The 144179-nt window shown below is 39.4% G+C and overlaps 1 protein-coding gene across 1 annotated transcript; it reads right to left on the bottom strand.

Annotated features, from left to right (window-relative positions):
* Nucleotides 1–51696: 51696 nt before the first annotated feature.
* LOC149153492 (polyubiquitin-like) lies at nt 51697–138017 on the bottom strand. The gene is made up of 2 exons (XM_089445871.1): nt 137988–138017; nt 51697–53379 (listed from the first exon to the last, which is right to left on the bottom strand). Exons 1-2 carry the CDS (start codon nt 138000–138002, stop codon nt 52081–52083), a joined length of 1314 nt encoding a protein of 437 aa, XP_089301997.1. The 5' UTR covers nt 138003–138017; the 3' UTR covers nt 51697–52080.
* Between the last annotated feature and the right edge of the window lie 6162 nt (nt 138018–144179).

The raw sequence follows: 144179 nt of genomic DNA, 5'->3' as shown, positions 1-144179 counted from the left end.
TCACTTTTAATAAATGTTTTTGATTGTGGAATATGAATTGATCATTGTTTGTAGGAATTTATAAGGAGGTTTATGAGCAAGTTAGTATAGGAATTTGATTTGCAGGTCACCAAGGGTTCTTTCTGGCATTTACAATGTTGTGTCTTGAAGTCCACAGACCCTAGATTGAAAATTAAATGTTGTTCCATTATTCTACCATGTATTGTACCCAACAAAAGCCAATATTATATAAAATGGCAACATGTTTCAAACCACAAAATTGAAGCGTGATTTTCATGGCTTAAATTTTTTACTAAACTAATGAAATTTCAGTCAAACCTAAAATTTAATTGACTATTTTGGTGGTTTAAAAAAAATTATTCTCTTGTGAGATGGAGGGTTAAAAGCTTAAGGAATGGGAAATTTTTTAGAATCAAATAATCCCCACGAAAATGTGAAACAAGGGATTCATAAACTTGAAAAATGAGTAATTTTTACAATGAAATATTGTCCACGAAAAATTCCATTAAAAAATTGGAGACTGGGGATTCAAAAAATATGAGGAGAAACTAATTTAGTGTAGGAGATTCAGAAACGTGAAAAAAAAATTACAGTAAAATTTTGTCCAAGAAAATTGCCCACAAAAAAAATTAGAGAATGAGGGTTCAAAAAACATTAGCAAACATTTTTTTACAATAAAATATTGTCCATTCAATCTTTTGGAAAAATGTGTTTGACAGTGTTAATTTTTGTACATAGCCATTTTCATATTAAAAGAAGAAATGTTGCTAAAACAAATGTTATTAATTTTATTAATTTTAATCATTTTTTATTCATGACTAATTTCGTTCCTCACATTTAGGAATTTTTACGATAGATTTGTCCCTCATATGTAGGAATTTATATAATAAATTTGAAATGGTATATTAAATTTTGGATTAACAAATTTGATTAAATATTGTGTTAATAAATTAATTTAAATACAAAACATATATAAGGTTATTTTAATAAAAATGACATTTATTTGGGTAATTTTGGTAAAAGTAAAATAGTAAAAATAATATATTAAAAAATTGTCTACATGACATTATTTTATCAATTTCTTATTTTTTTTCTTAGGTGGATATTTTTTACTTGAAATTTCCTCAAAGTAGTCACCATTGTATGCTCAAGTCAGTTATCCTCCCCCTAGTCTCAACATCAAATGGTTCACTTATCCATCTGGCGAGCCAATCTCCCTGGTTGTGGTGTCAAAATCTACAGTTGTAGTATCAGTACTTGCTCAAAGAAGAATGATACAATGATGTTTCCATACCTGAATATACCTATTTACCTATTTTCACTTTTTCAGTTGTTCCTTTATATTCATCAGTAGACCTCACACTAGTTGAAGATTGTTGAGGCCATGCACCTCACTACGATGTCCACCTCTTGGAAGGAAAATATGGATTGGATGTACCTGCCACTCGGGTCAACATAAACAAGATAGTATGAAGCAGGATGTCCATCACGTCTCTAATAGGGATCTTCCCACTTTCCTTTTGTGCAATAGGAGTGCAGTATTCTACCATGCACTCCTCTATGGATCTATCCCCTATAAGTCTGCCTCTAGACACCCTTACCAAGGCCCCTAGACTTGACAGTCCCATGAGAAAGTAGATATCCTCCACATTTATTTGTATCACATATCCCTATATTTCAAATTGTTGCTTAGTAGGATCCCACCGCTACCCAATCCTCTCTAAGAGTCCAGGCTACCCTCTCAATGCTAGGTTTTGAAGAACTTCAAAAGACCATAGTTGTGAAAGGCTGTTATAGTCCCTGAGTCTGCTAGTGCAATCTCATCATCAGTGTTATGTTCTTGATCCATCCATTCTAGCATTTTGAAATCCCTGTAAACCCATTATCGAAGACATCAAAATCAATCCATACACAAAAAGAAACTAAGGCCAAAAAAATCCTCCCTTGCCCTGGATCTAAAAAATACTTGCTTCAACAATTTGCCTTAGTAAAAAGGGAAAATTGTTGGGCTAAACAATACCCTATCTAAGGCTCAATGGAGCATTGTTAGCCTAGCAGTTCTCCATTTGTTCATAACTAGAGTGTTGGAGCACACTTGATTTGAGTATGGGGTCCCAACCACATAAAATTCAGGGGAAAACTACTTAAAATTTACATCAAAAGAAAGAGGATGTTACAAGCACTGACCTGGTGGTGAAGAAATCAAATTTTGAGGCTCGATCCTCCCTAGATCTAAAAAACAAGTTCTTGATGCAAGAGGGTTTTCTCTAAAGTTTGTCTTTGTATGGGTTACAAATGAAAAATATGGTGAGAATTTTCCCTTTTACTATTAAGGAAGCGGGTCCAAAATGTTTTCGTTTACCTTAAGCATTCCTCTTTATGTCACACATTTATTTCTTGGGAGTATTTTTCATATGTTTTTATCATTATATCATGCTACTAATTATTTTGTGAGGAAATTTGAAGTATATTTTGACCAGGAATACAGAGTTATCATAACATTTACTACCACCTTGAGGTACAATATTGAAACTGGCATATAGGGTTAGAATTCATTAATCTTGTCATTGCACTATTGACCTTTCCCGCGCCATTTTTTTATGCCTTAGGGCCCATCCCCATCATGTTGTGGCATTAACGATGTCTTTTTGCACGTTGTAAATTGTGTAATAGATCTTACCTTTCATGGGCACCCTAGAATAACACTTTATTTCTATTTTGGTTCCCATTATGTGTTCATTTGTATGTTCAAGTATCATCTTTAGTACCCATTGTGACATCGTACTTGAGCCTCATGCCTCTCTTTGTCTATTATTTTTGTACATTATTACCTTTTTGAGGGTCCCCACTCTTTACCATTTCTTTTTGGCCGCCCATCCTCATGGTCCTCAATTTCTTGCTAGATGTTGTCATAATGATGCTTGCCTTCATTCTACTTGCCAACCTTGCAGCCATGCTTGACCTCTTGCCTCTACATTAGCCTTGTCTCCATATTGCAACCAATCTCACCCTTTCAAAGAGACTACTTTGATGAGTGGATTCCCATTTCCAGACACTTTTCCACTGCCTCTTTATTTTCTTATGTTGGTTCTGTTAGTCTTGGAACAAGATGCATACCATTTGGATAGGTATGTTGTGCTTTCCTTCAGAAGGCCCTGGTCCTTTCCTTCCCCGGCTTGGTTGTGCTTTCCTTACCCTGATTGGCTCCTATCAATTAGATATGAATCCTAATGGATTGAGGGAAATAAATACAAAGCTAAGGTAAATACAATTCTATCAATTCATTTTCTGCATACTTCTTACACATTATTTTGTCACATCTGTGGCAAATGATGTTTTACCTCTCTATGGAAGATAAGAATTTTATGAAAATACCTTTAAAAACCTTATTTTTTAATATAGATGTAGATGTCACCATTTAGACCTGCAACATCACATCTTGAATAGTTAATAGTTTGCGTCGACAATTCATTTTCTGCATTACAAAGTGTGTTGCAATTTTAACATGGGTAAATATTAAAAAGGATTGCAAATCTTTCATTCTAGAAACTTGTGGACGTATATTTTATGTACAGTGTAGATGTGAGCTTGCATCCCTACCATAGTGGATCTCATCCCTACCATAGTGGATCTCACCCCTACCTAAGTGGATTTGTAACCTCCATCTCTTATCTCGTCTTACCCTTCTCTAGTCTATAAATTCAAGTGACTCTCATAAAGAAAGGGTTGTCTTTTAGACCCTTGAAGTATACTTTCACTCTACTAAAGTATTCAGCTTTTGAATGCAAGGTTGGAATTGAGGACTATTGGGAGGAAGCTATCAACATCAAGGCATTGGTTGTAACTCTCTCCTTTTAATTATTCATAAAAAGTATATTTCTTTCCCATGTGTTGTCTTATTGGGAAAATATTGTAATGGAAATCCTTGATCATATATTTAGAATCTGTTGACTATTTTATATATCAAATTCTTTGATTAGTTGTTTGTTGGTGATATTGCAGGTTCTAGCTTTGAAAATCAAAGATAGATCAGGAGCTACAACAAACCCATAACAAGCGAGGAAAAACTTTAGATTTCTAGGGATGTCCATATTCACATTTTAAACAATATTCTACATAAATCTTGTATATTTTTGTGTGTGTTTAGTTCTAGTGTTTGGTTTTCGAACATAGGGAGATCGCTTTTGTCCGCAAGAGCAATTAGTCCATTAAAAAATGGCGACTCCACTGGAATACGAGTTTTTCTTTAATGGTATTCCTTTTTTTATTAATTTTAAACTTTTCTCGAGTCTTTGGAAAACCCTATTTGATTCTAAAACCCCATATCTTTAAGATATTAAAAAAAAAAAAAAAAAACTTGATTTGTATTCATGTTACGCTATGTTGTGGGAGACAGTATGTAAACATCGCATTGTGTTGTTTTATAAGTTGTGAATATCCTTGTTCATCACACTATTATGAATTGAATACCTAGGTCAATCCTGGAAAATTGAAATTTTCGTAGGGTTTTTCCTTTTTTGATCTAAGATCTGTCTTTTCCTGAGGTTTTGAGTCCGTTAATCTATTATAGGTCGAAGACTTCAATTTTGTTTTGTTTGGATGTCTTCTTGTGGAAAATATTTTTTTTGGTGAAAACATTCCATTTTTATTCCTTTGACGTAATTAGTTCTTATTTGTTGATAGAAGTATTTATAGTCTTTTTTTGCACTGGAATTACTTTGTCAAAGATTTGTTTGTTGGGGTGTTTTATAAAAAGAGTTTTTATTCCTTTCCATGGAATATTTGTTTTTCAAATAGAAAAATCTTGTATTGTAGTACATGGGTGAAATATTTTTTAGCTTTCATTTTTAAGCAAAGTTTCATGGGTGTATCCAATAGTTTCTTTTATTTGCATTTAAAGAGTAGTCCATGTTTCTTGCTTAAAATGTTACACTTGTTTCTTTGTTTGAAGCCTCTCACTCATTACTATAGTTAGTATTCATATAACTAAAAAATATTACATTTTCATATTCACTGCATTAGATTTGGAGTCGAGTCATAATATCATTGGTTTCATTTCCATTCACATATTGAGTAAACAACAACTTAAGAATCAACACTTAATAAAATTAATTAGGCATTTTATATTTCTATGGTAGTTACACCTACATTAGATTAGTTGTAGGGATTTGGAATAGGTGTTGAAAGTAAACACTCGAAAGAAAGAAATAAACATAGAATATTTTGATAGTGAGTGAAATACATTTGTCTCATCTTGTCTTTAGTAAGCTCCTCTTGAACAGGATTCAAGCACGAGGTCACAATGGACCCAACAAAGTAATCTATCTTTCTTCGTTGGTTATGGTAGCATTGATCTGCACGGATTACAAATGGTGTCGAAAGGAATTTGGGGGTCACTTAAGAGGACTACCTCGTTTTGAGAAATCTCTCAAGGGGGTTTCAAGCTTTGTTTCCATGCCCTTCCTTGTATATATGACTATCAACTATCCCCCCAAGCCAGGTTGTTGTAGGTGGTGACCTTAGTGACCATAATCCTAGGGCTATTACCTAAGGTGATAGTGAGGGGAAATTCCTTGCTATACTTGGGACAGACGTTGTCTGTACTCACTCGAGCCTTCTTAGAGGTTACTTCACTATATGTGAGGATACTTGCACCAGGTTTGGACCGTTAAGAAAATTGTCAATGTAACTAGTTCCACCCACTCTATCTCTAGCCACTTTTCATATTGATCTCTGCAATTGCTGATTTCATCACCAACTAGTGTGGTCACTATGAAAAGGTTTTTTGTGTGCTTTTATTCCTTAGATTCACTAGCGTGTCTTTGTTTTTTCCATTTAGTATACCTTAGGTTGAGTTTCATTGTAACAATTCTATAGTTTTCCAATCAACGAACCCCTATTAATGGGGATCCTAGTCCTTTTCCTTTGGAAATTTTGGTCCTCCTTATATGGCTACATTTTCCCTTCTTGGATTCACGATAGGTTTATCGGTATAGTTGTTTTCAACTTCGTTGGTTCCAAACACCCAAATTGTTCCACCTCAACCGTGTTCTCCACCTCAACAAAACCAACCTCATGTTGACCCTTTACCATCTTCGCCCATCATATCTTATTCCCTTTCTTCTTCTTCACATGGTGAAAGACTTAATACTAGTAACTAGGAGGCTAAAAAGAAGAAGAAAAGGAAAAATAAGAAGAAAAATAAGCAAGGGGAAAACCAACCAATCATCGTTGTGAGTGTTGATAATGTTGAGGAACCATCCAACATACATCATAAGCTTAAATTCCCTTGAAATATTTTTAAGGATGACCACCTTCTTATCAATTGTCTTGGTATTCCTATGTCTTAGAAGTGTGGTCTAAGGATTCTTCTCATCTTGTGTTTGGTACATCAACTAATGATTATAAGGTTCCAAGTAAAAAGGGTAAAGTTATATTTCCTTGTAGGTTATGTGAAGGGAGTCATCAAACTCACATTTTCCCTCATATGGATGAAGCCTCGAAATTATTGGAAAACCTTACTATTTCTCAACAGCAACTTCCAATCGGTTACCGTAAGCTTTCTCCGAACCCACCATCAATTGATGAAATGATCAATCTGAGTCCATCATCAGTCTATCCTACTTTTCCTTTAAAGAGTGAAGATCAAGTGATTAATCTGAGTTCACCATTAGTCAATCCCACCCTTCCCTTAGAGAGTGAAGTTACTAGCACTCAGGTTCTTCTTGTCAATTTAGATCTTTCCCAACAAGGGGGAAATTCTCCCATTCCCATTGAACCCCCTCCAAATACTAAGGTTATTTCATTTGATTGAAATAGACTGATAGAGCCTCGTCTCCCTTCTTGCATGCCTCTCCAAATCATTATGTTGGCTTGTGATAATAACATATATATCGCACTATCATAGACGAAGGTGATTTTATTATCATTTTATCCTCAACCACTTGGAAATATTTGGGTTCCCCTCAGCTTGTGTCTATTACTCATAATCTATTGGATTTTAATAAAAGAGCCAATGAACCTTTAGGGATCCTTCCTCAGTTATCCATTACCTTGGAAGGAAAAACTATTTGTATTGATGTTATAGTAATCCAAAGCCCCTTGGATTTCAATTTGATCCTTAGGAGAGATTATGTCTATGCCATGAAAGTTGTCGTGTCCACACTCTTTCACGTGATTTTTTTCCCTCATAATGGAAACATTGTGACTATTGACCAGCTTTCATTTGTTGTTCTTGATCTGACTTCTAACCATCCAACCTCCTTGAATTTTCCCTATACACAAGTGGTATCCCTTCCACCATAGATTAATTATGTTGCAACTTATCCCATTACTTCACTTATCGATGAAAAAGTGCCTCCCACTGTATGCTAAACTTATTTTGATTTAGATCGAGTAGTTGACCTGATGAACCCTTCAATGGGGACATTGGAGCATGATCTTCCTACCCTTATTAAGTCCCTTGACATGTATTCCTTCTAGAGAATTGTTCTTCCATCTGATGAAGACCTCTTGGGATCCATGATCGAGGTGTGCCCCTCGGCATGTGTTCCTTCCATAGATTTTTCCTCTTGGAAGCCATGATCAAGATCAATATGAGATTAGTTCTTTTTTTGTGTCAATCCCTTTAAAAACTGAAAAGGTCACATAAGCATAGTTCCTTTTTTGTGTCAAGCTAGTTAAAAAATGAAACAGATCTCCCTCCATAAAATTTGGGGGGCATATACCTCTAGTCATCATGCAGGAATTAAGCCAATAGCCTCTGCAAGTCATTATGGGGGCATGGAAACCTATTTCAAGCATAGTTTTTCTTTGTTTCAATCTTGTGTAAAAATGAAACTTATCTCAAGCATAGTTTTTTCCTGTTTCAAGCTTGTGTAAAAACGAAACCTATATCAAGCATGGTTTTCTCTCTAATTCAAGCTTGCACAAAAAAATAAACCTATCTCGAGCTTACTCTTTTTTCCTTCTCATGCTCGTAAATACATGAGAATAAGTTACCGAGTATACTTTTATTACTCTTTTAGGCTCGTAAAAACTATACAAAAAAAAAAAGGAACTTTGTGGAGTTTCTTTTAAGCTCTTTTTAGACTCCCTAAACATGAAAAGTTTGTCAAGTGGACTTTTTTCCTTTAACACTCATCAAAAGGATTAGAAAGTAAATATATTCGGTGTAAGTTTACCCCTTTTTTGGACTGGATAGACTAATTACAAAAATGGTATACTCTAGTCAACCATGATTGGAAGAGTTCTCCTCTGTAATTTTTTATCCCTTTTCAGCCCTAGGAGACTAAATTTATGAAGAATAACACCCTTGGAGTATTCTTTATGTTCTTTTCAAACTCCCTAAATATGAAAATTCACCAAGCTTTACTTTCTTCGGACTCGTTAAAATTTTACGTTGAAAGAATTGAACGAGTTATCTTTTATCATTTTTCTGGACTCATTAAAATTAAAGGAAAAAGGCCATTTTGGAGTTTCCTTTTTATTTCTTTTTATTTCTTTTTATAATCTTTAAACATGAAAAGAAATCGAGTTGTGCCTTAATTGGACTTGTTAAAATTTAAAACAGTGAAGGACTCATCCATCATGGTGAGACTGAACCACTCTTTCCTAGGGTTCATTAAAAATACTACAAAGGACTCATCTGAAAGGTGAGATTATACTTCAAACATATGTTATCCTCCTCAATCTTGTGTAAAAATAAAGAGGTACTTACCAGAAATGGTGGGGTAAATTGGGAAAGAGGTATATAAATTATGTATTTGAAAATCCTGCAGCAAGTCACTCTTTAATATGAACCTCCATCACTATTTGTCTCTCTATTAATCATGCCCTATTGAAAATATCAATCTTGGTCTCTAGTCCTATTTTGATTCAAGTGTTGTCAAGGCATTTTCTTGTTGTCAATATGTTCAGATAATTTCAACCTAAGTTAAACAATTTTGCAGTCCTAAAATCCTTTTATCGCTTCGATCATCCCTGAGTCAGTCTTGAATCACTTTTTTTTTTCTACTTCAAATATTGATACCCATTTCATGTCATTGATGGGGGATACATCGAGGCCCTCCTACAACGGATCACTTCCTATAGACTTCAACACATTATCTAGGAAGTTGATTTAGAAATATTTCAATACCTTGGAACTTGCATGCCTTAGTGGCAAGTTTTCTCACTTTCAACGATAGGCTTATAACATTGACTTTGATCGAATGATTCTATGGGTGTTCGACTTCATATCATTTATTCACACTCCATGGAATGTACTAGATTACTTTGAGGGCCATTTTCATTATTGGTGGTTCCTCTCACATTTGTTAACGATTCTCATTATTGACCGATAATCATATGGTTTCTTCCATGTTCAACCTCGGGACATTTATTCACATATTTAAATTCGTACTATGGATAGATAGAGATGAAGACCCTGAATATTGTCTAATATATCTAGGTTGTGTGGAGTTTTGAGTATTCATGACTATAACATAGATCCATGATGTATGTTTGGTGGCTATGTTCATACTGAGTCTTCCAAGCATGGATCCATGATGTATGTTTGGTCACCATGACCTTGTTTTATTGACATGGACCTTTGTACATTTCCATACTTATGCTTAGAGTTACTTGCATTCTGAGTATGGGAATGCCTACCCTAGAGATGATCTTATGATGTTGTTATACTATAATCTTTTGATTATTGACTTACATGTTTCCAACCAATTGTTCCTTGATTTGAACTTTTGCATGATAAAGCATTCCAAAAAATCTTTTTTCTGACTTCATTTTCAGGGGAAATCTGTTACACATTATTTTGTCGCATATATAGCAAACGATGATGTATATATATCCTCCGCTATCTGAAGTACCTTTTCCACCACTCCCTGAAGAAGATGGAAGAAATACCTCTCTATGGAATATAATAATTTTATGAAAATACCTTAAAAATACTTATTTTTTAAGATTGACACAGATGTCACCATTTAAACATGTGACATTGCACCTTGAATAACTAATAGCTTGCGTCAACAATGCAGTTTTTTTCATTACAAAGTGCTTCGGTCATTTAACATGGGTACAAATTAAAAAGGATCACAAATCTTCCATTCTAGAAGCCTCGTGGAGGTATCTTTTCCATATGGTGTGGATATGATCTCGCATCCCTACCATAGTGGATCTCATCCCTAACATAGTGTATCTCACCCCTACCTAAGTGGATCTGCAACCTCCATCTCTTATCTCCTCCTACCCTTCTCTAGTCTATAAATTCAAGGGACTCTCATAGGTAAAGGATTAGCTTTTAAACTCTTGAAGTATGCTTTCACTATGATAAAATATCTATGAAGGCTTTTGAATGCAAGGTTGGAATTGAGCATTATTGGGAGGAAGCTATCAAAATCAAGGCATTATTTGAAACTCTCTCCTTTTCATTCTTAATACAAAGAATATTTATTTCCCACATATGTTGTCTCATTGTGAAAATATTGCAATGGAACTCCTTCATCATCTATTTAGAATATGTTGAGTATTTTATATATCAAATGCTTTGATTAGTTGTTTGTTGGTGATATTGTAGGTTTTCGCTTTGAGAATCAAAGGCAGAATGAGAGAAATGAAAAAGAAAGTACAAGTGAAGACAACCTTTAGATTACCCAATATGTCCATATTCACATTTTCAATAGTATTCTAGGGAAAGCTTGTATATTTTCATGTTTTTTTTGTTCTATTGTTTGGTTTTTGAACCTAGGGAGATTGGGCTTGTTTGCAAGAGTGATTAATTTGTCAACAACGGGGCCCTGACACCATTATTTTATGTCAAGGTTGTGGGTAAACCCATGGAACATCGTGTCAAGTAAGTAAGCTATGGGGTGGTATCCTCACAGAACATTGTAGGCATGGTTAGAAAGGTAACCAAGCCTCCCGCTACGTATTTCCAGTCCTTCCTACTTGAGCGCTATTACAATACCCAATGATTGGGCCTTCAACTAATTATTTTTAACACTCATCTCTCTAGAATGAGCTTCCTTTTGGTCTTCTTTTCATGCTCGTTAAGCAATAAAAATCATGAGCTTCTTTTACCATTTTTTCACACCCATGAAACTATCTAAAAATGTTGAGTTGTTTTCATTCTTTCTTACTCGTTAGTCAAGATGAAAGATGAAAAGTAATCTCTTTTCTATTCTCATGCTCGTTAAACCATAAGAAGGACATGAGTGTACTTTTATTTTTCAACCTTGCTATAACACTCATGTAAAATACACCATTCTAGGTATTCTTCTAACTCTTTTTTAGGCTTGTTAAAACTGAATGAAAAATACACCTATCGAGCTCACTTGTCTTCTCTTTCGTGCTCATAGCAGTTGTGTGTCACACTTGAACATGGCACTTGCTTGAGTCATTCTCTTACATTTGGTCTTTGTCGAGCTATAGATCCACACCATCAGCTTGAGTCAAGTCACTTTGTTATTGAGTCAATCTCACTGAATTCATTACCCTTCTAGTCTATGGGCTATGGTGATGTCTCTTGTGTCGCCATTATTTTTGTTTGGTATTCTTTAGTCTATATTTCCAAGTTAATATTTGTGTCATTTCACCATATGTTCAAGGGAACTACTAGCTATAGCTGGCCATCTACAAGTATCGGGCCATCCTTGTATCAGTTGTGCATTAGTTCTTTAGCTTCTATAATCAAAGACCTCATCTTGGTGTCAGTTTCATGTTGAATGATGGGAGATACATCAAGGCCCTCCTTCAAAAGATATCTTCCCATTGAGGGCAACACCTGATCTGAGATGTAGAATATAGAGACAGTCTAGTACCTTGGAGCTTGCATTCCTCAATGGCAGGTTTCCTTGTGGTTGATAGTGTGATTTCCTCATTGGCCCATGTTAACTAATTCTATGACTTCTCAAGCTCGGCTTATTAATTCACACTCTATAAATTGTCATAGGTGCCTTGGGAAACATTTGCATCATCGGTGGTCTCCCTCTTGTCTATTAACATAATCCCTTAATTCTTAATAATCAGACAATCTCCCTACATGCTCAACATCAACTGATCCGAATTGGATCCTAAAACACTCTCTAAGTTTTCATAACTCTGAGAAATTCATGCCAAAGTTTCAAAGACTTACAAAGGTCAAGCTTATCAGAAATATCCTTGGAACAGTTGTAATTTGTGAGCAGCGAGGAGCAACGAGGACCCTCGGTCAAGCACGCAGACCATTGGCCCATGGTAATGCGTGCTGTCACGAATTGGAAAAATAGGAGGTCTTTTTTAGTAACGGGGGAGGTTTCTAATACGTGATTAGCGACAAGTCGCTAATCAAATATCGATGGGCAAACCCCTCAGAGAAGGAAAATCCCCGAGCGACCTAGACCTGAAAAGTCATAAAATCGTACGGATATCGCACCGATTCTGTTAGAGGTGGGTCCCACAAAAATCGGCGGAATATCGGAAGGGCTTCGAGTGGTAAGCGGTTTCAGCCGAGTCCTGCCCGATGCCACACAGCGAGTGACATGCGTCTGGTGGAAGAGAGAGAAAACCGCGCACATCAGACGAGTAACCATCGAGCTACTTAACCGCTCGATATGCACGATGACCATAGGATCTGGAGACCCAGATCGACGGCGGAAATGCGATCTGATGGATGGCCGGATTCAACGGGGTAAATAGGCCGAGTTGTATAAAGTTTGAAGTCTGGCATGGACAATGAGTTGGCAAAGATTCGTGTTTCGCGGGCAAATCTTGGAGCAAACGGAAATAACGACCGTTCAAACATTACCAAGAGAACTGAGACTCAGTTCGTTACAAAATAGGTGGCCACCTCCCTGTGAAGCGTTACACAGTGATGATGACGTAGAACAGAGGAATTCAAATCAACAGAGGCAGGGAAACCAGAAAGTCAGGAAGCATAAACGAATAGTCAGGAAACAAACTGGCTTTAAAGCCAAGAACTGACAAAGAGAGATGTAAGCAAGTTAGAAGAGTTAGTTAGACATAGAAAGCTAAGAGCAGAAAGAAGGAGCCAAGCTGACCTGCAAAAGCAAAAGGCAGCATCGAGCCAGACTGATCCAGAGAGAGTCAGAGAGAGTCTGTGTACTCCAGAGAAGGCTTGAGAGGTTCAAGCGAACTCCTCTGTATATGCATGTCATGTATGAGTCTCATATTGGGCTCATACTACTGTGACCAATAGAGGTCGAGTTTCAGTAAGGAGAGTCTGTGTACTCTAGAGACTTGGGGGATCCAAGTACAGTCCTACTGATTTATATCTGTTGTGTGAGACTCAGATTGAGCTCATTGTTGTAAAAACTCTGCTTTGAAAACATAATAGAGAGGCCACCACTGAAGGTTGGACCAGGAGACGTAGCCCAAGAGTGTTGGGTGAACTCCTTATTAAACTTGTTGTGTTTATGTTTGCCTGTTATGTTTTCTCTAACTACTTCAGTGTCTGTGTATTTTGCAATCTTATCGATCCATTGCATAAAGTAACATAGGCACATCCATGCACATGAGTTTGTAATACCTTAATTAATTGTCTTGGATCAATTTCAGATCAAGTGGTATCAGAGCTCTAGGTTACTAAGGTTAGACAAGCTTGTGCTGGATTTTTTTGTTGAATGCTAACTAGATCAAAGCTTAAATTAGGAGAAGGAGAGTTGGTTGAAGCTAACCCTAAAATTGGAAGAGTCTATCCTAAGAGGAAAATGTCAGAAGAAAGTCCCTTGGAATCAGACTCCTAGTTCATGGACAGTTTTATGACCATGAGAGCCATGGTGGAGGAAATGTATAAAGAATTTAAGAAAGGTAGAGAAGAAGATTCAACAAACTCCAAACAAGATAAAGGAGTAGAAGAATCTCTCCTCCATGACCATTCTAAAGGAAAAGGGAAAGAAGAAAAGTTGCCCACACCTCCTAGTAGCCCTGAAAATAAAAAGAAAACATCTTTGATTAAATTAGATGTTAAGTTTGATCTGTCGATATATGATGGAGATTTGAATGCAGAGAATCTGGATAATTGGATTAGACATATTGATGTGTATTGCAGTGTACAGAGCATTGATTTAGACAAAAGTAAGATTCAGTTGGCTAGCCTACGCCTTGGAGGCAATGCCTTGGTATGGTGGGAAGGCAATACATAAGCTGACATGAAGAAGCATGGTAAAATTCTTTCTGTCTGGAGTGAATTTGTTTCTGCAATTAAAAAGCAATTCTATCCACTAGCTTATATGCATCAAGCCATGATGAGCTGGCAAACTCTGCACCAATCGAAAGGGCAAAGTGTACAAGGCTACACCTACGAATTTAGGAAAAGATCTTTGATTCTAGACATTTCTTTGGACTCACCTGAAACTTTGCTGAAGTATATAGGTGGTCTACATAGTTATTTAAGACATACCATTCTCATGTTTAATCCCACTAGCATAGATGAGGTATATGTTCTGGCTACACATCTAGAGGCTAGAGGCAAGAATGTGAACCTAGAAGTTGGGGGATCATCAAAACCCACTGCAAGCAAGAATAAGGAGAAGAGAAAACAGAAATGGAAAGAGAGGAAGACAAATTTTGTACAAAAGACCAAGCCTTCATGCACTCACTGCAAGAAGGATGGGCGTGATGATGAACACTACTAGATTCTGCATCCAGAGCTGAGACCCAAGAAGTTTGAGGACAAAAAGAAGAAGACTGTTGCAGCTATTCAAAAGGATTTGGGGTCAAACTCAGGAGATGAAACAACGATCGCAGCCACAGGTATTAAAGGTAAAAATTCTGAAGCATCTACTAGTAATTTTGCACAATCTATTGATAATGAAGAGAATGAGAGGAAAAGACATGAGATTTTTCATATTCAAGTTATTTCCAAGCATCAAAAGATTGATACTTTGTTTGATAGTGGCTCACAAGTAAATCTAATTTCTGAAGCAATTGTAAAGAAGCTGGGATTACTAACCACACCTCACAAGAAGCCATATCCATTAGGTTGGTTATGTGATAAAACAAAGCTACAAGTGACTAGACAATGTAAACTTAAGTTATCTTTTGGGTCAGCATTTGTAGATGAGGTTGAGTTAGATATAGTTCATTTGGATATATGTGGAATTGTTTTAAGAAGTCCTTACTTGTATGATAGGAAAGTTATTTTCTATAGAGCTAAAAACAAGTATCAACTCGTTAAAGATGGAATCGAATATATTGTAAGAGCTCATAAACTCAAGAATAATTATACTCTCATAAACTCAGGGTAGATGAAAAGAATTCTAAATTCGTGCAAAAAATTTTACTGATTGTTGTAAAGGAAAAGAAACCTGATAAAACCAATGTATTTGAGGGTTGTAATGCTAAACAACAAGATGATTTACAAAAAGTTGTTTCAGAATATGACATACTATTTCAAGAACCTAAAGGTTTGCCACCCAAAAAGGAAATAGTACATGATATTAATTTGCAGCAAGATGCTCCATTGCCTAACATCGGAATGTACAGGTTGTCCGCTTTAGAGAATGCAGAAATCAAGAAGCAGGTACAGGAGCTGCTCGAGAAAGGGTTCATAAGACCTAGCACATCACCATGTGGGTCTCCTATTGTCTTGGTGAGAAAGAAAGATGGCTCATGGAGAATGTGCATTGATTACCGAGCACTGAATAAGATAACGATCAAAAATTGTTATCCCCTTCCTCGCATAGATGATCTATTAGATCAGTTAAAAGAAGTTGTTTATTTTTCCAAGTTGGACTTGCATAGTGGCTATCATCAGGTCAGAGTTGCAGAGCAAGATGCATGGAAGACTGCTTTCAAAACAAAGCAGGGATTGTATGAGTGGTTGGTTATGCCTTTTGGCTTAACTAATGCTCCTGCTACTTTCATGAGAGTAATGAAAGCTGTACTCAGACCTTTTATTGATGATTTTTTCATTGTATATTTAGATGACATTCTTATATTTAGTAAAACATGGGAAGAACATTTAAAGCATGTCAAGCAGACTCTAGATGTTTTGAAAAGAGAAAATCTCTATGTTAAGCTCTCAAAATGTGAATTTGGCAAAACATCTTTGAATTATTTGGGTCATATTGTAGGGGGTGGTGAATTGAATATAGATCCCTCTAAGGTTGCAGTCATTGTAAACTGGCCTAAACCCAAATCTGCTACAGAAGTTAGAAGCTTCCTAGGAGTAGCACAGTGTTGGAGAAAGTTTATTTGTAACTTTTCCTTGATTGCAGCTCCCTTACATGCTTTAACCGGATTGAAAAAGGTGTTTCAGTGGGGAGGCAAACAGTAGAAATCCTTCGACACCTTAAAAGAAAAGATTAGTACAGCACCAGTACTAGCACTACCCAGTCTTCAAAGACCATTTGAGATTGAAACAAATGCCAGTGACTATGCCATGGGAGCAGTGTTGATGCAACACGGTAAACCCATATGTTATCATTCTGAGACATTTAATTCTGCAGTAGTTAATTATCCCACATATGATAAGGAATTGTATGCATTAGTACAGAGTGTGAAAAAGTGGAAACATTATTTAATGGGCAAAGAGACAGTTATACATATTGATCATCAACCACTTCAATATTTACACTCCCAAACTAAGTTGCAGCAATCAAGACACTATAGGTGGATGGGTTTTCTACCACTGTTTCATATTGTCATCGGATATAAAAAGGGCATACACAATAAACTTGCAGATATGTTGTCCAGACCAATCATAAATGCATCTACTATACTTAAGCATAATTTAGTATTGCATGAAAGCTACATTGAACAATATGCTCAAGATATAGATTTTAAAGATGTATATGCAACTTTAAGTCATGGCAAACAAGTAGAAGAATTGGATTATCACATTAAGGACCAACTCTTGTATCATTTTGGAAAGTTATGCATTCCACAAACAGAAAGAGTAAAGATAATTCGAGAAGCACACACTTCTCTAATATCAGGTCACTTTGGTGTAAGTAAAGCAGTTGCATAGCTGCAAAAATTTTGTAATTGGCCAAAAATGAATGAGACAGTTTCTAGATATGTAAGAGGGTTTACCATGTGTGCTAAAAGCAAGCCCAGCAATAGAAAACTAGGCTTGTACACTCCACTACCAGTTCGTTCTCATCCTTGGGAAAGTGTTTCCATGGACTTTGTTGGGGGGCTGCCTAAATCTAGAAAAGGTCATGACTAGTTATATGTTATTGTGGATAGGTTCAGCAAAATGTGTATTTTAATACCTTGCAACAAACAGATTACAGCTGAACAAACTGCAAAGTTGTTCTTTCAGCATGTATGGGTTTATTTTGGATTACCCACTTCCATTGTATCTGATCGAGATACCCGATTTGTTGGGAAATTTTGGTCAATTTTGTGGGAATTGATGGACACCAGACTGAAGAAGAGCACAACTTTTCATCCGCAAACAGATGGCCAAACAGAAGTGGTCAACAGGACAGTGATCCAGTTGCTCAGAGGCTATTGCAACAAGCATCCCAAGCTTTGGGATGAACATTTATGTTATGTGCAGCATGCTTACAACCGAGCTAAACATTCTTCTACACAGAGATCTCCTTTTGAGACCTGTTTTGGTTTCACACCAAGGTCTCCCTTGGATTTTGTCTTTGGTAAAGACATAGCAGTTGATGGACACAGTGATGTGGACAAGGCAACCAAGTTCATTGAACAAATCCAAGAGATTCACCAGGCAGTACAGGAACAGCTGGAAAAGAGCCAAGCCAAGTACAAGGCAAGGCATGATAAGCATCGGATGGAGCATAGTTTCCAAGTTGGTGATCAAGTCTGGTTGTATATCAGCAAAGACCGAATGCAAGGTGAAGGTAAGAAGTTGAAGCCAATAAGGTATGGACCTTTCAAGATACTTGAGAAAATTGGTGAGAATGCTTTTCGCCTTGATTTACCAGCTTACATGCACATCTACTCAGTTATTAATGCAGACAGCTTGAGATTATTTGAACCTTCATTAATTGAAGATCCCGAAGAGCATAGTCAATTACCTTCTGTTAATGATCTGTTGTCTGAATATCTTAATGAATTGCAGGAAGATACAGTTCTGGAAAACAAGGCAAGAACCACGTGCAGAGGGGATGTTGAGTACCTCAGGATTGGACTTAAAGGTTCAAAACCAAGCAGTGTGAAATGGATAGAAATTGGGCAAGCGAGGAATCTATACCCTCACTTGATGGATGCTTAAAAACCAACTTTTAGTGGTCCAAAAGCTTTTTCAGTGGGAAGGCCATGATCCGAATTGGATCCTAAAACACTCTCTAAGTTTTCATAACTCTGAAAAATTCATGCCAAAGTTTCAAAGACTTACAAAGGTCGAGCTTATCAGAAATATCCTCGGAACAGTTGTAATTTGTGAGCAGCGCAGAGCAACGAGGACCCTCGGTCAAGCGCGCAGACCGTTGGCCCATGGTAATGCGCGTTGTCACGAATTGGCAAAATGGGAGGTCTTTTTGAGAAACAGGGAGGTTTCTGATATCGCCAGGAAAACCCCTCAGAGAAGGAAAAGCCCCAAGCGACCCAGACCCGAAAAGTCATAAAAATGTACGGATATCGCGCCGATTCCGTTAGAGGCAGGTCCCACAAAAACCGGCGGAATATTGGAAGGGCATCGAGTGGTAAGCGATTTCAACCGAGTCTGGCCCGGTGCCACACAACAAGTGACACTCATCTGGCGGAAGAGAGAGAAAAATGTGCACATCGGATGGGTAACCATCAAGCTACTTAACCGCCCGATATGCACGATGACTGTAGGATCTGGAGGCCCCAGATCGACGGCGGAAATGCGATCTGATGGATGGCCAGATTCAACAGGGTAAACAAGCCGAGTTGTATAAAGTTTGAAGTCCAGCATGGACGATGAGTTGGAAAAGATTCGTGTTTCGCGGGAAAATCTTGGAGCAAACGGAAATAATGACCATTCAAACATTCCCAAGAGAACTGACACTCAGTTCGTTACGAAATAGGTGGCCACCTCCTTGCGAATCGTTACACATTGATGATGACACAGAACAGAGGAATTCAAACGAACAGAGGCAGGGAAACCAGAAAGCCGGGAAGCAGAAACGAACAGTCAGGAAGCAGACTGAATTTAAAGCCACGAACTGACATAGAGAGAAGAAAGCAAGTTAGAAGAGTTAGTTAGACACAGAAATCTAAGAGCAAAAAGAAGGAGCCGAGCTGACCTGCAAAAGCAAAAGGCAGCATCGAGCCAGACAGAGCCAGAGAGAGTCAGAGAGAGTCTGTGTACTCCAGAGAAGGCTTGAGAGGTTCAAGCGAACTCCTCTGTATATGCCTGTCATGTATGAGTCTCAGATTGGGCTCATACTACTGTGACCAATAGAGGTCGAGTTTCAGTAAGGAGAGTCTATGTACTCCAGAGACTTGGGGGATCCAAGTACAGTCCTACTGATTTATATCTGCTATGTGAGACTCAAATTGAGCTCACTATTGTAAAAACTCTGCTTTGAAAACATAATAGAGAGGCCACCACTGAAGGCTGGACCAGGAGACGTAGCCCAGGAGTGTTGGGTGAACTCCTTATTAAACTTTTTGTGTTTATGTGTTTGCCTATTATGTTTTCTCTAACTACTTCAGTGTCTGTGTATTTCGCAATCTTATCGATCCGTTGCATAAAGTAACATAGGCACATCCATGCACATGAGTCTGTAATACCTTAATTAATTATCTTGGATCAATTTCAAATCATCAACTCATTCATTCACATGTAGTAGAGTATTAGAATCGGGATGAGTCAAAGACTTTGGGGCATGGGGCTACATCACTCATGCACAATTCCTCCCCCAAGCTGCATTGGAGAATGTCTTTTGTACTTTGAGGGCCATCATATGGGCACTCTTCTTGGTGTCTACAGCCCTATTAATAGCTATTATGCTAGAGATCCACATTGTATCATGACTAGTCCTTGATGACATGAGTCTGCAATATGTTTTGTGGGTGGCCACGCTCCATTCTCATACTACCAAGTATGGGTATGCCTACCTTGGAGATGTACTTTATAAGTATCAACCTATGTTTTGCATAGCCTTTACAGGTCCTACATCTGTGGTTCCCTCCCTATACCTAACTCATTAGTCTTATTGTAATGTATTTCAGCCATCAACTTCTCTTCTAACCTCATACATTAGGGGGCATTTGTGATAACTCAAAAATTCACCCCCTTGGGTTCACTAGAGAAGGACATCATATTGCAAAACATGATGCACAAATTGATCCGTGGAAGCTCGAAAAAACCCATCATTGGTGTCTTCAAATCTCCCCTACCACTAGCAAACATAACTGCTAGGATCAGCAATGCTCCTAATGGTATTGCAAAGACAACTAGAAGGCTAACAACACACCAGTTGCACTGCAAATGAGAGCTAGAGTGATAGTGTGAATGCATAAGCTAAAATAGGGTCATAGTTGATCATTCTTAGTGGATAAGGATGAAAGGACCAGACATGGTAAAGAAAGTGTCTATATTGAATGCCATCACTCCCTAAATATTCTGTGAAAGCATTTTCATCCATAGATAAAAAAGAGAGGAAAGTATTACATGTCGAAGTGATGCTAGAATTTAGATTGAAGGGCTTCCTTGCGATAAGCCACTAACATTGTTCATCTCAATAGTGGGTTGTGGTGACAGGGAGAGAAGAGATATGGGCTATGGAGGAGTGATTATGTACATCTTCATTATGGTATAATATAACCAGTTAATGCTTTTCCCCATTATATCATTATCCCTTGTTATTTTATACTATTGCATTTGATTTTGATTATGCACTAACGTGAAATGGTATTACAAATTATTGGATTTGGTAAATCTGTTGTTTGTGTGCATATCTATAATGCGAGAAAGGGAGGAGAAAATAAATCTGGTGTTATTTCAAGCCAGATACAACAAATAAGGACTTCTCTCGATAGAAGGTATGCATCATTCATTCCCTTTGTCATTTCCCTATATGCATGCATGCGTGTAGGATTTGCTTGACTAAAACCCTAATTGTAATCTTTATCATTTGAACAAGTATTGAGTGGACTTGTTAAAATAAAGTAATATAACATTGTAGTTGAAAAAATTCTACAAGGAGATCATGTGGCTCGCAAACCAAAACCAATGTATATGGATTTTACAAGGACACATGCATAGAGTACCCCATTCTTTCACACATTACAAAGTGATGACATTCATGTGTTTAAATCAAGAGTTTGTTTACCTCACACATGTGAGATAACCATGGGAGTGCCAAATCTAACAATCCAAGTTCAATTAGAAGAGGATTTGACAATGGCCAATTCTCGGTATTCCAAATGCCATAATTTGGGTCACAAGTGGCTAAGTAAAGCATATTAGGGCTCATTGGAAATCCATCGTCGTGAACTATTCGATGATATGGATTAACCAATAAATATCACATATATGGGGACCTCACCATCATTTTAAAAGCACAAGTTCCCACTTGATTTGAAATAGGATAGAGTGTGCCATCATGGACAAGTCTCCCATTGCATTTGTTCTAAACATATGTAAAGGTAAGTGTTAGTGCTCATTCACTAATAGATGTAGAATCTTCATTGGGAGGCCATAATGTGAATTATTTGTGTAAAGGATGGCCATATTGATGACCCAACTTAGATTGGTCATCATGGAGGATGATTATATCATTTGCAAAGAAATTTAGGGTTCTCGATGAGTTGCATGAGCAATGCGAAAAGAGCAATTGAAAGGAAGTAGTGGAAATTATTTATTATTCCATCTGTTGAGGTAAATTCAAGACCTTGAATGCATAACTATACATTGATTTATCACTATTTCCATGCCTTAAAAGAGAGAAATTAATTTTACCCATTTTCTCTCCATAAATGAGAAATAGATAGGTGGTCAGAAATCATTTTTATCCATTTTTTTAAGAGCTTTTGTACACAAGGTTGGTCCACTACATGGGAAATGTGAATTTTCATATTGATGTAAGCTATGAGAAGAAAAAATTCAACATGGGAAGACTTTCATAGGGCATGGCTGTATAGAAATGGTGGTTGACTTGTCATTAATTCAGGGGACAGTATTCATTAACCAATGAAAATAAGTAGGTATTTTCATTTGAATCATCCAAGAATTGTTTATTTATGTGATGTAAAATGAGGTTTCCCCCTTGAAGAAGCTTATTTTCAAGTTTTTGATCTATATTTTTATTTTGTTTTTGTGATCTGGTTACATAAAATTTGGTATCGGAGCTCTGGATTCTAGGGTTTCACTCCTTCAAATAGGTCTTCTTGGAATTTTCGCTATAATTTTTTTTATGAGCCTTTAGAACCTGAAATTTCGACGATGTGGAACTGAAATATTGGTGAACATCGTGTAAAAATTTCAAATGTTAGTTTGCTATATTCTCATAGATAGTTCATGAAAGTTAGGGGTTTTGTGTGTTCCAGAATTCAGTCTCAATTAGGCAACTCGGGGAAAATCATCATAACTTTTGTTTTGGGCATCCAAATTTAATTTTGTAAAAATTGGTTGAAATCATGCAGATTGTAGTTTCTTGGGTACCATTTTTAGGGCTAAAGTTTGAAACAATGACACACAACATTCCATATAAGTTCGCTCTACTGAACTAGTCCATAAGCATATCATCTTGGGAGATTTGGTCTAACTTTATATTGAAGAATACAATCATAGTCTAACTAGTGGGGTTTGAAAGAGGACATAAATGGATATTACAAGATGAAATTCCATATCTTAGGAAGCCGAAATCGCAGCTATAAAACAGTTTCAATATCAGCCTATCAACAAGCTCAAAATCAAGCTCTAAAAGGTGTGTATTTTTAAACTTGCATAAATTTTGTTTCAAAAAACAATTTGAAGTTATTCAAAGGGCATAATGAAGCATATATATCATTACTTTGTTTTAAAAGGGCTCCCAAACAAAAGAATTATACACCCATTAATCCCTCATAAATCTATATTATGATGCATGAGCAGGAAGAATTGCAACATGATATATCAAAATTGTGGGACCAAGTGCAACAAATTTTGCTCTCACAAAGAGCAACCGAAGATGAACTAAAAGGGGACATGGATAGTTTAGAAGGATGGACCATGGCATATGTGTCTAAATGATACGGAGCTCAATAAACTCACTATTAAAGATAAATTTCATATTCTTGTCATTAATGAATTGTTGGATGAATTGCATGGAGCAATTTACTTCACCAAGTTGGATCTTATTTCGGGATATCATCAAATTAGAATGAAGACTGAAGACATCCTAAAAGTAGAATTCATAACTCATGAAGGTCATTATGAATTTTTGGTCATGCCTTTTGGCCTGACTAATGCATCTTCCACATTTCAAAGTTTGATTAATTCCATTTTCAAACCCTTATAAAATTTGTGTTAGTATTCTTTGATGACATACAAATCTACAACAAATCTTGGAAGGATCATGTTCAACATGTTGACAGGGTGCTTAAAATATTGGAGAAGAAACAAGTATGTGAAAACCTCCAAATGTTTTTTTGGGGTTGAGGAGGTGGGATATTTGAGTCATATTGTATTTCATGAGGGCGTTAAGGTAGACCCTAACAAAATTAAAGCCATCAAAGAATGGAAAATCCCCACAACATTAAGGCATCTTCGAGGATTTCTTGGGTTGACAAGGTATTATCGCAATTTCATAAAGAATTAGGGGAAAATAGAAGCACCTCTAATAAAATTACTGAAGAAAGATGCATTTTCTTGGACTCAAGAAGCAATGAAGGCCTTTGAACATCTTAAAGAGGAAATGTGTCGAGATCCAGCCTTAGCTACACCAAACTTCACAAAAACATTTATTGTGGAACGTGATGCCTCAGGAAATGGAATTGGTGTTGTTTTAATGCAAGAAGGTAGACCCAATTCATTTTAAAGTAGTTCCATCAAGGGAAATAATTTACACAAACCCATTTATGAGAAGGAAATTTTGGCAATTCTACATGCCCTAAAGCAATGGCACCCTTACCTAATTGGAAGAAACTTCAAGGTGGAGACAAATCATGATAGTCTCAAATACTTCTTGGAATAAATATTATCTTCAGAAGAGCAACAAAATTGGGTCACAAAGATGTTGGGTTATGACTTTGAAATCATCTACAAGAAAAGGAAGCAAAATGTTGTTGCAATTGCACTCTCAAGAAAGGATGAGGATGTGGAGGCATTGCTTTGTGACATTTTTGTTATCCAACCTGATTGGATAATCAAGGGATAAATGGAAGAATGATGAAGAGATGTGAACACTCATTCAAAAGTTGCAACCAAAATCCCAATGCATCTGATACTTTTATCTGGAAAAATGATTCAATATGGTACAAAGATCGCTTATATCTATGTACGAACTCCAAACTCAAACAAAAAGTTCTTTCGGAACTACAGACCTCTGCTATAGGAGGTCAGTCAAGATCTGCTATAGGAGGTTAGTCAAGATCTTTAAAAACTTACCAAAAGGTCAAGAAGAAATTTTTTGGGGATGGCCTTAAATTTAATATTCAGACGTTTGTGGCAGAATATTTGGTTTTCCAACAAAATAAAGTTGAGAAAATTGAAACCCCTGGTCTTTTACAACCATTAGCCATTCCAAGTCAGCATTGGGAGTAGGTCCCAATGGATTTTATCACAGGTCTACCCAAGAACGAACAAAAGAGTGTCATCATGTTGGTAGTTGATAGACTTACCAAGTATGCACACTTATGTGCACTATATCATCCATTCAAAGCCAGTACAATTGCTACTGCATTTGTGGAAACAGTTCAAAAGTTATATGGAAACTCAAAGATTATTGTAAGTGACAGAGATCCCATTTTCACTGGAATTTTGGATGGAATCATTTTCTTATCTTGGTACTCAATTGGCTCATAGCTCATCTTATCATCCTCAATTTGATTGGAAAACTAAGATAGTGAACAAATTTTTGGAAGGATATTTTTTATGCTTTGTATCTGATAAACGAACACAATGGATAAAGTCGTTACCTCTGGCAGAATGGTGGTATAACAGTTCCTACCATAGCAAAAATGACCCCATTTATGGCACTTTCAAATATCATCCATCACATCATATCTAAGGCACAGTTCTAAGGTTCAAGCAAGGGAAGATCACATTGAGCATCAACAACAAGGTCTCCAACTTTTAAAGGATAATATGACTATAATGCAAAATCGAATGAAACAACAACTAGATCAATATCGCAACGAAAGAAGTTTTGACGTGAGTGATTGTGTATTTTTAGGGCTATAACCATACAAACAAATGTCTCTCAAACAAGCTAAGAAGGATAATAAATTATCACCCAAGTATTATGGCCCTTATAAGATATTGCAAAATATTGGTACTATGGAAGACAAATTGGAGCTACCAGCATCTTCATGAATACACCCAATTTTCCATGTTTCATTTTTTAAGAAGGTTATAGGTGACAAGCTTCCAGTTCAAACTATATTCCCAATACTTGATGAGGGCGTAAAAATCATATTAGAGCCTGAAGCAATCAAGGAGACAAGAATCTGACAACTACATAATCGATCAATTTTAGAGTATCTCATTAAGTGGAAGAACTTACCCACTGAAGATTCCACATGGGAGGATGAGTATTTTATAAAGAAGCATCCAAAACTACTCAAGTGTTGAGGACAACACTTTTTTGAAGGACAAGGGCATGTTAGGTCCCTATAATACTAGTGTAGCCCCCATATTGTTATTGTTGTGCCCCATAGAAGCCCATTATTGTTATTGTGTACCCTTACATTATTATTTTTATGTAGGCCCTAATTATATTTTCACCCTTTAGACTCCTATGTATACCAAGTAGGTCTTGTCATTTGAATTACCCAGGGATTGTTCATTTATGTGATGTAAAAGGAGGTTTCCCCCTTGAAGAGGCTTATTTTCAAGTTGTTGATCTAACTTTCCTTCTTTTTTCGTGATCTAGTTACATAACAATCTCTCCATCAATCCCAAAAGTCTACAATCAAAAAAGGGATTTAGGAAAGTGATTCTTATGTCAAGTGTTAGATCTCTCTTTAATGTGGGTTTAACAATGAATAGAAGTACTACTAAGAAGAAGATGGAACTAAGACATTTTATGTGATGAATCTCTTAGTTTTTTTCTTTAGTTGATTTTCTTTGTTATTTTTGAGTAATAATGATTGTGGTTTAATATTTCATTCGCATATGTTAATTGTTGACTTCATTACCAAGATAAGAAATTGATCTATAGGGTATGTTGATTTTCTAGTGTTGTGTTTGGAATTTTTCCATGTCATGTTTTCAACAACAAAGACATAATACATTGTCTCTATAGTCCAATAGTTACAACCACAAGCATAGTGAATATATCCCTCTAAAGGCCTACCTTTGGTGTCCATAATTTCTAATCCCTACAACATTAATCTTTATATTTCAATGTTAAATCTAGGTTTGAGTGCTTTAGAGACAAATCCAAAATATTTAAGGGATTCATTTTTTGGATTTAAATCTGTAGCACTAAAGGAATAGAGATGAATACATAGATGACAATGAGTATTGACTCTACATTTCCTTTGGAGAAATCTCCTTCAGACGTGGTTCTTCATTATATATGTATTTTAAGGGGCTTATTTAAGAGATAAGTTATTTATAAGTAATTATTACTCATTTAGGTTTCAAGCTATAAGGAAAAAATTTATAAGCATGTATATCAAGAATTTCATATGAAAAATTCATAAGAGAACTCAATAACATTGATTCAGTCAAATCCATGTACACAAAGGTTGCATGAATCATCTCTAATCAATTTGTAGGGATGGATTAGATAGAGGGATAAGAGATAGGTTGGATCCATCATGAAAGGAACTATTGGAGAATGAATCAAACTCAATCCTCCCTAATGCATAAAAGAGAAACATTGTGTCAAAGGAAGCGGTAAAAAACAAGGATCACACAGCATGGAAGATGATTGGTTTGAAGGTAAGTCCAACCACCATTCATCCTTCAAATCCACTCCATTCATAGTTAGACAAAAATGTTTGTTCAATGACTTTCTAGACATGGGTACTCCATCTAAATATAACAAAATAGGATAATTTAGGAGTAATAATGGATCAAAGGTTTCTCATGAAGTAGATAGTTTCCCTAGGTAAACAAAAGAGAAAATGCAAGCATACAAGAGAATGAAAAGTGTTTTTTGTGTGACATCAAAACAAAAGAGAATGAAGCTAGTCATAAACATTGAAGTCTTAAGTGAAAATCCATGAAGTATTATAAGGTATCTCTGATTAGGAAATTTTATGGAACAACCATAGCAAAGAAGAACCTAAAACAATGGATCAAAAAGGTATGGACGAGGATGCTAGGAAATACTCCCACCTTTTATCTATTCATTGGGAGTTTCATCACTTTCTTGTTCAATGTGATAGAGATGTGATCAAGGTAAGTATTTAGAGTGACGTACATACACCCTCTCCATGGACATGATGCTTGGACCCCTTGAGGGAAAATGTGAATAAGATTCCCATATGGCTTAAACTTCCCTATATTCCCTTAAAATTCTTATAAGAGGGTGTTTTCAAATCTATAGGGAACAAGATATGCAAGTAAATGGTAGTGGATGAGAAAAACAACATAATCCAAAGTAAAACTGTTAATTTTCCATTGCTCTATGTTATATCAATTACTTTAGCCAATTCAATTTAGCAATATTTTCAATAACAATTAATTCTTCCAATAATCAACAATAATTGAAGATAGAATAGTAAATGCAATGACAATAAGAGACAATCAAGAGCATCAACAGGAGACACCATATTGGTCAAAGATAGAGGAAAAACCCCATAAGGGGGAAAACCCTTTAAAAAAATTATTTTATTAGATTTTCTTCAAATGTTCAGCAGGGAGTACAATGAGCCAAATTCAATAATAAAAGTCAAAGTCAAATCCTTGACGTGTCCAACAAATCAACCAACCAATATGCCAAAGATGAAATAGTCAAATCTGGTCAACTATCATAAATCTGCAATTTTGTCCAAGTCAACAACAGTCAAACTGTGCCCTAACCAATCCATAAAGTCAACGATTAACCCTTCCAATCAGCGCGGTCAAATCAGCAATAAATGTGGCCTCAAGTGTTGGTCAAATTCAGCCCAAAACCATCTTGAATACTCAATCAAAAGAGAGAAATTTTGCAATCAATCCCTACGGTCAACCCTAAAGTCAATGCCAGTTGCCATATCACCTCAATTTTTGTGCCAGACAAATCGGCCCCAGGAAATCAGAATTTTCCCAATCAAAGCATGTCAAATGATGAAGTCAAACTCGATCAAATGAGAGAGAAACTTTAGCTGTCAAAATCTGTAATTTTTCTCGCAGTCAACCCAAGTCAAACATATCCAAACTCCTCAGTTGTCGTGCCAAAAGATGCGGCCTAGTGAGACAGAGATACACTAGAAAAATCGAACCAAAATCATGCCAAATAACTCTTGGTTGACACTAGTCAAAGTGCAGATTAGCTGAGATTTTCAGCCACCTAAAATTCATCCTCCTTGCCCACACGTGTGAAAAAGCGTTGCCTCGGACTTGTATGAACCAATTGGATTGAGAGAGAGAAGATGAGATGATGTGATATGATGTCCAAATGAGCTTGAGGTCACTTGTATTTATATGTGTTGGAGGAGGGGCAATTTGTCCTTAGGCTAACCTTGACAATTTGTGTACTTGTGGGCTTGACTTCAAAAATACATTTTTCCTTATCCAAATTCAGTGCTTCAAAGGTCAATTTTGGTCCTCTCAGAAAGAGGAATCTAGTCCAATGATTGGAATTTTTCACTGAGCTACCAAATTAACACTCCCTCTCAGCTAGGGAGAAATTCCAACTGCATCATGTGATCATTGCAAGTGTCTTGTCATGTCTCATCTCTGCTCAACTCTATCTGTTGAATCATTCTCGAATCTAAAGAAGAAGAATCATAGGGGAGATTCAGCTACCACCCTCTATCCATTGGTGAGCCACTACTACAACCCAGAATAACTTCCAGCAGGGAGTCAATGTTACTACCCAGGAATCATCTGCCAACAAGGAGCCCAATGCTACTACCTGGGAATCTCTGCTAGCAGGGATCCAATGCTACAACCTGGGAAACCTATAGAAAATAGGAGGGATTTCACTTACCTTATGAGGTAAGGATTGTGCCTATCCCACTGCCTGGCGATAATAGGAGGGATACCACTTACCATAAATGGTAAGGATCATGCTTATCCTATTATCTATTGATCTTCCTAACTTGACCCTCAAGAGTCAGTGGTAGAACACCTGCATCTCTAGCTTGAGCGGGATGTCATTTACCATAAGTGGTAAGGATCGCGCCTAAATCAAGCACTCAACACCCATTGGCCAGATGGGTGGGAAAGACAGATGCCAACTAGGGTATACTCTGTCAAATCCAGAGCTCCCTCAACCCCAGGAGCTCTAAGGCTCAATTCGTCACCTTGGGAGCTCAGACAAGGGGGAAGAGCATATCTCAATGTCCTCGATCAGTGAGGACCCTTATCCAAGAGGGTCACATCCATCAGACCAAGTTGTTCCATGTCTGCAATCTACTCATCAGTTGAAGTATGATGCAGTCTCACATTTCCTCTTTGTACCATATCACGTATGTAATGATATTTTATCTCAATGTGCTCGGATTTGTCATAAAACATGGGATTCTCTTCCAATCGGATTCCACTCTTGTTGTCACAATATATCATTGTCGTATCTAGGACCTGCTCAAACATCTCTTCCAAGCTAACAATGTATCTTGCCTTGGTCATGTTTAAAGCAACATACTTTTGTTTCCTTCTTATCCATGAGATCCTCATAGATACCAAACAACACCCAAATGTGCTCTTCATATCACTAACGTTTCTATCCCAATCATCATTGGTGTATCCATGCAGTCTCATATCTCTGGAAGTGTATCTCAAACCAAGATCTTTCATCTTGAACTCAAAATCCAACTCCTTCTTACGCTCAATCATCATAGGCTCACTACCTATCAAGAATAAACTATCAATGTATAAAACCAAAATCAAAGTCATACCTTGGACCAGTTTGAAGTGGAGGTTCAGATCGACACTGCTTTTTTGAATTCAAGCTTCATCATCTAACTATCAATTTGGGCATACCAGGCTCGGAGAGCTTGATTCAAACCACATAATGCTTTCTTCAATATGAAAATGTGAGTCTTCATGTCATGTACTTCAAACCCTTGAGGCTACTCAACACATACTTCTTCCTTGTACTTTTCAGCACTTCCATCTACTTGATGCTTTATCTTATATAGTCATTTTGAAGTTGAATTAGACTTCCCTTGAGGTCTTGGAACAACAACCCATACATCATTCTTCATAATCGATTCTTTGGCCATAGCATCCTTCCAAACCTATTCTTTCACAAGTACTTCATTATGTTAGGGATTATCATCGGTGTTGATCCTGCAAGTGGGGAATTGTCCCCTTGGCTTGTTTTTACTTTGGTGTCATAGCTCACTTTGATAATTAGTGTCACGGACTCTAGATCCCAATGTAAAATCATCTCTCATTCGGGATTTCTTCAGCCAAGAGAGGACCTTTCCATTGATGAAGGCTACTCTCATTCCTTTGTCTTTCAAGGCAAAATTAAATATCATGTTCTTCTTTAGTTCCGGAATATACATCACTTCATGAAGAATAACAAATTCTCCATAGTCCAAATCAAATTTGACAGTACCAAAGCCCTTCACTAGATATGTAGTGTTGTCCTCAAGAATAATCTTCAAACTCGTCTCCCTTTCAACTAGATTTGAGAGGACTTCCTTGTACCCAGAGAGGTGTCTAGAAGCCCCACTATCTACCATCCAACTATTATACAAACCCGGAGGAGAAGAACCGGAAAGGGATGAAATAAGAATGTATTCATATTGACTAGTAGCTACGTTACTTTCATACTTGGAGTTTCTTGACTTCTTTTGAGGACAAGGACTTTCTTCACGATCATTATGAACATCTATTCTCCTTCTATTATCCTTTCTTCTTTTATCATCTCCTCTTCTTCTATCATCTATTCTTTTGTTATCATCATTACTTCTCCTATCATTGAACCTGTTGTAATTGTAGCTTCAGTCAAATCTTGGAGCATCTCTATTTCTCGAACAGTTCCGGACATAGTGACCATGCTTGTGACAATTGTTGCATTCAATATCCCTTAATCTTCTATTATATTCCTTTGACTCAGGAGAAGGCCTATTTGAACCAAATGGTCTTCCTTTTCCCTTTTTCTTCTTGTCTTGGGTTACAAATGCAGCAAGATATCCTTCTTCATGCTTTTGAATTCTCCCTCTTGAAATCATCTTGGATTCTTCTTGAGTTCATTTTCCATCTACTTCAGCAAATGACGGGAAAATGTTGTTATTTCTTATGGTGGTAATGAAATTTTCCCACATAAGAGGGAGACCTCTAAGGGTTACCAACACCAACTCCTTGTAAGGTATAATTTCTCCAACTCTCTGCAATTGATCTCTAAGATGAGATATCCTCATGATATAGGATTGCACAGATTCTCCTTTAGTCATTTTCATATCTTTGAGTTGATCTTTCAAGGAGATGATTTCACTCAAATTGTTGACCTCATACATGTCGGTTATCTTATCATACATATCCTTAGACTTCTTCAAATTTACAACGCAAACAAGTAAATGATCTTGCAAACCATCAACAATAATTTTCTTTGCTTTTATCTCACCTTTCTTGTACTTGTTCTTGACAGTAGCGGTAGCATTTTCCGGGGGCTCAAGAACTTTTCCTTGTATATACTCCAAGACATCATTGTCATCCAATATGATTTCCAACCTTATCTTTCAAGCAGCAAAATTTGATGAGTCTCTCAGCTTCTCAGCTTCCTTGAAGTATGAGGTAGTCATCTTGACCTGTTCAGATAAATTCCTTTAACTTTTCCAAAAATAATTTCTCTAGATCTTGTCTCTTTTGGGCATGTCCTTCACCTTAGCTTTGATACCATGTTAATTTTACAATGCTCTATGCTATATTAATTACATTATCTTAATTCAATTTACCAATTTTTTTAATAACAATTAATTCTTCCAATAATCAAAAGTAATTGAAGATAGAACAGTATATGCAATGATAATGAGACAATCAAGAGCATCAACAGGGTATACCAAATTGGTCAAAGACCAGGGAAAAACCCCACAAGGGGGAAAAACCTTTGCAATTCTTCTTTTATTAGATTGTGTTCAAATTTTCAATAGAGTACAATGAGCCAAATTCAATAATAAAAGTCAAAGCCAAAGCCTTGACTTGTCCAACAAATCAACCAACCAATATGCTAATGATGAAATACTCAAATATGTAATATGCCAATATGCTATCTCAATGGGGATGACGGCTGGAAGATTAGTAGTTGTTGGATCCCGACCCTCTCCTCCCGGTCCCGCCCCGCGCCCCCCCCCCCCCCCCCCCCCCCCCCCCCCCTCCCACCCCGCCCCCCTTCTCCCTTCTTCGTTCTGGTTGTTTCCCTTCTTGTTTTATTCCCTCGGCTATTGTATTGTTTGAATTCCCCTTTGTTCCCTTCCCCCTTTGTTTTTAATTTTTGTTCTTTAAAAAAAAATAACTTTTTGATTCAAAATATTTGTATTAAAATTATTTATTTTATTTATAAACATAAAGAGTTATAAATAGGTTATTTATATCATATAATCTTATTAACTGTTTTAACTATTTGTTTGATTCCATTTAATCCATATTTATTGGAGAATAATTTTAGTAGCTCATTCATTTAAAAGAAATCAATTATAATTAGTAAACAAATAATTTTGGTCATTTATTAAACATTTATATATATTTTTCATAATGCATTTCAATTTAAATTAATATACTTGGTAAAAATGAGTTAAACATTAAGTTATACTAACTAATTATTTAATCATTAAACTTTAATGTTACATGAATTTATCCCTTAACAAAAGTTTACACATATGGCAAGGAGGTTCAAAAAAGTTTTGGACGCCTTCCTCCAAGCCTCAGGAGGCAAACTGAATAACAGAAAATGCAAGCTTTACACTTGGAATGTGCCTCATCAGATTCAGCAAAGAATATCCCAAATCCTGGATATCCCTCTTCAAAAAAATTGGAGCTCTTTCCCTTATCTGGGCCTGCCTCTGGCAAAGGAACACATTAAAGCAGAGGTCTGGACAAACCACATTGAAAAAATGAGAGGCCATCTCCAAAACTAGGGCGTCTCTTGGCTTAACCTAGCAGGCAGAACCATTCTTATAAAGGCTGTCCTCTCCGGACTCCCAATTTATCAATATGCAATCATTATGGCTCCTGCTAGTATCCACAAACACATGGAGCTCATAATGAGAAGCTTTCTCTGGCAAGGAGGTAAACAGGACACAAAAAAATTCAGTCTGGTTAGCTGGGACCAAGTAACTCTTCCTTATGAAAAAGGAGGTCTATCCATAAAAATTCCAAGCCTCTCCAACCAGGCGCTGGGGCTCAAACTGATCTGGAGGATTCTCACAGGAGCTGGCTCGTGGTGGGTGGAGACAATCAAAAGAAAATACCTTAGAGGCCTAAACTCCAATATCCTCAACGACCCAATAGCAGACAGGCCTTGCACTCCGATGTGGCGTCTAGTCAAGAAAGTTCTGCCACACTTCAAAGAAAATGTCTCCAAGCTCCCAGGCAACGGACAAAGCATCAACATATGGACTGACAGAATAATGAATTCCAATCCAAGAACCCTTCTTCAAGAGTTCAGACCTTTGCAAGACTGGATGGAGGAAAGGAGAATAATCACCCTGCATGACATATCCTTATGGAATCAAAATAGATGGCAGGCTTGGAAAGACCTGAATCTACCTCCGGATCTAAAAGCTCTGTGGCACAATCTGAAGCTCTCATTATCTGGACTAGCTCCAACAAAAAGGGACGACGAGGACAGATATATCTGGGACACAGGGGGAGGATCCTTCACGGTTAAAGAAGGGTACAAATCTCTCCAAAATTCAACCCCCAAAGCAAACTGGGACCTTTACTCAGCTGCCTGGAAGTCAGAAAGCCTCCCAAAGGTAAAGCACTTCAACTGGACTCTTTTAAAAGGGAAAATCCTTACAGCGGAGAACCTTAGAAAGAAAGGAATACAAGGACCTTCGATCTGCTGCTTCTGTTGGGCAGAGGAGGAGTCAATTCAGCACTCTTTCCTTCTTTGCCCGTTTGCTCAAAGGTGTTGGAAAAGGATAACAAGCCCCTTGGACATCAGAGGATTCCCTGATCAGATGCACAATCTCCAGAAGAACTGGAAAAGAGTTTTTCCACACCCTAAGAAGGGCAAGAATAATATCATCAGAATTTGGAAGTGTATCCCTGCTACTCTATGCTGGAACCTCTGGCTAGCTAGGAACAACTACGTTTTTAAAAACAAAAGGCCTAACATGGACAGTGTAATAGCCAAAGCAAACATCTCGGAAGTGGTCAGTGCAAACTTCATAGCCTTCCCAGACCAGAAGAGTTGGGCCCAAGAGGAAAGGGACTGGTACAGTAACTTCAATGTAAGCCACTCTCAGAATCCTCCTCCACAGAATAAAGCCAACCAGAAGCAGCCCAAATGGAAGCTCAGGGGAACTAAAGAAGAAATAAGACAATGGATCAGCAAACAAGACCGCCCCCTCCTGTTCTTTGACGGCGCATCAAAGAACAACCCAGGAGCAGCGGGAGCAGGAGGCATAATAAAAGACCATGAAGGAAACCACATCTGCAGTTATGAATGGGGACTGGGAAGGACATCGAACAACGCAGCAGAAGCTTACAGTCTCCTCCTTGGCACCACAATTTTATCCAAATTGGGACTAAAGAACCCAATTATAATTGGGGACTCGGCTATCATAATTTCAGCCATGATCAACGATAAAGACTTCAACAAAGAAGGTCTTAATAACATAAGGAAGAGAATCACAGAGAACACAAGAAGTTTGGGGGAAGTCACCTTCAGGCATGTGCTGAGGGAACACAACGCAGAAGCTGACTCCCTTGCCAGCAAGGCGGTGAACCGACAGCAGGGACAGGTTAGTGAAAATGAAAAAATCTATGAAAAAGAGATCCCCTAATCAGTCAAGCCGTCATCTAGCTCATCAGAAAAGCCCCTCTGAACCTTGCCAGATCAGTATTCATCCCATCAGCCTGTCATCGAATGATCATCCCTTACCTTACACTCCTCCGTCTTCCCTCTCTCTTCTTGATCCCAGCCCCTCCCGTGTTATCCCCTCTGGTTTGGTAGGCAAATGTCTCTTCAAGCCTCCCGGACAGTGCACCTCGAATCCGCAGCAAGTTATGCATACAGTGCTCACAGGTTTCAATATCCCGCTCTATCGTCTAGTATGGCTCTCTCCTTCCCTTTATATATCTGCTCCCCTGCGCGATTTCCTCAATCAAGCTTTGCAGCCCCAGTTACAGCAAAAAAGAGTATGGAGCATTGAGGTTAGAATAGTTGTTCAAGGGAGTGATACTGTCCAGAGCGCGCCCAGAACTTTGAGTTCCCCTTTCCTTCTCAGCACAAAGCGTGTTACCAATCAGAGATTCGGTGTTCAAGCCATTCAAGCCGTCCTCAGGTATAAATCAAACTATTTCTCAGATTTTTGTTTGCTAATCCGCTCCTTTCAAGCCATGGCAGAGAACAGGCAGCAGCCAGCAGCACAGGAGGGCGCAGCGCGTCAAGGGAATCCCCTGGACAGGGTGATAGGGAATGATACCTGCACACTTTGTAAAGAGCACGTTTTCATGATTGCTCGTTTTGTTAAACACCACAAAGAGCTGAGGGACGATTTTGAATTAGACAACCGCTCTAAAAGAAAGAAGCTGATAAAACAGAGAAAGGAAATCGAGGGACTTAAGGCACCAAAAGGATGAACAGAGGGATGTTCAGATGGAAGACACAGTAAACCAATTCTGGTGTTAGTCAAATGAACAGCAAAGTAAAGCTAATAGATGGTTTGTTTGTAAGGCAGTATAGTAGGCATCTTTTCCAGCAATTTCTTTTCAACTTAATCTCACAGAAGTCACGGGCTGCGTCCCGATTTTGGACTTCATTTGTGCCCGCTCTTCTTGAATCCTATGTAATAGCTCTGGCTTTCTACAGTTTTTTAATATATGAGTAAACGATCTTGTGAAAAAAAAAAAAAAAAAACAAAAGTTTACACATATCAAATTAAATCAAAATTACTATATCTAAATAAATTTAACTAAGTAAAAGAAATTAAATACCATATATTCATATCCGAAATAGATTGAATACATTTAGTCTCATTTTTTTTTCACAATTGAACCAAAATTATTAGGTCTAAAAATTAACTAATTAAAAAAGAAATTAAATAATATAAATTCATATCCTAAATATATTATAATCATTTAGTCTCAATTAAATTGAAAAGGGAAAAAATATTTTTAATAATTAACTATGGATATATTAAGTTACATATAAAATTGAATCAAATTTATTCTAACTAATTAGTGATAGGAAGATAACACGTTAATTAATTCCATTTCAATAATTCTTAATCCCCTAACAATAGTTTTCACATTTAATTTATTTAGTTTGAAATTGAAATGGATTTTTTAATAATAATTATTAACGGTTATACATATGAAATTTAGTCAAAATAATTAAATATTACAAATTTATTATTTAATTTATTAGTAAACTTCCCCTACCCTTGATCTAGTCAAATTTAGTTGTAATCCGGTCAATTGTAGCCGTTTCCTATGATCCAAATTAGTTGCTTCTTTCTAGTCATTTGAATGAGGAGTCTCTATTTAATATTTTGCCATGATCTAGTTCTTCATCTTGTCTTGACGATGAACCACACTTTTTGGTTCGAAAAGCATCGACAAATGAATTTTGATGTGATTATCTCCAAACTCTGTTCTAATAAACTCAAATCTAGTCAACTTTCATAAATCTGCAATTTTGTCCAAGTTAATAGTAGTCAGTGTGCCCTAACTAGTCCACAAAGTCAACAGTCAACCCTTCCAATCAGCTTGGTCAAATTAGAAATAAATGTGGTCTCAAGTGTTAGTCAAAGTCAATGCAAAACAGTCTTGAATACTCTGTCAAAAGAGAAAAATTTTGCAATCAATCATTACGGTCAAACCTGCGATCAACCCTAAAGTGAACGCCAGTCAAACAGCGTAGATCACCTCAATTTTTGTGCTAATCAATTTAGCCTCAAGAAATCGGAATTTTCCCAGTAAAAGCATGTCAAATGATGAAGTCAAACTTGGTCAAATGAGAGAGAAACTTCTACGGTCAAAGTCTGCAATTTTTCCTGCAGTCAAACCAAGTCAAACAACTCCAAACTCCTCGTTTTTTTGTGCCAAAAGATGCAGCCTAGTGAGACAAAGATACCCCAGAAAAATCGAACCAAAATGATGCCAAATAACCCTTGGTCAACATTGGTCAAAGTGCAAATTAGCTGAGATTTTTGGCCACCTGAAATTCATCCTCCTTGCCCACACGTGTGAAAAAGAGTTGCCTCAGACCTATACGAACCAATTAGATTGAGAGAGAGAAGATGAGATGATGTGATATGATGTCCAAATGAGTTTGAGGTCACTTGTATTTATATGCGTTGGAGGAGGGGCAATTTGTCCTTAGGCCGACCTTGATAATTTGTGTACCTGTGGCCTTAACTTCAAAAATGCATTTTTCCTTATCCAAATTTAGTTCTTCAAAGGTCAATTTTGGTCCTCTTGGAAAGAGGAATCTAGTCCAATGATTGAAATTTGTCACTGAGTTGCCAAATTAACAAAAACCACTATAAAAATAGTAGTGGAATTGGACTTGGGAGAAGGCACCCTAGATGATTTTGAGATTGAGGCGGGTGATCTATCATTTAGAAAAACTTTGGATTACATGCACATCCCCTTCAAAGGTGGGAAGTGGGAAAACTATGCTCACCTGAAAAATAATAGCCCTGATAAGGAGAAGAATGAAAACCTAGAGGATACACAATTAATGCTTAGCCATATTGGATATTATTGGAATTGTTTAAGGTCATTTGAGTGTGATAAACAGAACAAGAACTAGAAGATCGAGGATCAAACTAAGGAAAAAACTATGAAAACAAGAAAAGAGGAGGCATCATCAAAGATATTGAAATGGATTCTTGAGGGTCTAAGATTTTGGCTCAAAAGCATTGAAAGGGAACACATAGAAATTCTTAAAAGTGACCTCAACGAGCTTATATTGGGTTTCGATGAGAACATGGCCCAAGGTCGACGGGGTGGCAAGAAAAAATGGAGGAGAGCTAATTTTCCTCAAGAGATCTTGTGGACACCAAATGTTCCAAAAGGTGAAGAGGTATAAGCAGGACAAAATTAGAAAGTTTCCATTATTATTCCCACTAAGGAAATCCCGAAGAAGATGAATAAAATAGTTATAAGGGTAAGACAATAGGAGATTTCAGAGAGAAAGAGAGAGAGAGAGAGAGAGAGAGAGGGAAGCCTCCTAGAAAATCCATACACATTATCCTAGTGGAAGATTTGGAGGCTAGCCCAAATCCTTGTTAGTGGTACAAAGAAAAGGGGGGTTCCCCCAAGGTCTCCTAGAAAAGCTATCATTGGAGCTCTAGTCTAAAATGTATGAGTTATTTCAGAGGTTGCATTGGGGGAGGTGGTTTGGAAATGGATACACACAAAACCAATGAAAAGAGGTTCGAGTAGGAAATTGGATGCTCGAGTAGCATAGGAGAGAGACCATATAAGATGCATTTGTGTAGATAGAGATCAATACATGAGGCCCTTAGAACAAGATATCCCTCACATAAAAAGGGAAAAATATTGTGCTTATCCATTAATATAAGGGGTTCTTAGGGGTTCACTAAAAATAGATTTCATTTAAGAACTTAACTTGAAAATAGAACCCAAAGGTGTTGATTGTAAAGGAAAATTGATGTAAGGAGATGTTGTTTTAGTTTCTCTTTAAGAGATTTTCCCAAGGAGAGCTTTGTGGCAATTAATACAAAGGGGAGGTCAATAGGTTTAGTTGTAGGGTGGTGTACTACTAGTAATCTTAAGAAGCATTAAACATTGGATTAAACCATTTTGTGCACTTTACAAATTTAGGGCTTGTGTAAGGCTATAAATTTTGTGAATTATTATGGTCACTAAAAAAACAAAAAAAGAGTAATGGATGAAGATATGTGTAGATAACAAAGAGGAGATTTGAACCTAACTTTAAATAAGCGAGATTTGGGGTGAAATGATCCCTTAGCAAGTTTTTATACATCCATGATTGAGGGAACCATGATTGAGGGAAATGGACTAGTGGATGTTAAACTTGCTATGCGAGAGCCCACTTGGAGTAATGGAAGGAGATAAGATGCTATTTTCCAAAAGAGATTAGATAGGTTCTTAGTTTTAGAAAGCATGTTCACATAGTTTGAAAGCTACAGATTTTGGGCAAGTGTAGGCAATGTAACTTCAAAGCATAAAGTCCATTATGCTTTGAATTCAAAATGAGATGGTGAAGCCCCCTTGCCCCTTCAAATTTAATGCACATGGGTTATATGATGAGGGATATACGGAAATTCTCATAAGATAATGGAAGAGCTATGATCCAAATCATAGGAAGATTACCATGAATGAATTGTAATGCCAACCTAATGAACATAAAAAATTTACCAAAGTAGATATGCAAGAAAAGAAGAAAACCATAGATTGGAAATAATTGAAGCCAATGTAATAGTTGTATGATCATTTGGTGAGGGGGAAAGTCATCTAAACTCTAAAAAGGGAGTTAGAAGCTCTAGGAAATGAAAGAGTGAATTCACTAGCTATTATCCTAAAACAAGACCTTTTAAAAGCTTATGGCATAGTAAATTGAACCTACCTAAAATTCACATTGGGTCTAATGTTTTGGGTATACACTTGTCAACCCATGATGTCATGTATTTCTTTGATCAATGGGGTCTCCACACACTTTTATAAATTTTCTAGGTAAGACATCCCTATCCTTGCCTCCTCTTCTTTCTAATGGTCGTCAAGGGACAAGATGATTAAGAGTTCCTAGGAGGAAGGAGATTTGAGAGACGAAAAATGCGAGAGATTCCAATAACACAGACCCTTTACTCAAGGGGTGCTATATACTTTTTTTTCATGCCATGGAGACGCAAAAAAACTTCAACATATCCACTCTAGCATGTTATCACATTAGGGAAAACATGATTCAAATGATACGAGGTTGGCTACCTTATCAACTCAAATAGTTAAATACCCATGTGAAGTATATTCCAATGGAAGGCTAACATCAACTTGGTCAAACATTGGATGTGGTTGCATGAGAAATAGAGAAGAAAAATTATTTCTGGAGTATATTTGTGATCGACAAGAAAGAAGAAGGCTCATGTTCCTTTGGTGAAACCACATAGCATAGTAAAGAGAATTTTATGACATATGGAGTGTGGTAGCTTCAAAGGGGTTATTTGTAGGCATGATGAAGGAAAAATACATTGCACAAGAAAGCATAGATCCCTAGATAAAAACTCCATAAAAGAAATCCATTGAGGGCAATTTTCTAGAGGCGATTGATGGAGGCCTACCCTAATATACAGTAATTTGCTAGAGGCGATTGATGGAGGCCTACCCTAATATACAAGATCACCTTGCCTAGTTGATACACGATGGGAAAAATGTAAGAGTAGGATCAATCATTGGGTTGGTTGCTTAAAACAATTTCTCAAAATCTGCAACATTATCTAAATTCAAGGGATACTTATGACCTTTCATATGTGTTTAAGTTGGCACAAAAACCATTATGGAGAACACATTGGAAGATAACAAAGTAGTGTGATGAATGGAAGGCATATATAGTGCAATTAGTGTAAGATGCAATCATATTATGGGAGCAATGTGACTCCATGATTTGGTATGTAAACAAATTCGGTATAATATATAAGGTTTCTTTGGAAGAAAGAGTGTGTCTAACTAATGGATAAATGGAAATGGAACCTGATATGGACATAGAAAGGCACACAATTTTGCTATGGTGAATTCTACATAGCATAGTTTTGTCATAAGCCAATATACAAAAGAGGACTTCACAAAGTCTCAAGATATGTCATTGCCTACACAAGGCGAATAGACCATCTCCCCTCTCTTCTTCCTTGTCCATTTGCTAGTAGATCTAGGGTGTTCTTGGGAAGATCAGTAGAGGGCAAGATTGAAGGGAAGGACAATAGGGCAATCCATCGAGGATGCATTTCAAAATTGCATGGATAAATAGGAAGTTAGAAAAACTTGTCATTCCTTTCTCATGTTCATATGTTACACTATATGATGGGTAAGGGATCACACTCAAACCCAAGCTAAGGTTTTTTTTCTCCAAATATGTATCTTTGAAATACAAGCACCATACAAACCCTACGATCAAGTGGTGAAACAAAAGAAAACTAGGAATAGTTTAGAATTGGATGTAGATAAGGATGAACCATATGGTTTTTTTATATGGAGCTTCTCAAGCAAATCCTAGAGCTGATGAGGCATGAGGGAGAAGGATCTTACATATCTCAAAGTCCATTTTGATGACCTTAGATTCAAGAGGAGTTACAAACATGCAGAGTTTTGGCAATTCCAAGTTTGTAGTTTATGGCTGTAGGGATTTATCCTAATAGTGAATTTGAACCTATGTCACTATCCAAATAATGCTTAGGCTAAAATATGATTATCTGTATATCATATACATCATGTTCAAAAAGATCCCAATCAAGACACTAACAGATTATTAAAATAAAAATATAACCAAAACAAATGCCATAATAATGTAACAAAAATGTTGAGTCATTAGTAAAGCTGAAAGGAAAGGGGGCAGAGACTACCTTAGTCAGGAAGCGAAGCTCCATATCGTATAGGTATTCCAAGATTTCTTGTTTTTCCGTTTCTAGATATCACAAATACTTTAGTAATAGAATTCTCATACTTTTTTAGTTTCTGTCTTTGACATAACTCTAAACATTATAGAAGTATGAACATGAGTTGGTTATTGAGCTCTTAGCCTCCATATATGATGAGCAATGTCCTCAAAGTTTAAACCAATTTTAAATAAACTCCTCACTCTGATTTTTATAAATGTATATATTTATTTATTTTTAAATCATAAATTCGTAAACACAGATGTTATTTTAATAACTACTCTATGTGATGATTACGCCGTAAGGCGTTCCCTCTGAAACAAACTCCCCTCCCATGCCAGCTGTAACTTTGTCAGCCTTCGATTCCGATGTTAGACGATGGAAAGAGTGACGGCCATTGGATTGGAAAAAACCGGTATGAATCCGTTGAATCGTTGAATCGGTTACAATCCGTTAATTGTCTGTTGTACACACTATTTCTCGCAGGAATATCCCCTTTTCTGCAAACGTTTCTTCCTCAAATACTTGTCGATGCCATGGGCTCTCCATGGAACACTGAAAAACCAGGGATTCAAAGGCCTTCCCCACGCTTTATGATCGACAATCTATTGGATATTGCGAGGGCTCTCCATGGAGCGCTGAAAACCAGGTATTCAAAGGCCCTGCCCCACCCTTTATGATGATCTCACAGGGATTCTTGCGGTTTCATTTGACATATCCCTTATAAGGCGTGAAGATTGTGGCCGATGATACGAACACTGAAATGTGGATCTCACAGGGATTTTTGAGGTGTCATTTGACATATCCCTTATAAGCTGTGAAGATTGTGTTGTGGTTTTATTGATCGAGATTAAATGCTACTTTCTGGTCTTTGTGTAATGTATACGGTTCGGTAATGTAATAGAATGTAGACAGAATCTGGTTCAAAAATTTAATAGGTTACTGTTTTAAATTTTCAAATGCCCACATACCCTGGTTCGTTAATGAGGTTGCCGAGCGTGGAGTCTATCATTTGCTTGCCCCAATAGCCTGGTTCATTCATCTCGGTGGAATGGCTACAGGACAGACATTTCCAACCCACTGACGGTGCAGTTCTGTGTTTCTTTGCCCTTGGTTTTGCACAAAATGGGCGCGGCATTAATGATGAGTGCCAATGGCCCTCGTTGGCATTTTCACAGCTTCTACAACACGCTCCTTGTATCGGCACTTCGCTGTACTCAGTTCAAAATGGATTACGATTTGATTTCTTCGTGTTCTGTTGCTGGCCGTGGCACCAACTCTGGTTTTCGAACAAAACTTCAGCGGAATAAAACAACTGAGAAACAGCACAACCATAGGGTGGTTTGTTGGGATCTAGCTTTGGATTGTGTGCAGTTTCAAAATACAAAGCATAAGTTTCCCTAGACCATGCTGAGAATGCCAATCACATTTTTGGAAATGAATGAGTTGTTAACATCTGTCTTTGTATGGTTGGTTCGTTTCTTTTAAACAATTTCGATTACTATTAGCGAGTGCAGTCGTGTGTACTTCAAATTTGGTAAAGAAAAGTATTAAAATAAAATATGTGTACTTCGAATTTGGTAAAGAAAAGTATTAAAATAAAATATTTTAAAGATTGGTTGTAAAATTTTCAGAAGTTTAGTAAATTAATGAGGTTTTAAAATTTTCGTAGTGGACTCTCGTAAAAGATTGGGCATGATATTATGGTATGCCTGTCACTTAGATTATTCAAATTCTAGTCATATTATCTAAAGCTTCGCGAATAAAGAAAATTTTATGTATTAACTGTGTCATTTAAGGTTATTTTGAATAATAAAAAATTATGTAGGTAAAAAAATGTAATCAAGAGTAAAATTTCTTTTGGAGAAAATATATTATAATTTAGTTATATAAGGTTTTTTAGAAAATATATTATAATTTAGTTATTAACTTTTTTATTTAGAAATTTATTTTGAATAAAGAATATTTATGTACATAGATAAAAGGTAATTAATAGTAAATATTTTTTGGGGGGAAATATATTGTAATTTAGTTGTTAAATTAATAGTGGGATAATCAAGGAAAGCCAAGTCACCTAAAATCACTGGTTAGTGGTTAGTAAGCCCGTGGTTGGTTAGTAAGCCTGTGGTGCCCGCATACTTGTAAAATATATATAAGGCTCTAAACACATCATCTAGGTTCAAATCTCCACAAGTGACATGATGAGTTATAAGACATTGATGTAATAGATTTGTGCTTATTAATATTATTGTATTGACTTCAAACCTTATTAAACTTTTACTAGTATTTTTACACATTATATATATATATATAGATAGATAGATATATATATTTGTGTGAAATTTTTTCCTTTAATTTCATCTTATTTTATCTTATGAATTAGTATATTATTTTTATTATCAATTAATGACCTTTAATTTATAGATAGAAAACAATATTTCTATTAAAAAAATTCATATACAATTTAATATATATATAAGATAGCAAGTCAAACATTTTACTTATGTAAAATAAATTATATCTTTTGATAATCTTTAGTCTACCTGGGAAAGCTAATCTCTAATCTGGGAAAAAGGAAGATTCTAAGTATATAAAATGCTTAATGTTTATACTATAAAAAACAACAAAGATCATCTATTTTTCAACAACTTCAACCTATTGAGCAAAGCTTTGACTTACCTGCCATAGTAGCTTTGACTTACCTAGAAACTGCAACTTTGACTTGCCCAAAAACTTCAATTGCAACTTTACTTCATTGCTTGGGTAGATTCTCCTTCTTAGAAAACACAACTTCCAAAATAACTCTTCTTGGTGACCTAACTTTATTTCTATAACTCGACTTCCCTACAACAATATGTGCCTTCATTCCTTCACACGTGCGGATATAAGTAGCCCAAAATAAACCCAAAACTTTGACCTTTTCTCCTTCCTTAGTCTTCTTCTTCTTTGCATTTTTTCGTCCTTATAATTGAACAATTGAACTTGTGTGAGTGAGAGTGTGTTCTCCAAATGATGTTGAGTTCCCTATATATAGGCTTCCTTGATCCTCCTATTAGGCTGACTTGTTGCTCCATTAGGCTAACTTGATGCTTGCATGTTTGACTTGGTCTTGGAGGATCGTTTGACTCTAATTTGACTCAAATATTTTTTCTTACAATATGTAACATCCCAAATGGGTCTTCAATACATGACAATGGTTCAATTGACTTTATGACTTTAAAAGGACTAAATGGGTGATTGATTTAAAATAAATTTTCCCTTGAGCATAAAACCCATGCCTACAACTAATAAATTTATTTTTCTCTTTTCATTAAATACATAAAATCATCATTATGTATGCCATTATGAAGACCAAACCTAGTTACACATTTCAACACCTGGAACTCCGGAATTTGATAAGAGGGGCTCAGAAAAAGAATCCATGCCACCACTGCTACTCTAGGGAAGAGTTCTTTATCTAGTCGTTCGCTAGTGCCCCAAGTACATCTGACCACTGAACCTCAACTATCCAATTTAGCCTCTAGCTTATCATAATTCCATCTATTATCAACACATAGGGTCTTCACGCTCACTAGATGCTCCTTCATACTTTAAGGAGACAACACTTTGAGACTTCTTCCCGTTGTTGTTCCTCAAATCTATAGTCTACTCCAATGAAGACTAACATAGGGCAGGAGGGTTGCCACCTATCACTCCAATGAAGACTAACATAGGGCAGGAGGGTTGCCACCTATCACCACAGAACGTCGCTTCTCCAACAATGAAAATAGGCTACAAAATATTGCTCCTCGTGCTTGCCAAACCTTCCTAGCAACCCTTTGATTCCATCCTAAGGTCTTCACTTCCACTTGCGGGTAAAGGGTTATTCGTTGTAGTTCATTATTCATAGCTCGAGTCAAAAGAACCTCATCTTAGTTGAGGTCATGAAGCAGTTGGTCCTACTCATGACATCACATTCGTTGTAGTTCATTATTCTGGTCCTACTCATGACATCACATGACATCACAGGGTAAAGGGTTATTCGTTGTAGTTCATTATTCATAGCTCGAGTCAAAAGAACCTCATCCTAGTTGAGGTCATGAAGCAGTTGGTCCTACTCATGACATCACATTTGTTGTAGATTGGGTCCTCTAACCAAATTCTATTAAATTTGAAGGGGTAACCCATTCTGAAGCCCTTCTCTCGCCAGTTGAGGAAAATAGGCCTATGATCAGATGTAAATGCATTTCCTATGGATGAAATGGGCATGCCCATTTTGTCTATGATGCTAGCATGCAGAATGAAACGATCAATCCTCTTGGCAATATATGCTTCTCCCGACTTACTGTTATCCCACGTAGGCATCAATTTTGTAGGGGAAATATCCACAAGATTTTTATTAAGAAGTTCCATCTTAATCCGGTTAGTAGCAAGCGGGTCTTTTTTCTGCATTTGCCCCAACATTCATCAGCGTTTAAAGTTAGATTTAGGTCTCCAGCTATCATCAGAGAATCAAGTTCAAAAATTTCTGAGGCAAACAATTTTTCCCAAAAGGGAAGTCTGTTCTTATAGGGTGCATAGGTGTTCAAAATATTAATATTGAAGCTTTGACCTCTGAGAAAAGCTGAAATAAGAATACCAGCAAAAGACTTGTAGGCCTTGGCCTTGATCCAGACAGGATCCCATAAGACTGCCAACCCCCTGACAGACCTCTTGCCTCAGATGCAACCATAAACCATGTAGGAAACATTTTCCTAAAGTAAGATATGGAGACCTGGCTATTGTGCATGGTTTCTTGGATTAGAATAATTTTTGGACGGGCTGAATGGAAAATGTCCTTTAGCGCCAGATATTTTTGGTTTACGCCTAAACCCCTAATATTCGTGGAGACAATAAAAGTCATTTGGATGGCTCACCAGCCATACTTGCTCTAAGAGGCTGAAGATCAGTCACATCATGAATAGGAACATCAATAAGGGATAAATTCCTTACTCCACACTCAGAAACAATCGTTCTCCCCCTAAAATGCCGACTACCTCCATTGTGTTTTTTCCTGACTGTAATATTCTTTGTGGAATTTGGGCTTATGAATGGAGAAGCAGGGCTATTGGGTTTATGAATGGTCAAAGGTTCCAACTCGAGAGATTTTTTACTGAGCAAGAAGTCAATGTCACTATCAGACCTATTAACCGGGGATGACTCAAGGGAATTGAAAGGAGTGGTTGCTACCCAAGGCTCTTTGCCTTTTGAAGATGGAAGAGGATTTTTATCAGGCGTCGGGGAGGATGATGAGATCGTAATGGGGTGGGAGCCAAAAACAAAATCTTTTAATTGCATGGGCGGAGGAGAGGGGACCGCCTTATCATCTGATGGTTCAGGGATGGGTGCACAAAAATTAGATGAAGACCTGTTAATATCGAGGCAAACAGGATTTGTTGAAGAGGACTGTCTGATATCCGGCCCATATGAAAGGTCCTGGGGAGATGGCCTCTGTGATAGATTGGGACCCGGATTTTTAATAACCTGCTCTTCCATGAGGTCGATCTCTGGTAAACTTATTGAGGATGAAGAAAGTTTCTCTGAAAGAGGAAAGGTAGAATCAACCCGAAGTCGACGATGGACCAGCCTTGGTTTCGGAATAGGATGGCACCTGCAATTTTTAATGAAGTGGCAAGTTTTGTGGCATGAGGAGCACCTAAAAGGAATTCCCCAAAAATCTAGCCTTTGTTTAATTCTGGACCGACCCCATGCAATCTCAATATGATCTGGGTATCCCCCTTTATATACCTTCTTGATGAGAATCCACGCTATCCTCTTATGTTTTTCTCCTCTGCACCATGGATCGACATAAACAAATCTGCCAATGGAGTTTCCTATTTCTGTGAGGGATTCCATGGACCACATTTCCAGTGGCAGATTTGGGAGTTTCACCCAGATCAACTTATTTGTTGGAGTATTTTTTAAAGGATCAAACCTAATATACCATTTGAAGAGGGCTAGAAAGCTCCTACCACATACCCAGTGACTCTTAAAGACAACCTCTAAATCAGAAGCCTTTAGGAAATGGAAACAATACCATTCTTTCATAAGGCAGGAAATGATGGGGGTATAACCAATCAAAGGTTTCCATCGGTCATCAAGCCATTTCCTCATAGCCGCATTGTCCATTTTCGGAAAATGCCATCTGCCCACCAAGGCAAGGTTTTGAAGGCTATCGATTCTTTCCGAGAGATAAGAACTGTACAGAGAGATTGCTTGAGGTGGGGAAGAGGTTTTGACTGGGTTTCTGGTTTATTTGTAATGGTTGGCATGTTCATTCGTTCGCACTTACTTTACAGAGGGCTCCCTTTTGCTAAAAGCATTCTGATATGGACGTCTAGAAGGAGGTCCATCCTTTTCTAGCCACGCAAGTTTAATGATCATATCATCCACTGTGGCTTGCCACCCGACAGACACCTTGGACTCCTCACGTGCCTTTTCAGCCAGGATGGTGGCTTGGACCATTGCCTCCGTGGCAGATGAGTCTGACCCACCTTCCATTGGAACTAGAGAAAATCTCACCTCTGGCAAAAATCCCCACCCTTAATTAATTTTTAGGATAGGATTGTACAAGAAATTACTCCTCCCCTGATCCGAGACTGAACATAACACCTGGATGAAATGAATGCCAGATGGGGGGAATTTAAGGAAGATGGCTCAGAACAGGCATAGGGATCAGCGCAAAGAAAACTCCAGAGGGAATGTTAGGACAAAACAAAGCAGGCACAATGAAAAAGGGCAGCTTTTCGCCAGGGAATGACAATAGCTAACCGTCAATTTGACAAAGAAGGGATGTTCCTAGATTGAAAGTACTCTTAAGTACAATAACACGTCATATGAGGGACAGGGACCATAACTCTGAGGAGTTTGAAAAACATTCTAGGGAATGACTACAGGATTTCCGAGCCCGGAGAAAAAATTACCGATTGCCTCTTCCGGCCATCCCATAGGGAGCTATTGCAGACTTCAGAATGAGGCCACAGAGCATGGGGAATGAAGGCATCTAACTGGAGGTGGTTTCCTTACAATCAATACAGCAACAATACATCTCGAATATACACCACCATTCTCCAATTCTAAAACGAAAGTCTGTGCATGGTTTGTAGATTACTATAGATTTCTTCAGTTTGAGAAGAAAAGCCTTAAGCATTATGACAGTTCAAGACAGGAGAAACTCCCGAAGGGATAAACTAAAAGCTATTCCAAATTAAATACAGATGAACTGAAGCTAATTCCATTTAAAAACAGTTTGCCTTAAGAAACCCAGAAAAAAACCCTCTGTATTTACCAGAACTCCTTAATGCATACCTTAAACGCGTATTCAAAAGCTTGCGCAAACTTCACTAGTGAAAAAACCAGAGATAACTAACCTTATGACCAACGCTTTTACCGCGAGCAAGAGTGCCGAAAACCCCATGCGCGAAGCACCATCCAACCATCAGACAAACACCAGGAGGAACAGAGGATACAGCCTGGAGAAGGATAGTTAGCACGATAGACGGATGAAGAAACTCCCCCACGCTGAGACAGAGGAAGGACAGAAGGCCGAGAGGCCGATAGGCCAAATACCGCGCGCTGCGGAGAACAGTTTTGTTAAATAGAATGAGAGAGACTTCGAGAGTGAGACACGACTCCGGCTAGGTGTCAGCGGAATGGAGGAGCATGCATGCATGAACATCCATGAGCTGACAGAAGATTGAAACGTGGAAATGGAAAGTTCTGCATGCAAGAGCTGGGACGTGGCAGGATCTCAGTGTGCATTAGGGAAGGATTGAGACGTCTTGCAAGGATTGGTTTAGGCTTGGGAGTGGCTGGGACTACTGGCTATCCATGATAGCTGAGTAAACGCTGGTTGGCTCCCTGCGCAGCGTGGCGCTCTCGCTCCAGTTTGCTTCACACTCCAAACTTGATTGAAATCTATGCTGCCCAAAGTAGCTTTTAATCTCTATCAATAAAACTACAACACAATCTCCAGGCCTTATAACGGATATGTCAAGTGACAACACAAGAATCCCTATGAGATCCACATTCCAATGTTCGTATCCTTGGTTTCATACAAGCACAGGAAAAATTCTATAAAACGAAGTTGTCTTTTATGAAAATAAAAATAAAGAAATCAATCATTTGACATAAAGAATCAAAATACAGAATACACAAATGATAAAACCTTACACAACTTCACTCACACAGAGAAGATTGATCTCATGATCACATGAAGGAGGTTTTCTTTCTCCCTGACCCTGAGATTTAAAAAATGCGGGAATAAAATCGACGGCACATACTACTCTCCTGCGAATAATGGAAAACCCATACAGAAAGAGTATCCTTAAAATTAAGCCCCGAGGATGCCATAATCCGCTAGAGAGCCGAAATATCCTTTGATTTTCGTAAAGAATGGAGTCTTTAGAATAACTAGCTAGATCTCTGATTTGGTTTCTAAAAGAGGAAAACGTGGCTTAATTTCAAAATTTCATTATCCCGCCATAACTAACATGATGGATATATGATGTTTAACATGAATGAATATGGTGCACATCACTGACACGGATAGCTAACGGAGGTTGACGCAAACATTGCCGAGATAGGATGGGTCATCAGATGCCGGATGAGTCCGCACGTCAAGGTGGCGATCTCACTCAACCGCTACTTGCCATTCCCCATGCACTGAATCAGAATGTTTTCCGACCAGTTACCATTCCCGGCCAATTCCTCCGCCTGGGTAGACTACTCCAATTTTTAACAGTATTCCTAAAATTTAGGACTAGCTTTTTACATTGAATTTTTAAATTTGTTTGGGTTGATTATTTTTTTTGCTTGTAAGCTTAAATAAAATACGTTTTTAATTTAATGTTAATTATAGGACTAGTTTTTTAAACTGAGTTTTTAAATTTGTTTGGGTTGATTATTTTTGTATATTCATCATAATTTGTTTGGGTTGATTATTTTTATATGTTCATCATAAGCATATAAACTGTGGGAATTTTAGTTGGTAAGTCTAAAGGCATGTATATCAAAAACCTCATCTTCAAGAATAGGTGTATGCTCAATAGAATTTACCCACCCCCACCAATTAAAATATTAATAATAAAGAGAAATCTTATGCTACTAACAATTTGACTTTATCATGGACATGCAATTAGGTTTGATATGGACCACATCTGCCATTTGTATTTAGAGGTATCACATGTGAATTTCCTAGAGGAGACAATATCGGGATAATTGAACGGGGTAGTGGAAAATTCACACTTCCAGTGCTAAACTCTCACGAGATTCCATTCTTCTCTTTTTAAACAAAGCTTCTCCTCTATCATGTGGTCCTCTATCCTACTTTTTCGTACATTCTTGCTTTACGGCGTTCCCATTGCAACATGTGGTGCAATTGCTAGTTATATTCCATTGGAAAATAGTACAATATTACTATCAGTGAAGTTCAATAACAACTATTATCAACTAATATAATAAATTAATTTTACTAAAATGTTATTTATTTATTAAATTTACTGAAATGTTTACTAAATATTTTAAAGGATTAATCCTCATTACATATTCACAGAGGAAAAGACTGCAAAGAAAAATGAAAAAATATCTGTTGTATAAAAGGTAAAACCTCAACTTAGAACAGACCGTCACAAATTTCATGGCTACCTCTTACAAAGGAGCTCAAGTTAGAGATGATTTGGATCATTCCATATTCACAGAGGAAAAAACTGGAAAGAAAAATGAAAAAAAGATCTGTTGTGCAAAAAGGTAAAACCTCAACTTAGAACAGACAGTTACAAATTCCATGGCTACCTCTTACAAAGGAGTTCAAGTTATAGATGATTTACAATATAATGGAAAGTAAATAAGTCTTCATATGAAATATAACAGAAAGTAAACAGTCTTCATATGAATTCTTGCAACAAACACTCGGAAAAGCAGTAGCACGCATGATTCATCTAAAACTATCAATAGCCGGTAGATTCCTAAACAACATAAGCCTACATATTTCCCTTTTGCCCATTCAATTACCAAGTTTTACACGGAAACGACGTCTGTGACTCTGAATGGGATGAATAAGTCTCGGAGTGAGGGTGGATTCCTTCTGAATATTGTAATGGGCGAGGGTTTGCCGACCCTTCAGCTGCCTGCCTGCAAAAGTAAGTCTTTGTTGATCAGGGGGGTTCCTTTGTTGTCCTGAATCTTAGCCTTAACTTTATCAATAGTGTCAGAGCTCTCAACCTCAACTGTCATTGTGTTGCCCACCAAGGATTTAACAAATATTTGCATACGAGCACCAAGCCGACGAAGAGTGTGCGTACACATTGTACAGTGAATGTCACTATACGGACTTGAGACAACGTGGAGGGTGGATCCCTTCTGAATATTGTAATCAGCCATGGTTCGCTCAGGCTTCAGCTGCTTGCCTTCAAATATCAGCCTCTGCTGTTCAGGGGGAATTCCTTCCTTGTCCTGAATCTTAGACTTCACATTCTCAATCCTATCAGAGCTCTTAACCACTAGTGTGATTGTCTTGCCCGTGAGGGATTTGACGAAGATCTGCATGCCAACTATGAGAGGGAGGACGTAGAGAGTGGATTCATTTTGGATGTTGTAGTCGGCTAGAGTGCGTCCGTCCTCCAACAGCTTGCCAGCAAAAATGAGACGCTGCTGGTCGGGAGGGATACCATCTTTGTCCTGGATGTTGGCCTTCACATTGTCAAGGGTTTGCTGACCCTTCAGCCACCTGCCTGCAAAAGTAAGTCTTTGTTGATCAGGGGGGATTCCTTTGTTGTTCTGAATCTTAGCCTTAACTTTATCAATAGTGTCAGAGCTCTCAACCTCAACTGTCATTGTGTTGCCCACCAAGGGTTTAACAAATATTTGCATACGAGCACCAAGCCGAGGAAGAGCATGCGTACACATTGTATAGTGAATGTCACTATACAGACTTGAGACAACGTGGAGGGTGGATTCCTTCTGAATATTGTAATCAGCCATGGTTCGCTCAGGCTCCAGCTGCTTGCCTTCAAATATCAGCCTCTGCTGTTCAGGGGGAATTCCGTCCTTGTCCTGAATCTTAGACTTCACATTCTCAATCCTATCAGAGCTCTTAACCACTAGTGTGATTGTCTTGCCCGTGAGGGTTTTGACGAAGATCTGCATGCCAACTATGAGAGGGAGGACGTAGAGAGTGGATTCATTTTGGATGTTGTAGTCGGCTAGAGTGCGTCCGTCCTCCAACTGCTTGCCAGCAAAACTGAGACGCTGATGGTCGGGAGGGATACCGTCTTTGTCCTGGATGTTGGCCTTCACATTGTCAATGGTATCAGAGCTCTCCAGCTCAAGGGTGATGGTCTTTGCAGGGTTTGCAGGGTTTGCAGGGTATATCTTTACAATAATCTGCATACTGAATTTTAAATAATGATACCACACCACCTGCACAATTACAGAGATCATTCAGAAACCCTGAAAAATAATAACCCTCACTATGCAAAACAAAACCCCAGGCTACATCTTATGGATGCAGAACCCTATAAAGCACAAAACAAAACCTTAGGCTACATCTTATGGATTCAGAACCCTATAAAGCACAAACTGGTTAGGAACTCCATTAAACGCAGAAACTTCAATTGCACGAGTCAATAGCTACTTAATTATACGAGTCGATATAAGGAATCAACACTCCGTCAAGTTGCAGCCAAGGATTGTGAAAGTTGCAGTCAAGTTCGTCATCATAACAGCAAGCGAGGGTAAATTTGTAGTTGCATCCAAGAGAAATGATCAGAGGATTAATGAAATATATTCAATAAAGTAGTCTGGTCACTTAAACTGAAATAACCAATGAGTTCGAAAAAGGCAAATTTCATACTTAGATAAGCGTCAGGATATACAGATAATTCAAGACTGAGGAACGTTAGAAAATTCATTCTTTCAAACCAAAAAGAGACCTGTCGATGATAAATGTGTCTGGAATATGCAAAGGTCAAAATATGTGGGAGCAATTGAAGAAAAGCTGGTGAAATTTGCATGCAGGAAGAAAATCTGGACAAAACTGGTGAAGTTTCCCCTCAGAAAGAATATTTGAACAAAATTTAGTTGTTTCGTTATTGAAACAAACAAGATATGCACTGAATCTTAAATTTCTAACAGAGATAATCAGAAAAACGGTATGAAATGGAAGACTGGCAATCTCTATCAGTTGAAAGCCTGCAGCATGGAGAAGTAAATGGTGAAGTTTTGCTAGGTTTGGAGTTTAGTATTCTCTTCAGTATGAACTTGAATTCAAGTACTCTAAGTTCATCACCGCTATCAAGGAATGATGCAGGTAGAAACACTACGGTTTCATTCCTCTGAGCTATCGCAGCATTTGGTATGTTCCTGATTGTTTATGCACTTGGATATCTCAAACTCTTCCGACACAGGAAACCTAATGACTGTGGAGGAACTTCTAGCTACTGTATTTTGCGGGCTCATGATGCACCTGCTGCATTTTTAGCAGTCTATTGTATGCTAATATCTCCGCTGGAGTTTGCCAGGCAAAAAAAACCCCTTTAGAGAATGCAGTGATGGAATTCAGCATTGCTTATTTCTAAGTCGACTCAATGCATTACATGGTCATTTTTCCTGGTGATTTTCTTCAAATCATGTCATCTGGCCACATTCTTTGTTATGGCATCCTGCCACCACTATGTCGGTTACGGTGGTTTAACTGTTATATCCCTCCTCTTTCTGGCTGAAATTACTGATGCCTGGGACTCTTGGCAGAATTGCCGGGATAGAATCCTCACGGCTTGAGCTGATTTACAAAGGAGGCCACCATTCTTATCTATCGCCTAGCCTGGTTCTACATTGATGGAAAAGCTGATGATGCAATCCTAAGGTGGTTGGCATAATGTTGGATCGCCATAGTGGTTATGGGCCATGGCAATACTTGGAAGTATGGCATGGGTTCTTAATCTGTGGATTGAGTTATTCAGATACAATGCTCGAACATGTTCAGATAAGTGTATCAAGACAATGTGAAAGTAACATCAGGCTAGACAGTATCACATTGTGACCATTCTATCATCTTCCCACCTATGAAGGATGTTTACATTGAGGGGCATAGTGGTTATGGCAATACTTGGAAGTATGGCATGGATTTTTAATCTATGGATTGAGTTATTCAGTTACAATGTACGAACATGTTCAGATAAGCGTATCAAGACAATGTGAAAGTAACATCAGGCTAGATAGTCCTGCATTGTGGCCATTCTATCATCTTCCCGTCTATGAAGGATCTTTACATTGAGGGGCATCTGCCATGTTCTATTTGAATTTTGTGGGCACATCTGGACGGAATAAGCGATCTGTGGGCACCATGGTGGTTTCCTTTCCAAGGATCTCTGTTCTTATTTAATAAGTACTTAACTGTATTGTAATAATTCTTACCTCCACTAAGACCAAAAAAAAGGTCTAGGAGATCCGTGAATAATGAAAAAAGTTTTAACAGTGCAAATTGATGCTATGAAATTGCAAATAATGGCTGTCTCTTTATATGGCATGTTCCTTCCTTATTCAGGTTTTCCAATCAAGTGATATTTCAGTCATTGTTATTTTCATTCATTGTGATAGAGAAGGCTGCTGACAATTTCTTATTCTAGTGTATCTCCGTACCTCTATTTTGAATTTGAGGTTTTATTATAGGATTTAATGAGAATTGTTGGAATGGGGAATCTATTCCCACAAGCCAAACTAATGTAAAGTTGATGCAATATGGTGTCCTAGTTAGCCTTTTTTATTGACAAAAGAGAGGACTCGATGGAAAGGTAGATTTTGGTGAATGACAATAATGTTGGTAGGCAAGGTTTGAGGCATTTTCTCCACAAAAATTATTTCTAGACATCAACAAGACTTTCCATAGCTAAAATCTGGTAACAAAGGAAAGTTATCTTGGGCATCATAATAAGATCCACATTGTTTGAACAAAAAAAGGTGAATGTCGTTATGTTTGACTACATCATTGAAAGTCATTCTATTTTCTGTGTGCCTCAGACAGAAACTATCCAATTAATGTGAATACATGGTGCTTAACATTTTTGGTCAAGGATTAAAAATTCTGGTTATAGGGGCTTGGGCATCCTTAAAGTAGTATGCAGAACAATGGTAGAATTGTCAAGAGGTGCAAGAACAACACCACTTATGTTCAACAATGATGTAGTTGGTAAAAAGTCTCTCTCAAGGAGGAACTTAGAATAGGAGATTTACATATAGTGGATAAAAATCTGATACAAAAACTAAAGCAAAAGAAAAGGGATTAATCGTCTCTCAATAGGAGACTCACCTCCAGTGGCCCAAAACCCTTTTTCTAGTTCTCACTTGAATGAAACCATGGTCAAGGTCTTCTATACAATGGACATTCAAATCCTCTCAGAGAAAGAAGTGAAAGGCATGGCCTTGAGATGACAAAGGAATCAAGATATAGCCAAGTAGAAGAAGCAATACCACCTCAAACAACGGGTATTAAGCAAAAGGAGAAGATTTTTACTTCTTGATGAACAACCATATCTTAATTACAATAGATAGGTTTAGAAGGAAGATACTTCATACAGATGCAAAGAAATCAAAGATATTAACGACAATTCTTGTCAGATAAAGCACATATAATAACGGATTTTGTAGTGGACTTGTTATCACCCACACTGAGCTTTGAGCAAGCAATGCAAGAACATAAGGCATGTCACCTCCTAAGATCCTCTCATTTCGAGTTGGTCTGTGCCAACTAAAGAGGGACATCCATAGCTACTGCATCTGATCTACAGATTAAGTTTGAAAAAGTAAATCTGATCTACAAGCAGCCAACTTTTATTATAAGTAAATCAACACAAGTTCAGGATTGATCTAGGAATCTAGTCCCCACCATTTGCATCATGGGGTCAAATGTAAACTAGAGAAGTATCTGATTAATAATGGAGAAATACAGTGAGGCATTTGCTTCAAATGAATCTCACAAGATCTGCAAGGACCCTTCCTTGGGATGCAATTCTAAGTTAGGGCTTCACTAAACATATGACAGATGTGACGACCCATCTCAAATTATGGGTAGCATAGAAATATTAGCATGCATACGATGCATGCATATGATAGCTACATATGCATGCATACTGCAATAGTATACATACTAAACTATTATAAAAAAAATGCCAAGTAAAGGACAAACGAATTAATTATTGAAAATTCTATAGTGAATACCTAACTCAAAATATATATGTTGAATACATTCAGTAAGGTACTTAATGCATGTACCACCATCATAATATATATAACTATACAACATAAAGGATAAAGGCAATGTGCTATACAAATAGCAAGGGAAATACAAATAATTATAATATATATTAATTATTATACAAATTAAAAATAAAAGAATTATAATATATAGTTATTAATATGCAAACAAAGTGGGAAATGATAATATATATATATATATATACCATACAAGCTAAAAGGATTTATAACATATGGTATACAATAAAAAATACGTTGATGTAAACAAATCACCAAGATATTAGCAAATAATGGATTATAATAGCTCAAGCTAGTAAGTTTAAAAATATCCCTTGAATATGTGTAAATACCTCTACATACCTGGTTGTCGCTACTAAAGCCAGGTCTATGAATATCAGAGGTAGGGGGGCGGTGACCCCTTGAGAACACCTTAAAAGGCCATTCATAGCGGTGTCAAGGGGGGGAGAAAAATGCAGAATCTTGAACAAGGGAGCATGAAAGGGAAAATTTCCTAGTGAAAACAAAAGGGAAAGAAATAAAGAGCCACAAGGAAAGGAGAATTTTGAGGGTGGAATTAACTGAGAAATCGAGATTTGAGTATTGTTCTTGGGGTTTCGAGCACAGGAGCCAAAATTCTTCAATTCCAAAGTCTTCTAGATCTAGGAATCAGATAGGTTGCTCCCAGATAGGTAGGGTGGATTCGGTCAGCTTGGTAGTAGGAGCAGATTCAGAGCAAAGTCAACCCGAGATCAACTTCAAACAGGATATCCAGGTATGTATCTGCAATTAAATTGGTAATTCTACATTTAATTTGATTGTCTGGTTGTTTATGAAAATTTAGGCATTACAACATAATTGTATTTCATAACAATATTGTGATTCACCAATCTATGAGACAATAATCACTTTTTATTAAATGCACAAATAGTATAATGAGGTACTCAAACAACCATTGGTTCTTCAAGCAACCATTGTAAATTAGGGCTAATTTGATCAATAAACAACATGTCTATTATGTAGCACAAAGATCCACAAATCCCCATTAGGGCTAACTGTAACAATGCCAACTAGTTTTTATGCCTACAAATTGACACTATCCAAGGTTTTGTTAGTCAATGGTTGGTCACACCAGCTATCCTAACTTTAGGTCAACCAAGATTGTGGAGATTTGTTGTTGGACCTAATGCACTGCTTCCTTACCTTTATGATGTCCTTCACTGCCTCAGATTCAGTCAGTTGCACCTTCTAAATCCTAAGTGAAGCCCCTTTAGGCCACGCTCAGCCCTGACTCAGCCTTATGTTGTTAGAAGAGACAAAAGCTAGCCTTCTACTACCTCCCTCTCTTTTGCTGCCATAGGTAGCTCAATCCGTTGCCCACTTCTAGCCTTCGCTGCCCCTGCGAGATACGTTCCAGCGCTATCGTTGCCCAAGAGTTGCGACAATACCATATTTAACTCTTGTATAAGGTCTCTCATCCCCTTTAGCTTCCTCATGGGACTTCTCCCCCTTTGAATTGCTAGGCTCACTGCTTCGTGTTGGCTTGGTATGTTCTTCATTGTCAATGTATGACATCACCTCAATATAGTGGACCTTTCCCTTGCCCAAGCATTTGTGACCTGGTTCCCATGGTTCCTTGCAAGTGAAGTAGAGTTTGTTCCTTCTCAACTTGTTTTGAGTCTTGTCATCCAGCCTGTCCTTACCATCCCACTCTCTTTGAAACGACTTCTTATCTCTGTTCTTCCGAGGGATGAGTGGATTGGATGGAAATTTAGCTTTAGGTATTGCATCTTCCATATCTCACATCTTGGTGATGGCATCTTGTAAAGCGGTGGATTTGAAGGCCTTGAGCCAACCATGTAGGGGTTCAGCTAACCCTTCTGTGAAGAGCATGATCAACCTCTGCTCAGATATGTCTATCACCATAACAACTACCCGCTGGAATTCTAAAATGTTGGTGTTCCAGTATACCTAAGTTGTGCTAGCTCCCTAAAGTGTATCTCTGGATCATTCTTGTCAAACTAATCTATCAATCTTTGTGTGAAGTACATGTAAGAAGTGATGTTGGAATGTCCCAAGGTGGCTAATAATCTGTGGTACCACCATTCATGAGCTTCTCCTTCCAAATGCAAGCTGGCGAATTTGATGGCTTTTGCTTCCAACATTGGGTAAGTGTCTAACTTTTGTACCCGACCTTATTGAGTACTTGGATGACCCATCGAAAGAGGGGATGAATAGTTTCCCAACTTTGTGAAGTTGGTCATAGTTCTGTTGCGTGCCCCTATTATGATCTTAATGTTACTGAACTCCCTAAAGGTCATGGCTACTCGAACATCCACGCATGCCCCCCAAAATATTCTGAAAAATCTCCATTATGTTCTATAGGTCCTTGACTCACTACTCCCTAACCATCTAGAAATTGGGGTAATATAGGTCTAGGGATCCTCCTATTGGTTGCCCACATGTGATTTTGCACAGAGATGTTAAAAGGACCGGGATTGTGGTTGTTGCTTCCTTCTACCAAACTCTTGTTGCCTCATTATTACCTGCATTATTCAAATTTGCCAAACTCTGGGTAAAAAATTGGGCCATTTGTTGTTACCCTTGTGCCATTAGTTGAACCACTTGTCATTGCCCTTGTGCCATTAGTTGAACCACTTGTCATTGCCCTTGTGCCATTAGTTGAGCCACCTATTGTTGCCCTTGCGCCATCTGTTGTTGCCCTCTTACTAGCTCCCCTGAGATGTTAAAGGGGTTAACTTCTGGCAACTGCTCTTCTCTATCCGCCATGACTGAATTGTTGGTACCTTCTAACTATAATGTTTTCCCCAGCGTACGGAAGCATCCAGAAATCATATGCCCACAAGCTAGTAGGATGCACAGCTCCAATACCACTGTAATGACCCTTCCTTGGGACTACCCTTGGGATGCAATTCTGAGTTAGGGCTTCACTAAACATATGACAGAATTGTATTTCATAACTATGAGTTAGTAATGACTTTTTATTCAATGCACAAATAGGATAATGAGGTACTCAAACAACCATTGATTCCTCAAGCAACCACTGTAAATTAGGGCTAATTTGACCAGTAAACAACATGTTTATTATGCAGCACAAAGATCCACAAATCCCCGGTAGGGCTCACAATACCAACTAGTTTTTATGCTTACAAATTGACATTGTCCAAGGTTTTGTTACTTAGCGGTTAGTCACACAACCTATCTAAACTTAGGTCAACCAAGACTGCTCAGGTTTGTTGTTGGACCTGACGCACTGCTTTCGTACCTCTGTAATGTCCTTCGCTTCCTCAGATTTTGTTACCGCACCTTCTAAATCTTGAGCGAGGCCCCTTTAGGCCACCTGTGTTTGAAAAATGTAAAGTGGCAGCAATTATAACTTATTTTCTTCAACCTTGATACTTGCTTGTGAAACTTAGTTATCTTCTTTATGTTCTTTAGTTAGATCTTTTCATTAAACAACATCAAGAAACAACAATAAAAGAGGACACAGATATAAGCTCTCAGCTAGGGAAAAACCCCTCCAAGGGGAAAACCCAAAAACTCTTCTCTTCTTAGAATCTGCTTCAAATGAGATACAGTGACCCAATCCCTAGACCAATTCCTTCTCCCAGTACCAAGTCAGCCCTTTCCTCAAGACCTTCCCTTAAACTGCTTCTTCATTGTAACTTCGTCCTGCCAACAACTACCCAGCTACTTGACCCAGCAACTTCGTCCTCCTAGCAACCTTCGTCCCAACAACTATTGCAGAAACCCTAATCTATCTTCGTTTAGAGACCTTTCTAGAGCAAAAAAGTTCTCCCCAAGGTCAACAAGGTCAAGAGAAGGATTTTGCTATATCCAACAACTTGTTCCTGCAATTTTGCTCCCCGACAACACTTCGCCCCCTAGCAATTCGAACCTACAACTCTGGCCTCTTTTTGGCTACAGAAACCCTAGATTTTGCGTAAGTGTGAGAAAGATAGAGCCCAAAAACAAAGATTGAACTCTTTCCTTGATTGACAAAACTTGTGAGTGAGGGTGTCCAAATGAGGTCAAGTTGCTTCCTTTTATAGCCTTCTCAAGGGGTCAAATTCCCTCCTTTAGGCCGACTTGAGGATCCTCGGGCCGACTTGTACTCTTGGAGATTCCAAGATTTTCTAGACTCGAAAGTAATTCTTTTTACCATTACAAATTGCCCAAAAGGGTCTTATAAACATGATGTTGACTCCTTTGACTCGACAATAAATCCTAAGACCTAACAAACCCTAGAAGCATGAAGAACATGCCTTTACCTAGAAGACCATCAATAATGAGCATGAAACCCTTGCTTTGATAATAATAATTTTTCTTTTATTTTTCTTGTTTGTTACATAGAATACATATTGAAATGAGTACAACAATTATGAAGACCGAAACAAGTTACATTTCTCAAACACTCCCTCTTAACTAGGGAGGTATTCATAATTGTACAACCAGTACAACATCACATCTCAAACTAAAGACTTTTCAAGAAGAGTTGGATTGATAAGCCATACTGTAAGCATCATTATCATGACCAGTGTTATCCCTGAGGCCTAGCCAGACAAGCTCTTCTTTAATTCAAGAGCATTATGTTGGGAGGCTTTATGTGTGATACCACACTACCTCTCTAAGGTACATACCCCATCTGGATGTCCACAAGGTATGTCCTTTTAGGACTATTCTTATCTTGGATCTCCATACTTGAGTCCTCAAAGAACATCGGTCCTCTTTGACCACTCTTCTCTTGGATTCCTGTCCCATCCTCAAAGAGTGTCAATCCTCGAGACTACTACCTCTCTTGGATTCAAATCCTCAAGGAGTATCGATCCCCTTTCCTTTCTTGGATGGTCTATCCTCAAGGAAACCACAGATGCTTATCCAATCCTCCGTCATTCTCTCTTCATCACTTGAAGAGAAGAATGCACATGTGATATCAACTATCACTCCCTCTCAAACCGAGAGGATATCCCTATTCTCCCTTAATCTTGAGAATAGAACCTTGCTCCTTATTCACAGAGACTCCCTTGCTCCCTCTCAAACCAGAGGAGATCCCTTCCTTCCAATAACGGAAGACAACACCACAAGCCTTATAGCTTGTCTTCATCAAAGTATCAACTATCAATTTTCCATAGCTACATGGCTCCCTGCATCTCTACTTCTTTACGAGGTATTGTGGAACCATCTCCACTCTTTGTTCTTGTGATAGGATCCAGGTCGTCTTTCTCGCTCATCACTTTCCATTTTTGACATGAAGGCATTGTATTGAGCATTCCCAAACTTTTATCTGATCACGGCTTCCTCATGAAAGTGATCTTCCTTGACATTCAAGTTATCTTCTCGCACTGCTACCTTCCAAAATGAACATGTCTTGACTTCATAGTTGTCAGGTGTCAGATATTGAGCTTCCCTCAATCCTTTTCATCCATACAGTTGACTTTGTCTCAATTGTCATCATGCATTCCTGCACCATTCTACCAGGTAGCAAAATAATATGTTAACCAGATAAAACCAAAAATGAAATAGACTTGCCTCACCATGGTGACCTTCTTGTATCATCAACATCTTCATCTACCATTTCCACTTGAACTTTCCTTCTTGCATCAGAGTGCCCAAGGATCGAACTTGATTACCAAGTTACAACTTTTTCTTCCAGAGATTATGCCAGATGTTAAACTTATCATATACATATTCTTAGAGAAAGTCCTAATTTCTTTATACATAGTAAGTCAAATCTTATTCCAACATCATAAACACTTAAGCATAACTTTCATAACCAACTTTCTTTCACCAGATTCTTATATATATGAATCTTTATCCAAAGTTAAACATACATTCCTATGCTTTCATCCAATCATCTAGTTATCCATATAAAAAGTTTTCATCCTGACCCATTGCAACCTTTCATCCCTTTTTACCAGCATGTTTCCACATTACATAGAATATATACTATTCTTGTCATGATGCTTTTAAATGGTCCTTCACAGATCATGATGATCCATTAAGCAAGATGACTATCTCTAACATAATTTGGATGAACATTATGCAAAATGGTCTAACATCGTATCCTAGATGATCTCTACTAAGCAACATAAAAAATTCCAAACATGCTACTATCATATGCTTCTATCCTATGATGCTTATACAAAACATATCATCTAAAGAGAAATCAATATTCATAGAGAACCTGGAAGTTAGTGAACCTTCTTTAGTAGTAAAGATCCTTCACTTCTTCCTTCTTTGGTTTCTTCTCAGGTTCTCCTACTGCTTTGGCTACATGAGCTTCACTTCTATCCTTTCTCTTATTGTTTTGTTGATTTGGGCAGTCCCTTTTGTAATGTCCAAACTCTTGACACTTGAAGCATTGCACCTTGGACATATCTTTCTTCTTGGACTTGCCAAACTTTCCCTTCTTCATCTTCTTGACTCGGGCTAGAAAGGCTTGAGTTTGCTCATCAGATCCAATGTCATCCTTGACCTTGATCCTTGATTCTTCTAGTATGCATTGTGCCCACAACTCATCAAAGGGAGTTGAATCTTTCTTGGAGTAGATACTTGTTGCAAAGTTGCTCCATTCTGGTGGCAATGCATTTAGAACACATATGGTTACCTCTGAATCAGTGATTAGTTCCCGAGTCCTTGTAAATGGTCTCTTAATTGAGAGACTCTCATGAGGAAGGATGCCATATCCTCATCCTTTGATTTCTTCATTCTATATAGCTTGTTCCACAAAGACATCTTTTGACCTATTGTACTTACAGAGTACAAATTCACTAGCTTGTCGTACATGGCCTTGGAAGTCTTCAAATTTGCTACAAAAGGAACAAGAGAATCCTTGATTGATTCCACTATGATCCTTTGAGCTCTTACTTCCCCCTTCTTGTGCCTTGCTAGATCTTGTATCTTGTCTTTTCCAGGTTCAGTAATTTCTCTGGTAACATATCCCATTACATCTTGCTCTGTGAGTATCAAGTCAATCCTCTTTTTCCATGCTAGATAAATTACTGCCCCAATGATCTTGTTACTCTCCTTTCGGAAAGAAGTTACATGACTTGAAGATTCAGCCATAGTATAGTAATTACTTGAATAGTATTTCCAACCTTCTTGATGTATTCAAGACCTTCAGAGAGTTCTTGATGATGCCCTTGAAAGATGTTCCCTAGGATTCCTCCACAAACAACTTCCAAGATTGATGCCTTCCAAGTAGACTTCCTTTTGCGAGATCAACACCCTTCTTGCGAGATTGATGTAGTTCTTGATCTTCTTCAATGTAGAAACCCTAGATCAGAAGGTCAACAAGCCTTTAACCAAATCCCTTCAAGAGAAAATATTCTTCTTTTAGGCTTTGAGAGCTTCCTATCCCTTGATCAACAATTCTTTCTAGTGTCCTTCTAGCTGCCTTGCTCACCTTAGCTCTGATACCATGTTAGAAAAATGTAAAGTGGCAGCAATTATAACTTATTTTCTTCAACCTTGATACTTGCTTGTGAAACTTAGTTATCTTCTTTATGTTCTTTAGTTAGATCTTTTCATCAAACAATATCAAAAAACAACAACAATAAAAGAGGACACAGATTTAGGCTTTCAACCAGGGGAAAACCCAAAAACTCTTCTCTTCTGAGGATCTGCTTCAAATGAGATACAGTGACCCAATCCCTAGACCAAGTCCTCCTCCCAATACCAGGTCAACTCTTTTCTCAAGACCTTCCCTTAAACTGCTTCTTCGTTGCAACTTCGTCTTGCCAGCAACTGCCCAGCTACTTGACCTAGCAACTTTGTCCTCCCAACAACCTTTGTCCCAGCAATTGCTGCAGAAACCCTAATCTATCTTCCTTTAGAGACCTTCCTGGAGCAAAACAGCTCTCCCCAAGGTCAAGAGAGGGATTTCGCTCTATCCAACAACTTGTTCTTGCAATTATTCTCCCTAGCAACAACTTCGCTCCGCAACAATTCGGACCTGCAACTTTGACAACTTTCTGGCTGCAAAAACCCTTGCTTTTTCGTACGTGAGAGAGAGATAGAGCCCAAAAACAACGAATTTCGTCCTCCCAGCTTCTCCCAAGTGATGGAGGAATAATTCCCGTAAGGCAGAATAAACAAATCTTCAAATCGCATGGTAGCCTTTTCAATTTTGTGATGTCGCTCCAATTATGTCAAAAGAATCATATGTATTCTTCATCCTGGGTTGTAAATTAGGATCTGCTTCTACGCATGCAAGAGAAATATGGAATACAACATGTACTTCCTTCTTGGCATATACTTCTTGCAAGAGTGATGGATTCACAATTTCTAGTAGTAGGTGTTCCTCTTTGAATTCCTTTCTAACCCAAGTGACCAAATCCATGTCAAAGGATGCAATTTGGAATGTTGGAGATCGACCTATCAGCATTTCCAAAAGGACAATTCCAAATGAATGAACATCCCATTTTTGTGTTGGCTTTTGGCCAGCAACAGAGGCTTCTAGAGCATGCTAATTACTCACAAATGAATGTGAACTTCCACCATTAGTTGCCCATTCTACAACCAATATTATAACTCCTAGGAATGTGCTTCCATGAGAAGTAACTGAGGTTTTACCTGATGGAAGGACTTCATCTTGACGCTAGCAAATCCATAAACCCAAGCAATGCATCATTGGTCTAGGTAAATTCTTATAGCTAGAAAATCCATAAGAGACCCACATTTAGAAGTGAATCAAAGAGACTCATAAATACAACTATCCCATAAACTATGACCTCAAGAACTACGACCTTGGGAACTATGATTCCCTTGGAATTGTGACCTTTGAAGCTTTGACCTTGACTTGTGGAACTATGACCTTGGGAACTTTGACCTTGACTTGTGGAACCACGACCTTGGGAACTTTGAACTCAACCTTGGGAGCTATGAACTCGTTGTTCAAATCTATGGCCTTAGGAACTGTGACCTCAGGAACAGTGACATCGGCCTCTAGAATACTAGCCTCAAGAACTATAACCCTGAGGAACTATGATCGTTGGCCTCCAAAACACTAGCCTCAGGAACTGTGACATCGGCCTCTAGAACATTGGCTATAGGAACTCTGACATTGGCCTCCAAAACACTAGCCTCAGGAACTGTGACATCGGCCTCTAGAACATTGGCTATAGGAACTCTGACATTGGCATCCAAAATACTAGCCTCAAGAACTCTAACCACAGGAACTGTGACCTTAAGAAATTTGAATTTTGACCTCAACCTCGAGAACTATGACCTTCGGAATTGTGACCTTAGGAACTATGACATTAGCCTCCAAAGAACTAACCTTAGGAACTGTGACCTTTGGAAATATGGCATCATCCTCTAGAACACTAGCCAAAGAATCTATGACCTCGCCCTTGAGAATTGTCACCTCGAGAAGTCAAGGACTGTGATGGAACTCAAGCACTGTGATGTTAAGAACTATGACTTCAATAATTATGACCTCAGGCACTATCACCTTGAGAACTATGACCTCAACCTTGAGGACTATGACCTTGGGAACTATGACATTGGGAATTGTGGCCTTGACCTCAAGAACTATGACGCTAGCAACTATGACTAGCCTCAAAAATTGCGACCTCAACCTCGAGAACTGTGACCAACCTCAGGTACTGTAACCTTAGCCTCGAGAACTGTCACCAGCCTCAGGAACTATGATGTTGGGAATTGTGACCTCAAACTTGGGAATTATGACCTCAACATCTAGAACTGTGACCTTGGGAACTTTGGCACTGTGACATCAAGAATTGTAACCTCAGCCTAAGGAATTGTGACTTCATCCTTTGAAACTATGGTCTTGGGAACTTGTTGAGACTTCGAAAATCGCTGCCACAACATTGGGGATAACCACCCAGTCCAGACCTTAAAACAACTCCTTTTCCGTTTGGGATAGTGGCTCCAACTGGTTCAATTAGGTCCAGTTACCTTCTCCCAACTACTATCAGCTTTAAATATATCTCTAATTGCTAATAGCTAGGGCCATCAGATCAATTCTTCGAGCTGATCAAGCAAGAAGAATGATCCTTAAGTTGTTTTTGTGGAACAACCAAACCAATCTAAAGTTTTGCCTCAAAAGAGGACTTCTAGAAATGTAGAATTAATCTAAATGCAAACTAATTCTAAAATGCAAGAAAAATGAACTAAATCCTAATCCTATCTCAATTAGGCAGATATAGATCTAACCCAACTGAGAGCAAGATATTTAAATGATTTGGGATTTAAATATGTTTGGCTTATAATGAATATCAAGTTAACAAAATAGTTCAATTAACTGACATTATGAATACCAAAACATATTCTATTCAGAGACCTCTTAATTGAAATAATCAACCGATAACATTTAGGAAGTAGTTCACAAAATGATATTGATTGTTAAATCAATAATTCGAATAATTAAACAAGAATATGAGGAAATAGTTCACAGCATATCATTATTTGTTAAATCGATATTAAAAGACAGATTTCTGAGTAAATAGTTACTCATAAATCAGAATTCAACACATAAGAGTAGAGATAAATAATAACATATGATTGAGACAAATTACTCATACCGACAATAGTGCACAAATATGAATAAAATGACACATTCTTGCCATTATAAAATGAAACTAGTATTTAAAACAATAGTATTAAAAATACCAATTTATTAAATGCATTTCTCTGGCTCTGGTCTCCAACAGTCTTTTACAATAGTTGAACTTCTGTTTTTAAAACTAGAGCTATAATAGTACGAACTTTGCCCATCAAAACATAATTTAGAGTGCAAAAAAAAAATCCTCAATAATCCTTCAGATTTGAGTTTTCTCCTCTAACCTACAACTCTAAATCCTTTACACAATAGTGTCTTCAAGAATTCGTGAATTGCAGAGAAGAGTAGAAATACCATGTAATAAGCAATCTGAAAAGATAAATTCACTATTTATTTATGAACAAAACAGAGGCACAAAGATAGAAATACCATATGCACGTTGCTCAGCTCATAAAAGAAATAGCAACAATTTAGTCTTTCTCACAAAGATGATTCCAGCAGTACAGTAGTGCAACTTCTCAAAATTCTTTATGAAAATTCTTAAACAATGTTCCAATCATTCTATTCAGAAAATGATGAAAGTACAATAGTGCAAGCTTTCCTAAGCCTTTTTTCATAAAATTCAGGACCTTTATTTCATACAACGAGTAAGCTTAAATAGCAAAAAACAATTGAATCTATTGTGCAGAGCATTGAGGGCATTTAAACAAATCCCTTCAACAACGCTTAAAGGAAAACAATTTTTTGGTGGAAATTTCTTAATGTGATTTGTTGTCTTCATCAACTTTGTTTGTTCCATCGGATTATCTAGATGCTTGTCTGTCTGTTTGAATTGAACTGCTGCTTATCAGCACAGTTGTCCTCTTCTGTCATGAACCTGAACAAGAAAAACAGGAATCGATAAGCTGGAAATAAATGAAACTGATAAGCGAGTTTTATTTGAAACAAATCACTTTTGCAGGAAATCAGGAAAAACGTAGAGTTGCAATAAATTCCGAATACAACCATCATGGAGAGGAATGCGGAGTGATGCCTGTGATAAGACAAGTCGGATTTTACTGTTTTAACGTAAATCGCAATCACTTTTAGACCGGGGGTAGAACTCAGAATAATCGCAATCACTTTTAGACCGGGGGTAGAACTCAGAATAATCGCAATCGTTTTAAAGCCTAGAGTATTCTTAAACAAAATCAAAAAGGGGCTTTCTTAAAACATATTGCAATCGGCGTTCGGAAAGGTGGATGTGATGTTATAAACCATGTCTTTTTAAAAATTGCGATTGCGAAGTGCGGGATGATGTCATGGTGACGTGGCGGATGACGTGGAGGATCCATGTGGCAGATGACATGGCAGAATGATGTGTTATCGCAGATCGCAAAACAGGCGGGAGGCTTAGTGGTTTTTTCGGAGGGGTTCGAAGTGGTAAGTGGTTTGTGAAGGGGGGAGTCTAAAAGAACGGAGGAGTGACACGTAGAGATAGGGCTTAGACGGGAAAACCACTTTTCAGACCCCCCCTGTGAGAAACTTAAAATTGAGCACAAGGGGGTCCGAAACCATTATCTATCGTTGATCTGAGCGGATAGATCTAGGCTGTTCATTTTAGTAGATAAGTTTAGCTTTGGTTATATCACAATCGACGTTCAGAGCGGAGGTACACATGACATATGTTTTAAGTCCCGAAAGACTTGCGATTTGCGATCTGCGCGATGACGTGGAGGATGACGTCACAGGTGGCATGGCTCTAATGTCACTCCTGACGTGGCGGATGACATGGTGGAATGGGTCTTATCGCAAAATCGCAATCGGCATAACGCAGGAGGCAGGTAGCAATGATCCTTTGGTATTTGCGATAGCCGCGGACACAAGGGAATCTATGAACTGGAGTGAATAATCTCAGCGGGTCCGGCTATATCGCATATCGCAATCGGGAAAGGGAAGAGTGCTTGGCCTTTGGATTTTTGCGATAGCCTGCGGACGAGGGATTTTATGGATTGGCATGTATAATCCCTTAGGGTCTAGGCTTAATCGCAATCACAAATTGGCGTAGGTAATGAGGTATGACCCTTTGGTAATTGCGATACCCGGAGACGCGGGGAATTTTATGAATTGCAGTGTATAATCTCATTGGTTCCGAGCCTTATCGCATATCGCAATCAGGAAAGGGAGCGGAGTATGGACTTTGGAACTTTTGCAATAGCCTGTAGACGCGAGATTTTATGGATTTGCATGTATTTTCCCATCAGATCCAGTCTAATCGCATTTCGCAATTCGGTGTTAGGGGGAGTCTTTGCCTTTGGAAATTTTATTATGGGATGTGCGATGCAGGGTATGGCGGAGTGTCGGAGTTTGTAAAGAGTTAACTTTTGTTTATAAAGATTAATCTTTGGGGATTAAAAACTCCGATTTATTTTGTTTTTTTATAAAATAACCCATACTATTTATTACTTAAGGTTTTTTAAAGCCTAAATATAAGTCTTGGTTCTGGGGGCTATTTAATTTGATTTTTTGTGATAATCAAGGTTTAATACTTGGGTTTTAATTAGAAAACTTAAGTATTAAACTTTGATTATAGGATTTTATTAACAATTTTTATGTTGATTTTCTAAAACTAAAGGGTCCCTATCTTAATTTAATAAATTTCATAAGAAATTTATAATACATTAAAATGGGGGTTGCTGAACAGTACAACAGAACTATGACCTCAGGAACTTTTGACCTCCACTTATGAAACAGTGGCCTCAACCTATGGAATTGTGGCTTCAAGAACTGTGACCTCACAAACTATGACCTTGGCCTTGGTAACTATGATGTTGGGAACTCAGGAACTGACTTCAAGAAATGTGACCTTAGGAACCATGACCTCATGAACTTTGACTTCGAGCACTATGACCTCGAGAATTATGACCTCAACCTCAAGCTCTGTGACTAGCCTCGGGAATTATGACCTCGGCCTCAGGAACTATGACTTCGACCTTGGGAACTATGACCTTGGGAACTTAGGCATTGTGATGTCGGGATTTGTGACCTTAGCCTTAGGAATTGTGACCCCATCCTTCGAAACTATGGTCATGGGAACAATGACCTTGGCCTTGGGAACTTTAACCTCGAGAACTCAAAAACTGCGATGTCGAAAACTATGACCTTAGGAACTGTGGCCTCAAGAACTATGAACTCAAGAACTATGATGTTATGAACTGTGACCTCAGCCTCGAGAATTGTGACCTAAGCCTCATCGAACTATAACCACAACCTCTGAGACCATGACCTCAGGAACTGTTACCCACCAAAAGTGGGTGACCCCATATGAGAATTTTTTCTCCTGTCATCTCTTTCAGCCAGTGGCCAGCAACCCGTGACAGCCCCTAGTAGATGATGATGTTATGCCATTCATATCTTCGAGACCTACATCAATCATATGTTTCCTCACCCATTTGGCATGAGTGCACGTTGGAAGGTGGGCTTCGAGCAGAAGGTACTTTGTTCATTTTGCAATCGGTTGCTTATACTTGTTTGTATTTTGGGGATTTGGCATGGATCATGGGGTAACCTAGAAGGCAGAGGGGTTTTGGCCATCACTTTGTTCCCTCACCTTATATGGAGGGTTAATCTTTCACCCTAGTCCAGTGGGACGTCCCCTCATGGCCCAATGGGTATAGGAGCGACACTACTTGGGAAACCTCAATTGAGATAGCGTAGTCCCATCTCTCCCTATTCCATACTTACCACTTTCCATCTTACATTATGAGCCCCATATTCCACCTCCCTTCTTCGGGTTCAACTGACCATTGGTTCTCTAGGATTGGCACCATACATCCTCATACTTGGGTAAGGTCCCGAAACTTGGCCCTGGGAGGTTGATGCAGCTAAAAGAACAAGAAAAAGCATATGATGGCCACAAGCAAAAACAAAAGAAGATCAAAATGCAAAAGATGGCTAGGACATACACATTAGCACGTGGGCAAAAGCCTAGCATGAGCTCTACCTCACTCATTATGGCCATCACCTAGTTCCTGAGCACATGTTGCTCTTCATATTATGAGAAGGAACCCTTGCATGTCCCAACCCTTGGTGGGCAATGAGTTGCCTCACCCTTAAGGGGGTAATCACTATTATACATCATACAAAGCAAGCTCTAACCCTTGAGCTATGAGCAATGATACAAAGAAAAATCAAGAAAAAGTAAAAGGTGCACAAGAGAGGTGGAAAAACAAAGGTCGAGTTGGTAACTCATGCATCCACGATTGCTCCCTCCCCACATCTATACACTCAGGATGAGGAGCCCATCATAGTTGGTCCCTTTGACCATGGCACTTGGCCATGAAGTCTTCTCCCCTCCATTCTATCATTATTCACATGACACCTATCAATTGAAGGGTGAACCAAGGACATGTCATTTACCCCTAGGGGCAGGAAACACCTAATAGGGTGGTCTATTAGCCACTTCTACTAGGGAGGTAACACTATTTCGAGTTCAAATCCTTGATTCTAGAAGGGAAGCCTTGTTTGGAGTGTCAAATTGCCCATTACTTGCAAGTTTGGTTCACTCAAATGCAAAAATGATTAAATGTACCTGATGATGCAGATGTTAGCACTAGATATTGTGTGTAATTGTCAAGTGGTTTCATCATGGCTTGGGCAACTTAACTAGGGCTCAAGTCCTTCAAAGGAGCATATTAGCACCCACAGGTGAGGCGTTGAGAGCCATGGGTTTCCGCGCTATAACAGAGCATCACATTTAGCCACAAACACCTCTAGCACCAACAACGTTCCAACACTTGCACTACATTGATGACTTTTATGGGATGATGCAACTAGACTAGACATGCCCCCAACCAAATTAGCACTTCATGAGGATTGGCAACTAAATCCAAGGCCCAGATGAGGATGGTCACACACCTTGAGACATGGGAGGGCTAGCAGCACCTTGAGAACCCTTGATGTTGGAGCAGAGACAAGCATTTTGACCACTTGGAGATTCATGAGACCACTTTTGTTCCCCAAAACCAAAATTGAGGTCCACAAAGGGAGATTGAGATAGACCTAAGGGCCAACCCCTAGGAGATGATTTTAGAGGGCTTCTACACACTTCATGGCACCCCTAGCGCTCAACGCTAGCCCTGGAGGGCTTAAACTATCATGACATAAGCATATTCTTTATTTTGGCTCATATGTGTAGGTTAAATTGATTTTGTTTCAATGGCTACTGGGTCGGCTTATGACTTGTTGACCACTAGAGTGGCACCTGAGGGTTATCTGAAGACTCCATGCCCAAAGATGTACCAAAGGATGCTTGTACCATCAAAGATCATCATATTACCAAAGTTTTTCAACTCTACTTCTTCTTATCATTTTCTGTTGTACCCAGATTCCACAAGCCCTATGGGGATGATGTAAAGTGATGCTAGTATGATGAGTTTGAGTCATGTAACAAGCCTAGGTAGCTTGGGACCTTGTCATCAAGTGAGTATTACTCTGGGAGGTTTTTTTCACTTGGTTAATTATCATCTCCTTACGAGGACTTAATAATTAATTGAGTTTTTTCCTCCAAGCATAACCCCAAAGCCAGAGTACGGCTTGATGGTGAGGCCTTGGGTGAATCTTAGTGTTTAAAGTCATTGTATATTACAATACTAGATCACTCATAAAATTTCGTGGAACTTTGTTAAGTCTAGGGGGTTATTTTTTAATTTTTAAAATTTCCCGCAGGGCAGAAATTGGAATAAAATTTGTATCTGAAATGTAATAAGTGATGTCTAGAGAAGTTGTATGGAGTATGAGTAATAAAAATTGCACCTCTCACCCTCAACTTTTTACTAAGACACACTTTGAGGGGTTAAAAATGTGTTTTGGATCCTCAAATCACATTTTTCCTAAGTTTAGTGGAAAAAGTGGCAATAAATTAAGCCAACTATTAAATAAATCGAGAAAAATGAATATCCACACATGCCAAATGATGTGGAAATGATGTGGAAAATCATGGAGGAGTTAAAGTGAAGTCCCAAGGTGATGTGGACTCCTAAAATCAGGGAAAAAATATGTGCTCCAAGAAAATCGAATTTTTGGAGGGGACCACAAGATTCCCAAGGAAAAATGCATTTATTAAGGAAGGGAATTCGAATTGCTTGGATGAGTCAACGTTTTGGTGGGCTTTGACTTGGAGTTTTACTGGTGATGAGTGGAGAGTGGTCTCCTACCACTCCACTCCCATCTACACTTGTCCCTCTTCAACAACGAGTTAGCTCCTCTCATGCACTGGTGGGCCTCTCTGGGTCATTCGAATTGCATGATTAAACTTTGGGATTGTCATCATCACACTTGGCATTTGGTTCTTCATTGGGATCTCCACCCATTCTCCTATATAATTGAGCCTTGGGCTCTCATATTGTAACTTTTGCAACGAGCTATTGTGCTTGGGGAAGCTCTGCTTCTATGTACTCGTGTTCTTCATATGAATAAAAAGACTTTGGGGTTCACTCAAAGTTGTTTCTCTCTTGGAGTTTGTGCTAGGCTCAATGACGGTATAATCCTCTACTTGTGTTTAATTTGATTTCATTTTCTCATATGCTTTTATATATTTGTGAATGTATATTTATCTTATATTTTCAATTGGTTATTTGATATGCTCTAAACTAGACAACTCTATATATTTTCATAAAAATTCTAGAGTTCTCTTGTCATTGTTTATTGATTTAATCCATATGACTTAATGTGCATTTAAAGTTTTGTAGAGGCCATCTTTTAGATCAACTAGCAAGCGTGAGGGGAAGTCTTCAAGAGACCAACTCACTCTTCACATAGCTTTCAAGGAGCTCCTATCGTTATTTGAATCTTAATGGCTTATCATTTGAGAGTGTTGGTTTTGCAGAGATCTTTTTGACATGGTTTGTGCTTAAGTCAATTATTTCAAGCAAATCTACATCTTATACTCTTGTGCTTTCATCTCTTTATTTAGCTAATCAAGAGCTTCTTATAACCTAGACAAGTGATGGGATCTTTCCCCATCACTTGATTTAGTTGTTTGTATATTATTTTGTAGCATTATCATACACTTACATGCCCTCTTTTCACACAAACTTTGGTTTTAGTTTTGCAGCCCAACATTCTCTCTTGGAGGTTCTCTCAAGCTTCAAGTTGTATTCCAAAAAGGTCGTGGGCATTAGGAGAGTTGGAGAAAGAAGCTAGTTCGTGCATCATTTTGGAGCTTGTATTCTCTAATTGTAGAATCATTTCATCCCTCTTGAAGCTCCCATAGTTTGAAGGGATTTCCTTTTTGTTTCAAGATCTCATATTGTATCTTTCCATTACTCCTTGGGCAGCCCTCTAAGAGGCTCTAACCTCATTGTAACACCGTAATTATAAAATTTCTGTTTTTGTTGTGGGACCGTTGGCCTGCCCATTGGCATCCCTATCTCTCCATTTTAGGGAGAGAATCTTGGGTGGATTGACTTGTTGGTTTTATCTTTTCCATTTTCTTTCACATCACATATGCATGCTTTAATTGGGAAGTAACACAAATCGCATTTTTCTTCAAGTTTGTTACATGCTCTAAGCTTGCATTACTTATTATTATTGCTACAAATTTCAAGTCTACATTTCCATTTGCAAAGCAATTTACTCTTACTTTATGCAAGCACCTTTATTGTTCTTAGCAAACTTGGATACATTTAGCTTGGCACTTGTCTAAATAAATCATGCTCTATTGTTATGCAATATTTCCATTTTGGACAAGTTCACCTTTCAAAGCAACCATTTACTTTCATGTCAAGCTAAGTTTTTTTGCAAAGTTATTGTGGTAACAAATCTCAAGTTTATCTTTCAAAGCATTGCAATTTACTTTTGGGAAATTTTACATCTGATCTAATTGTTCATCTTGCGAGAACATACATTTCAAGCTTCATTTGCTTTAGTTTGTTATTGGTTCAGAATTTATCTTTAGCAACTCACAATTTTAATTGTTCGTGAAACCTATGCATCTTGTGTTTACTTTAGCAATTATACAAGTGATCTTGTGGAGCATATTTAATTGAAGCAATTTCCATCTTTTACATAATACTTACAATCTCACTTGCATATCATATTAGACATTCTAATTTAGTTGCATTTTAAACAAATTAACCTCTAAGCATAAGCTTGGTTGATAGAGATCATAGGAAAATAAAAATCTTAAAAAGTTTTTCCAATTGATACGAAGTAAGGTAAAGGCGTTTGAATATGCAGTTATGAAGGTGGCTTGTCCCCTTGTAGGAACGAAGGCACACGTTGCTGGTAAAACTCAGAGGACGGGTATCATTAATGACACCACTGTGTCCTCGCCCCCTCTTTCTTACGGTCACCCTAATTTTTACCCTTTGGTAAGAGCTCAAAAGGAAGACCTCTCGCCTAGATTAGGCATTTAGATTAAAAGTAACCAAGATAATTGCATTCAAATCTAGTTTAGGTGCATTTCATATTAATAAATCTTATTGTTTTACTTGCAAATAACCATTACACTTGTCATTTATGAACATGTGTTGAATTGAATACTTTGTTTTGGCAAGTATCATCTCATTTTATATTTTGCAAGTAGAATTCTAATTGGTTTCCTTTACAAGATATTATTTCCTTGTATGTTTTGGATTAACAAGTGATCATATATCTTGAAAGCATCTTTATATCTTGTATTGATTATTTTATTGTGTTAACATGTATTGTTTTATTTTTAGGATTGTTTGTGCTTCCATTTGAAAGCATTTCATTTATTTTGAGCAAGTATCTTTCATTTTTTAGCAATATTTTGAAGGCACTGGTTTTACATATGCATATTACTATCTCATGTGTTGATGGTTATTAAAGTTGATTTTGGTTCACATTGCTCATATTATATTTGTTTGTAATCTCAAAAGTAATTCATTTCACTTTAACATCTCCTAGAAATCTCACATCTTTAAACTTAGTTTTCCATTTAGGGACCATCCCCCCTTAGCTAACCTAGGACATAGTTCAAACGGAGGGAGTTGGGAATAGGTGACAGCCTCTTCTCTTAAATTGGCCACCAACCAAACCTTGTGGGGTTAAGGGCTTTTCTCACTAACTGGTAGGTGTCTGTGTCCGGTGGCAACATGACCTAGAGTGTTACTTGCCCATTATTTTATCCTTTTAAGGGGCTAGGCTAAATTAGAACTCGGCCTCCGCATATATATAGAGGTGGCCTTCATTTGTATCTCATCATCACATCACACTTGGATATTCGACGTTCTTGCACATTTTGGTATCTTGAACTTGTGGAGAAAATCAAATATTTGATGCATTTTGATATTTGGAGCTAAATCGTTGTGCTTTGGAGCTATTTTTTGGATGAATGGAATGGAATCTTTGCGTGTTATCTTGTAAGTGTATCTAAATGTTGAATATCTATCTTTTCCATGTCTGATGTATGGAATATTATTGATTCTAGTCATTGTAATTGTGCCTTAATTTTTTGAAAACCCATTGGATGCTAAGCTAGATGATCTATTGCATGCATTACTCATACATAACATGTGAATGAATGTCCTTAGTGGTGAACTCTTGGTAGCTCTCACATGAAAAATTCATCTTCCATTGCATAGGTAATTGTTGGAATTTTGTTGCTAGAGTATCAAAATTTTGGCCTCCTTAGAGAGTATTCAGCTAATTTGAAACATCATTGACTCCATACTCATGAGGGATAAGCGACTGGTCCATTTGGTTGGTGATCAAACTCTCTTTTAATCCATAATTTCTCTTTCTCTAAATTCAGTGCTTTCAAGGCCAAGAGAGCTAACTAGGGCTTAATGCAAATCCCTAGGCAAGGTGAGTTTGTGGGATTGGAGAGTCTAAACATCAAGGGAATAGTATTTTCCACAAAATCTATCCTTTTGGTGGGTATCCACTTCAATCTTGTCCACAAACTTTCTTTCCCTAGTTGTTTTTTAGGTGGAACCCTATGTTTAGTTTTGCTTAAACTTAGGGGCTTCTTTGAAGGTTTCATGAGCCTTGGACTTCTATTATACATTGTTGGAAACCTTTTCTCCTAACCATGACCTTTGGTTGCTCCAACACTCAACCCATCAACCAAACCCTAGGTCTTGTGCCTCACCAAATAGCCCTCTATTAAGAAAGTGAATCGCCTCCTATTGGATCTTTGAACCTAAATTGTCTTTTCTTGTAGATATCCTCATTGTGTCACCTTGTACTCTAACCTTAAAATACCCATCTTAGGTGACCTCCTCACATACCGAGATTCCTCCCATCGGTGAAAATCCATAAAGAGCAGGGGGTTGTGGTTGTGGTGACAATGGGCCATTACCCCATTGTTGTCTGTTGGTCTAGTGTTAGCCTTGTAGGGCACCCCTCTCCAAGGCCTGCTAGATTTTGTGGCAACATATTTGGTGTCGTTATCGAAGAGGAAGCGAGTCTACCTTCCGATTAGCATCTAGCTTATTTGAAGAGGAAAAATCTCTAACGACAAGATAGATCCTCTTCTAGCGACTCCTGAATCAACTGGTTTAGAGACTCCAAAGAACAATCCTAAAGAACCATAGCTCCAAGAACTAGAATTGCTACTAGAAGAGGTGAGGTTACCCCTTCTCCTATTAGACAACCTACCCCCGCAATTAGACAACTCTTCCTTAATAGTCCTCCTCCTCCAACCATGAATAAGCCTTGGGAGCTCACATCCTTCAGGCCTCTTGACTTTAGTAGGTTTCCTAATGCCCCTCATCCTCTTCCTAACAAACACCTTGAATGGGCACCTAAATTTAGCGGCAATGAGGCCATCCCTGTAGAAAGACTTGGGCAATGGCTCCCAAGCGTATTGACCATGAGGATGTTATCACGATGCTGGTGACGCTAGGGATTGGTATTTTAGCCTTCCACAAGGAAGAGTCACTAATTGGGATCAATTTCACAATGTTGTCAAGAAGAGATGGGCATCTGAGTTGGATGGAAGTATGGCTCTTGATAGATTCCTGGCTATGGCCAAGACTGATAAGGAAAGTATCAAAGAGTACATCCAAAGGTTTGACAATCACCTTAGGGAAATCCCTGAGAGGCTTAGATCTTCTGACGCCATTATCCTTGAGAGATTCATTAAGAGTTTCTGAGGGCACTTGACATATGTCCTTAGAGACAAGGACCCTAACTCCTTGGCTGAGGCCAGGAAGATCGTGATGTTTGTTGAACAAAATCTAAATGTTGCACAAATTGACATGTTCAATTATCCTAAGGTCAAAGTCAAGTCTAAGCCAAAGTCAAAATCCTATCCCGAAGAACTCATACAAGCTCTTGCTCAAAAGATAGGAAAATTCACTAATGAAGTCACTCAAGGCCAAAAGACTCTCATGAATAGAATGATGGTGTTAGAAAAGAAGCAAGAGTCTAGGTCGAGTTTTCCTCCTAGGAATCAATTTAAGGACAAATCCTTCCCTAAGAAGCGCACCAAAGGTGATCGTACCATGCAGCAGAATGTTGCCAACACTCTTGCTCCAACTAATTTAGTAGGGCAAGGAGGGTCACCTTAGGAGAAACTTTATGAGGATCATCGAGAGGATAGTCCTTACGAGCATGAAGAAGAGGAGGAAGACCCTGAGCATTTGAATGTCATTGGGGAAACCCATCCCTTCAATATCCTGCTTGGAGACTCCTATGTTCACCCACAACCAAGCCAAGCCCAAATGAATGCTAGTCATAATGAGCCTGTCCTAGCTGTGGAGAGCAATGGGAGGTTTAAAGGCTTGCAATACTCTAGGAAAAGCAATGACCAAGCCCAAGCAAGATCTAGTTCGGGAAATCCATCTCAAGGGAGGAACACTTCCCAAGGGTCATCTCAAAGCAAGACAAAGTCCAAGCCTAGGAATGATGAAATCCAATTGGATGTGAATGCAAGTAGCGCAATAGCTAAACTTACTATGCAAGTCCGCATAAAGGAGATGGCTAAACTCCCTCCTCATAGGAGACAAATCAAAAGGGCTTTAGGTCTCAATGATGAGCTTGACGATCCTCTTGTCATATTACAAAATATGAACTTTGACAAAGGAAACAAAGGTGATGAGGCGTTCTTATTGTCTGTAGTGATCAATAGACTTATACTTCATAATTGTATGTTTGAATCTAGAGCTTTTGCTAATGCCATGCCATTAAAAGTCATGCATCAATTGGAATTAGAAATCACTAGGCCATTTAAGAATGTTTGTGGTTTTGATTCTAGATCAATTCTCATATATGGTCTTATTAAAGACCTTAGTGGTTTTGATTCTAGATCAATTCTTGTATATGGTCTTATTAAAGACCTTAAGGTCTCCCTGACTGCTAATAAGGACATTTCAGTGCTAATGGATGTAGTTGTCATTGATGTGCTTGATGTGTGGGGAATGTTGTTATCAAGAAAATGGAGTGTGTTGGTGGGTGACCAATTACAAATGGACCTATCATATGCCATTATTCCCAAGCCTGATGGGACCCCTTTTATTCTCTACAGGGAGCCCCAACACCCAAATCATATGGAGGACATTGATCCCTTCCCATTTCTTGATCATCAATGTGAGACTATGAACCAAAACCAATCAAGCAAGACATCTAAATTGGCCAAGCCTCCCCCTTCTTAGGATGTCAAGAAACCAAATCCAAAGCCAGCTATTCCTAAGAAGCAATGGATCCAAAAACAAAAGAAGGATTTCCAAATAGGAATCTTGTCTTGGTTGACAAAGACTTCAAACCCATCAAGATCCATGGGAAAGTGGGTGTAGGATACTTTTATATTGCCAATATGGATGGTGAACTTATACCTTCACCGGTGAAAGGAAGCCACCTCTCCCCATTCATGTGACTTGACATTCACATGCAATTCATGGTAGTGTAGGTGCATTGCATATTCTTTTCGCATACTAATATCATTCATCCCATGTTCTCATATAGATTAGAATGCATTTAGAATACATCTTGCACTTAGATCAGACTTTATTTCCTGTATGGGTTTATTATCTTGATGAAAAATATGGGCGATATCCTACACCCAATGCACATGCTCCCAAACAATTTGATTGTGATGTGCAGGTTACAGGTCTGCAGTCCCAAGAGATTGCTAGAGTTCTCATGAACTCCCCATTCGAGTATGTGGATCATGCGCTCTATGACAAGCTCATGTCCCAGTTGAAGCCAGAAGTTACCCAACAAAAGTGGGTGACCCCATAGGAGAAATTTATCCTATCATCTCTTCCAGCGGACAACCACTAACCCCTGATAGCCCCTAGTAGTCGATGATGTTGTGCCATTCATATCTCTGCCACCTACATTGGCCATGTGTTTCCTTGCCCATTTGGCTTAAGCTGCACGTTGGAAGGTAGGCTTCAATCAAAAGGTACTTTATTCATTTTGCAATTGGGTGCTTATGCATGTTTGTATTTTGGGCATTTAGCATGGATCATGGGGTAACCTAGAAGGAAGAGGGGTTTTGGCCGTAATTTTGTTCCCTCGCCTTAAATGGGAGCTTAATCTTTCATCCTAGCCCAGTGGGACCTCCCCTAATGACCCAATGGGTATAGGAGGGACACTACTTGGAAAACCCCGTTTGAGATAGCGTAGTCCCATCTCTCCCTATTCCATACTTACACTTTCCATCTTACATTATGAGCCCCTTGTGGGCAATGAGTTGCCTCACCCTTAAGGGGTTAATCACTGTTATACATCATACAAAGAAAGCTCTAACCTTTGAACTATGAGTAGTAGTACAAATAAAAATCAAGAAAACGTAAAAGGAACACAAGAGGGGTGGAAAAATAAAGCCGAGTTGGTAACTCATGCATACACGATTGCTTCCTCCCGACATCTATACACTCAGGATGAGAAGCCCATCATAGCTGGTCCCTTTGACCATGGCACTTGACCATGAAGTCTCCTCCCCTCTATTCCATCATTATTCACATGACACCTATCAATTGAAGGGTGGACCAAGGACATGTCATTTCCCCTTAGGGGCTGGAAACACCCAATGGAGTAACAGTATTTCGAGTTCAAAACCTTGATTTTGGAAGGGAATCCTTGTTGGAAGTGTCAAATTGCCCATTACTTGCAAGCTTGGTTCACGTAGATGCAAAAATTATTAAATATATCTAACGATGTAGATGTTAGCACTAGATATTGTGCGTAATTGTCAAGTAGTTTCATCATGGCTTGGGCAACTTAACTTGGGCTCAAGTACCTTAGAGGAGCATATTGGCACCCACAGGTGAGCCATTGAGAACCATGGGTTTCTGAGTTGTAGCAGAGCATCACATTTAGCTGCGAGCACCCATAGCATTGCAGCACTTTGCCCTACATTGATGACTTATGGGATGATGCACCTAGACCAGGTATGCCCCCATCCGACTTAGCACTTCATGAGGGATTGGTAGTTCAATCCAAGGCCCAGACAAGGATGGTCTCACACCTTGACACATGGAAGGGCTAGCACTTCATGAGGGATTGGTAGTTCAATCCAAGGCCCAGACAAGGATGGTCTCACACCTTGACACATGGAAGGGCTAGCAGCATCTTGAGAGCCCTCAGCATTGGAGTAGAGAAGCATTGTGACCGCCTGGAGACCCATGAGACGACTTTGTGCCCCAACGCCAAAATTGGGTTCCACAAAAGAAGATTGACAGAGACCTAGGGGCCAACCCCTATGAGATGATTTTAGAGGGCGTATACACACTTCATGGCACCCCTATCCCTCAACGCTAGACCTTGGAGGGCTTACGCTAGCGTGACGTCAGCATATTCTCTATTTCAGCTCACACATGTGGGTTAAGTTGAGTTTGCTTCATTAGCTACTAGGTCAACTTGTGACCTAGAGTGTTACTTGCCCATTATTTTATTCTTTTAAGGGGCTAATAGGCTAAATTAGAACTCAGCCTCCTCATATAAATAGACGAGGCCTTCATTTGTATCTCATTATCACCAGTGTCACAAGGTTCGTCGAACCTAAACGTTGAGGTCTAACATTCGGCAAATTTCAAAAGATCATTAAAGTATGTTTGTGTTCGAGGAGGTTCGACTTTATCTTAGTTCTCTCTGCATTGAGGTTTGGTAATAACGAATGACAAATAAATGGGTGTAAGGGTCGGGGAAAATGACTTCTGTCTCTTGCAAAGATGACGACTTTATTTATCTCTGCATTCGGGAATCTCAGATACACGGGTGTAATGATCATGTCAAATGATTTCCATCTCTGGCAGTAATGACAATATCGTCGATGTGATATTCCCACTTAGCAAGGTTGCTAAGTGAAATATCAGTTTTGACCAATTTTGCTAATTTTTGGATAGCAACTTAGACAAAGTGGGTTGAGGGGCCCCACTTGCAATTTTGAGGTGAAAAAAGGCTCGAACATAGGGAAAAAGGCAAAATCGATTTGATGGTGGAAGGTGGGGGCCACCCCAAAGAGGAATACGCTCCCCTTGGCTAGTACGCTTGCATGGAGGAAAGAGAGTGAGGGAAAATCGATGGATGGGACCCACATGGGGAAATTGGAGGCCCAACAACTAAAATAGGAGGAGCACTCATCATTTGGGGATCTTTTGATCATTTGACATTTACACTTGACTAGCACGCTTGAGCTGAGAGCCAAATCTACATGTGTTGTTGAGCACACGATATTTTCAAGCAAGAATCTCATCCTACCTTCAGTGGACTTCAAGTGCCAGCCCATGGAGGTGACCTACATCACACTTGATTCGATCTGGGAGCTTGCTAAGCGTATTCGTGGAGCTGGTTCAACAAGTGGGACGGTAGAAGGGAAATACGCAGCCTCTGGAGGAGCTGATTGTGGAGCCGGGTATTTGTTGGGATTTTTGGGACAACCTAGTGCCATCATTTGTTGAAGATTTGGAGTGTTTTCGGGCTCTTTTTTGGTGTGAGTCTGCTGGGCCAAACATCCATCATCAGGGACTGTGTGGGCCTACACAGTGGTACCTTCGTACCACATGTGGGTGCTTGGGAGAAGGAGGAATCGAGGGCTGAGGCTTGTGGGGTAATTCCGAGAGGGAATTTGTTGAGTATTGCAGCCATTTTGGGGACCATCAGCAGTGATATTTTCAGGTGGGTCGATATACCCTGTAGCTAGAAGAGTGGGAGGAAATTGGGCCGAATTTCGGAGATCAACATTTAGCCAAACCCTTCCTGGGTTTTGGTGGGTTATTGGTGGAGAGACCGGGGCTAATTTCCCGGAATTTTCTGAGCACCAGAAGAGGACCTAGCAACCATTTCTTCCAGCCAGCAGTGTAGTTTTTTGGGGCCAGCGCAGAGTTTTGTGGGCGACAGTTCCTAGTGGTTCAACAGTCGATTTCATCACCTAGGTCTTGTTAGCTTGCCTTGGGAAAGCCCAAGTGCATACATTGCGATCTCATATTGTACCCCTTGTTCATCATAATAAAATGGCTCAGTTTTGCGCAGATTTTCGAGTTTTTCTAGGTGTCTAAAATTGTGTGTAAATTTATGTGTGTTTTGCTATGTATGCTTTGTTTATCGTTGTTAATTTTCCTTAGGGATATTACAGTTGATTATGCATGTTTCATTGTAGAAACATCCCAAACCTGTGTGGTGGTGTTCGAAATTATTAAGTAATATCAATCAGTGTTTTACAAAACGGACTCGGATTCGGACTCGGCCGAGGATCGACTCGGACTCGGACTCGGAAACGGCAATGACTCGGCCGGCTCGATTTCAATGACTCGGTCGTTGTAAAAAATACATTAAATATTTATTTTTTTTATAAAAAAACATAATTTTAAATATTTTAAACATAATTTTAAAGATTTTCATTCAAGTTTCCAAACACACAACATTATAATATACATGGAAGACAACCATTCAATTCCATATTAAGAGGTGAGTCACATAAATGAACATTTCACACGGTTATATCCAGTAGATAGAAGGTTCAAAAATCAAATGCTGAATCAGGTTTCCCTAAAGCTGCCTGAATTAGTTTGCTGAAAGACTTTAAAGTTTAAAGAGCCATGCACTTGAGTATTTGACTAGCATTTAATCTTTGCCTTGTGTCAGACAGTTAATTTTGATTGTGTCAGACAATTAACTTTGATTCCTTTAATCTTCAATTTGTTATAGAGTCCACAGACTAGTATGACCAAGAGTGCCAGCTTTACATCCTGGAAATTAATAAGTTTGCGTGTTTTTCATTTTACCCAACAGATCATATCTGAAGGTTGTGCAAAAATGTTTGCAAGGATACCGTCAAATACTGATTGTGGTATAGGCATCTATGGTGAATGAGGATACCATGAGATAGTGGTAAGCAAGAGGTCACTGGGCAAGCAAAAAAATGTGAATGGCAAACTAACAGGAAAGATTGGAACCTTAAACAACAAGAAATGAAGCACAATGTAGCAAAAGAGTGCATAGAGTGTGTAAGATTGCATCACATTGGCTATTTGAGTGTGATTTTCTTTTGATGTGCAACCCCACTGATGCATCCAAGTGAAAATTTGCTTGACCCCTACTTACCTTTACCAAATATCAGCAAAAACATGAATTTTTTTTATTAAAATTGCTGCCCAGCCGTCCTTTCCATGACTCGGCCGAGTCAATACAAACCCGGCCGGGTTGACCGAGTCAGCAATGACTCGGCCGAGTCATTGGATGACTCGGCCGAGTCATTGCTGACTCGGTCAGCCGAGCCGGGTCATGGGCCGGGTCAACCTGTGGGCTAATGAAACGGTCAGAAACGGCCGTTTCCGTTTCAACCCGCCCGTTTTGTAAAACAATGATATCAATAATGCTATATGTCTAAAATGAAAGGTAGGGTGAAATTTATACGTAATAATTTTATGAAGTTGCAATGTCAACATATTTTCATTATAAAATTACGATATGGAAAGATTATTTTAATTATTAAATTACTATTGTTATTTTAAATTTTATTATTATAAATATTATAAATTAATATAACTCATATTTATGGAAAATTATAAATTTATTAATATAATATATGATAAAAATTATAAATATGTATTAATTATAAATTAATATAAAAGAATTATATAATTGGTTCTGACGATGAACCACACTGGTTGGTTCGAAACGCGTCGACAAAGGTCTTTCTATATGTGATTTACGCCGAAGTTCTACTTATAACTATTATGGATCACAGAAGCCTCAATTCAACAATTATATAATTTTAATTAATTTTTATATATTTTTAAAATTATATATATATGAATGAACCTAATGTCAAACTTCATATGAACCTCATTGAAAAATATGAACTCGAATCGAATTTAATTGGAGTCAAATTCGAATTCAAACCCGAACCATGTGACATTGATTATCACATCATACTTGGACATTTGACCTTCTTGTGCATTGCGGCCCCTTGAACTTTTGGAGAAAATTGGATCTTTGATGCATTTTGATATTTGAAGAAAATCGAATTTATATAATTTTAATTAATTTTTATATATTTTTAAAATTATATATATATATAAATGAATGAACCTAATGTCGAACCTCATATGAACCTCATTGGAAAATACAAACTCGAATTGAACTTAATTGTAGTCGAACTCGAATTCGAACCCGAACCATGTGACATTGATTATCACATCACACTTGGATATTTGACCACCTTGTGCATTTCGGCCCCTTGAACTTTTGGAGAAAATCGGATCTTTGACGCATTTTGATATCTGGTGCTAAATCATTGTGTTTTGGAGCTATTCTTTGGATGAATGGGATGGAATCTTTGCATGTTATCTTATAAGTGTATCTAAATGTTGAATATCTATCTTTTTCATGTCTAATGTATGGAATATTGTTGATTCTAATCATTGTAATTGTGCATTAATTTTTTGAAAACCTATTGGATGCTGAGCTAGATGATCTATTGCATGCATTACTCGTACATAACATGTGAATGAATGTCCTTAGTGGTGAACTCTTGGTAGCTCTCCCATGAAAAATCCATCTTCCATTGCATAGGTAATTGTTAGAACTTTGCTACTAGGATATCAAAATTTCGGCCTCCTTAAAGACTATTTGGCTAGTTTGAAACATCGACTCGATACTCCCAAGGGATAAAGGACTGGTCCATTTGGTTGGTGATCAAACTCTCTGTTTATCCATAAATTCTCTTTATCTAAATTTAACCCTTTCAAGGCCAAGTGAGCTAACTAGGGCTTAGTGTGAATCCCTAAGCAAGGTGAGTTTGTGGGATTGGAGAACCTAAACATCAAGGGGATAGTGTTTGCGACAAAATCTATCATTTTGGTGGGTAGCCACTTCAATATTGTCCATAAAATTTCCTGCCCTAGTTGTTTGCCCTAAGGGGGAACCCTATGTTTAGTTTTACTTCAACTTAGGGGCTTCTTTGAAGGTTTCATGAGCCATTGACTTGCTATTATACATTGTTGGAAACCTTTTCTCCTAGCCTTGACCTTTGGTTAGTCCAACACTCAACCCATCAACCAAACCCTAGGTCTTGTGCCTCACCAAATAGGCCTCTATCAAGAAAGCAAATCACCTCCTATTGGAGTCTTGAACCTAAATTGTGACTTTCTTGTAGAAAGCCTAATTGTGTCACTTTGTACCCTAACCTTAGAATACCTATCTTTGGAGACCTCCTCACATATCGAGACTCCTCCCATTGGTGAAAATTCATAAAGAGTAGGGATTTTTGGCTGTGGTGGCAGTGTGCCACTAACCCATTGTTGTCTCTTGGTCTACTGTTAGCCTTGTAGGGCACCCCTCTCCAAGGCCTGCTAGATTTTGTGGCAACAAGAACTATGGCCTCAACCTCAAGAACTATGACCTAGTCCTCAAGAACTATGACATCGAGAACTATGACTTCGAACCTTAGGAACTGTGACCTTGAGAACTATGACCTTAGTCTCAAGAACTATGACCTTGGCCTCGAGAACTATGAACTTGGCTTTACCAATTGTGACATCTGGAACTGTGACCTCAACAATGGGAACTGTAACCACAACCTCCAAAACTTTGGCCTTAAAAACTAATGTCGACCTTAAAAACAGTGACCTTTGGAATTGTGACCTCATCATCCAAAACATTGGCCATAGGAAATGACCATGGCCTCGAGAACAACGACCTTAGGAATTGTGACTCGACCTTCAAAAACATGGCCTCAAAAACTAGGACCTTGGGAGATGTGACCTTAGCCTCGAGAATTGTGAACTCATCATCCAAAACTTTGGCCATAGGAAATGACCATGGCCTCCAGAACAATGACCTTAGGAACTATAACTCGACCTTCAAAAACATGGCCTCAAAAACTAGGACCTTGGGAGATGTGACCTTAGCCTCGAGAACTGTGACCTCGGCCTTGGGAACTATGACATTGGAAAATGTGACCTCATCACATTGACCTTTGGAATTGTGACCTCATCATCCAAAACTTTGGCCATAGGAAATGACCATGGCCTCGAGAACAATGACCTTAGGAACTGTGGCTCAACGTTCAAAAACATGGCCTCAAAAACTAGGACCTTGGGAGATGTGACCTTAGCCTCGAGAACTGTGACCTCGGCCTTGGGAACTATGACATTGGAAAATGTGACCTCGACCTTGGGAAATATGACATTGGAAAATGTGACCTTGGCCTAGGAACTATGGCCTCAAGAACTATGACCTAAGGAACTATGACCTTAGGAACTTTGACCTTAGAAATTACGACCTCGAGAACTGTGAGATCAATCTCTAGAACACTAGCCTTCAAGACTGCAACCTCGGCCTTAATAACCTATGACCTTGAGAACTATGCCTCAGCCTCAGGAACTGTCACTAGTAACTATGATCGGTCTCAAGATAAGAGTGACCTCTACAAATTTGGAATCATGATATCGGGAACTATGGCTTGAGGAACTGACCTCGGCATCGAGAACAATGACCTCAGCATCTAAAACCATGGCCTCAGGAACAGTGACCTTGGGAATTGTAACCTCAACCTCGAGACTTGTGACCTTAACCTTACAAACTATGACATTGGAATCTGTGACCTCAAAACTATGACCTTGGCCTGGGGAACTGTGGCCTTAGTAACTATGACCTTGGCCTGGGGAACTGTGGCCTTAGTGACTATGACCCCGGGGAATTGTGACATCAACCTCCAGAACTTTGGCCTTCAGAACTGCAACCTCGACCTCGAGAACTGTGACCTCTAGAACTATGACCTCAACCTCAGGGACTATAATCTCAGGAACTATGACCTTGGCCTTGAGAACTGTGACATTAGGAATTGTGACTGGCCTCAGGAACTTTCCAAGGGATTGAAGCAAAGTAATAGAAAATTGTCAAAAAACTCATATTTTATCCAAAAAATGCTTTAGTGTGTTTTCTTACATTTTTCAACTTTGGTTATCTTCAACAATTGCAAGAAATTAGAGATAGTACGTTGCAAGGCTAAAGAATTGTCTCATTGGAATTACTTGGTAAACTTCCCAATGTCAACTTCCCAGTCACTAATGGAAGCAAGAAAACATTTTACAAGCTCTCTTGTAGAAAACTCAAGCTTCTAATTCAAGTCAATCTTGTCAAATAGCACAAATGAAGAATTACAAACTGATCCAGGTCCAGGTGTGATGAAGGACCCTTCCAAGACCTTTTACTTTCGTGATGTGTTAAATTGCATTTTAAAAGAACATTAATGAATACATCGGCATGCGGAAAAGAAGAGGAACATGAAAATTATCAACACATGAAAACATAAGCGTTGATAACGGAGTTCGTCTAGGAGGGACTACGTCTCTGGGCCCTAGTGTCAAGATGGTGTAGGCCGCTGCATTAAGTGCTATCAATAGTGGTGATGTACACAGAGATGATGTCTTGATCATACAAGGAAAAATGCCCTCATGCAGGAGTGGCTCTAAGAGATGTTCCACAACTGGAACTCTCAATCAAAAGACTCCTATCAGTATGACACAAAAAACATGCATGGTGAGCATCCCGCCAACATGGCACAAAAGGGATCTCAATGCAAAACACATGCATGACGACAACAAGAGTATCCCAGCAACATACAACAAGGGATCTCAAAGCATAACATGATGAATTATGACAACAAGTACATCACATAAAAGATTCTGCATCAAATCAAGCAAGGAATCATGACAACATGTAATAACCAAGATCCTGCATCAACATCAATCAAGGATCTGTGCAACATAATGCAGAAAGAAGTACATGAACACATCATATACCTAACCACCAAGGGCCATCTGAAGAAGTGGATGTCACACTGCTGAAGCTGCTCGGACCATCGATCTCAAGGCATCGATCGTATGAAGATGGCTGCTTGCACAAGAATGTGGACATTTGCACTGGCACTTAGAAAAGTGACTAGAAGAAGAAATGAGAGAATAAGAAATCTGAAGACACCATCAGATTTGTGGCGTCGAGTAGTGCTAAATCGACTATCCAAAATCCAAATTCTGAGAAGTTGAGAATTTTGGGCTCAAGGAATCTTTTAGATTCCCCCGGGATTCCTCAAAGATTCTGCTCCATGGATGGACTGGAAATCTGCAACTCAGATGGAAAATCTAATCTCGCCATTGCGATCCCTGCGGAAAACCATGAAAAACAAGTATAAACTTGACTATATTCTGAAATGTCAAAATTTTACCTCCTTGGGAAAATTTCATGGCTCATGGTTCCGCTCCCTGTTTTTGTTGAAATCATGGTTCCACGTGCATTCTGGAAATGACCAAAAAATGCAGACCTCTGATGGAGAAACGAACAGCACCATTGTGTTCATGGCGACGAGAGGTGTAAAAACCATATAAAATTTTGCCCTCCTGCAAAATTCATGGTTCCTGCATTAAAATATTAATTCACTGCCTCGAAAAACGTGCCTGCCTTCTGCCTCGAAATCTGTGCTTGCAGTCTCTCTCCTCTGTCTCGAACTCTGTGTAGAGGTAAAAACTCTGAGTTTATAAAGAAGAACTTCGGCGGATTTACCAAATTGGTAGTTATGGCTCAATGGTAAATAATAGGAGTTGTTGAGGAGAGGTCGGGGCATCAAATCCCGCCCCTCCCAAAATAATACACACAGTTCCTTTTGAAAACCGAAATGATACATTAATGGGGGTCGGGTCCGCATTGGGCGGCCCGCCCCTTAAACCCCACATACTATATTATCGGTGCATTACACAATCGGCGATCGACCTTTGATATGGTCGGCATATATATATATATATATATATATATATATCGGTGATCGGCACGCGCGCTGTCGATGCATATCACAATCGGCAATCAGCGCTGATCGGCGCCGATTAAATCGGCGGTCGGTGCTCTTGATCGGCACAACAACGGATGTATTGGCATAGATATCAGCGCGATGTTATGGGTCGGGGTGATATATATTAAGGCTTCGGGGTGTGGGCCGGGTCCACCGCCGATGGCCCGCGCTCGCCCCTTAATACAACAATATATATGCGGCATATAGTTTGGGATGTTCGGCGGGGGTTATGGTCGCCGATCCTAAACATGCGATTTGTTCCGATTTGGTTATTTAAAGGGTTCAGCGGGGGTTATGGCCGCCGATCCCGAAACCATATATATTTTGTTTTTATATAGTTATTAATAACTATATATTAAAATGAATTTTGTTACATGGTTATTTAATAACCATTTTCCATATTTTAAAAATGATTTTTGTCTTTTATGCAGTTTTAGGAGACCAATGAAAGAATGCCAAGTGTCAATGCTTGATGGGCTGCCATGTGGGTCCCACGTGCTTATTAGGATGCCATGTGGCATATTGTGGGCCCCTCTTTTCCCCTGTCATGTCAAACTTTGAAGAGCTCTATCTTTCGCATACGAGCTCGGTTTGACGACCCGTTTGCACCTCCGCGATCAGGATGACGAGATCTACGCTTTGGTCCTGGTTCGAAGTCATTCTAAGCACTTTGATTTTTGAGCCCTCTTTGTGTTGCGTGTCTCTCTGGAGCCACCTAGATCAATAGACAAGCTAAACATATTACTATGAAGACTAATTTGGCTTATTGGACTTGTGTTAAGTCCCTTTGATGATGGAAGGAAGCTAACTCTAAGAGGGAAGCTAATAGTGTCCTCGATGTCGAGGTCACAGTTCCTGAGGTCATTGTTCCTAAGGTCACAATTCCTTTGGTTACAACCCCTGAGGCTAGTGTTTCAAAGGTCGATGTCACAGTTCTAGAGGTCACGGTTCCCAAGGCTAAGGCCACAGTTGTTGAGGTTACACTTCTTGAAGTCAGAATTCCCGAGGCTAAGGTCACAATTCCTGAGGTTGAGGTCACAGTTTCCGAGGTCATAACTCTAAGGCCGAGGTCATAGTCCTAAGGTCACAATTCTTGAGGCTAGCATTATGGAGGCCAATGTCACAGACTCACAGTTACTGAGGCCAATGTCATAGTTCCTGAGGTCGAGGCCACAATTCCTGTGGCCAAGGTCAAAGCTCTTGAGGTCACAGTAACAAAGGCTGAGGTCAAAGCTCTCGAGGTCACAATTCCAAAGGCTGAGGTCAAATTCTCGAGGTCACAGTTCCCAAGGTTGAGATCACAATTCCTAAGGTCAAAATTCCCAAGGTCATAGTTCTCGAGGTCACAGTACCTCAGGCCATCATTCCGAACATCGAGATCACAATTCCTAAGGCCAAGGCCAAGGTCATCGTTCACGAGGTTGAGGTCACATTTCCTAAAGTCAATCTTCTGGAGGCCAATGTCATAGTTCCCGATGTCATAATTCCCAAGGCTGAGGTCACAATTCCCAAGGTTGGGGTCATAGTTCCCAAGGTTGAGGTCACAGTTGCCATGGTTGAGATCAAAGTTCCCAATGTCACAGTTCTTGAAGTTAGCGTTCTAGAGGCCAATGTCATAGTTCTCGAGTTCATAGCTCTAGAGACCGAGATCATAGTCCTTGAGGCCAAGGTCAAAGTTCTTGATGTCACAGTTTTTGAGGTCAAAGTTCTTGAGGTCATAGTTTCTAAGGTCGAGGTCATAGTTCCTAAGGTCAAAGTTCTCGAGTTCACAATTCCCCAAGTTGAGGTCATAGTTCCCGAGGTCAGTTTTCTGGAGGCCAATGTCATAGTTCCTAAGGTCACATTTCATGACATTGAGCTCACAGTTCCCAAGGCCATAGCTCTCAAGGTCAAGATCAGAGCTCTCAAGGTCGAGGTCAAAGTTACCGAGGTCATAGTCCCAATGGTCGAGGTTAGAGTTTCCAAGTTCACAGTTCCAGAGGCAAGTGTTCTAGAGGCCAACGTCATAGTTCCTAAGGTCACAATTCCTAAGGCCATAGTTTTGAAGCATGAGGTCACAGTTCCTAAGGCTAGTGTTTTGGAGGTCAATGTTAGTTCTAGAGGTCACAATTCCTGAGGCTAAGTTCAAAGTTTCCAAGGTTGCACTTCCAAAGGCCAAGGTTAAAGTTCCTGATGTCACAATTCTCGAGGTCAGTGTCCTAGAGCCCAATGTCATAGTTCTTGAGGTCATAGTTCTAGAAGTCGAGGTCATAATTCCTGGGGCCAAGGTCATAGTTCCCGAGGTCACAATTCCAAAGGCCAAGATCATAGTTCCTAAGGTCATAGTTCCCAAGGTCACAGTTCTCGAGGCCGAGGTCATAGTTCCCAAGGTCAAGGTCACAATTCCTGAGGTCAGTGTTATGGAGGCCAATGTCACAACTCCTGAAGTCACAGTTCTCGAGGCCACAATTCTTTAGCAGCGCTTGAGGCCAAGGTCAAATTTCTCAAGGTCACAATTCCCAAGTTATAGTCCCAAAGGCCATGGTCATAGTTACCAAGGTCACAATTCCTCAGGCAAGTGTTTTGGAGGCCAACATCACAATTCCTAAGGCCACAATTATGAAGGTTGAGGTCATAGTTCCTGAGGCCAATGTCAAATTTCTCGAGGTCACAATTCTTGAGATCAATGTTTTAGAGGTCAATGTCATAGTTCCTAAGGCCTCAATTCCTGAGATCATAGTTCTCAAGGCCAAGGTCATAGTTCTCGAGGTTGAGATCAAAATTCCCAAGGCCAAGGTCACAGTTCCTGAGACCAAGGTCCTTGTTCCTGAGGTCATAGTTCCAAGAGGCGAGGTCAAAGTTCTCAAGGTTATAGTTCCAATTCCAAGGTCATAGTTCCCGAGGCCACATTTCTTAAGGCCAGTGTTCTAGAGGTCAATGTCACAGTTCTCGAGGTCACATTTCCTGAGATCACAGTTCCTAACACTAAGGTCACAATTCCCAAGGGGTCACATATCTCAAGTTCACAGTTCCCGTGTTTGTGGTCACAGTGCCCAAGGGATCACAATTCCTAAGGTCACAGTTCATGAAGTCACAGTTCCGAGGTCAAGAATTGTGACCTTGTGAACTATGACCTCGGCCTCGATAATTGTGACCTCGGGCTCTAAAGTTGTGGCCTCAAGAACTGTGACCTCGAACTTGAGCACTGTCACCTTCGGAATGTAATAACCCATTTCGATTTATAGGAAAAAGGGTATTAGCATGTATACGATGTATGCATATAATAGCTACATATGCATACATCGCATGCCTTGCACTAGTATACTTATTAAATAATTATGAAAAATGTTTAAGTACCTAAATTATTAAGAAGGGAAGTATTACCTAAAAGTCGACACTCTCAAAATATACATATTAAATATTTTTTAATTATAATATTTAAATAAAATGAATATTTATATATATTTACATTAACAGAATGTAGGTTTCTAAATTCGGGAAATTAGGAAATTAATTCTAACAATACAGAGAGTGAAATTTAGGAGCAGAATTTACCAATTGAATTCACTATACATACCTGGCTTTTGCTTTTGATGTCGATCTCGGGCTGTCATCGCTCCAAATTCGCTCCTATTACCAAATGACCAAATCCTCCCTGCCAAAGTGGGCACAATCCTTGGTACCCAGCTCCAAAATACTTCGTAATTGAAGCACTTTGGCCCACGTGCCCAAAAGCTTCAAGAACAATCGCTCAAATCTCCAGCGTTGAATTCCAATGTTTCAATTCTGAATTCCCATCTTTCAATTCTAAATTTCTTTTTCACCCTCATGCCTCCACTCGATCTCTGTGTACTCGAATTAATACCTCTTCTTAGGCAGTCGCTGCCCTCTTCCACCGCCCTCATCCGATTTTATGTACTAGCCATATGATTTATGTGTAGCCTCAAGGTGAGGTACGTATATGTTAATATAGTTGATTGTTTATGTTAAATTAATAAGTTTAACTTTTAACTTTTAATAATAATATTTAAATAAATGAATAGTTATCCATATAGATATATCAAGTGTTTGTTACATTAAATTAATAATTTTAACTTTTAAAATTTTTAATTATAATATTTAAATAAAATGAATATTTATACATATTTACATTAACAGAATTGAAAGTGTTAATTTTATTTAATAACCTTATAATTACGAAATATTTAATATGTATATTTTGAGAGTGTCAAATTTTAGGTAATACTTCCCTTCTTAATAATTTAGGTAATTAAACATCTTTCATAATTATTTAATAAGTATACTAGTGCAAGGCATGTGATGTATGCATATGTAGCTATCATATGCATACATCATATACATGCTAATACCCTTTTGCCTATAAATCGAAATGGATCATTACAGGGAACTTAAGCATTGTGACACCAAAAACTATGACGTTGACCTCGAGAACTGTGAAATTAGGAATTGTGGCCTCGACCTCGGGAACTTTGATCTTTTAAACTCACGCACTGCAACATTGGTCACTCTAACCTCGACATCGGGAACTAAACTTGGCCTTCGAAACAGTGGCCCCAAGAACTATGACATTGACAACTTTGACCTAGGGAACTCAGGCAGTGTCACATTGGAACTATGACATTGAGAACTTTAACCTTGGGAACTCAAGTAGCGTGACATTGGGAACTATTATCTTGGCCTCAAGAAACCTCGGCCTCAAGAACTATGTCATTGGGAGCTCAAGCACTATAATGTTAGGAATTGTGACCTCAGGAACTATGACCTCGACCTTTAGAACTGTGACCTCAACAATTGTGACCTTGACCTTAGGAACTTTAACCTCTAGAACTCAGGAACTATGACCTTGTCCTTGAAAATTGTGACCTTGGCAACTGTGACCTTGGCTTCAAGAACTATGACCTCAGGAACTATGGTGTTGGGAATTGTGACCTCAGCTTCGAGAACTATGACCTTGGGAACTCAAGCATTGTTACATCAAGAACTATGACATCAAGCACTCATTTATGCCAATCAGTTTGGTTTTTATGTCCTTGGACCAAATTCATAAAATGCATCCCTGAATGGCTTCAAGAAGCAAGATGCAACTCACCATTAAAATCTAACCATGACTTAGATGGTTGTACCGTCGATTGCGTTGGACTCCAAACATCATATTACAGCTAGTGGCACCCTTCTCCTGTGATTCCATTTGCCAAAAATTGTTTTATTCGACGATATCTAGAGCTAGGGTTTTGCTCAGTAAGTACCAATGTAATTTTTGTACAAAGGGGTCGATTTTGCAAAATATTGGCTCAGGTGATTGTGGGTAGCTTGCTCACGTAGGGCTTGGCCAAACAAACCTACCAGAGCTTAAGGAACTCATTTATACTGATTGGTTTGGTTCAGGGTTGCGGAGGAGAGCCCCACCCCCCACGAAATCGGTCCCAATTTGCGCTCTGCTCGGGAGCTACTCAGGAGCACGCTCACGAAATCGCTCCCAATTTGCGCTCTGCTCGGGAGCTACTCGGGAGTGCGCTCACGAAATCGCTCCCAATTTGCGCTCTGCTCGGCGGGAGCGCGCTCACGAAATCACTCCCAAAGGGGAAACGATTTCGAGAGCGCACTTCCTTTAAAAAACATCGCTCCCTGGTTTTGAGGGAGCGATTACGGGAGCGGTCGAGAGCGACCGCTCCTTGACCGCTCCTCTTCGCTTCAGGAGCGATTTTTTAAGAGGGGAAGCGGTCGGGGAGCGATCGCTCCCGACAGCTCCCCCTCTTAAAAAAATGCTCCCGTCGGCGCTGAAAAAGGCCGCATGGCCGAGAGAGAGGGGCGACAAAGAGGGAGAGGAAAGGGAGGGAAAGGGGAGGGGGAAAAGGATAAAAAGACCCTCTCCCCTCCCATTATTCACCCATTGGAGAGAGCAAGAGAGATTTTGGAGCTTGGAGAGAGAAAGAGAAAGGAGCTTGGAGAGAGCAACAGAAAGGAGCTTGGAAGAGCTTGAGGAGCTTGCAAGGGAGATTGGAGGGTGGGATTGAAGGCCAAAGAGGTAGGATCTACACTCTAATCTAGCATTTTTGTTTTTTTATGTTCATTGCTAAATAAAATAAAATAAAATTCTCTATTTCCCATTCCCATTACTCTATTTTTTTGCAGACTCAAAACTTCAAACATCATCGCTATATGGCTTGGCATTTTCTTCTTGTTGGTTTCTTTTTCGGTAATTATGGTGTTGGAGAGTAGAAGAAGGAGGGTTGATCATGATGAAGAAGTGGGTTATAGTGGATTTGATTAAAACCCTGGAGAGAAGTACCTTGGTGAGGAGGAAGAGAGTGGACATGATGAGACCCCCAAAACTAAACAAGACCAAACCCCATTGTGGAAATATGTTTCTAGGCCTGAAGAAGGGAAAGGGGGTGGAACCAATAAATTTACATGCCCCCATTGCAACAAAACTTACATAGGCTCATACACTAGAGCTAGAAGGTACCTCTGTGGGAAAAGGCCATGTGATGGAGATAAACCAATAGGAATCAAAACTTGTGTAAATGTGTCAGCAACAGATAAAGCCAAATACATAAGGGAAGGGGAGGAAGCCCAATACAAATCTAAAAAATCAAAGGGTTTCTTTGAACATAGCTCACAATCACATGCACAAAGAACTCCTTCAGCATCCTCCCATGGCAGTGGATATGGAGGCACAAGAACAAACATCTCTTTAAAGCGTAGAACCATATCAAGTTGCCTTGACGAAGGGTGTAGGAATGATGTGGATTCAAAAATTTACTGGTTTCTCTATGCATGTGGGATACCATTCAATGTTCTTTGCTCACCTTATTGGCATGAAATGGTTTCTGCCATAAATTATGCCCCCAAAGGATACAAGATCCCTGGATATGACAAGGCTAGAACCGTTGGACTTGATCATGAAAAAGCAAAAATGTCACATTCTTTGAGTACAATGACAAATTCTTGGACTGGGCATGGGGAGGCCATTATATCTGATGGATGGACAAATGTAAAAGGCAAGCCATTGATAAGTGTTCTTGCTATGTTTGTTAGTGGTGCCATCTTCCTTTCAGCATATGATGTCATGTCCCTTCTCAAAAGAATTAGTCACGAGGTGCAGCAACACAATTTTGGCAGCGTTTTTGGTTTAGGAGGAGGACCGCACACGCAGAAACTTAGGAACTATAGGCAGTTCGATTTATTTCTAGCAGCTAGTGGAACGTGGGGGCCACCATATGCATAATAGGAATTTGGCCAAGGAGGACGTTGCAGGGAATTCGAGTTAGTGGAAGGAGGGGCCCACAAAAGGTTAAGGGGGCCCAAGGTGATAAAAGAAGATGGAGCTCTCATTTTCCAGCATTTTGAATATTTGACAAACAAACTCACGCATTGTTGCTTAGCGAGTCTATCGGTTGTTTAGCCACGAGTCTTCCGCAGGGAAGATTCAACCTCTACTTCGAGGGACTATCTGTGCCCGCACTAGGGAGGTTGTTCCAAAGAGGTTGCAGGAGTTTCCAACAGCAATTCACAGCTCAGCCAACCACGCAAGGGAAGGAACTACATGTTTTCTGGGCAGCCAGAAATACACAGAGGTTGATTTAGCCAGCCAAGACGCCCCTAACTTGCTGGGAGTTTCGGGAGCAAGGAAAGTAGAGGGCTGAGGGTATTTTATTAGTGTTTTGCAGCCAACCAGCCAATACACGCAACAATATGCATTTCTGGGCAGAGAGACTACGCAGTGGCCTCTAACAGCAAATTCGTGGGGCTTGATTGAGCAGCCATCGGGGCCAAGGATCATTCAGGAAGCAAGGGATCAGCTAGTACAGGTCAAAGAAACATTTGGGGGGTGTTTCCAGGTGGAATTGCAGGTTGTTTCCTGCAAATCGAATTTGGCAACAATAGCCGAAGAGCAACTCCCAAGAGGCCGAAAGCCCAAAGTCAAAATCAGATAAATTCCCTTCTGGGTTTTTCTGGGTTTTGTCCAAGGAGTCTAAGGCTGAAAGGGAAGAATTTGCTTGGTAGTTTTTGGGCACATTCCAGCAAGCCGAAGTCAGCAGATCAACAGTTTAATAGGACAGCGCAGAGCACAATGGAGCAGCAGCTGAACAGCCATCTTTCCAGCTATTCTACCACCTGGGTTTGGTCCAACTTGTCCTTGAGACAAGCCCAGGTGGACCACTCATTTATATATTGTACTCTTACTCTCATATTTCATAATATATGGCTCAGCAGTTCCAGTATTACAGTGTTTCATGGGTATTTGATAAATGTTTTTAATTTTCCACTGTTGCACTGTTTGTTTATTTGGATTATCACTTAAATTCCTGTTTATGAACATTACAGTGGTATCAGAGCCTAATTCTTGGCTCAGCTGCGGGGTTGGTTTCCTATGAGAGGGGAAGACTGGGAGAACATCACTTACTGGAAGCGGAGGTACAGGAGCAGAGAAAGGGAGCTGGAAATTACACCAAACACGGAGGAAAGAGGGAAAACAGTGGCCGGAGAGGAGGAAATGACAGAGCCCAAGAGCAGGGAAGAGATGGCTTTCGATAGCCTCTTGAGGGCTTTGAGTGACTTGGCCAAGGGGCAAAAAGACATGCTGGAAGAGATCAAATCACAGAACCGGGACAGAGCCACACCTAGAGGGTTCTTGTGTGGAGAGACTTCAGGGGCTTCTCAGCCTTTTGATCAACCCTCACCAGCAGCGCAGCGCCCTTCAGTGAGTGTGCCCACTAGGGCTACACTACCCTCTTTCGTGCCTATAGCACAAATCGAACCAGCATGAGAGGAGGACACTCCCCAGATAGGGGACTACTTCACAGAGTGGCAGGCGATGGACAAAGATTTCAAAGAAGCCCTCTCCTCCAGAGATTACTGCAAGCTCAAGCAAAGTGAGAGGAACAAGGCGTATGGAGGACAGGGAACCCAAAACTATGAGCTACAGAGAAATATAGGGAGGATGTACTTCCCTACGTTTGATACCACTGCCAAGTGCACAGCTAAGGCTTGGGTTGATAAAGATGGGCACATACTTTCAGCTCAACCAGATGACGAAACAGGAGGCCATTAAGATGGCAGCACTGCACTTGGAGGGGGAAGCCCATGACTGGTGGTTTCACGGCCTAACCACTTTGGGGCATGCCCAGATAGTTTCGTATGAGGACTTCCCCAGGAGGGTGGTGGAGCGATTTGATCAGAGGGATCCGCAAGCATCCTTCAAGGAGCTAACACAACTGCGCCAGATCGATAACCTGAAGCAGTATTTTTCTGATTTTTTTGCGTGTGTCAATGATGGTCCAGGATCTGTCCGAGGCCAGGAGGGTATACACCTTCATTGAGGGTTTGCTTGAGCCTCTGCGTGGACTGGTGAAGTCACGCAGACCCTCTATGCTGCAGGAGGCGGTGGTGTGCGCCAGAGATTTGTAGGGGGCCATCCCCAAGACCAGAGCACCATTTCCTGCACAGACCCCTTTCCCACAGAAGGGGCATGAGACTAGACCCCCGCCACTGAGGACCACACAGGGGAGGGGGCAGCTAGATGAGGAGACACGGAAGGACCTCCAGAGGAGGAAGCTATGCTTCACATGCAGAGAGCCCTGGGCACCAAGCCATAGGTGCACAGTGGGTAGAGCACATTACATTGAGGTCTTTTCTGACAGTGACCAGGAGGACGAGGTGGAGCAGGATTGTGGTGGGACAAATGGAGAGAGTTCGGGGGACAGAGGGCCACCACCACCACCACCTCCACAGGGAGGGGCATCTCTTGCCTCATCAGGGGGAGTCCTTGCTTCTCTATGCGGATTTCTAAGTTGACACTTCGGATCAGAGGTACGGTACAGGGACAAAGGGTGTCAGTACTAGTGGACAGTGGGGCTACCCACAACTTCATAGATGCACAGCTGGTCCGAAGGAGGGGCCTCACCACAGCAGAGTTTAAGGGATTCTCAGTCCTAGTGCCCGGTGATCGTACCATCCAGTGTACCAGATACGTGCCTTCCCTGACAGTAGTTATGGGAAACTACTCGATGACGGACCACTTCTTTGTGGTCGATGTGCCAGACACCAATGTGGTGATGGGTGTCCAGTGGTTGTATTCCCTTGGGAGAGTTACGACTGATTGGAGGAAACCTGAGATGGAGTTCATGGGGCCAAACGGCAAACTGGTGGTTTTGAGAGGCATGCAGTCTTATCCGCCTCAGACAGTTTCGGCCCACAGGATGGAGGCAGATCTTTGACATGGGGACATCGCATGGGCAGTCGAGTTGAGGATCTCAAAGGCTAGGGGACAGGCACAGTCACCACCGGCAGACATACAGGCTCTTCTGGACAGGTACGCAGTGGTGTTCGGGGACATTCCACCAGGGCAGCCACCAGATAGAGGGTTTGAGCACACCATTGAGCTAGAGCCAGGTATACAAGCAGTCATCACTACTCCTTACAGGCACCCCAAAGCCTATAAGGATGAGATAGAGAAAGTTATTTAGGAGTTGCTTGCTTTGGGTCACATCAGGCCTAGCTCCAGTCCTTTTGCTTCTTCCGTAGTGCTAGTGAAGAAGAAGGATGGGACTCTCAGGATGTGCATAGACTACAAAGCCCTTAACAGGAAGACCCTCAAGAACCGATACCCCATTCCCCGCATTGATGAGCTGATGGATGAGCTTAGAGGAGCCAAGTACTTCTATAAGATCAATTTGTGTTCGGGGTACCACCAGATCAGAGTTCGGGATCAGGACATTCCGAAGACAGCATTCTGGTGCCACTATGGGCACTTTGAGCTGGTCATGCTGTTTGAGTTGACCAACGCTCCCACCATATTTCAGTGTTGCATGAACCACATCTTTCGGGGGCAGCTAAGGAGGTTCGTGCTAGTGTTTTTTGACGACATTCTGATCTATAGCCAGACATGGGAGGAGCACCTCCAACACTTGGAGGAGGTATTGCACATTCTGGAGGAGCAGCAGTTCTATGCCAAGCTCTCCAAATGCGAGTTTGGATTGACAGAGATGCTTTATCTCGAGCATATCATTGGAGCAGACGGGGTGAAGGTTCATGAGGAGAAGATCAGGGCCATCCGGGATTGGCCAGTACCCCGAGACGTGACTACGCTGAGAGGCTTCTTGGGCATTTGCACTTACTACAGGAAGTTTGTCAAAGGGTTCTCGCAACTGGCAGCACCCTTGACCGACTTGACCAAGAAAGTGGTCTTCGCATGGACTGAGGAAGCACAAGCCGCTTTCAATCGCCTCAAGGAGGTGATGAGTAGTTGCCATGTCTTGGCACTCCCGGATTTTTCCCAGCCATTCACGGTGGAGTGTGATGCATCAGGGGTGGGAGTTGGAGTTGTTTTGTCACAGGAGGGGCACCCCATAGCTTTCGAGAGTCGAAAGCTCCTACAGCATGAGCTGTCATATTCCATATATGGCAAGGAGATGCTGGCCATCATGCATGCATTGGCCAAGTTTTGTCAGTACTTGGTGGGCAACCAATTCCGAGTGAAGACTGATCACAACAGTCTTCGACATTTCATGGGGCAGCAGGGCCTCAATGACAGGCAGCAGAGATGGGTCAGCAAGGTGCAGGCCTACGACTTTGATATTGAGTATGTGCGAGGCAAGCACAACGTGGTGGCCGATGCTCTATCCAAGAGACTGGCTAGATTATCTCTTATGAGCATCTGCCAAGATTGGAAGGCTCAGTTGTTGGTTGAGTACTCCAAGGACAGGAAGGCCTGCGAGGTGCTAGAGGGGACACATGCAGATGAGCGTTACCGTGTGATGGATGAGGTCATCTATTACAAGGGGCGCATTTACTTAGTGCCCAACTCACAGTTGAGGGAGAGGGTACTCCAGGCAGCTCATGATTCACCATTGTCCGGACACCAGGGGTTCCGGAAGACTTACATGGTTGTTCGGGAGAGGTTCACATGGAAAGGCCTCAAGGAGGACGTGCTGCAGCATGTAAGGGAGTGTGAGGCCTGCCAGCGAAACAAGGGGGGTTGACTCACCCTGCAGGGCTATTACAACCACTTCCCATTCCAGAGGGGAAATGGGAAAGTATCTCGATGGATTTCATCACTAGGCTCCCCACAATACAGGGGAAGGATTGCATATATGTGGTGGTCGACAGGCTGACCAAATTTGCCCATTTCTTTGCCATCCCCACTAGATTCACGGCTGCCCAGGTTGTCGAGTTGTTCTTCCAAGAGGTTTTTAGACTACATGGACTCCCTAAGAACATTGTTAGCGACAGAGATAGCAGGTTTATGGGTGGCTTTTGGCAGGAGCTCTTTAGGTTGGTTGGGACAGAGCTTACTCCTAGCACCAGTTACCACCCTCAGACAGACGGCTAGACAGAGAGGGTCAACCAGTGGTTGGAAGAGTACCTGAGGAACTATGTGACGGGTCAGCAGAGGACGTGGATTCTGTGGTTGCACTTGGGCGAGTTCTGCTACAACACCACGCACCTTATGTCTATTAGTATGACTCCTTTTCGTGCCCGCTATGGTTATGATGCTTTGACTTTTGCTGATGTTATTTTCGAAGACAGTCGGGCCCCAAAGGCCAAGACTGGATCCAAGAGAGCCAAGATATCCTCAAAGCTCTCAAGGATAATCTTGCGATAGCCCAAAATCAGCGAAATCTGTATGCAGATTGGCACAGGGTAGAGAGGCACTTTGAGGAGGGGGGCCTAGTTTACCTCCGATTGCAGCCTTACAGACAATCCAAGCTGAAACAAAAGGGGGCCGAGAAGCTACATCCACGCTTCTATTAGCCCTACCAGGGACATGGATTCGATGGTTGCACTTGGGCAAGTTCTGCTACAACACCACGCACCTTATGTCTATTGGTATGACTCCTTTTCGTACCCTTTATGGTTATGATGCTTTGACTTTTGCTGATGTTATTTTCGAAGATAGTCGAGCCCCAAAGGCCAAGACTGGATCCAAGAGAGCCAAGATATCCTCAAAGCTCTCAAGGATAATCTTGCGATAGCCCAAAATCAGCAAAAGCTGTATACAGATCGGCACATGGTAGAGAGGCACTTTGAGGAGGGGGGCCTAGTTTACCTCCGATTGCAGCCTTACAAACAGTCCAGGCTGAAACAAAAGGGGGCTGAGAAGCTACATCCACGCTTCTATTAGCCCTACCAGGTGACTAGGCGGGTTGGGGAGGTGGCCTATGAGCTAGCACTACCTCCAGGGAGCAGGATCCACAACGTGTTTCATGTCTCATGCTTGAAGAAGGTGTTGGGACAACAGGTGACTGCAATAGTTGATCTACCCCCATTGGATGATGAGGGCCATTTGGTGTTGGAACCAGAGGCCTTACTGGAGATCAAGAAGAGAAGACTGAGGAGCGCAACCATCAGGGAGTTCTTGGTACGCTGGAAGAACTTACCAGATGAGGATGCCACTTGGCAGGGTGAGCACATACTAGAGCACCCAGCTTTGAGGTTGCTTGAGGGCAAGCAACATTTGGGAGGGGAGGACTGTCATGTCCCTTCTCAAAAGAATTAGTCACGGGGTGCAGCAACACAATTTTGGCAGCATTTTTGGTTTAGGAGGAGGACCCCACATGTAGAAACTTATGAACTATAGGCAGTTCGATTTATCTCTAGCAGCTAGTGGAATGTGGGGGCCACCACATGCATAATTCGAATTTGGCCAAGGAGGACTTTGGAGCAATGTTGCAGGAAGCGTCCCCCCCCCCCCGGTTCCAAGGCCCGAAGCGCATCCCATGCGGATTCGTCCAGGAAGCGTCCCCGGAAGCGCACTTCCAAAATTCGGAAGCGCGCTTCCGCCTGTTTTGGACGCTTCCTGGAAATTTCCGAAGCTTTCCTCCGAAGCGCGCTTCGTATGGCGCTTCGGCCGTACGAAGCGTGGCGCTTCAGAGGGTGAAGCGTACGCTTCCCATACGGTTCTGTACGATTCCCATGGGTCCACCTTGGGTTAGGGTGAGGAATGAAGGCAAAAAAAATATAAATATAGCTAATGCTCCCTCATGGTAATGTTAAATTCTTAAAATAAAAGTGACATTCTCCTTTATTTTTCATTTTCATCCTTTTACTTAAATTTTTAACATTACCATGAAATGACTGGAGATGTTTGAGAGTGGTTCCAGCCTCATTGGACTTCATATGGAGAAAATAGAATTTCATATCCTATTCAAAATTCAGCAGACTTAACAGTTTTCAGGAATTCAGGATCAATGGGATTGTGGCATTTCATTAGATTATATCAAGTATGAAGGTATGCGATTAGCATTTAATCAAGAGCACCAAGCCCTATATGTACCCTAGTGTTGGTGGTGTTAATTTTTGAACTCCTTTGTCACGCCCTTAGCAAAAAACTACCTTTCAATCAAATCAAAATCATCGATCAAGCATGTTAAGCTTTTTCTACCATATTTTAAGTCTTGAATTAGGTAGCTTGATCAAAATTGGGGCAATGTTGACTAATATCCCTAGACAATCGAGGTAAGGGCAAAGGCTAGACAATCTAGATTCTAGGTGGTTGATGCTTGAATAATTAATCATTAATGTACAATGGATGCTATATCTATCTTGATTTATGCAAAAATATGCATGTTCTCATGTCTTCTACAACTAATTTGGTATTTGGGATGTTTGTTTTGAGAATAAATGCAAAAAAAAAAATATATATATATATATATGTAGCAGACGCTTCGCTTCCTAGATTTTTGGAAAATGACACTTCCTCGTCCCCGCTTCCAAAAAACGTCCCCGCTTCGTGCAACATTGCATTGGAGGGAACTCGAGCTAGTGGAAGGAGGGGCCCACAAGAGGCTAAGGGGGCCCAAGGTGATAAAAGAGGATGGAGCTCTCATTTTCTAGCATTCTGAATATTGACAAACAAACTCAATCTTGTACGCTCTGTTGCTTAGCGATTATACCAGTTGTTTAGCCACAAGTCTTCCGCAGGGAAGATTCAACCTCTACTTCGAGGGACTATCTATGCCCACCCTAGGGAGGTTGTTCCACAGAGGTTGCAGGAGTTTCCAGCAATGATTCACAGCTCAGCCAGCCACGCAGAGGAAGGAACTGTGTGTTTTCTGGGCAGCCAGAAATACGCAGAGGTTGATTTAGCCAGCCAAGAGGCCCTAACTTGCTGGGAGTTTCGAGAGCAAGGAAGGTAGAGGGATGAGGGTATTTTATCAGTGTTTTGCAGCCAGCCAGCCAGTACACGCAGCAATATGCATTTCTGGGCAGAGAGACTGTGCAGTGGCCTCTAGCAGCAAATTCGTGGGGCTTGATTGAGCAGCCATCAAGGCCAAGGACCATCCGGGAAGCAAGGGATCAACTAGTACAGGTGAAAACAGCATTTGAAGGGTGTTTCTAGGTGGATTTGCAGGTTGTTTCCTGCAAATCGAATTTTGGCAGCAGTAGCCAGAGAGCAACTCCCAAGAGGCCAAAAACCCAAAGTCAAAATCAAAGAAATTCCCTTCTAGGTTTTTCTGGGTTTTGTCCAAGGAGTCTAAGGCTAAAAGGGCAGAATTTTTTGGGTGGTTTTTGGGCACATTCCAGCAAGCCGAAGTCAACAGATCAGCAGTTTACTAGGACAGCGCAGAGCACAATGGAGCAGCAGCTGAACAACCATCTTTCCAGCTATTCTACCACCTGGGTTTGGTCCAGCTTGTCCTTGAGACAAGCCCAGGTGCACCACTCATTTATATATTGTACTCTTGCTCTCATATTTCATAATATATGGCTCAGCAGTTCTAGTATTACAGTGTTTCATGGGTATTTGATAAAAGTTTTTAATTTTCCACTGTTGCACTGTTTGTTTATTTGGATTATCACTTAAATTCCTGTCTAGGAACATTACATATGATTACTCAGAGAAGTTCAAGACCGACATCAACATTGCAGAACCATTACTTGAAACAATTGAACGTATTGGGCCATACAATGTCATCCAAGTCATCATTGATAATGCTGCTAATTGTAAGGCAGTAGGAGCAAATATTGAGGATAAATACCCCAACATATTTTGGTCTGGGTGTTTGGTTCACATAATGAACCTTTTGATGCATGATATTATTAAGAACAAAAACCAACAATTCAAATGGATTGGTGATTTGTACAAGAGAGGCAAACAAATGATAAAATTTATTACAAATCATAGCAATACCCATGGGCTTTTCCGCATTCACTCAAGATTGGAGTTGTTGAAGATTGTGAAGACTAGATTTGCAAGTTATTACATCACCTTCAGGCACCTTTTGAAGGTAAGAGAGTCATTGGCTAGCATGGTATCAAGTCCACATTGGCAGGTATTAAAGGACATGGCTACAAATGCAGCTGACAAGCAAGGTTTTGAACAGATGGAGGTGACCACTCTTGATGATCTGTTTTCAGCATGTGTGAGGCAAGTATTGCAATTCACCAAGCCCATTTATAGCATGATTCGTTTTGCAGATACAGATAAACCAGTGATTGGGGAGGTGTATGAGCAGATGGATACCATGTTGGGGCAAATAAAAGATATTGTTCAGGAAGATGATCCCAACTTGTATACACTGATTCACAATTGTGTGTGTACACGGTGGAATAAACTTAATGTTCCACTACATGCCTTGGTGTATATCCTTATGCCAAAATACTACTCTCCATCTTGGTTGGGCCAACCTGCACCTAGGGGTGGGGTTAGGATCAAACCCCATACAGATCCAGAGGTATCTAAAGGATATATGGAAGCATTAGACAAGTTGGTACCTGACAAGGAGTGTGCTAATCTGCATCTTGAATTAGGCAGATACTTCAGTTGCGCTGGTTTGTTTGGTTCTTTGCATGCAATGGAAGATAGAGATAGATTTGATGCTCTCACATGGTGGGAAGCATATGGCGGCATGGGACTTTTGCCAAAATTGGCAAAAAAGGTTCTCTCACAAGTTGTAAATACTTCTTCTGCAGAGAGGTGTTGGAGCACCTACAACTTCATACATAATGTGAGAAGAAACAGACTTAATGAAAATCGGGCAGAAAGCTTGGTTTATGTGCACTACAACTTGAGGTTGTTGAGTCAATATTTTGATCAAGCTTATGAGGATCCAACATATAAAATTTGGGACAACCACCCAGAGGACGAACTTTTGAGAGGTGATGATGAAGCAACAGCGACCATGCCACCCCCATCATCCAGTAGCAGTGCCAATGCTCAAGTTCCAACATCTTTTCCTTTGTTGCCGCCACCTCCATCTACATCCTCACATGGAGGGAATGTGCCTTCCGGTTCTGGTCGTGCAACTGTGAGGGAGGAGACTACTAGAAGACCACCAATAGTACCAGACCTGCTCAGAAATTAGACATTTCTCGTGGCAAGAGGGCCAATAATTAGCAATAGATAATAAATTTACTTGTCTTTTCTAGTTTCTAGTAGTTTTTATAACTGTTGACTCTTTCATATTTATTATTATATTTTTTGTAAACAATATATGACAATTTAAGTTTGAAGTTTGAAGTTGGCAATTATAACTCATTGGTAATGAATTATGAATATGATATTTCGTGAAAGTTGAAAGTTGTTTCATTTCATTTCATGTTAGATATTATTTGTTGTAATGGCTACACTTAGCAAACAAGTACAACTTTGGTGATCAATGATGATAAATGTTATATATTGAATTTTGAAGAAACTTTAAGATTGATGAATCATGAGACTCAATATGTTGTATGTTACCAACTTGTGGACGTGGTTGAACCGTTGATGAAGATTATAACTTCTAGATGATTGTTGTTATATGGTTCAATCTATGTTTTTTATGCTTTTTATATCTAATTCATCATTCTACATGCTTTTGTTGACATATATGCATCAAAATATAATATATATATATATATATATATATAAATCACTCCCCGAATCACTCCCAAACCAGGAGCTTCTGAAAATGTCGCTCCCGTTCCCAAGTAACCTTGGTTTGGTTTTTATGCCCCCAAACCAAATTCACAATTCGTCCTTGCATTTCTTCAAGAAGTGAGTTGCAACTCGCCATAAGACTCTAATTGCAACTCAAATGGGCAAACCATCAATTACGTTGAACCCCTAACATTGTGTTACAACTAAGGCACCCCTCCTATGATTCCATTGGTTGACTATTGTTTTATTTGATGATCTCTAGAGCTAGGGTTTTGCTCAGTAAGGACCAATGCAACTTTGCACATAGGGGTCCATTTTGCAAAAAACTGGCTCGAGTGATTGTGGGCAGCCTTCTCACATGGGACTTGGTCAAACACTCCTGTTAGAGCTTACAGAACTCATTTATGCTAGTTGGTTTGGTTTTTATGCCCTCTGACCAAATTCACAATGTGTCTCTGAATGGCTTCAAGAAGTGAGTTGCAACTTGCTATAAATCTCTAACCATGACTCAGGAGTTGGAGTTACTTAGAATAAGAAAAATTGGTTATCCTCCTATCAAAATTCAAATCCCGTTAAACCATAAAAATATCAAGATTATTCTCCTAAATCTATTCTTTGTTCTTGCAATGGAAAAAAAATATATAATAAAAATACATTTTTCTGATGTCTAATTATTTACCATATGCTTGACTTGCTAATGTATTATTGAACACAATAGAGGCCTGCAAAAGAGCTATTTCATTTCTTAATCAAGATGAAGTTGTAATCCAAGTCAAGCATTAGTCCTTAAGTGCTTGGACCAACTGCTCTTCACCATTACATATCAGTTAAATATAGACCATGTGATTTTATGTTTTAGCAAGAAGAATCAGGTAGAGAAGATGTCCATGAAGAAGCTTTTTACACCAAAGAGAGCATTGTTAATATTAAGATCCTAGCAGAGAGAACAGTTACATCATTAGAGAATGTATTGTGTTAATCTTATTCATGTGGAGCTTCATCCCACCATGATATTTTACATAAAATACTTGTTCTAAAACCTTTTTGGCATTTGATTTAGCTATCAATTTTGACAAACTCTCACAATATTATAATCAAGTATAATTGTTTTTTAAATTTTCACAGACTCTGTTTACATAATTATTATGTTGAATAGATGCAGGAAAGCTACAGTTACTCTACAATTTTCTTAGGCAAGCATTCTTGCTTGGGACGATAGATATAGATCCTCAGTGATTATGCAACTTAAACTGGTTTCTCAGCACTTCTACATTCAGACATTGCCCAATCTAGATGATTTGTCACTAGATAATGGAAAAATTGCTTTGCAAATTCTAAATCGAGAAGCATTCCAAATATCTGTTAATGGTGAACGATTGGAACTGCATGACGATATTCCAAATCCCATTGGACCCTGATTTCTTTTTGGTTGATTCAATTTTCTAATTTCTCTATTAGGTTATTTGTTTTGTAATGGGAAATTCTTTTTTCTTTAAAATGGACAGCCTGAATGTTTTTCTTAGTTCTCTTCTGTGACAATTGCTCCGTAACACAATCCTTTTGTTGAAAGTGCATACTCATAGGATTGTTGGTTACTATCAAGCTCACAAAGCTCAGAAGTATTTGAGACTTTTGAACTGCTTTAGATATTCTTGGCTTAAGTATGTGCGTTCTCAGTCCAATAGTCTTGTTGTCAATAGGATTGCCTCTCTTTTGGGGGCCTACAGAGCAAGATCAATGCTTGATGTACTCCTTGAATTTCAAGGCCCTTAACTAGGCTCCTCAGAGAGAAAAATCCAAGGAACTGGCATAACTAAAGGACTGTATCTGGAAACCATATGATGACTCTGTTAGGTGTGAACAGTCCTTGTTTAGTTCATGGCATAGAGGGCAAGGCCACACCCCACCACAATAATCTGCTTCTAACAAAATATTTGATACCTATGCCAATTCTTTCTCATTGATAAAGCATAGGAAGTCTTCATCAATCACAACCTGGTGATGTCAAGTAGCTATAAGGCTTCCTTCCAAGTTTATTGCTTATGAGTTATTACTTAACAATCCTGGGAACTTTGCACTGAATGGTATTCATTCTCTAGTCTAATCTCCTGCAGCAGTATTCATCTTCAGGAGGAACTACATACAATAATCCCATATTTATTCCTCAGCCCAAGAACACATTATGTGTTACAATTCATGATCTATATCCCAGAAATAATGAAGCCTATACAATCCTTCTTCTATATACTTTACTCTGGCAATCTCTTGAGCAGTAACAGAAAGACATTTTCCTATTCCCTTAACTCAGATACCAGCTCTAATGATTCATTGATTGAATGCTACAATTTCCAGCCAATAGACCAGTTGTCAGCCAAGTCTCCCCCTTTTTATTTCGACAACGGATATGGTCTCCAAAACCATCACAATTAATTCTCCCAGCATCAAAGATTCTGAAATCTAAGTGCAACAAATTGGTACTCTTTCTGAAACCAAAAAAGGAGGAGAACATGAGAATCAAGCGAGGCAGGCTTTGGAGGCTTTCATCTCATTTTTTGTTTTCTCATTTGATAATATGTTAAATGTGAGATTTAAAGCTCTCAAGGACCAACTAAAGGGTAGCAGCAGGATTCGTCAGGAATCAAACAAAGTATTGCAAATTGCATTGGGTTGCATAGCTGCAGGTGAAATCAAAAGTGGTATTAATGAAGCTAGGGAGATGATACATGGTGAATGTGATATATTCTTCTCCAATTTTATCAACTTCAGCAGGCATTTCAGAAAGCTTTAGAAGTGACATCGGAGTCAAGCAAGGCTGCCATTTATCCCCTACTCTTTTTGGTTTATATATTGAATCATTGATAAATTGGAAGAGTGGCTAAATCTGCAGGGTGGGGATGGTGTTCAGTTGGGGGAGTTTGTGATAAAGCTTCTTTTATATGTTGCTGACCTTGTATTGATTGCTAAATCGTCCCAGGGATTGCAGATGCACCTATATGCCCTTGAGCATTTTTGTAAAGCAGTGGAAATGCAAGTCAATATCAGCAAGACCAAAATAATGATTTTTTCAAATAAAAGGAAGCAGAGCCAGCATATGTTCTTTTATGAAGGAAACATTCTTGAAGAAGTAAATGAATACAAGTACCTCGGGATTGATTTCAACAACAAACTTAATTTGGACGAATGTAGAAAGAAGAGAATTTTAGGAGGGTGGAAAGCATTATATGCTCTTCAAAACAGATGTAGAGAGGCAAAGTTATGGGATTGGAAAATGATTAAAGTGTTTTTTGGGCTCCTAGTTTGTCCAGTGATATTATATGGGTGTGAATTGTCGGGTAATAGCATCCCTGTCTCGGAAGCAAATTGAGAAAATCCAAAAACTGTTGATCATGAGCAAGTTTAAAATAAAAAGTTTGGTTCCTTATGAGATAATGTTGAGTGAAACAGGAGCAGCTCCCATCGAAGCAATTGCTATGGTGCGTCTCATAAGGTACCTAAAAAGAATTGAGCAAATGGGAGTAGGTAGATGGCCTAAAGTTATCTTCAATGAAGGCATGAGTGAAAGAAAGAAATCATGGATGAGACAAAACAACAAATGGATGCAAAAATGGAATATTTACCTCAATGCCTATCCCACAAATAGCAAGGAGTTAAAGAATTTTGTTATGGAGAAGTTTCGTAAGCGTATATGGGGAAAAGAGTTGGGTAGAAAGAAGAAGTACTATGTTCAAGAATTCAACCCCACTTGTGATCTCCAACAAAAAGAGTACATTGGAGCTAGCATTCCATGGAGAGCAAAGATTCTTATTGCTCAATTAAGAACTAACTCGCATCAACTTCGGTGCGAAATGGGTCGGTGGAAAAGACCTAAAGAAGCTTGAGAAGAATGGATGCGTACTTTTTGCACTTTTGGGACAATGGAATCGGAAAAACATTTCATTTTGGAATGTGATGCTTTTAGAGACATCAAAGACAATTACAACAGTATGTTAACATTGGTTCCTTGGCATTGTCTTTTCAATGAGGGGATTGTTAGAAGGTTGGGTCAGCTCATATTAATTTGAGTAATAAAAGGATTAAATTGCAAAAGGTGAAAAGCAGGGAGGCTGGTGGTCCCATAGACTATTTTTAGTCTCGTGGACGTTAAAATTTCATTCATTCAAAATAAGAGTTATACAAAAACCATTGAGTTGAAGGAAGGTCCTTTAAAGCAATTCACACATGAGATGGAACCATTTTTGTGCAACAAAGACATACAAACAATGAAAAGATGTTCTTCTCATGGTACCAAAGACAAAGGCCAATGTGGCGGTTTTTGGTCCAGGAATAATAACAGAGGTTGATGGTAGTCGGTATTGTCTAGAAGGTGATGTCTGACACAAATTCATATAGTGGTACGTACCCAATGAATATTAATTTCGAATGAAACAGAATGTTTGTTGGATGTGGGTTTCGAAGAAAAATTAAAGATGTATTTTGGTATTTCCCACTGAATGTCAAACTCTTATATCTTCAATGACAATGAAAGGTGATTTAAGAGCCTTGCATGATTTACCTAGAGACAAAGCATGTTTTTATGAGGCATATGAGGGATTTCATATAGACTTACCATTTGGTTATTTTATTGTTGGAAGAACTTGGTTTGCAGGCATTGGCATTGTATTCTCTGAAATTGCAATTTTTGAGGCTTACGGATTTTCAATGTTTCAAATCATGGCAAGTTTTGTTTCCAATAGTAGCCGATGTAGCAAGTCATGGTGTTGATGTTGTGATCAATTATGATATACCAAGGTATCCTCATCACTAGGTTCATTACAGTGTTGACAATATCGGCGATATCGCGATATCTAGCGATATCTAGCGAAAATATCGCGCAACAATAGGACAAATCAGCAGTCCAGCTAGGCCACGCCTAGAAAAAGGCAAATTCCATTTTTTTTGCTCAATTCGGTTTTGTAAGTGTTGGAGAAGGAAGGGGGGAGCCAATTGAGGATCGAAGAGCCATTATCACCACCAACTGCGAATTTTTTATCGATCAAAGATTGAAGAACAATGAGACAAACTTCATTTCTTCCATTAACAGGTATGTTCTTAAAAACCCCTATGTTAATGATTTTTTTCATAGATTTAGGGTTATTCTTGCTTGCCTCTTTGCCTACCAACATTTTGCTTCTTCTTTTTCCATTTGCTATGATTTTCATGCCCATGAGCCAATGCAAGGGTTTTCTCCATATTTGGACAACAAACTCCATTTCTTTTTTTAACTTTCAAATGCACCCTCTTATTGCCATTTTTCATTGAATTCACATTGCAAATAATGTAGCAAAAAAATTATTTTGTAAAATGAGGTGGTTATTACTTATTATTTTTTGTGTATGGGTGGAGTAACTTTAATCATTAATTCCATTTTTTTTGTTTTTTTGGTGCCCTAGGTTTGAATTAGCTCACTACAAATATGCCAAAAGCCTTGGACCCATTTTGGGAGTATGGGGAGCCTGATGGTGGGACAAATCGGGCATATCTATCATGCAAATTGTGTGGGACCAGGATGACAGGAGGGGTTACGCGATTGAAATACCATCTGGCTAGACTCCCTAGACATGATGTTGGGCTTTGTACAATTTCTAGTCTGGAGCTTATACAAAAAGCTCTTGAAGCAATTGATGAAAAAGACAGAAAGAAGGAAGAGGCAGAAAGAAACAAGGTTGAACGTGCAGGTAGATCTTTCGGGATATCTTCTTCTGATTTTGAGGCTGAGGGTAGTGGGAGGGGCTCCACAGCATCACCTGCTATTGCTAGTGCGAGGTCATCATTTTTTGTTCCACGAACAGGACATGGAGCACAACCTTCCATAAAATCAATTGTTAAAAAAAAGGAGAAGCAAGAAGCAGATAGAGTTATGGGGAGGTGTCTTTTCTGGAGCGACTTACCTCTCAGCATCACCAAAACCAATCCATTTTGGCAGCCAATGTGTGATGTTATTGTTGTTGTGGGCCCAGGGTACAAAAGTGCTACATATGAGGAGTTGTGGGGGCCAATTCTTCAAGCAGAAAAGCAAGACATCAACTCTAGATTAGCAGAGTTGAAACAAACATGGGAAGTGTCTGGATGCACAGTGATGTCTAATGGTTGGATAGATAGGAAGGGTAGGACCCTTCTAAATTTCTTGGTAAATTTCCCTAAAGGTACCATGTTTATTAAATCAGTGGATGCATTAGCACATATCAAAGATGCAACAATGATATGTGAGTTGTTAGATGGGTTCATCAGGGAGATTGGTGTGCAGAATGTGATGCAAGTCATAACAGACAATGCAGCTAATTATGTGTCTGTCGGCGGGACACTTATGGAGAGGCATCACACATTGTTCTGGTCCCCGTGTGCAGCACATTATATCGATTTGCTGCTTGAGGATATGGGGAAACTCTCCTTCATCAAGGAGGTGATTGATATGGCTAGGAGCGTCCCCAAGTTTATTTATAACCATGCTTTTGTTCTTAAACTCATGAGGAGATACACTAGAAACAAGGAGTTGCAGCGTCCTACAATCACACGTTTTTCCACCAACTTTATTACTCTTCAATCTTTTCTTCGATGCCAGTTCGAGTTGAAGCAAATGTTTGTTTCTGATGAGTGGCGCGATTGTAGATACACCAGGAGACAAGACGGGAGAGCCATTGCAAAAATGGTGTACTTTGACACGTTTTGGCAGGAGTAGAAGAAGCGTGCTCAGTTAGTGAACCTATAGTAAAGGTTCTGATATTGGTAGATGGCGACAAGCCTACAATGGCTTATTTGTATGAGGCCATGGATAGGGCCAAGGAGGTCATTCGTTCTTATGACCTTCTTATGACCTCCTTGGTTCTACTAGGCTTGATAGGCATATGATGTTATGGGATGTGATTGATACTCAGTGGACAGGGATGCTTCATCGACGCATTCATGCAGCAGCACTTTCCTCAACCCCGCATTTTCATACAAATGCGCCTTTGATTTTGATGGCGAGGTGATGGAAGGGCTCCATTCCTGTATTCAGAGGATGGTACCTGATCCTGAGCTTCGTAGCAAAATCAATCGCGAGATACAATTTTATCGGGATTGTGTTGGCCTATTTGGCTTTGATGATGCTATTAGGGAAAGGACCCTCTTCATGCCACGTAAGTGACAAGTCATCACTCATTAGAATTTTCAATTTAGAATTTCCTTATTTATAATTCTAGATTTTTAAAATTCAATTATGTAACTTTTATTTGAAAGTTTAATTATGTTTTAAGTTTTTGACTTTTTTATTTCTTTATTTTGTTGTAGATATTTGGTGGCAAAGCTATGGTGCAAGGGCACCAAATTTGCAGAAATTGACCATAAGAATCATGAGTCAAACATGTAGCTCTTCAGGGTGTGAGCGCAATTGGAGTGTATTTGAGAAAATACACTCAAAAAAGCACAACAGGTATAACTTTGAGCTTCAGCCTTCAGTTGAGCAATTACATTTATTGTAATTTTTAATTTTTAATTTATGACCCTCAAGTGTCAAGACTCAAGACTCATTAGTTTTTTTGACACTCTTACAGGTTGGAGTTCGCACGCCTCAATGATTTAGTGTATGTGCATTACAATATCCGACTTTGAGTGAAGCAAATAGAAGCACCAATGGATCCAGATGTCATTTCCTTAGACAATATTGATGTATTGTCTCAGTGGAGGGTGGAGTCTGAGGTGCCCATCTTGGAGGAGTCACCTTCATGGTTAGAGCCAGATGATCCATTAGAATAGGGGCAGCAAGAGGAGGAGGAGCAACATGAGGAGGAGGAGGAGGAGGAGGAGACTGTGGGAGCATCACCATCAACACCATCTGCTATAGATATAGGAGAGCATAGCTCCATACCAAGCACTCATTATTTAACATTAGGTGCAGGGGCAGGCCTTCCACTGCTAGGGGCAGACCTGGCAAACAGCCCATCATGTTTTCCCGTAAAAGGGGGAGAGGGCACTGATTTCAAATAGATAGCTACTTGTTTTATTTGTTTTGCTACATATAACTCATGATGATCATATAATTTTATATACGTGATGTTATTTTGTGTTGGTTCTCCACATTTGAGTCCTTGATTGGACAATTATCAGGGATCAGCAAGATTTGGTATCGCCTTTGATGTATCATTTCTATTTGACATCATATATATAAGTACTTTCTTCATATTTATGTGTCAATGTGTTTATTTCATGTTTTTATTGCTTTATATGTTTAAAAATCTTTAAAAAAATGAATATATTATGCATTTTTTATGCTTGTCGATATTTGCCGATATTTTGTCGATATTTTCGCCAATATTGTCGATAAGATGTTTTCTGGACACTCGCCGATATTTCGCCGATGTCGATATTATCAACACTGGTTCATTGTGTAGGTCGTACTACGAAAGATGGAAGGGGCGGCCACCTATTTTGACTTTATTAACCTTTCTTATTCAGAAAATTTCCTACATATGTTTGACTCACTGGGTCACAAATCATATAAGCCTAATACTCTACTAGCAATAGCCCTTGGTCTGCTTTTGATCTTGCATGTGGAGCATTCCACATGAAATGAATGGTTCAACAGTTGTTGCACAACACCTTGCTTCCAGTACTGTTGATGTCTATACAGCTCTTGTTGGGGTACTCATTTATGTCTATACCACTCTTACAGACTGTGACTATGAACAACAATATATGATATAATTACTTTTTGTGAAGAGGCCATGAGGAGCATTCAAGAGAGACAGCCAAGATATGCCATACCTCGCGCACCAAGTCATTTCCAGTTGTAGTGAGACATATGGTTTAGTGTGCAAGAGATGAAACATCTTGGCCATCCCTTAACTCCAATATTCTTGATGTATCCATTGTTTATTTATTCATGTAATCACTAACCAGCATCTGTTTAGTCCACTCTTTTCTGCTTGCTCATTCCATCTTACCTCTGAACATAATAGCTTTGATTAGAGGTGATCATGGTCATCCAACATAGAAATGATGTGTATAGTGAGGCATGTGGTTTAGTGTGCAAGAGATGGAACATCTTGGCCATCCCTTGACTCCAATATTCTTGATGCATCCATTGTTTATTTATTCATGTAATCACTAACCAGCATCTGTCTAGTCTACTCTTCTCTGCTTGCTCATTCCATCTTACCTCGGAACATAATAGCTCTTATTAGAGGTGATCATGGACATCCCATATAGAAATGATGTGTATAGGTTTGGATTAATGGAAGGAATATATAATTCACAATGAGTTTGTATCAGAATTTAGAAACACTCATTTCTTTTAGGGCTAGGATGAGACTAGATTAGGGCTAGCCCATGTATTGGATGGAAGAAGACCGATCCAACCACAATGGGATTTTTATCACCAGGATTATGCAAGGTTCAGTGGAGCCTGGACGACCCTTGGGAAGTTTAATTCCCCAAAGTGGCTTACATCCTTAACCCCTCCATGAGGTTTGAACCTATGACTTAGGGACTAAACCCCATGTAAACTGGTCTGCACCTCATGGGTATTTCTTTCTTAGTTGAGTGAATATTGCCTTGATCCCGCCTACTCACTATATTGGAAATGAGTTATATGCCCGGAAAACCCAAATATGCCTTACCTGATATTCTTGGGATGTGTGGCTCAGAATCCATCGATGGCTAAAGAGCAAGCTTGGTTGGACATTGCAAGGAATAAAACTGCTCTATAGTTTCATCGATAGCATAGATAAGCATCTCCAAGAGCTCTTAAACCCACCTAGCCAATTAAACCACTACTAACACCTCATTAAAAACCCAAAACTGAGGAATAAAATCCAAACAGAAATCCAATAAGACTTGTTATTCCAGCCATAACGTGTTAAAAATGGCAACTAGGGACAAATTCCACTTTAAACAACTCCGTTGGGGAAGATAATTGTGGCATTGAATTCCTCTTTTTGAGAGGACCAAAATCGATCTAAAGATCGTCAAATTTGGATAAGTAGAAGTGGAATTTTGAATTTATGTTTCTCTCATGTAAATTATTTATGTCGGCCTCAACTATATGTCAGCTTAAGAAGATCAAAAGTCACGTCCCCTCAACTCCACCGAATTGTATATATAGAGGAGCATTCTCTCTCATTTGGGACACATCAATCAAAAGAAAAAGATATCTTTGTGGCAGCGAAGATTAAGGAGGATAAATTCTGGTTATGGTTGGGATTGTTTTGGTTAGGGCTTTGTCATAATAGGTCTGAGTTTGATGCAAGGAAACCAGGCATTTCTTCCTCCTTCCTCCCTGCTTCATTTGTTTCTGTCAATTATAGTGCATTACAGGACTCTGCATTCATTGATAAATTTTCTCCCTCCATTACATGCGTTATCTCCATTCCCCCCCCTTATTTCCACCATTGTTCCATCTGTGCCTTCCCCCACAGCCTCACCTCATTTGTCCTCCCTGAAGCGTTCGGATCCACCTCACCCGTATAACCTTCGATCTCACCCTAACTCAGAGAGCCATACCCCTTTCAGCTTAGGGCTTGGCTCCTCTATCACTGAACATGTGATCCAATCTACTCGTGGCCGAAAATCTAATCTTAAAAAAGCCATTCAAAAGGTTGGGGCTGAAGTTGTCTCTGGAAGGCAATCCACACTAGAAGGGGTTCTTAGAGCTGTGAACACCCCTGAGAAAGTTCCACCATGAAATGGCTTTCTTTTAACTGCAGGGGTATGGCTAGTGCCTCCAAAAAACTAGCACTTCGTAGGTTATTTGATGCAGAACCTGTGGACATCATAATGCTGCAAGAAACCCTAGGAGATGCCGACACAATCAGCAAAACCTTATCTTCCCTTAAACCTGGTTGGCATTTTATCTCCCTTGATGCCACAGGTAGATCAGGAGGCTTAGCCATCGAATATAACCCTCGCTCCATTAAAGTTACTGCATCTTGGGGAGGGGCAGGGTTTCTCGACATGGATACCTTCTCAGCTGACCTAGGGTTAAGCATCAGGGTCATCAATGTATATGGCCCTTGTCAACAGAGAGAGGAGTTCTGGCAGCATTTCCTTGACCTGGAGCTCACTTCGAAGGACAACTTGATCGTCGGAGGAGACCTCAACTTTTCCATTGGTTTTGGGGAATCGTGGGGTTCCCATGCTCAGGTTGACCCCTTCTCTGAATTTTTCATGAACTCCCTGGAGCAGCATAACCTCTCTGATGTACCCATGATCAAACCCTTGCCCACCTGGAGGAATTGAAGGAGGATGAGGATGTGAAGCATTGTTTTGTTATGAAATTGGCTCACAAAAAGATAGATGAACGCCTTAGAAATAAGCCTCTTCGAGGGGGCAACCTCCTTTACATTACACAAATGAACAATTCTTGGATGATACAAATGACAAGACCTCCTTTCTATATATAGGAGTCTAAGGGGTCATAATATAATCAGAGCCGACATAACAATAATAATGTAAGAGCACAATAATAACAATAGTGGGCTTCTATGGGGCGCAATAATAACAATATGGGGACTACATGGGCACAATAATATAATAAAGGGGTTGTACTAATAACAATAAGGGGTTACACTAGTAGTATAGGGACCTAACATGCACCTCTCCTTCAAAAAGTGTTGTCCTCAACGATTGAGTAGTTCTTGATGCTCCTGTATAAAATTCTTGTCCTCCCATGTGGAATTTTCAACGGGTAAGTTCTTCCACTTGATGAGATACTCTGAAATTGATCGATTTCATAGCTGACAGGTTCTTGTTTATGTGACTGCTCCAGTTCCAATATGATTTTTCTTTCCTCATCAAGTCCTGGCAATATTGTTTGAACTGGGATCTTCTGCAACTTTTGAATGAGTGGCCACACTTCTTCGTCCTTCTTCCATTCATCCTTGCTTCGTTTATCCAATCTGGTTGGATAATAGAAATAGCACAAAACAATGCTTCCACATCCTCATCCTTTCTTAAGAGTGCATCTGCAACAACATTTTGCTTCCCTTTTTTGTAGATGATTTCAAAGTCATAACCCAACATATTTGTGACCCATTTTTTCTGTTCTTCTAAAGGTAATCTTTGTTCTAAAAAGTATTTAAGACTATCATGATCCATTTTTACCTTAAAGTGTCTTCCCATTAGGTAAGGTCGCCATTTCTTAAGTGCGTGTAGTATTGCCAACATTTCCTTCTCATAAATAGCTTTCTTGAGGGACATTTGTTTGTATGGATGTAACCATAAAAATACCCAATCGCCTACATCAAAACTTCTTTCATTGCGATGTTGATCTGCCTATTGTTTCATTTGATTCTGCACCAAAGTGGCCTTATCCTTTAAAAGTTGGAGAACTTGTTGTTGATGCTCGATGTGATCTTTCACTGCTTGAATCTTTTTCTTCTTGATATGTCCTTCTATCTTGAGAGTTTGAGGAGTCGTAATTTCTTCCAATGCATTACAAGATATGGTTGGATTCATTTCTTGATGCTCGATGTGATCTTTCACTTCTTCAACATTTTTCTTCTTCATATGTCCTTCTATCTTGATAGTTTGAGTGGTAATTTCTTCCAATGCATTACAAGATATGGTCGGATTCATTTCTTCTTTCTCGATGTGATATTTCACTTCTTGAACATTTTTCTTCTTGATATGTCCTTCTATCTTGATAGTTTGAATGGTAATTATGGCCAATGCATTACAAGATATGGTTGGATTCATTTCTTCTTTCTCGATGTGATCTTTCACTTCTTGCACCTTTTTTTTCTTGATATGTCCTTCTATCTTGAGAGTTTGAGGAGTGGTAATTCTTGCCAATGCTCTACTAGATATGGTCGAATACATTTCTTCTTTCTCTGGGGTTGGTTCCTGGTGTATATCCTCTTCTTTTGATGTTTCATGATCCTTTTTTGTCCTCCTCTTCATAATCTATATAAAATAATTTCTTCTCAGCACACTTATGACCTTTAGTGCATTTCCTATCACAATTGTAACAAAGCCCTTTTTCTCTTTTTTCTTCCAATTGTTGTGATGTAAACCTTGTAGGTTTTGGAAGGCTAGGAGAAAAAACACTTCCATAATTATAGTCGTTAGTGGTGGGATTCCTTGTTTCCATAATTTCGCTTTCAATTTTTCTTGCCCACCTGAATGCCTTCTCCAATGGATCAGGTTCCCAAAGACGAACCTCATGTTGAATGTTATACTTTAAAGTACCTATGAAGACATCAATCCTTTGCTTCTCTGAAATATCATTTACCCTTATATTCAATTTTTGAAAGTCCTCAATGTGCTCAACCATTGAACCCTTTTGTTTGAGATTTATCAATTGGCTAAAGAAGGTGTTTCTCTTTGTATCCTCGTAATGTGCTATCATTTCCTCCGTGAAAATTGACCATGTAACAAGTGCTTTACGAGAACAAAGCCCTTTATACCATAAAAATTGATCTGGTTCTAAATATGAAGATGCAATATGTACCTTTTGTAACAGTGGTACACCATGTAGATCAAAATATTTCTCCATCTGTAGTATCCAATTTACCGGATCCTTGCCATCAAACTTCCTCATCTCGTTTTTTCTTGATTTTAGGAGCTCAATCTTGAAACGACTGTAACTCTGTACTTTCGGATCTTTAAGTTCTAAAATTTTGGTCTATAATAGCCCTCTGAGTCCTCTTTCTAACCCCGCAAGTCTGATCAATATTGGATTCTCCAAGGAAGATTTATACCAAATCTCCTAAATGAACTGATTATATAATGTTTCAGTAGAGCGAACTTGTATGACGTGCCACGTGTTACTGTTTTGACCTTCGGATCTAAAAACTATGCACATAAAACTACAGTTCGTCCTCTTTTTGTAACTTCTTACGAAATTTTAATTTGTTGCTCAGAGAGAAAGTTATGACGATTTGCCCAAGGTCACCTGTTTAGGATGTAATTCGGGAGTCTACAAAAACCCTAACTTCCTCAGATCATATATCCGAAAATGTAGCGAGACAAGATCTGAAATTCGGACCCAAGATTCAGAACGATTTCTTCTCAAATGGGTTTTTTCTTTAGCTTTTGAAACTTTGTAGCGAAAAGGTTATAGCGAAAATACCACGATGACCTATTTTAGATGAAATTCTGGAGCTTGCAAAAACCCTAACTTCCTCATATCATATCTCCGAAAATATAGCGAGACAAAATCTGAAATTCGGACGCGCGGTTCAGCAAGATTTATTCTCAAATGGGTTTTTTTTGTAGTTTCTAAAACGTCGCCAAAAAAAAAAAAGAGTTATAATGAAAATACCACGACGACCTGTTTGGAGCAGCAAAACCCTAGAATCCAAAGCTCTGATACCAAATGTTATGAAATTAGCTCACAAAAAGATAGAAAAGATAGATGAACGCCTTAGAAATAAGCCTCTTCGAGGGGGCAACCTCCTTTACATTACACAAATGAACAATTCTTGGATGATACAAAGGACAAGACCTCCTTTCTATATATAGGAGTCTAAGGGGTCATAATATAATCAGAGTCGACATAACAATAATAATGTAAGGGCACAATAATAACAATAGTGGGCTTCTATTGGGCACAATAATAACAATATGGAGACTACATGGGCACAATAATATAATAAGGGGGTTGTACTAATAACAAGAAGGGGTTACACTAGTAGTATAGGGACCTAACATCAGCTGAGCTAGGGTTAAGCATCAGGGTCATCAATGTATACGGCCCTTGTCAACAGAGAGAGGAGTTTTGGCAACATTTCCTTGACCTGGAGCTCACTTCGAAGGACAACCTGATCGTCAGAGGAGACCTCAACTTTTCCATTGGTTTTGGAGAATCGTGGGGTTCCCATGCTCAGGTTGACCCCCTCTCTGAATTTTTCATGAACTCCTTGGAGCAGCATAACCTCTCTGATGTACCCATGATCAAACCCTTGCCCACCTGGAGGAATCGAAGGATAGGGGATGCAACTCTGGCAAGAAGGCTGGATAGATTCTTAATCAAGGTGCCCATGTTACAACACCTATATCATTTCAGACAATGGGTGGGCTATGGGGGTATCTCTGACCACTCTCCCATATACTTGGAGATCCTTGGTCCTGAATCAAAACCAAAGGCCCCTTTCAAATTCAATCATATCTGGCTAAAAGATCAGGATTACTGCAAGATGATCTCTGATTATTGGAGGGCAAACCCTATCTCCAGACATAGATCATTGGCTGAAGGGTTCTGTCGTAATCTCTCTCATCTCAAACAATTATCCATTTCCTGGGCCAAAGAGAAAAAACAGAGGGAGGAGCAGATACTCTTGCAGATTGAATCGGAACTAAGTATGCTTATGGACGACAACAATAAGGGGTTCTCATCTGCTAATGACAGAGATCATCTTATTAAGCTGGAGAAACAGAAGGAAAAGATTTTGAAGGACAGAGAGGAATCCTGGAGACTTAAAAGCAGGGCTATCTGGCTACAAGCAGGGGATGATAACACAAAGTTTTTCCAGAGCTATGCAAAGGGCAGGAAGGTAGCAAACACCATCTGGAATTTGCCCAGCCCTGATGGAGGAGTGGCTGACACCTTCAAAAAGCTATCTCTCCTTGGTACCTCTCATTTCCAAAACCTCTACAAAGCTCCCCCTGAGACCAATCTAGCAGATATAATTAAAGTGGCAGGCTTTTTCCCCCAGTTTGTAGACGAAGAGAAGGCAGCAGAGCTCAACTCACCTATCACCTCAGCTGAGCTGGAAGAAACCCTGAAGTGGTTTAAAAAAGATAAAAGCCCAGGCCCAGATGGATGGACTATTGAGTTCTATTTGGCATTCTATGAGATCTTGGGACAGGATCTGCTTCATGTAGTGGAGGAATGCAGGTCCTCTGGCAAATTATATGATGCCATCAACTCCACTTTCATTGCCCTCATTCCCAAATCGGACTCCCCATCATCATTCAATGACTTTCGTCCTATCTCCCTCTACAACTGCCTCTACAAAATCATCTCCAAGATTATAGCCAATAGGATCCAGCCTATTCTTTCTCTGCATATCTCCCCTGAGCAATTTGCTTTTCTTGAAAATCGCCAGATTCATGAGGCCATTGGCACAGCGCAAGAAGCCATTCACTCTATCAGATCCAAGAAGTTAAAAGGTATCATTCTAAAGATTGATCTAGCGAAAGCTTTTGATCGTGTTAGTTGGCTTTATATCAAAATGCTCCTGATTCATCTTGGCTTCCCTCATCTTTTTACCACTTGGATCATGTCATGCATTTCCACTGCCTCCTTCAGCGTCCTCATAAATGGATCCGCTTCACACTTCTTTCATGCTGAAAGGGGTCTTAGACAAGGCTGCCCCCTATCGCCCCTCCTTTTTCTCATTGTCATGGAAGGGCTTAGTCGCTTAATTGCTCAGGAAATCCGAAATGGCTGGTTTTATGGGCTTAAAATTGCTGATCATTGCTACCTTACACATCTCCTATTTGTTGATGATGTTCTTATTTTCTTGGATGGTAGCATTAGAGACTCTACTTCTTTCAGCAATATACTCTTACTTTTCTGTCGGGCAACTAGCATGTTGGCAAATCAAGGAAAATCCACCATCACTCTTGCTCACACTTCCATCCATGAATCCAGGTTTGCCCAGCATCATTTTCCCTTCCACATTACTCCACTTGATCAGGGCTTCAAATATCTCAGGTTCTGGATCAAACCCCTGAGTCAGAAAATCGCTGATTGGATCTGGTTGGTCATCAAACTAGAGAAAAGATTAATGAACTGGAGCCATCATTTTTTATCCCGAGCAGGGAGGCTAGTGCTAATTAAATCAGTCCTGGAGGCTACCCCGGTCTTCTGGATGGCCCTAGCTTGGATACCCAGAAGTATCCTTGCTCGTCTCCAACAAATTTGCAGCAGATATCTTTGGAACGGGCACCAAGATAAGAAAATTTTTGCCTGGGTCAATTGGAATAAGATTGCATTACCCAAAAAGTGGGGGGGATGGGGATTAAAAGATTTACCACTTTTTGCACAAGCACTGGCTGCTAAAATGGGTTGGACTCTCCTTTCCAATCAAAACCTTTGGACCTCAATAACATATCATAAATATATATGGCCTCTTCAAGTGATGGACTGGGTCAGGATGCCTCGATGGCAATCTACAGGTACTTCATCGGTTTGGAAAGCCCTGATAAATGCTCTTCCGATTGTCCGATCTCATCTAGCCTGGCGCATAAATGATGGAACCAAAGCGCGCATTGGATTAGATCCCTGGATAGGGGGAGGGGGATGCTTCCAGCTTCCAAGAGAGCTTATACTTCACCTGAATCAAAGAGACATCAGGGTCATTGCGCATATTGTTGATCACAATAACACGACTCTATTTGGGCAGGCTTGGAAATCTGCAGATGATCTCAATATCCCGCTACATTGGCATCAGTTGTGGCATGACTACATGTAAGGGAATCCCACATGAGAATAAAGAAGGGCCCGACGAATTAATGTGGTGCCTCGCAGACAACGGAATCTATTCCCCAAAGGCTGGATACCTAGGTCTGATAAACAACAGAAAGTCGGAGCATCTCAATGACTGGTGGCAAGGCATATGGAAATTAAATTCGCCACCGAGAACCAAGTTTGGTGCGTTCTTAGCATTGTTTTTAAACCCGGCCGGCTCGGAACCGACTTGGCCGAGTTGGTCCGAGTCGGCCCAAAAAAATTTCAACTCAGTGGTTGAACCGGTTTGGCGGGCCGAGTTAATACCGAGCCGGCCGAGTCATTGCATGACTCGACCGGCTCAATATTAACTCAGTCGACTCAGCGGAGTCCGTATCAACCCGGCCGGGTCAAGGAAAGCGACCGGTGAACCCCCAAAAACACAATTTTTTTTTTTATGTTTTTTCTGAGTGTGGGGGACTCCAAATGGTTTTATTAATTGGTTTTTTGGTCTTTGGGGTCCATTCCCCTCTCCTAGTATTGATATGCTAAGTGACATTCTCCTTAATCTTCATTTTCATCCTTTTACTTGAATTTTTAACATTACCATGAAATGACTCAGGATGTTTGAGAGTGGTTCCCGCCTCGTTGGATTTCATATGGAAAAAGTAGAATTTTAGATTTCATTCAAAATCCAGCAGACTTATCAGTTTTTCAGGATTTCAAGATTGGGGGATTGCAATGTTTGCATTGACTTTTGTCATGTATTAGGGTATGGAACTCGTATTTAATCAAGAGCACCAATCCCTTTATGAACCTTGATGTTAGTGACATTGGTTGTCGAACTCCTCCAGGATTCGCTCCCAAACCGAGAGCTTCTGAAAATGTCGCTCCCACTCCCGTTTTCACTCTCGCTCCCCCCTTTTGCTCCCGCTCCCAAGTAACACTGAGCCAGATGATGTTGGCAACTCTAGCATAGCCAGTAGTACTAGTCACAGACTTTTGTTGTAGAGGCCATTTATAGCCTCCTTGGTTATGTGTTTTTGTTTTGATCTCTATATCATCATCGTGTATGTATTGGACAGTGCACTGGGTGCCATTTTGATATAATGGATATATTCATGAGCCTACTTTGATCATATGTTGTCTTCTATCTATATTCTGATGTTGTGTTTGGAAACATGAATGAAAATTAAGGAATTTAGACTTCTGTGATCCATAACATTGATTAGATAATCTTCGGCAAAATCACATAATCAATCATTTGTCGACGCGTTTCGAACCAACCAGTGTGGTTCATCGTCAGGACAAGTTGAAGACTAATCAGGTTTAGCTTGATTAAATAGGGTATGCAGAGACTCCAACGGCTATATTGCAAAAACCCATAATTTTATTATTATTATAGCCGTTGGAGTCTCTACATACCCTATTTAATCAAGCTAAACCTGATTAGTTCTTCAACTTGTCCTGACGATGAACCACACTGGTTGGTTCGAAACGCGTCGACAAATGATTGATTATGTGATTTTGCCGATGAATGAAAATCTTTAAAATTATGTGTTTTTATAAAAAATAAATATTTAATGTATTTTTTACAACGACCGAGTCATTGAAATCGAGCCGGCCGAGTTGATACCGAGTCGGAGTGGGAGTTGGAGCCGACCCTCGACCAAGTCAGAGTCGGAGTCGGAGTTTTAACCCATTGGTTCTCAGTGACAAAGTCCCCACAGGGGATGCACTAACCCGCAAAGCCATTCATGGACCACACTGGTGTGTCCTCTGCAAACAAGCATCTGAAACTATTGATCATCTCTTCATAAAATGCGAAACTTTGGTAAATATTTGGAGATCCATTACACCTGTGATTCATTATAATGGCAGCTAGGAAGGAGACAACATCGTACAAGCCTGGAAATCCTGGTACAGATCTCATTCGGGTTCCAATCTGCTCTGCCTCCCCTTGATCATTTGCTGGTCCATCTGGCTAGCCAGGAACAGAATCATTTTTGAAGACCGAACAGTCAGGTGGCAAATCATCATTGCTAAAATTATTTCTACATATCAAGAGCTCCCCGAATTCACTCAGCCCAGGCCACGAAGACCACTTGCACCTGAACCTATCAATCATTCCACTCCTTGGGCTTTCTTTGATGGTGCGGCCCAAGAACATGGATGTGGGGGAGGATTTATATTGCATCTCACTGATCAGCACCATTTTAGAGTAAAGATGGGACTTGGAGAAGGGACAAACAACTATGCTGAATTAATCTCCCTTCGTCATTTACTGCACTTTGCATTAAGTCATGATTGCATAAATTTACAGATCTTTGGGGACTCAAAAATCACCATAAATTGGTTTAATAATGTTACCTCATGCCACTCACACACACTCAGAAACATATTGGATGAAGTTAACATTTTCAGATCCCAGTTTAACTCTATCACATGTCGCCATATTTACAGGGAGTAATAATGACAGCGCTGACAGGCTTTCCAAGGAGGCCACGTTACTCCCCAGAGGTCAGTGGATAATACAGGAGCAAAGGGGCACGAATCAGTACCAATTTTACCACAGACCTTACATAGACTAGGATTATCATAGGGTGGGACAGCCCTAATTTTTGCTGCATAATAGCACAGGACTATTACTCTGTTTATTTGTTTTGAATTATATTTGCAGAACTTTTAAAGATGTCGCCCTGCGTGGTGTACATATTGTAAAAAACACAGATATTTCTCTTTTTCAAAATTTATCAGGTAGTCACCCTGCGTGGTGTACTTGTAATTTGTTTTCAACAGACAATTCAGGAAATATCCTGGAAATTTTTGAGACAGATGCCTAGATAAGATGAAAAGCAAATGAGGCATATGCTGATAAGCATCTACTATATGTAATTTTTCACAATCTAATGAAAGATTACGATTTTTCCGTGGGAAAAAAAAATAGGTCTGAGTTTGGAAGCAATGCTTCACTATGGTTAAGGACAATCTTATATATAGGTTGTGACTTGTTTCGTATGGGACTTCTTCCTGTAGTTTGGCCGCAGCTAGAAGATATTCTCACAGCTTGACCACAGGCCTTGAATCACTTGCCCAGGAAGCTGAAATACAACAGAAAGTCGCTGACCTTATATGATAGTATTCGGGTGCTTGTTGAGGATGACGTGGAAACTTAAAAAGAGGCTAGGACTACTACAAATAATAGAGCCCTTGTAAGAAGAAAAAGGCCGCACTGTTTGTCTACTCAAGGGCTGAAGCAGCATGCTTCAGAAGCCCTAATCCAGAACCACAGAGATAATATCAACGGTGACCTTAATGTGGTCATACACCAACTCCTTAAGCCAGCGAAAGGGAGCATCATGTGAAATAAAGAAGGCCGCAGTAGAAAGGAGGATTTTTGGATCAGTCAACTTAGAGAGCAGTGGATTGTTGTTGCCCTAACCAGACCGATCTTCTACAGCAATATGATTTGCCCTCTATGAACAGACTGCCCAGATTACAGGATTAAATGGATCTAAGAGCAGTGATGCCTGATCTTCATATTGGCAAGTTATTTTATATCATTGTACTCTCTCTCTTTCTCTGTTGAACATTTGGTGATAATAATAAGAAGATTTGATCAAGGGTTTTCCCCATCTTGGGGTTTTTCCCTGGCTTGAGCCATATTCTCGTGTCTTTTTGTCTTGGCTTGTCTTCTACATCTATCATTTATGGTCTTTCATCAGTTATTGTTATATAATGTCTAATGTGATTGGTAAATGGATTAATGAGCATATGGTTGAATGAAATATCTAACCTAAGCAAAGAACATGTTAACTGGAAATTAACATGGTATCAGAGCTCAGGTGAGGACAAGCCCAAGCTTAAAGAGATTGCAATCACTAAAAAATTCATTGATACCTCCAGCTCTCTGTCATAAATCAAGTCAGAGTTCCAATTTGGGTTATTTCTTAAGGCCTTCTTCAAGCCCTAATCAGTAAACATGGGCACCAATCCTAAAGATATTCAACTATCACGGGCAAAAGTTGGAAGACATCAAGGTATTTCTTGTACTTTATAACAGTGCTACCCAGCAAGCTTAAGACTGTATCATCATCGTAAGCTTATGGAAAGATATTTTCTGTGATCCTTGGAGGTAAGGTCAATCCTCTACAGATCTCTGTTTGAAGTATTATTCTCATCTCTAGAGGACTGATCAAGTGCGGGAGATATCCATCTAAGATATCTGGAATACTTCAGATAACAGGCATAGGCTTGCATTCATTCTATCATTACTTTTGAAGCTGAGATTCTTTCCTAAGAAGTTACAATCCTAGACATCGATCAAGAGTACCAAATCCTAGACCAAAACATATTTCAGAAGGGTCCCGGAATCTAAAATTCCTCCATCAAATTCTGAACATGATCACCATGATCATTGATTAGTATAAACTGTTCAGCACCTATCCTCTCTATCAGTGCCTCTGGTTTTGGAAGGATATTTCGCTTTGAAGATAGAAATTTTCTGCGATAGGTTCAAGTCACTATGATGCCTTGCTTGAAGGATCGAATCATCTGACTTGCTGCAGGAATAAGGCCAAGGGATTGCGTAAGAGAAGTTAAAGAAGGATCATATTAATCTCAAGAGACAGATTATGGTTATGTTGAAGGTATCCCTAAAACAAGGTTATCGATAATCTGAGCACAGGAAGGTTCGATTAGTCAACACTGGGCACTCGATGGTCATTTTACACAATCTCTCGGCCTCCTTGAAGATCATTGTTGCGGTGAAATTATAGTATATTCCTGTTGGTGAAAGTTGCAGTAACTATGCAGACTTGGTTATTATTATTTGGAAGGCTCATATCTGAACCCTGTGGCATATTGAACTTGCTCGCTGACTGAAGCATGACAACCTTGTCATTAACATAACTCTGTGGCCTCCTTGAGAGAGAACTGATTCATTATACCATCCTGCAACTCGCAAGTTGATTGGCTATTACCTTTAGATCTACGTGAGCATGAAAGTTTAAATAAGTCATCTTTGTCAAGATTCTGACAGAGGTAGACTGTAGCAGCAAGACCAAGATGACTCTAGGGCAGCATATTGAATAGACAGAGGTATGTTTACAATTATGAATAATCGTACGAAAATTCTAGTTCTAAATCTGTGCTGTTGCATTAGTATAAAGCATATCATTGAACATGTATGCAACTAAAAGTAACATATACTTGAAGCAGACAACCTTTGCAACAAACCAATATAGATATTTTTTTAAGCCCTCTTCTTGCTTAATCTTTAGCAGTATCAAGCAGTAAGGGACATAATCAATGCACTCTACTGTGGCATACTTCTGGGCATTTGTTGTCATCAGTACTTCATAGTTATGCAGTAAGGATTTGAAGTGAGACAGGCTTTCATCATTTAAGGAGGTTTCACTGTTATAATTCTTCTATAGCAACATTTGTCAGTAAGAGTGTTTTTGCAACACTGTAAAGGTACAAAAATCTACTCAGTCAAAATATTGAAAACTGAAGCAGCAGCAAAGGTATGTGTGTAGTTGGGGTATCAAAATTCAGTTGTAAGAGTTTCTTTGTCTAAAGATCATGATGCATTTGAAGGGGTTTGTAGTAATCATTGTAAATGGGCCTACCATATATATCTCCAAATCAATTTATGGACTAGAAGTTTGCTTCATTCTTTTAAGGGTTTCATTAAGCTCATTTACAGGTGGTTTCATTCTCCATCTGTAATTTAAGACAGTTTGAAATTCCTGGAAATAGAAGGTTCGACCCTCCACTCACTGTTCTATGTATATCGTTCTCATGATTTGGTTATTCTACTTCATTTGGTATCACTGTGGTATTAGCATCACTGTAGCAGACGGTCTCACAGTGGTGTGTTGGATAGCACAGTTACTTTATTTCAGTTCAGCACTTCTATCCATTTGCAGCAATTATATTCAGAAACTCTAACATCAAACATGGCAGGTCATCAATGAGAGAAGCATTAACAATGGATCTTGTTCACAATCGAAACTGTGAACAAGATACGACAGACTGACGTATTTAAGGTCAGATCTATTCTTGCACATTGTCCTTGGCATTTTGCATAAAGGACTCTTGATGAAGTATTGAAGTAGTTATAAGACTAGCCTTTGGAGGAATATCCTGGTTAGGAAAGGTTCTGGCAGCAGATGATTTGAATCTAGCAGTAGTTGATGTTATACTTCCTCAATTCAAAGGAAGATGATGAAATTCAGAAGGCAGAGAAAAGTCACGAGTCAAGATCATCCTTACAATAGATTGAGTAAGTCCATGCACGTGGCTGAGATCACTTAGCAAGCTCATCAAAGAAATGACCATCTAACGTTAGGCTTTAGAGGGAGCTATAGATTATTTCAAGAAAGATAACCATGTCATGATGACTCTAAAGATGATATCCTTGTTACCTAAGAGACAGCATGGTTGGCTGACTTTGGTGTTCAGTCCTAAGGATAAATATCAGGGTACAGATAGCTTAATGAATATGCTCCGAGCAAGCATACCTTTTGTGATGTTCAGAGGGAGATATGAGGTTTGTTGAAATCCTCTCATATGAGAGAAAATTGATATCTTCCTTTAAAGAAAGGGTGGAAGTCAAGGAAAGATTTTTTTTATATATATTGAAGAACCACTAAGACTCATCATTATTGATTAAATAAGCAGATCTCTATTATTTTGATAATTCTTCAAGTAGAAGCCTGGAATCGATAAGTTTGTTGTTCTCATCAATCTAGTCTTGACATTCAGAAAAACAGCTTGGCACTATTCCCTATATGAGGGTATCCTTGGTTGAAGATTGAGCTCTAGGAGCTCCTGGGCTTGGGGTACTTATTGAGCTATGAGCAACCATAGGGTGAATGGTTCACCTTCCCCTATTGGTGTGTTGTGTACAGGGTGAGTGGTTCACCTTCCCCTGTGATACCCCATGGTGGTTGACATGTGTGTAGGGTGAGTGGTTCACCTTCCCCTACGATTGCAGACACATGTATGTAGGGTGAGTGGTTCACCTTCCCCTATTGTTGATGATATATGCATAGGATGAGTGGTTCACCTTCTCCTATGGCATATGAGCAGGATGAGTGGTTCACCTTCTCCTGCGGCTACCCCAGTGACAGATGCATATGGGCATCTGTTGACATGTCAATGGGACGTGGTTCATCCTTTCCCCACATGTAGGATTCTCATTCCCTACGGTTATTGGTTGACATGTCGGTGGGACGTGGTTCATCCTTTCCCCACGTGTAGGATCCTTCCTACGATTGATTGTTGTGCCTTGTGGTGATTTGCATATGTAGGATGTGGTTCGTCCATTCCCTACATATGATTGTGATGTGTGATTGTAGTATGTTGTTCGTCCTTTCCCTACATGTGATTGTGATTGTAGGATGTGGTTCGTCCTTTCCCTACGTGTGATTGTGATTGTAGGATGTGGTTTGTCCTTTCCCTACATGTGATTGTAATTGTAAGATGTGGTTCATCCTTTCCCTACACGTGGTTGTAAGCAGGATGTGATACATTCTTTCCCTGTGATTGGTTTAGTATCATCCTACCCATATAGTCTAGGACACATGGGAAGTAACTCTCATCTGGCCAATTACTTGGGAAAAGTGGTTAGGGACCATAGCACTACCGATGGACGCATCAGACACTGCCATACTCCCTATGAATAGGATGCATGGTGTTCTTCAACTTGATCTGGGATCAAATCTGATTGAGGTTTTACTTTTGGACTGACTTTTGTCAGGGGAGAGTGGTAAGGTCTTGTGACTCACTCTCGATTAATTCTTCCTCATTATTACATCAATGTTCAGCAGAGCAAAGATACAAAAATGGTTCATGATGACAGGATGGCATGATGATCAGTGACAATGATTGATGGTTTGTCAGGTGGAATTCTCCCTAGTTGAGAGGGAGTGTTAAAAATGGCAACTAGGGACAAATTCCACTTTGAACAAATCCTTTGGGGAAGATAATTGTGGCATTGAATTCCTCTTTTCAACAGGACCAAAATCAATCTAAAGATTGTCAAATTTGGATAAGTAAAAGTGGAATTTTGAATTTATGTTTTTCTCATGTAAATTATTTAGGTCGGCCTCAACTATATGTCAGCGTAAGAAGATCAAAAGTCACGTCCCCTCAACTCCACCGAATTGTTGAGCCGAGAGGCTCATTCTACAGCCCGGTATGATATGTAACGTTGTTCTTCCGTCATCAAAATTGAATTGAAATTTTGCTCATGTCCGCCAAAATAAAAATTATGAAAAATCTAAAAATTAAAAAATTAAATAACTATACAAAACATTTAAATAATGTCAGCTCATAAAAAAATTTACATGTGAAGAAATTGGATCCCCTCGGCTCATGTTAGATCTGTATTTAAGATGGATCTATGCTGGTATATATAGAGGAGCATTCTCTTATTTGGGACACATCAATCAAAAGAAAAATATATCTCTGTGCAAGTGAAGATTAAGAAGGATAAATTCTGGTTATGGTTGGGACTGTTTTGGTTAGGGCTTTGTCATAACAGGTCTGAGTTTGGATGCGGTGCTTCGCTATGGTTAAGGACAATCTTATATATAAGTTGTGACTTGTTTCGTATCGGACTTCTTCATGTAGTTTGGCCGCAGCTAGAAGAAACTCTCACAGCTTGACCGCAGGCTTTGAATCACTTGCCCAAGAAGCTGAAATACAACAGAAAGCCGCTGACCTTATATGATAGTATTCGGGTGCTTGTTGAGGATGACGTGGAACTTAAAAAGAGGCTAGGACTACTACAAATAATAGAGCCCTCGTACGAAGAAAAAGCCGCACTGTTTGCAGATATTCAAGAGCTGGAGCAGCATGCTTTCAGAAGCCCTAATCCAGAATCACAGAGATAATATCAACGGTGTCCTTAATGTGGTCATACACCAACTTCTTGAGCCAGTGAAAGGGAGCATCATGCGAAATAAGGAAGGCCGCAGTAGAAAGGAGGATTTTTGGATCAGTCAACTTATAAAGCAGTGGACTGTTGTTGCCCTAACCAGACCGATCTTCTACAGTAATACGATTTTAAGTATGGGGGTTTACGCAGTGCATTATATTAGATATCATTTTTTGGGATTCAACTGCGTTAAGTAAGTCATTCATGTATGACCATTTCCATGAGAGGTAGTCGTAACTGACTAATTTCTCATGATTTTTGAATAGTTCACTTAGCACTCATTGCATCGGGTGATCCTCACAGGGGTGAAGAAGTGGGATTGAAACTAGTGAAATGAATCACATAGCATCAATCATCACTTCCGGGGCTTGCACCCGGTAACCAGGACTTCCCAGGAGGTCACCCATCCCAGAACTCCTCTGGCTCAAGCGCGCTTAACTGTGGAGTTTTTCCCCACAATCAAGCCCACTTAGCTTGCTACCCCATTTGCAAAACCTTAGCAAGTATTGTGCCTCATGAACCATTCAAGTAGAGATCCCTTGACTCTTTTTGAATTTAAGTATGGGGGTTTACGCAGTGCATTATATTAGATATCATTTTTTGGGATTCAACTGCGTTAAGTAAGTCATTCATGTATGACCATTTCCATGAGAGGTAGTCGTAACTGACTAATTTCTCATGATTTTTGAATAGTTCACTTAGCACTCACTGCATCAGGTGATGCTCACAGGGGTGAAGAAGTGGGATTGAAACTAGTGAAATGAATCACATAGCATCAATCATCACTTCCGGGGCTTGCACCCGATAACCAGGACTTCCCAGGAGGTCACCCATCCCAGAACTCCTTTGGCTCAAGCGCGCTTAACTGTGGAGTTTTTCCCCACAATCAAGCCCACTTAGCTTGCTACCCCATTTGCAAAACCTTAGCAAGTATTGTGCCTCATGAACCATTCAAGTAGAGATCCCTTGACTCTTTTTGAATTTAAGTATGGGGGTTTACGCAGTGCATTATATTAGATATCATTTTTTGGGATTCAACTGCGTTAAGTAAGTCATTCATGTATGACCATTTCCATGAGAGGTAGTCGTAACTGACTAATTTCTCATGATTTTTGAATAGTTCACTTAGCACTCATTGCATCGGGTGATGCTCACAGGGGTGAAGAAGTGGGATTGAAACTAGTGAAATGAATCACATAGCATCAATCATCACTTCCGGGGCTTGCACCCGGTAACCAGGACTTCCCAGGAGGTCACCCATCCCAGAACTCCTCTGGCTCAAGCGCGCTTAACTGTGGAGTTTTTCCCCACAATCAAGCCCACTTAGCTTGCTACCCCATTTGCAAAACCTTAGCAAGTATTGTGCCTCATGAACCATTCAAGTAGAGATCCCTTGACTCTTTTTGAATTTAAGTATGGGGGTTTACGCAGTGCATTATATTAGATATCATTTTTTGGGATTCAACTGCGTTAAGTAAGTCATTCATGTATGACCATTTCCATGAGAGGTAGTCGTAACTGACTAATTTCTCATGATTTTTGAATAGTTCACTTATCACTCATTGCATCGGGTGATGCTCACAGGGGTGAAGAAGTGGGATTGAAACTAGTGAAATGAATCACATAGCATCAATCATCACTTCCGGGGCTTGCACCCGGTAACCAGGACTTCCCAGGAGGTCACCCATCCCAGAACTCCTCTGGCTCAAGCGCGCTTAACTGTGGAGTTTTTCCCCACAATCAAGCCCACTTAGCTTGCTACCCCATTTGCAAAACCTTAGCAAGTATTGTGCCTCATGAACCATTCAAGTAGAGATCCCTTGACTCTTTTTGAATTTAAGTATGGGGGTTTACGCAGTGCATTATATTAGATATCATTTTTTGGGATTCAACTGCGTCTAATATAATGCACTGCGTAAACCCCCATACTTAAATTCAAAAAGAGTCAAGGGATCTCTACTTGAATGGTTCATGAGGCACAATACTTGCTAAGGTTTTGCAAATGGGGTAGCAAGCTAAGTGGGCTTGATTGTGGGGAAAAACTCCACAGTTAAGCGCGCTTGAGCCAGAGGAGTTCTGGGATGGGTGACCTCCTGGGAAGTCCTGGTTACCGGGTGCAAGCCCCGGAAGTGATGATTGATGCTATGTGATTCATTTCACTAGTTTCAATCCCACTTCTTCCCCCCTGTGAGCATCACCCAATGCAATGAGTGCTAAGTGAACTATTCAAAAATCATAAGAAATGAGTCAGTTACGACTACCTCTCATGGAAATGGTCATACATGAATGACTTACTTAACGCAGTTGAATCCCAAAAAATGATATCTAAAGTAATACAATTTATCTTCTATGAACAGGCTGCCTAGATTACAGGATTGAATGGATCTAAGAGCAGTGATAGCTGATCTTCATATTGGCAATTTATTTTATATCATTGTACTCTTTCTTTCTCTCTTTCTTTGCTGAACATTTGAAAATTTGATCAAGGGTTTTCCATCTTCGGCTTTCCTCCGCTTGAGCCATAAGGCTCATATTCTTATGTCTTTCTATCTTGGCTTATTTTCTGTATTTGTCATTTATGTTCTTTCATCAATTACTGTAATATAATTTGTAATATAATTTCTAATGTGATTGGTTTTTCCCTGGCTTAAGCCATATTCTCGTGTCTTTATGTCTTGCCTTGTCTTCTGTATCTATCATTTATGTTCTTTCGTAGGTTACTGTTATATAATATCTAATGTGATTAGTAAATGGATTAATGGGCATATGGACCTGAGGAAAGAACATGTTAACTGAAATTAACATAACGGAATAAGGATTAATGGGCATATGGTTGAATGAATCTAACCTGAGCAAAGAACATGCTAACTGAAATTAACATAACGGAAATTTTAATCGTAATAATAAATGCAGAAGATAAATCACAATTACGAAAAAAAACCACTGCTTTGACCTTCGAAAAAAAAATACATGTTGCTACAAATAAAACAAGAGCAGCGCCACTGCATAAAATACGAGAAAGAAGTCGAAACTAAACAAAAGTTACCTGAACTCAAAATTTACAGACGCTCTCTGTTGTTGCCCCTGCCGTCTCTGGAGAAAACGCACCAAAGCCAAGAAATCAAAATGAGAAAGAATGTCAAGGGTGAGCCGTATCAATGCACAGTATCGCCGACATTGGGTGGTCCCGGTCCACGTCCACGTTCACTATGGGTGGTTTTACTTGGCAACCAATAAATCCCAATGTTATTGGGCTTTAAATGAACGGCGGCTGTATATGCCCACCGTTCGATTTTGCTAAGGAACGGTGGGCATATACAGCCGCCGTTCATTTAAAGTCCGATAATATGGGAAATATGGCTCGCCGTTTTACTTTCATGGTGGAGTGTGTGGACAAATTATTTTGAACGTCATAATTTTTATTTTTTATGAGGAGAAGATTTGGAATGGAGTTAATGGGATTACCGCTATATTGCACAGTATTCCTTGAAGTCGGGTTTCTCTTGAGGAGGTCCATGTCCAGTTCACTTGAGGAAGTCTACTTTGTGGTAGATTATGTGAATGGTTTTCAGTGTAAATGGTTGGTATTGTGGTTTGCTATTATTTATCTAGGTTCAAGTTTATGGAGGCATGTTATATCTTGTATTGATTAGGTTCAAGAAATAAGTGGTTTAAGGGAGTTTTCACTCCATCAATTTTCATAGTCAATAAGGGCTCTTGCTTAATCGAATTTTCATAGTCAATAACGGCTCTTGCTTAATCGGTCTTTCATGTTAAAAAAATGCTAGGTGTATACACTTGTCGTTTGTTGTTTGTTATGAAGATATGAAAAACATTTAGAATTGAGTTAATGGGATAGTAACTATACTCTTAAATCTAGAGCAACTACCTACAAATTTGAAAAAGATTTAGAGTTGAGTTAATGGGATTGTCACTATACTCTTAAACCTAGAGCTAGAATTGAGTTAATGGGATTGTCACTATACTCTTAAACCTAGAGCTAGAATTGAGTTAATGGGATTGTCACTATACTCTTAAATCTAGAATAACTACCCACAAATTTGAAGAATATTTAGAGTTGAGTTAATGGGATTGTCACTATACTCTTAAATCTAGAATAACTACCCACAAATTTGAAGAATATTTAGAGTTGAGTTAATGGGATTGTCACTATACTTTTAAACCTAGAGCAACTACCCACAAGCTTTGCTAAAGAGATCAACTAAATTTCAAATCTTAGTGATTCTTATATTTGTTGGATTTCACACTCACCTCATTGGGAATTGATCACTTGGACTAATCCTCACTCTCGGATCCACCCTAGGACCATTAAAAAAAGTTATGATAATGGTTTCGAAGTTTACTAATCCCTACAGGTTTTGGTGTAATGGAAAACCTCAATATGGTATCAAAGCTTTGGCCCACTTTTGATTTTCGATTTACATTTGAGGGGAATGTTGGATTTTCACACTCACCTCATTGAGGCCCACTTTTGATTCTCGATTTACGTTTGAGGGGGTGTTGGATTTTCACACTCACCTCATTGAGAATCGATCACATAGACTAACTATCACTCTAGAATCCTGAAACCACTCAAAAAAAATAATGATAATACTTTAAAAGTTTACTAATACTTATGGGTTATGATGTAATAGAAAACTCAAAAATTCAATCTAACCCAATAAACTACCACTTAACCATTTTTATTTTTATTAAAACATGAAGATGTTTCACGCACTATTAGACCACTTGTGCTGATGTAATAGAAAACTCAAAAATTCAATCTAACCCAATAAACTACCACTTAAACCATTTTTATTTTTATTAAAACATGAAGATGTTTCACGCACTATTAGACCACTTGTGCAAGTTGTATAAAGTGTGTTAAATTGGATTAAGATGAATTTTTGTTCCTTACGTAACTAGTGTGAATTTACACTTTTTTCGCATGGAGAATTTATTAAAGGAGTGCCTAGCGTTTTCATTTTGACAATGGGTAAATCAAAAGGTTCAGCGTTTGTACCTTATGTTCATTGTTATTCTACGTTGTTGACCCACAAAACCCTCTTCCATCTACATCGTTGGGATTGAACGACAACCTTTCAAATTGCTCCAACGAATAATGGGATCCATTGAATAATGAATTTACATAGAGTAAATTAAGTTAATAAGCAAATAAATTTAGTTTTTTATTAAAAAATAAATAAAGATTATATAATAAAATGAGTTAATAAATTTAGTTTTTTATAAATTGTTTTTTTTAAGAAAATTATATAGTTGTTTAATTAATGATAGCGTTGTTATGAAGTATTGTGTAAATCATGGAATTTAAAGTTTAAATTCTGTGGGTTAAATCAAAGAAAAAATAAATAAATTCTACAGTTGTATAATTCGGATTTTTTATAAATAAATTTAAAAACTCAATTTTATAATCAAAATTTAAAAAAAGAAACTACTTATTAACTTATTCCTAAACATAGGGTAAGGAATAAAATGGAGGATCGCTCTTGCTTAAAGCCTTGGTCATAGCCGCACACAAAAGAACCCAAGGGTCATTTATGCCTTCAATCCGTCAATCCCTCATTGCTTGTCATTCTTGCCGACGTCAGACGCCATCATAGCCTTTGTTGTTTGCTCGGAATTTAGTCAGTGCCCTCTTTGCTTAGTTTTCGTTGGAATTCTAGGGTAGCGCCTCTGTTTACCGTGTCATGGAGGATGAGGTCGCATTCAGAGCCTTGGTGCAAGCTCAGAAACCTCGAGGGATTTCTTCTCCCCCCAAAAAAAGTTGTGAAGAAATTAGTTGAGATCATTGTGTTGGAACTCTCTCTTTCAGATCCATGCAAGAGAGCCTTACCTCTCTCATAAAAAGCATTGGTCGGCAAGTTTATGGGCTTGTGATCGAATCCAAAAGCTATTGAAACCTGGTTCATGGAACAATGGACTCCCAGGCTTCAAGGTCAGGTAATAGGAAGGTGCTTGTATGCCTTTTTGTTTCTCAATAAAATGGAATGAGATTTGATTTTCAAATCAGGACAGTATTTCATGGGGTATAGAGGCCTCTTTATCACTCCATGGACTATGGATTTCACTTGAAATACTTAGGTTATTGTCGTGCCAGTGTGGGTCTGGCTAAAACACCTCCCTCTTCATCTTTGGGGGCCTAATACACTAAAAGACATTGGAAACAAGCTTGGTTTCTATCTACATAAAGTAGAACCAAAAGAAGGTCAATTGTCTTGTGCTCACATTTTTGTTGAGGTAAACCTCAATGAAGCTTCACTGGAAGCCCTTAAGTTAATTATGGGAGAATGGATCCATATATAAGAATTGGATTATGAGCATATTCCTTTCAAGTGAAATGATTGTCATACTCATCAGCGCTTTGTCAAAAATTGTAACACCCTCCTCCCACACTTACACAAGCTTATCAGTTCACCAGGGTAAATATGTGACGAAGAGTTACTATGATATGATTCAACTCCCTAGATCACCTTAAGGAAGTGGAACCGACGAACCAAAACTTTACAAACCTCCCTCGGGTGCTATAGGACCCCCAGGAGCTAACCAACCACCCCAGGTGCCCAACCCTAGAGTTAACTTAGCCTTTCACTTAATTAAACCCCTAATTTCTCCCATGACAAGGCCTCTATGTGATTGAAACCCTCCAGTCGCTCCCATAGGCTTGCTTCCCAACGGCTACAGTCTTTTCCAGCTAGTTTTGTGCCAGCGACCGCGAGATCTAAGCCACTTTTTCAAGGCTAGGATCGAGATCTCTTCCCAGAACTTGATGAAACACTCAGAAGTGATAAATAACAAGAAGACAAGGCCTCTAATGCAAAACTTGAACAAGGACCTAGCCTGACCCATCCTAACCATGACAGACATTTTGTCAAACACATCATGAACATGTAATATACGGGTCATAAATACACATCTAAACATAGGCGCCTCATATTTATCTAAGATTCGTCAAGAAGGTCTGATGCCTTCTATTAGCTGCATTATCATCTACTAGGTCATACATTCATTAACATTTCATTTACTAAACAAAACATGATGAGAGTCATAACTCAAGTTTGTCATTAACCATGCTTATAACCAGAATAATAATGATGATAGAACAACCATGAAAGCCACATAATAGAAAGTACATTTACTCACGAAATACAAGAGGAAAAAGAGTTCTTATTAACATATGCAAAAGCCAACCCAGTAAGGGACTTCCACGTACCACCCAACCCATAAATTGGGTTGAACCAAATCTTTCTTTCAGCCAACCACCCTTGTGCCATATTCTGAGCATGAATGTGGGACTCACAACAAAACGAACCAGTGCTTCTTAGGCTTTATTGTGTATCCCGCCATTACCGGTCAAAGGATTCCTAGGCCCAAAACCCTCATCTATACAACTAGGCTTTACTGTGTATCCTGTCATTATCGATCAAGGGACTCCTAGGCCCAAACAAATAAACATACTCTACAGGCTTTACCACAATCCGCCATATACTGATCAAGGGATCATTAGGCCCTAAATCAATATGGATGCCTCTAGATCTCTCCACATAAACTGTGAGGAATTTGTCTGTCTCCACCCTCAAGATTTACTGAGTATCCTGCCATTTACTGGTCAAGGGATTCCTAGGCCTTTGGTAATTTTCCTGAGACCACCACACTCAGTTTCGAAACCATCCGACAATCCAGCTCAACCAGGTAAAAGAACCCCATCACACCATGGTTGTCTAGAAATGGCAAGACAAGGTTGAAACCACTGTAACACATGGCAGAACTCATGCCAATGAAAATAAGAGAACCAAATACGCACATGCATGTACCATGCATGCCAAAACTAGCAAGGAAATCATACATGCAACTCGATACTTGCAAGTAATCCCACTATAGCTGCTTGATCCAACTCTTCCTTGCTTGATCTTTGCTTACCTTTGCCTCCTTGCCCTTCCTTTTTCCTTCCTTTCTCCAATGTTAGAGTGCTCCAAGAATGCTCTAAGTGTGCAAGATTTTGAGAGAAAGGGAGAATAGAGATACAACTCCAAAATTGAACTGACAAAAGGTTAGACTGGCAAAAGCTATGAACTGATCCTCGTAAGCCTTTCTATTAATGAGGCCTCTATTTTCTTCAATTTCCTCCTCACATGCAACCTGTGACCTTTCACCTTCCTTTTCTCCTAATTTCCTTTATTTTCATAAATAAAATGCCAATTAATGCCTCTTACCTTTCCAAAGCCTTTGTCATTGCCTTGGCCAGTTTCCCCTTAGCCATAAACCAAATGAACACCCACTGGGATTTTCTTCCCAACATTCAACTTGGAATACGTGTCCCATGACCTTGGTTTTATTTTTGCTTTATTAAATTTATTAAATGAACTTTCAACCCAGGGTTGTTACAAACCCCTCCCTCTTAAGGGGACATTGTCCTTAGTGTTCAATGACACCTACAACTAGCAAGACTGCTGAAAACCAAAACATACTACTTATGGAGCTTTATAACTTAGCTCGATGCAGTGTTTACAATAATTAACCTGTTGAAAAGAACACCAACATGACAACATAACAACATGACATACATACTGCTTATTAGAGCTTTATAACACAACTTGTTGTGGTATTTACAATAACAACCATAAATAAATATGTACATATACCAAAAACTCATTTTCCTTCACTGGAAAATAATTAAGGATACATAGCCCACATCTGATCATCCATCTCCCATGTAGCTTCATCAGGCCCAAAGTGCTTCCACCGCACTTTAACTTGCTCGATTTCTCGATTCTAGAGCATGAGCATATTTTGCTGCAATATGCACTGAGGTTCCGGCTATAATTCTCCTTCAGGCTCCACCTACAATACAGACTAATCAATAACATGATCAACATCCTTTACATATATTTTTAGCAATGAAACATGGAAAACATCATGGGCTTTCATTGTAGGAGGCAGTGCAAG

Source organism: Pinus tabuliformis, chromosome 9 (assembly GCF_031772625.1).
Source record: "Pinus tabuliformis cultivar Carrire ecotype Pingquan chromosome 9, CPIR1, whole genome shotgun sequence".
Classification (NCBI taxonomy): domain Eukaryota; kingdom Viridiplantae; phylum Streptophyta; class Pinopsida; order Pinales; family Pinaceae; genus Pinus; species Pinus tabuliformis.
The sequence above is the reverse complement of the archived record's forward strand: the minus strand, read 5'-3'. Positions and strand labels throughout refer to the sequence as shown.